Source organism: Pinus tabuliformis, chromosome J, assembly GCF_031772625.1.
Source record: "Pinus tabuliformis cultivar Carrire ecotype Pingquan chromosome J, CPIR1, whole genome shotgun sequence".
NCBI lineage: Eukaryota > Viridiplantae > Streptophyta > Pinopsida > Pinales > Pinaceae > Pinus > Pinus tabuliformis.
In genome coordinates this window covers 609758724-609902902 of record NC_142295.1, presented here as the reverse complement: position 1 = coordinate 609902902, position 144179 = coordinate 609758724, and the positions used below count along the sequence as shown (strand labels likewise).

At 39.5% G+C, this 144179-nt stretch overlaps 1 protein-coding gene across 1 annotated transcript; it reads left to right on the top strand.

The window, feature by feature from the left end:
- Nucleotides 1-51296: 51296 nt before the first annotated feature.
- LOC149228439 (NADH dehydrogenase [ubiquinone] 1 alpha subcomplex subunit 13-B-like) lies at nt 51297-138236 on the top strand. Its single transcript, XM_089378208.1, has 3 exons — nt 51297-51802; nt 137749-137820; nt 137941-138236. Exons 1-3 carry the CDS (start codon nt 51588-51590, stop codon nt 138083-138085), a joined length of 432 nt encoding a protein of 143 aa, XP_089234334.1. The 5' UTR covers nt 51297-51587; the 3' UTR covers nt 138086-138236.
- Nucleotides 138237-144179: the final 5943 nt, after the last annotated feature.

Sequence of the window (144179 nt, the reverse complement as noted above, 5' to 3'; positions counted from 1 at the left end):
CTTGAGGGAAAGCAACCTTGATGATAGGAATTGTGCAGTCTTGACTAGCAGTCAGCCTTATGCTCAGGGACTGTGCAGTCATGGGAGGCAGCCCAACACTAAACCCAAAAACTGCACAACCCTCACTAAGCTCATAAACTATGTAGTGCATTGAACCAAAAAGTTGCTTTGTTCCCTAGAACTGCACAATCTTTCCTTGGCAGTGTGCATGTCATGTTTCCCTAGAAAAAGCCAAAAAAAACACATCCCTAAAAGGTAGGGATCTATTTTTAATATCTCAAAGGAGCCACTTTCGTTATCTTTAGAAAGTTCTGCAAAGTGTCGCATTTTCCTTGATTTTAGGCATGCGCGTCATAAACCCTAATTTGTCCAAATCTATTTAATCGACACTTCTAGAGCTCATTTTCACATTCAACTTTTGATCTCTAGCATTCTCGAGGAGATCAAGGAACCTTCAGGGCAATCATCGGAGCTTTTCTAGGTGAGTTTTTCTTTTGTCGTCATTTGCTGCTATTTCTGTTGATTTTTGTTGTTTGAGCTATGTGAGTGTTGTTTCACTTGTTTCTCTTCATGGTTGTGGGCATTTTAACTTATTTTAACTTGTAGAAATGTTTTTTTTTAATTTTAGATTTCCTTTCTCGAGTGTCGCATTATTTTTCCTGTTTTTGCACCAATGGTCATCGTTGCGGCAACTCTCCTCACACACTTCTTTTTCCTTCTGTTTGATTAATTGTTGCACTTGATTCACATGCATTTACTTACACTTTGTCAGATCTCCACTTAGCTTCACATTATCTGTCATATCTTCTCAATTTCCACACTTCCCTTGGGTAGATCTGTTGGAAATAACACTAAGAGGGGGGATGAATCAGTTTTACAAATCAATAACTTTTTCATTTCCATAATCAGATTTATATATGCTACTTCAGTGAAGGGAACTCGTGTGTGCACACAATTGTTCTTAAGGCAACCAGCGTATATCCAGTGAAATTATGATTCAGTTAATTCATCATGTGTTGATCTTTAATCAGTGCATCAGTGCTTTATTAAACATTAAATAGTAACCATGTGCAGTAATAACATAATAAACCATCACACATAAGCAACACACATGAACACCAAGATTTAAGGTGGAAACCTAATGTGGGTGAAAACCACCTGCTATTGTTGTCTCTGTCTTCCTTTAATAATAAGAAAATCTGTTTACAATCTTGTACTGGTGCAGACTCATACCATTACGCAAGCACCCACCTGAAAAAGGCTACAACCTTCTCTTGTTCTCTAGCTTCTTCTGGAAGGGAGTTACAACCCCCTAGTTCTTGCACTAGCCGATATGTTTACTAGTATGTAGGCGCCAGCCTACAGAAGGCTACGACCTTCTCTCTTCCATCAGGGACCAAGTTTCATAAATTTTCAGAGTGGATGCTCTTGGTACACAACAATACACATGAAGGCCTCATTTCATCAAATTTTCATACTAGACCCATCAGAAACTTTGAAACTCAAACTGCATGAACCAACAATCAAATCATTGTCACCAGAACACTGTGTTGAACCTAGAAACCTACATCATCATTCAGAACTAGCTGCAACCTCAAAAATCATGCATCAGAATGTATACACTACTTTACTGAACCCAACCTACGTGTATACGCTACTTCCTTTAATCAAAACTGCGTATACCTTCAAAACTACTGAAACATAAAACTTCTGAATCAAGTCTGTACTAACCAGCAATATAATGAACATCTACTGTCAATTTACAGAGCCTTACACAGGCAGTAGCAGTTCACCCTTCTCACTTAGACAGTCAATCAATCAAATATGAAACTCCTTATGCATTCAGTTTTACATTCAAATCTAATAAGACTTCATTAACAGATAGCAGTAAAACAACGGTACTGATCAAATAGATCATTCATCTCTGAACAACTTACTTTTCTTTTGTATACACTACTTGGAAGAGCCGAACCGGTGTGTATATGCTACTTCACCAAAGTGAACCAGCATACAGATCTGCAAATATTAACTCATAACTTCACTGCTATTCCGGACTTCAAACAAACCTAGATCATGACATTCAAAGAATAAAACAAGTGTACACAATTAGATCTAGCCCAACCAATATCATATCATTCAATGATAAGTCATTTCAGGTCTCATGATCTTGATCCAACATTGAATTCAAGGTGCACAAAATATTTCAGATCAAATCACCAACATAGCCCCTCCAACATAACATATACTTCAAATAGAAGTATCCTTAGAAACCCTTTTCACTTGCACACTTTGGCCTTATGATCTTCTCCTCCTTATATAGTTTTAGGCCTTTCTCAATACCTTAGACCAAACCTCTTAGGACCTGTGGTATTCTTGGACGGGATCAAATAATCGTTACTCCGCTGAATATTGTAGGCTAATACCATGGTATTGAACCTTGGTATTATTTCACCTTAATTTCCGTAATTTTTCATCCCATATGTGCCTTTTCTTCTATGAAAGTGCATGCATACATATATGCTCTTTTTGTACAATGAACCCGCGTGTACATGCTCTTTTTGTACAGTGAACCTGTGTATACAACTTAACATACATGAAAATGTCCTTTTTTCTTCAATTTCTTGATTCTGATTTGTGGTCCTTTGTTCCTTCATCCTATTCTTTTGTACCATTACTTTGTTCCCTATGAATAGACCTGTTATAATGTGGTTTTCCATTGTACATAACATCTGAACTGATTCCTTTGAACTGCCCTGCATTTTGTCACATCTGTAAATGCAACTTCCATGCATTCTATCACATCTGATATCTCTCCTGTAGATTCATCTAGTTACGTAGATTCATCTAGTTACCATATATACAAGTGAATTGTTCTGCTACAAGTGGGTTGCCATAAAGTACAACACATGTATCATAATGCCAACAATCTCCCCCTTTGGACTTGATGGCAACCATGTTGGTGTTGATTACTGCAAGCTGTAGAAACTGTTAGAGATAACAAGCAACACCAAAATACTCTCCCCCTTTGACATCAAGGGCAAAGGGAAGACCAAGATACTCTCCCCCTTTGATATCAAGGGTAAAGGGCTAACAAAAATGAAGACTTTCATATCTGAACAGCTGAATATGAACATTGATCATGCTCCCCCTAGGCACATGCTGAATTCTCTAATTAAACTCCCCCTTTGTACATGCTGAGATGCACTATATTGTCCATGCTCCCCCTGAGCACATGCAGAGTCTGCAAAAATATTTTCCAAAAGAATAACATGACTCTATAACTCAACTATGTGAGTATGACCTTCCTATCACCAATGACTCATACATACATCAATCTCCCAACCAAGTGGGGATATACCAAATTTGACTCATCTACCCAACCAAGTGGGGATATACCAAATTTGACTCATCTACCCAACCAAGTGGGGATATACCAATTGTTTATACATGACTGAAATATAGAAATTATTACATCATCCTTCCCATGCATAGTGGGGGTACAAATTACATCATATGACCAAGAAGGACTCATTAAAAGACTATGACAGACAAAGACATATTATTACATCATGGGTCTTTATATGACCTTTACATCGAATGATATACATGACATTTATAACAGAGACCAAAGATCTAAACAAGACCATGATAGTCATCAGCAACTATCATACACCATGTATGATCTACACCATAAGCATCTGTCAGCAACATCCAGACCAACAACCTGTATATGTTCATCATTAGTTCCCAAGGTATGACAATGTAATTATCATCAATCTGTGACAAAGTATGTTGCATATAGATATCAACTCATCCTCCTGATCTTATCAAGATCAACTTGCTTTGTTTCCTTAGTAGAAAGAGCCTTATCATAACCTTCCATGAATCAACCAAGCATATGTATTATCTCCAAGCAGTAACACAAAATCATTCACATCATATCATATGTATGTGAAAACGCCATAGTCATCATCCATGATCATACCAGCATCATCACTAATTGCATGATCTTTCCACAAGAACCCTCAATATATCGACCATGTATCATCACTAGGAAACATCCCACATCTAATAAGCATCAACCACGATAATCAACATATGTGAGTATCAAACCTATCATCATAAAGTAAGAAGTCATCATCATTATGTGACTAAGTAATCCATGTCTCCAAATAGATATGTCTTCATGAAACCTGCAATATCACCTTCTCTTAGCCAGCCAACAATATTTATCAATATGCATAATGTGTATCCATCAAAGAGATAGCAATATGTAACTAGCTTCTCATCAATGTGAAAATAAAAACATGAGTTCACATTCATTTGTCAAACTTTCTTGATACCATCAAGATTAGCAATCCTCAGCCAATATATCATGTGAGAGCCAAGAACTATGTGAATCCTGCACCATAAATGTACCATATTAACTTAATACATCTTTTAAGGCATGATGACAGCAGCGTAAAAGAAATGAGAGACTCTTATCATCAATAAGTTGTGTACTCAAATTTTTTCTTCTCCTTGTCCTTATGAAGATCACTATGTATATGTATTGTATGCATCATCAAAAATTCATCCACTATCGTCCATAAATCTGATCTGAATAACAACTATGTAACCCCAAGCAATACAAGTATCATGTGAGACTTTATCATAGGCAACTCATAACTGCAGCATAGCATGATGTATCATTTAAACACTTCAACAACATAAGTACCAAATACTTCTGAACATAATGCCAACAATGCATTATTAGAAGCATAGCATATTCTCCCCCTGAACCTGTGCCAACTGTTTACTATCAGATCTGATCATTGCATATATCAGTAAGGATCATCAAGGCATCATCATCAACTAGTTATACATCAAGTCATCAACAACTTATGAGGGTCAAAATCACTTCTACATATCATCAACAGAGTTTAATCATCATTAATCAGAACAAAAAAGATAATTGATAATTGACTAAACCATATCAAACCCCTTTTCCCGAATTTGTCCCACAGCTTTGAACTCACGTATATACGCGACTTGTCTTCATGATAACTGTGTATGAGAATTAGAACACTGAAATTTCAAACTCTGAGTTTCTCTTGAGTCTATTCTGTCTATATACTGAGCTATGCCACATATTTCTGGTTGTACTTCCTTCTTCTTCCATACCTTGGAGTGTGATGATGTTTGCTCCTTTTGGTATGTTGGACGAATTTTTCTCCTGCATTCTTTTGTCATATGCCCAAACTTGTTACAAGCATAACATCTTATATGTTTCATATTCCCTCTATAGCAGTTAATGGCTTTGTCACCAAATATATTGCAGGAAAAACAATATCGCTTAATGTACTTGGAAGCTGATGATCTTTCTGTGTGATGGTTATTAGCTTGAATTATTCTTCCTCTGTATCTGGCTGCAACATGTCCAAAAGTATGACATATAAAACATTCAACATTGTTCATTAGAGGAAATAATCGATCATCACTTCCATAGTTAGGAGTAAATGATTTTCTTTGAAAACTTCCTTTCCTTGGTTGTTCATGGGGTTGACCTCTTCTCTCCTTGTTGAGCATTTCAAATTTTTCACTAGAGTTCTTTGCTTCAGTTTGTGAGCTAGATTCACCTTTAACAGTTTCATGAAAACCAAGACCAGATTTGATGGTAGGAGACCTTTGACTACTAAGAATATCATCCAAAATCTTAGTACTATCTTGAAATCGTAAAAGTTTATCCTTTTCTTCTAATTTACCTTTTAGGATATTTACCTCAACCTGATATTTCTCTTCCTTTTCAAGATACTGCTTCTTCATGATTTCTTCAGCTTTTCTTCCTTCTTCCACTTGTTGCCTTAATTTGAGAACTTCATTTTCTTGTTCTTCAAATGCTTGGAGTAGTTCTTCATTCTGCTTATTTGAATTTTTGAGATATTCTTTTAGAGAAACAACCATAGATTCAAGACCTTCACAGTAGCTGGTTATTTCTATAAGTTCCTTGGTTGTTGTGTCCTTTTCATTCACTTCATTTCTCAATAATGTCACTTCATCCTGCAACCTTTGACTTTAACCTTCCTTTTCTTTGTACTGCTTCTTTATTTTGTTTCCTTCCTCCAACTGGGCTTTTAACCTAGTAACTTCTTCTTTGTAGGCACATTCCCTTTTATCAATTAGATCCTTTTGATCTCTAATTGTGTCTGTGAGCTTTTTAAATTCTGCCTCTATTTGATTTCTTTCTCTTTCACCCATAAGAGAAAATTTAGTTGTTTCGTTGTCACTTTCATTATCTTCAAATGAACAGAGAAATGTATCACCATAGAACAAAAAATTCGTACCTAATAGTTATTTTGCTTGTTCATCTTCATTCTGAGGTGATTCTGAATCTGAAGAGTTGCTTCCACATAAAGGCCAATTGTCTCTCCCACTGTCACAGTTCCTTTGAGATGTCTTATTCTTTTGAGGTGCTTTCTTCTTTAGCTTCTTTCCCATTGTTTCTACGGATCTCCTTCAAGCGATCAAGCTTCTGCCAAAGGACCTTCTCTGATACCAATTGTTGGAAATAATACTGAGAGGGGGGGTGAATCAGTATTTACAAATCAATAACTTTTTCATTTCCATAATCAGATTTATATGCGCTACTTCAGTGAAGGGAACTCTCGTGTGTGCACACAATTATTCTTAAGGCAACTAACGTATATCCAGTGAATTTATGATTCTGCTAATTAATCATATGTTGATCTTTAATCAGTGCATCAGTACTTTATTAAACATTAAACAGTAACCATGTTCAGTAATAACAAAATAAATCATCACACATAAGCAACACACATGAACACCAAGATTTAAGGTGGAAACCTAATGTGGGTGAAAACCACTTGCTACTATTGTCTTTGTCTTCTTTTAATAATAAGAAAATATGTTTACAATCTTGTACTGGTGCAGACTCATACCGGTATGTAAGCACCCACCTACAGAAGGCTACAACCTTCTCTTTTTCTCCATTTCCTTTTGAAAGGGAGCTACAACCCTCTAGTTCTTATACTAGCTGATATGTTTACTAGTACATAGGCACCGACCTACAGAAGGCTACGACCTTCTCTCTTCCTCCAGGGACCACGTTTCATAAATTTTCAGACTGGATGCTCCTGGTACACAACAATACACATGAAGGCCTCGTTTCATCAAATTTTCATACTGGACCCATCAGAAACTTTGAAACTCAAACTGCATCAACCAACAATCAGTTAATCTGAACAATCAGATCATTGTCACCAAAACATTGTGTTGAACCTAGAAACCTACATCATCATTCAGAACCAGCTGCAACCTCAAAAATCATGCATCATAATGTATATGCTACTTTACTGAACCCAACCTGCGTGTATACACTACTTCCTTTAATCAAACTTGCGTATACCTTCAAAACTACTAAAACATAAAACTTTTGAATCAAGTCTGTATCAACCAACAATATACTGAACATCTACTGTCAATTTACAGAACCTTACACAGGAAGTAGTATAGATCACCCTTCTCACTTATACAATCAATCAATCAAATATCAAATCCTTATGCATTCAATTTTACATTCAGATCTAAGAAGACTTCATTGACAGATATCAATAAAACAACGGTACTGATCAAATAAATAAGTCATCTCTGAACAACATACTTTTCTTTTGCATATGCTACTTGGAAGAGCTGAACCAGCATGTATACGCTACTTAACCAAAGCGAACCAGCGTATAGATCTGCAAATATTAACTCATAAATTCGCTGCTATTCCGGACTTCAAACAAGCCCAGATCATGACATTCAAAGAATAAAACAGGTGTACACAATTAGATCTTGCCCAACCAATATGAGATCATTCAATGATAAGTCATTTCATGTCTCATGGTCCTGATCCAACATTGAATTCAAGCTGCACAAAATATTTCAGATCAAATCATCAACATAGCCCCTGCAACATAAAATATACTTCAGATAGAAGTATCCCTTAAAAACCCTTTTCCACTTGCACACTTTGGCCTTATGATCTTCTCCTCTGTATATAGTTTTAGGCCTTTCTTAATACCTTGGACCAAAACCACTTAGGACTCGTGGTATTCTTGGACGGCATCAAATAACCATTACTCCACTCAATATTGTGGGCTAATACCATGGTATTGACCCTTGGTATTTTTTCACCTTAATTTCCTTATTTTTTCACCTCATACGCGCTTTTTCTTCTATGAAAGTTCGTGCATACGTATACGCTCTTTTTGTATAGTGAACCCACGTGTACATGCTCTTTTTGTACAATGAACCCGTGTATACAACTTAACATACTTGAAAATGTCCTTTTTTCTTCAACTTCTTGCTTCTGATTTGTAGTCCTTTGTTCCTTCATCCTATTCCTTTGTACCATTACTTTGTTCCCTCTTAATAGAGCTATTATAATGTGATTTTCCATTGTACATTACTTCTGAACTGATTCCTTTGAACTGCCCTGCATTTTGTCACATCTGTAAACACAACTTCCATGCATTCTGTCACATCTGATATCTCTCCTGTAGATTCATCTAGTTACGTAGATTCATCTAGTTACCATATACAAGTGAATTGTTCTACTACAAGTGGGTTGCCATCAAGTATAACACATGTATCATAATGCTAATAAGATCTGCATTCCCCTTAGCCAGTTTTCACTTTGCCCAACTGACACTGCGCAATCCTGAAGCTGAAGCCACAAGCTTGGTGTCTGAAATTGCATAGTGCGCAGTCTAAGCTAGCTCCAACTGTGTATTGTGTAGTTCCAGGAGCCAACCTGTAATCTTTGGCCACTGAGACTGCTTAATGCACAGTCTCTCCCATGCCTTTGCTCAGGCTAAACCATGCATTGTGCAGTTTCAACCATCAAGCTTTCATCTTAGCTGTTGGGATTGCGCAGTTCCCACAGGAAGCCAATCCCTCTTGTTAGAGAAAATTGTGCAATCCTCCCCATCAGATGCATGGTTTGCTGCTTGAACTTGCCTTGTAAGTATATTTGCTTAAGACTGACATTTTCTTGCCATGAGTGTCCTTTCTGTCCCACAGGTACAACAGTTGTTGAGCAACTCTCCAGTAGTCACTGTTACCATGACACCTAAGAGAGTTGATTCAAAGAACACCACTGAGAGTAGTATTGGGGAAGCAGTTAAGTAAACATTAGTTGATTTTATAGTGCATGAAAATACTTAGTTGTTTATAGAAAAGGGATCATCACTAACATGGCAACATATTAAAGATTCTTTTGCAAATGAATTTGAGGCAGACTTACAGGACCGACAGGTTTATCCTAGCATTCGACGGTCAGGGTTATACAATGTTGCATGCAGGTATCCAGCCTTCCTATGCGCAGATGTCATTAGTTGGATTGTCTCACACATGTATGAGAAGACCATGACATTGAGCAGTGCCAACAGATGGAAGCTCGCCACCTTTCAGGCAAGAGACTTTCAGCAAATGTATCACTTGCCCAAGCTAGTAGAGTGCATGGACTCACTCTTCTATGCCACCCACAACCATGTGAATACAAGAGACATTGTTAAAGGCTGGGTGAAAGAGCCATCGAAATTTCAACAGACACCCACCCATGTGTACAAGACAAAGTTCCTCAAGAAGGCCTACCAACTCTTGGTTATCTTTGCTTTCGAGATCCATGGTCAGGAGAGCACGAAAACCTTTCCTGAAGGGTGGGAAGTCTTATTAGACCAAGTGGTTAATGATGGGAGGTCGGTCAACTGGTCATATCTTTTGGCTCGACAATTGAAAGCCCATGTACTATAGGCTCAAAATCCTCCCAAGGATGAGTGGGCAAGGTTCTATATGTATGCATACTTACTAGATGCAACATGTGCACAACAAAAGTTCCCTAGCATGAACTGGACATGGACATCGTGAGAAACTAGAGTTCATGTCTATTGCAAGTTGCTTTCGGAATGAAGTTATCGAGGATTAGTGGCACGACTAACTGACTACTTCATCATCTTACTATACAAGCTTATCTTTGAACAAGATCCACCTTGCATGTCATGAGAAGTAATGAAGGCGATAAGAGACATTGCAGATTAGTATGCCTCACCATATGGCACCTTCATTAGAGTCTTTAGTGGAGAGAAGCCTTCCCATGTCTTACCAAGGTATGCCACTGACAAACTTATCATGTAAGAAGTATCATACCATCTCGCCACAGGGTTGTCAGCAGTGCTACACAGGAAGAAGAAAGCACCATGGCCCACTCTTCCTTTGCAGATTGGATTATACAAGATAAAGAACTTGAAATTTGTGGATGTTAATGCTAAGGAGATAGTGAGATTTGAATTTTCCACTCAAGACTTTAATCTGTATGATCCCCGCAGTATTTGGAAGGACCATTGTATGAGAGTTTACTATCCCTGGATCGGAGGTACATTTCATTGGCTAGAGGAGGATCCCTTGAGGTACTACTACAATGCCTCTAGACTCCATGAGTCGGTCAGTTTAATAGGGACTTCACAGGCTGCTTCAGGGACAGTAGAAACTCTGGAAGCAACAACAGCAGAAGGCAACAATACCATGCAAGAAAAAGGAAAGAGGAATATTGCTGACAGTCCAGACGAAGATAAAAGTTGCAAGATGAAGGCAGATCCCATTGTCGCAAAATCATCTTTAGAAGTAGAAGTGAAGAGGAATCAGAGGATACAGAGAGTAGAGTGGTGGAAGGGAGAGAAGCAAAGGTTGCAAGAAGCAGAACTGAAGCTGCAGGAGATAGAGCAGAAGATGAAGGAAGAACAAGAGTTGAGGAGGAGAGAACGAGAAGAGAAGCAGAAGAAGGAAGAAGAACAAAGGCAAGGCGTGATGACTTAGGGAAAAACGCCGATACAGGTTGAAAACAGGAACAACAACAACCAACAGCTAGGGAGGAAGGTGAACATATGCAGGATTGAGAGCTTGCTCAGCAGATTGAGCAGTTGATTGAAGTGACAGATATGGAGATGGAACAAGAGCCGCATAGTGAATATATTGATCTGATGCCAAGAGCACCACAGGTCATCCCTTATTCTCCACCACCTCCAGAAGCAGAGCCAGCCCCGAGCGAGCAAGGGGATGTTGTTCCCATTGATGATGATAAAGTAATGGATGTCTACAATTTATCTTCTGATGAGTTTCAAAGAAGGATTGTACAAGCACGGAAAAAGAACTTTCCGGATGATCACGCATCACCTGCATGCATTAGAGAAAGGGTGATAGTGTCGGACACCAGGAAGCATCCAAACGCCATTGCCAATGTGTTATAGCGGCTACAACACTTCCTCCAAAATTTTGCCTTAGCTTCATTTTGGAGCCTCCCTACCAACCATCTTTGTAGCATGTCTTGCATTGTAAAGTACATGGGCTTCATTGGTTTTTCAACAGCTTGCCAGCCTGTGCATGATATTTTACTTCACTCCCCTCATAGGTTGTCATTCCAGACTTGGGCCAGTTACTGGTTGAGCAGCTCCCTCAGAAAATTGTGCAATTCTGGAGGGGAACCAACCTTCCCTCCAAAAATTGCACAAATTTGTTGGCTAGCCTGTTGGGCCCAGAAATTGCGCAATGCAGTCAAACAACCTTCCTCAAAAAAATTGCACAATCTGGCCCAACACTGCAGCTCAGCCCAGAAATTGTGAAATTTTGGGTAGCAACCACCTACTCCTCCCAGAAATTATGCAATCCCTCTAGGACAGCCAACCCAACTCCTCCCAGAAATTGCGCAAAATTCTCTCTCAGTCAAGTAGGTTGTTGCATGTGCCTTCAGGTTGACCAGTTCCACCTAGGACCCAACAAAATTGACTTGCATGCATGGGTTTCTTTTTCTTGAAATAGCAAAAAGCAACATGAAAAAAGCATCCCTAGATTTTAGGGATCTATTTTTAGCAGCTCGAGGTTACATGCAAAGATTGTTTTAGAAACTTTCCTCCGAGTGTCCCTTTTCCCTAGATTTGTGGCATGCACGTCAGAAGCCTCAAACTTATTTATTCAACGCTTCAGAGCTCCTTCTTCACATCAATCTTCGAGCTCTGACATCCCACAGCACATCTAGGAGTCTTCAGCACATCCAACACGTCTATTTCCAGGTAAGTCCGCTTTACTTGTCTTTTGCGGCATTTCTATCGCTTTTTGTGTTTTGGCTTGTGTGAGTGTTGTCTATTTGATTTCTGTGAATGCTTGTTGTTGTTTGCATGCATGTTAGCCTGTACAAGCACCGTTTTAGTTTTCGTTTGCATCTCACTATTGTCGCATGCATGACATTGTTTTACACCAACGCTCGTCGATTCGGTGACTCGTTTCCCACACATGCATGTTTTTTCCGTTTTCTGATTCTTGCATTCATTGTTTGCATGCATGATCATTCACTCCTGCTTACACTCAGTCTAGCCATGCATTCACATATTCATATGCTTTCAGTTGCCCCTCAGCGGGTCTAAGCAAGCTTGTCCCGAACTCTGCCTTGCCCGAACAACATTATGCAATTTTGAGAGGGAAGGCTTTGCCTTCCTCCCAGAAAATGCACAAATCTAGTCAGACAATGTCCTTCAGACTTTCTTTGCGCGATTCATAGAGGCAGTGTCTGCTAACCTAGAAAATTGCGCAATGCGGTTCCTGGCCCTGCATGACTTGCCAGCTAGAATTGCGCATTTGCGGAATCTCAGCACCCAACAGGCCAGTCTGGATTGCACATTGTGCAATTCCAGTAGTCATCCAACCTCCCGATAGTCTAGACTACCTTTTGTGCAATTCCGGCAGTCAATCTCTTAGACTCCTAGTGAAAATTGCGCAATCCTTGACACCAGTCTCTTGGGTATGTTGCATGTCAATCCTCATGTTTGCTTTGGTTTTAACTGACAGATTTCTTTCCATGCATGTCGTCATGTCTCCAGATATAGTAGGTGTTCGTCCATCTCTCAACAGTTCAGGATCAATGGCCTCCAAGAGAGTAGGGTCAAAGGACACCGACGGAAGTGCAACTCAAGAAGCAGTTGAGAGAGTTTCTATGAGTTTTCCGATTTACGAAGACACCAAGTTGATCGTAAACAAAGACATCAAGCTGAAATGGCAAGAGATTAATGATGCATTCTCAGGAACATTTGGGGAAGATCTTGAAGACTGCCAAGTCTATGTGAACATTCACAAGTCCGGCTTGTACTGGATTGGATGTAGGTATCCCACATTTCCATGCATGGACATGATACATTGGATCGTCTCACACACTGATCCCAAGACAATCGTATTGAGTAGTGCCAGCAGGATAGAGATTGCTACCTTCAGGGCACAGGACTATCAGCAGATGTACCACTTGTCGAAGCTAGTGATCACCATGGAGACACCCTTCAGCATACCCAACAATAATGCCAAATCCAGGGATATCTTGAAGAACTAGGTGAAGGAGCCAGCCAAGTTCAGGATGACACCCAACCATATTTACAAGACAAAGATATTGCGGAAGGCATATCAATGCTTGGTCATCTTTTCATGTCGCTTGTACGGTCAAGAGAGTATGGAGACCTTCCCGCAAAGTTGGGTGATCGCGTTGGACCAATTGGCTAGTGAAGGCAAAGCATGCAACTGGCCCAAAATGTTGGCTCACAGGCTGAAGGAATATGTAACAAGAACTCGACAACCGTCCAAAGGTCAGGAAGCAGAAATCTACACATCTGCATACATATTGGATGCAATCTGTGCCCGTCAGGAGTTCCCGGGCTTGAATTGGACATGGACATCAGCAGAAACATCTATGAAGACTTATAGCAAACTATTTTCCGAATGCAGCTTCCGCATAGTCATCACACAATCGTCAAACCATTTTTTCACCCCAGTGTACAAGATGATATTTGAGCAGGATCTACCTTACATGTCGAAGGAAGCAATGGAGGCACTAATCGACACAGCAGATTGGTATGCCTCACCTTTTGGCACCTTCATACGGATGTACAGCATGGAGAAGCCTCTGCATGTTTTGCCGAAGTTTTCCATGGACAAGCTCGTCATGCAAGAAGCGTCATACCACATCTCGGCAAGACTGTCAGCTAGGTTGCACTGGAAGAAGAAGGCACCTTGGCCCACTCTTCCATTGTGGATCAGGTTGTACGAGATACAAAATCTCAAGCATGTGGATGCCGAGACATAAGAGTTCAAGAAATTTACTTTCGGCACCAGAAGCTTCAATCCGTATGACCTGCATTGCTTTGTGAAGGATCACTGTGCGAGAGTACAATTTTTGTGGATCCACGGGGCGTGTCATTAGGCTAAGGAAGACCCATGGATATATGGTCACAACTTCTCCAGGCCCAATGAACCAGTTGACATCATTTTGGAATGGTTAGCGAAGCAACGTGAAGCAAAATTCAAGAGAGCAGCAGTAGAGGGAAACATACCGACGCACGACAAAGGCAAGAGGAAGATTGTTGATAACGCAGAGGTAGAACAAAGTTGTAAGTTCAGAGCATACCCACTTGTGGAGAAATCATCTTTGGCAATAGAGGCAAAGAGGCAACAACGCGACAAGAGGACCGCGCAAAGGTAGAGAGAAAAACAGAGGATGGAGGAAACAATGAAGGAGTTGCAAGAGTTGAAGGACTAACTCCCGAAATAACATGAGCTACGTAGACAGGAGAAGGAAGTGCAACAGAGATAAATACAGCAAGGGGCGCAACATGCACAGATTGATGAAACTGCGCCCATACAGGTGGTAGAATCATCCAAGCAGTTGGCGCAAAGCAGACTTGAGTAGATGGATACGGATACGGAACAGCCTGAGTTAGAGAAAGACATCGACCTCATGACTTACCACCAAGAGGTCGACCCACTAGCTTCACCAAATCTGGAAGCAGAGCAAGTCCTAAGCGACCAAGGAGATATTGAGATCCTTGGAGACAATCCGGAAGAAGAGATGCACAACATATCATTCGACGATTCACAGCATAGAGTTGTGCAATCGCACAGAGTGTCTACTCCAAATGTCAACACATATCCTACGCAGTTTGAGGAACTAGTGATCGTATCAGATGTGCACAAGCATCCAGTAGCATTGGTCAATGCTACCAGAACATATGCCGAAACCACTAGCTCGAGTGTTCGCTTCTTGATAGCAGAGAACGAGCAAATGGATAAGGAGTTATAGATGGCCAAGCAGGGAGGAGAACTGGTTACAGCATCCGCCCGAGAAGAGTTGAAGAAGGCGATATTGGATGAAGTATCGTCCCTTGAGACAATCATGTGGGCATTGTATTCCAGATTTGGTACCATGCATAAGGTAGTTGTCCATCTCAACAGTTGGCAGCAACGGTGTGCGAGGAGAGCATGTATCTTGTCAAACTTGCATACTGTCGTCGACCGCATGCAAACATGGACAATGAGATACAAGGGAGTCTCGTTACACTTGCTTAAGATGATGAAGCCCAAAGCGGTTGAGTTGAAGGCACGCATCCGGAGTCAGATCTGGAACTATGAAGAGCTCACGCAGCTCATCACTAGTTTGCAGGCTTCCCATGCACAGGTGTTCACAAGCATGGATGTTTTTGTGCATGCACATGCGATCCCATCTATTAGGACACTCACCAAGGCAAATACAAAGGGACAAGCCCAGATGGAGCTAGACTCATACTTTGACGAGTTGATGTGCATAGCCACTAGCACAAACTTGGCAATTAGTGTGGACACTATGCATTAGTGTGTCGCTAGTATGGTTGCACTCAAGACAATGATGTGCATGTTATCTAATGAGTTGGACAGAGGAGCAAAAGCAATGTACCCAGATGCAACAGAGGTAAGAGTTCATTTTCAGAAAGATGTCGCCACAGAGCACATGGACATCATTGCAGACTACTAAGCTTGGCATCAGTTCACCACTGTCGACCATCATGAGGATGGCGAAGAGTTGGTCTTCCCACAGTTGTCTGAGTCATAGTTATGTCTTGCATGGCTTGCTCAAGCCTATTTTGTCTCACATGGGTACATGTGTAGATTGTAGGTAACATCTTGTCAAATGGAAGTTTAGGTGTCGATAGTTGGATGTAACAGTCATAGAGTAGTTGAAGATTCATGAGGGTAGATGAACAGTCACAAAGGGGAATGTCAAGGGTCACCCCACCCTTTGCTATATATAGTACCTCATAACTCATTGTAGGGGCTTTTGGTCAACCAAGCTTCCGATAGGAGTATCTTAGAGAAAGCTTGGAGAGTATTGTAATGAGCCTTGGCTTCTCCACAATGCAGAGCTAGTACATCTCTTTGGAGGAGCAGGTGGCAGTGATTGTAACGTTTCATTATCGGGACTAGTGGTTGGTCATGGTTGAACTGTATGATAGGAACTTTCATTTCTCAATATAACAGAGCCAGCACGTTTCATGCATATGTTATTATTGTATTTCAGTTAACTTGTTTACTCTAATGATATATGTATATGTTTGCTTACGCATGTATGTATAGACTCTTTATGTATATGTATGTATGAATCTTACTGAGATGTGTTGTTGGTTTAACCATCACTTTGGATTGTTGGTTCACCTTCCTTCCATCTTGTGATGCATCTTTGCTCGTGTGATCCCTTCCAAGCTGCATGTTTACACAAGTTTCCAAGTAGTGCACTCATTCCACCTTCCGTGTGTTAGAACTGTTAGCCTCGCTGACAAAAGGCCCAAAATTGGATCCACATATGCTCCTAAAGTCTCCAAATTTGCTTAAAATCATGCAAATGGATCCAAATATGCTCCAAAGCACTCCCTAAGTTTGCAAAAGTTCTTAAGATAATCCAAAGATCGAAACAAGCGAGGGAGGAGAGCCCTTGGAAGGGCAGAAATGCACTATCGGGAGGAAAAAAAAACGCATTAAAATAGTGAAAAAACCAGCCGTTAGATCTGGGCGATCAACGGCCCAGATCTAAGCGGTGGATCACATCGGCAGACTTGATCGGCACAGGCGGACAGTGGCAATCAGCGCAAGACACCATCGATGATCCAATCAGCGGAGGCAAGTCGGCGGTTGTCGACGCAAATAGTATGCAATGAGAAATTGCGATCGGTGATTCAACGTGGACCGTCGATTGCGCGCGCAGATCGACGGCTCACATCGCATCGGCGGATCGCAATCGGGAAAACCAAGGGGCGCAGCCTTTACCTGTATATGTGCGCGATGCGATAAGACCCGGACTCGATGGGTTTCGAAAGCAAAATGTATAATCATTCAAATCCGCCAAAGCCCATTTTCAATGTATTTATGTGTGTTTTCGTTGTTTAAACGAAATACAAAGGAACCTTGGGGCAGTGAAATAGCAATGAAACCCGGACCCGACGGGTTTCCGCGAAGTGAAATCTATAAAATTTGAAGTCAGGAGGGAGGCCCTTTTCATGTAATTTCCATGTTTTTTCAAATTATTTCAATACAAAGGGAAACACAGGGCTAGGCCACTTGCGATAGGCAACAGCAACCCAAGGGCGGACTCGATAGATAAGGAAAACCATGTTTAAGGATTTTTTAAGATCTGGAAAAGCATAAATGGGTGGGTTTTTTGCTATATGCAGCATTTTTCTCTGTTTAACAAAAAAACAGTAGTTCTAAATATTTAAAGGGAGACAGAGACCGGAAAGGAAATAACAAAGGCTGTAAGGGGAATTGAAAGGGCCACAGCATGCGTAGCTCATCCCAAACCGACAAAGCAGTCATGGAACAGACAGCGCAGCTAGCCCGAAACAGAAATATCATGGGGTAGCAGAACGCATCAATAGCCCAGCGTAGCTCATCAAACAAACATCATGGAGCATCTCTGGCACGAGACAGCTCCCAGACAGCGCATCAAACTACTTGAAGGTGGTTATTCCTCTGTCAGAAGGTGAAAACCTCTAAGCCATGCTTGCCCATAGAGGGAATCAAACAATTAAGGGACAGATCAGACAGATTAAGACTCCGAGCCTCTTAGAGTTTAGGAGCATTGTAAACAGGCTATAAATAGCTGAAAGTAAGATGTAATACGGGTTCAACTTCTAGAGACTATTGAGACTTTGCTACTCAAGCTTCTCATCTATATCCATTAGTAATACAAGCTTCTTTTGCTGTTATCTGTTCAATGTCCATTTCTCTTCTATTCTAAGCTTGCACTTGGATAGTTTATTCATGTTTCTTTTGTATCAAATGCCATATAATTGTCATCTTATCTCTGCGTTGATAAATTAGATTTGAAAGCTTCTTTACTGCCTATAGCTAGCCATTCATATGTGTTATTATATATGCATCTGCCAGTACAGTCATATATGCATCTGCCGGTACAATCAATATTCTCTTTTGCTGCCTGTAGCTAGCCATTCATTTATGTTTATGTATGCATCTATCGGTATGGTCAGTATTCTCCATCCATTCATTGAATCTACAAATTATTGAGCATTAGTGGTATAAAGCCTTGTAAGCTGAGGGTGTTCATGCATGTCTTGAGTAAAAACATAGTTGAAATGGTTATCTGGCTTGATCCAAACCATCATTTATTCCAATAGTTTAGAGAACAATATTGAAGATTATATGTTACCAGGCATCTCCGAGCTGCAACCTAGGAGAGTTTCTTGGAGTGATAACATAATTGGCGCCATTGCCGGGGAGAGGAAACTGAAGCTCAGCTTCCCTGGGAAACGACAGAGATCCAGCTTTGATGATAGACAAAGTCTGGGCACTTTTTTTGTTGTAATCATCTCTCTGGCGACTCTACTCAAGGATGAACCTTTTGGTGACTCCACTTCATAGTTTCGGCCCAGTTTGTGAGGCATACTAGGAGAAATCCTCAGAAGTCACAAGCTGACCCAGTACCTGACCCTGAAAAGATCATCAAAGAAAGAAAGGTATTGCAGAAAGGAGCATCAGGTTCAAGTAAACCTAAACAATCTCCTATATCTCTTCAAGAAAGGCCTGTAATAGAACAAATATATGTTGAGAGTATAGCTTCTAATACTAGCAGCGAAGAAAAAATCTTAGAGATTCATAAAGCTCCTTATTCTTTAGGTTTTCCTTTTGTTGTATGCCCAAAGGAAACCTCACCTCTTATCCATCATACTCCTTTAGTCTTATTGGTCACTCATTCAGATTGCCAGTACTCTTTTAGCCACCACAGCTATGGCTGGTCCATAAGCACCTACCAAAAATGAAAGAATCATAGCTGCTAGGTATGGACCTCTAATACTGCCCACTCCTTTGAATGACATGCCTACTGGAGAGTATCAGAAGTATATGCCTAAATTCACTAGGGCTGAAGGTGTTTCAGCTGAAGAACATCTTGAGTCATTCTATAGCTATGCTGATAATTTGGACATTAGTGAAGAGGATGTGTGGATGAGAGTCTTTGTCCAGAGCCTAGATGGAGAGGCTAGAAAATGGTTCAGAGAACTGACCCCAAGATCTATAGCAGATATTGAGGCTTTAGATGATGCATTTCTAAAGCACTGGGGGGATAAGAAGGATCTCCTCTACTACCACACTGAGTTTGGGAACTTAAAGAGGGAGAATGGTGAGTTGTTGTCTGATTTCAATAAGAGATTTAACCGCATGTACAACAAGATACTAGCTGAAGTAAAACCCACTACTATCTCTGCTAGACTCATCTATGCCAGTGCCTTTGACTCTAACTTCTGTTTACTGTTGAGGGAGAGGTGATGTGCTTCTTTGGCTGATATGAAAGATGCAGCCCTCGAAGTAGAATCCAACATCATGGCTGCAGAAAAGCTCAAAGGTAATGCTGATAGAAGGAGACAGAGGAGCGAGTCTTCATCATCCTCTGATCCCAAGATAGATAAAATGACCAAGATGATAGAATCATTAGCCTCTGAGATCTCCAAATTAAAGGTTGAGCATCATTCTGGGAAAGGAAGAGTTCCTAGTAGCTTTGCTCCTCCAAATCCAAATCCATATAGAAGAGCAAATGAGCAGTTGCAGATTTTGTAAAGAAACAAAGATGCCAATGAAGACCAAAGGGTGAAAACCCCTTTTCAAAATGCAGTCATGGAAGAAGAGCAGTTTGAGGAAGATGATGAGATCCATTATATGGAAGACAAAGGCAGCACCACTTTTTTAACCAAAGCTGCCTATGAGAAGTCATTATTCAATGACCAGATCACCCAAGAATGGGATGGTGAAGTTGTTCTACTAACTGAAGATCAAAAAAGATATAATCTGAAGTCAAAGATGAATAATGCCAAGGAAGCTCCTATTCAAAGAGTTGTTGTCCCTGCAGAACAACAAGCTAATAAGCAGAAGCAACCAGCAGTTGATCCTATCATCCTCAAACCTCCAGCCACAGAGGTAAGAGGCCTTGACAAGTCCCCTTCTTCTTTCAGTTTTCAATCAGAAATTCAGAAGCCAAGAATACCTATGCCTCTGATTGAACCAGTGAAGAATGAGTCCTTCAAGAAATCTATCCTCGAGGCTCTTGACCCTAATGCCATTCAAGCCTCCACTAACTATGTAAATCTGCAAAATGACCAACCAGCTGTTATTCTCAGCCCAATGATTGAAAATTGTGAATACAGCTCCCCATCATTCTATGTCTCTCTGACTATTCATGATAAAATCCTTCATAATTGCCTTCTAGACACTAGAGCCAGCCATGATTCAATGCCCAAGGCTGTCATGGATAAGCTCGGTCTTAACATTACCAAGCCTTATCAGTTGGCCTCTACACAGCTTAAAAAAACAGTTTTCCAGATCACAGAGGAAGAAGGCCCACATATTTGGGACATGTTCTTTGATGGGGCTTGCTCTAAGGAAGCTGCAGGAACAGGTCCCACGCAAGAATGCATTAATTCATCTTTCATATTAACTTTTCAGGTCACAAATGACACAATAGAGTATGAAGCAGACCTTATCATTCAGCAAGTGTACAAAACCTTCCAAGCAAAACATCCAAGGCTGAAAGCATACAAAGATGAGGTGAAATATAGACCATCTCTGCCTGATAATACCAAATGCTGGAAAGTTTTTGAAGTAGAGGATCAAATCAATAGGCTTTTGCAAGTCTTTGATGATTTTGCTGATATGCACATTGACCAAGAGAAAGAAACCTTTGATAGAAAGGTAAAAAGGGTCAATTTTCAGTTTGGTGACTGTTTTCTCAAAAGGGATGCATCAAGGGAAGGATATGTTTTTGATGGCCCATTCAATGGGTTGTTCTTCGAACTTTATTTCAGTTAAGGCTTTCAAGCCTTGGTATTGTAAATATGTTGTTTTCAAGTTTTTATTTCATGCTAAATAGACTCCATGCCCAATGCAACACTAGGAGGAAGATTTGATCTTGTTTTACAGGAAAGGCATTGATCTGTGATCCTTGAAACCTCACAGGGAGGATTTCATCCCCAGAAGGAGCCAATGTTAGCCTCGCTGACAAAAGGCCCAAAATTGGATCCATATATGCTCTTAAAGTCTCCAAATTTGCTTAAAATCATGCAAATGGATCCAAATATGCTCCAAAGCACTCCCTAAGTCTGCAAAAGTTCTTAATATCATCCAAAGATCGAAACAAGCAAGGGAGGAGAGCCCTTGGAAGGGAAGAAATACACTATCGGGAGGCAAAAAAAACACATTAAAACAGTCAAAAACCATTATCACATGGTTAAAACTGAGAAGGCACAGCAACCGTTAGATCTGGCCGATCAACGGCCCAGATCTAAGTGACGGATCGCATCGGCACAGGCGAGCAGTGGCAATCGGTGCATGACACCGTCGATCAACGATCGTCGAGATCGGATCGGCGGGTCATAATCGGCGGAGTCAAGTCGGCGGTTATTGGCGCAAATAATATGTAATGAGCGATCGCGATCGACGATTCAACATGGACCATCTATCGTGCGCACAGATCAATGGCCCACATCACATTGGCAGATCGCAATTGGGAAAACCAAGGGGTGCAGCCTTTACCTGTATATGTGCACGATGCGATAAGACCCGAACCCGATGGGTTTCGGAAGAAAAATGTATAATCATTCAAATTCGCCAAAGCCCATTTTCAATGTATTTTTGTGTGTTTTCGTTGTTTAAACCTTGGGGTAGTGCGATAGCGATGAAACCTGGACCCGACGTGTTTCCGGGAAGTGAAATCTATAAATTTGAAGTTCGGAGGGAGGCCGTTTTCATGTATTTTCCGTGTTTTTCAAATTATTTCAATACAAAGGGAAACACAGGGCCAGGCCACTTGTGATAGGCGACAGCGACCCAAGGGCAAACCCAATAGATAAAGAAAGCCATGTTTAAGGATTTTTTAAGATCCGGAAAAGCAGAAATAGGCAGGTTTTTTGCTATATGCAACGTTTTTCTCTGTTTAACAGAAAAACGGTAGTTCTAAATATTTAAAGGGAGACAGAGACTGGAAAGGAAATAACAAAGGCTGGAAGGGGAATTGAAAGGGCCACAACATGCACATCTCATCCCAAACCGACAAAGCAGTCATGGAATAGACAGCGCAGCTAGCCCGAAACAGAAATATCATGGGGCAGCACAACGCATCAATAGCCCAACGCAACTCATCAAACAAACATCATGGAGCATCTCTGGCACGAGACAGCTCCCAGACAGCACATCAAACTACCTGAAGGTGGTTATTCCTCTGTCAGAAGGTGAAAACCTCCGAGCCATTCAAACAGTTAAGGGACAGATCAGACAGATTAAGACTCCGAGCCTCTTAGAGCTCAAGAGTATTGTAAACAGGCTATAAATAGCTAAAAGTAAGATGTAATACGAGCTCAAAATCTGGAGACTATTGAGACTTTGCTACTCAAGCTTCTCAACTGCATTCCTTAGTAATACAAGCTTCTTTTTTTGTTATCTGTTCAATGTCCATTTCTCTTCTGTTCTAAGCTTGCACTTGGATAGTTTATTCATGTTTCTTCTGTATCTAATGCCAGATAACTATCATCTTATATCTGTGTTGATAAATTAGATTTGCAAGCTTCTTTACTGCCTGTAGCTAGCCATACATATGTGTTATTATATATGCATCTGCCAGTACAGTCATATATGCATCTGCTAGTACAGTCAGTATTCTCTTTTGCTGCCTGTAGCTAGCCATTCATTTATGTTTATGTATGCATTTGCCGGTATGGTCAGTATTCTCCATCCATTCATTGAATCTACAAATTATCGAGCATAAGTTGAGGGTGTTTATTCATGTCTTGAGTAAAAACATAGTTGAAATGGTTATCTGGCTTGATCCAAACCATCATTTATTCCAATAGTTCAGAGATAAATATTGAAGATTATATGTTACCAGGCATCTCCGAGCTGCAACCTAAGAGAGTTTCCTAGAGTGATAACAAGAACCATTCATGCACCTTCCTTGGCTTGCTACACATGTCACACCCTTGCTACAAATAGGGACATCTTACTTACCTCTGCACGCAACCGCGGTCAAGGCGATAACGTACGACCCACTGTTGGGACTCCTACACCAAACAGTCTGAGGTCTAGTTGGGAATTCTTACCAGGGAGATCCCCTGACATATTGGCCGGGTCCAACATCGTCAATATTTATGGCGCTAGAAGGAGGGCTAAATGACAAGTTGTATCCTCTCATCTAGTTTTGAATCTTTACACAAACGTTATGAGTATCGTCACACTCATCCCTCCGCGATGGTTTTCACAGGCCAAACCTCTCGACATCACGAGGGAGTTTGCTGATCTCTTGTCTGAATTCATGTATGATGGTGAAGGAGGAGTAACCTAGCCTAAGTACTTAGAAGACTTCTATGCACTCCTTGAGGATGTAGACGAGTTTTATGCATAAGAGGTCAGTGTGCTGCTTTCATACACACTTCGTGAATCCCCACTATGGTGGTGCTGGAGTCTGCCACCTGGCAACGTTCACTCACTTGAGCAGTTTTGTGATCTCATTGAATCTACTTTCCATCATTTTGATCCAGAACCTCTTGACCAAAAACTGTTAAGACAACGAAAGACCCCGCAAGAATCACCTATGGAATTTTGGGACCACTTCCGTGTATTGCAGTTTCAAGCTCCGAAAAGTCATATGAAATTCCAGTATCTCATGGATAGATTTGAGTATTGCTTTACCAAATCTGTCAATCCTAAGAAGGCGTTCAAACCCAATCCCCGCTCAGCATACTTCGGTGATGGAGCTTCGCAATCACAGACGGACATGGTCGCTGTCACAAGTGACTGACCGTCGTCCCCTCATCAAACAGCTCCACCACCGCAGAGTGATGTGGGAGAATAGGCACACACATCCATTCAACTGTCACATCCTCCCAACATCACTTCTCTCAATTGTCGCACAGATTTGGTTGTTAATCCCATGGGTTATCACATGTATTTCGTACCTCAACCTCCTCTTCGTATTCTGATGATCCTCCGGATTGCACTGTCTTGTGTTCTTCCATTCTGGAATCTACACTTGTTGTGAATGAGGATCAATCTATCGATGGATTTCGTGTTGCGCAACCAACCTGCACTGTCATTCATGAAGAGTATGACTGGGATCTTGAGCATCAATCCTCGGCAAAGGATCACTCCCTTCTGTCTGAGCCTCCTCCATGTTTTCCTAACATTTTTGGTGATTTTTCATGTGTATCTTCGTCCACGGATGCACCCATTATTGATCATTCGCAGAACACACTGGATGTCAGTCCATCATCCAACAACAGAGAGGACAAATCATTCATTGAACATCCACTTGATTCTTCATCTACTTTTTTTGGGAACGCATAGGGTGAACATTCTTGCTTCTCATCTACCCCTCTGTGTGATTCATCAAATCATGAGGATACCAACAAACATCCTAAATTTTCTGATCTTGGTTGTTGTGATCTCTCTACTTCTTCATCCGATCACGATGTTGATTCAATCGTTGTTAATATGTCTAAGACATTGGTTTATGATGATTTATCTGTCGACGAAGTCAAAAGTCCACAGACTGTCGAGGGACTTCAGCCCAAGCTGATGGTAATGTCAGGCCCTCGTTGTCCTGAGGTTGGTTTTACTTCCAATCAAGAAATTGTTGAAACACCCAAGGCTCCTCATCACTCATCTGTATGCATTGAATATCAATCTCACACATAGATCATGCTTCCTCCACTCGAACTACACGATCCCATCACTCATGCATTGGAGGAATCTTACATAGCAAGCACACGTGCACGACACAAGTTATCTTTGTTTCTTTCATTTGATTGCATGTCACAGTCAAAGTATGTGTATGTTTAACAGTTGCACGCAATGTCACACAACATGATGGTGAGTCCACGGATTGAATGTCATGCACTTGCACTCACTTATGTTCTATGGACGCATTTAAACTCGGAGTGTGTTTATCTTCATTATTATATCTTTCATGTTTGTTGGTTCGCATAGCTATGTTGTTCGTGAACCATACATTCACCAACACGAGTCGACCAATGCGCTAGTGGCTCCATTGGAAGTATCACTCCACTTGAGAAGACCCATGCACCATTAGCTTAGGAGTAGAAGTAGTGTTTGTTTTTGGTTTGTTTGCTTGCATGCATGTTTGCTTCTTACTTTGCATGTTTGTTTTCTTGATTTCTTGTTTGCTTACTCACTTTGCTTACGCATTTATTTCTACTTCTGCATTGTTTTGTACTTGTTTGCTTGTTTACGTTCATAGGTTAGTTTCACATGAAACTGTGTGCGACTCTTGAAACAAGCTGGGTAAAGTACAAGAGGACTTGTGTAGTTATCAATACTTGGTTATCAATCATCCTACCTTTGCATGAAGAACTTGTTGTCCTCAATCAATGATACATCAATGGAAAATACGTATTGTTCGAAGTGAACCTTGGTGAAAACACAATGCTTGCGCGTAACTAGTGTCACCTACTCTAGTCGGTTGTTTTTGGGTTAATCCTTATCAGCTCAGTCAAGTAGAGTAAGGTGAGGGGGGAAACCTTAACAAGCACATCAAAGGTATATATAAACTACTTCTCTGAAGGAACAACCTCTTCTACTCTCAATAAGTCGAGATCCCTCTTCCGCCTCTGAAATGAATAAGTGTTATGCACAGTTACAAAAAATGAAAAATGAAAATGTGAATAATTTCAAAAAAATGAAAAATGAATAAGGCGAAAGAAGAGAAAGGCTTCCTGCGCAGAGAGGTGATGCCAGTAACTCCGCTGGAGTACTAACCAGGCTCGTTGGTTGTGGAGCGATACTTGTGTCCCTATGTGACTCCATTTGGGTACTTTCCAAGCCTACTGGCAGCGGAGAAACACCGGAGATGAAACTAAAACTCTGATGACCATATGGCTTGTGCACCAATATAACCCTCATCCCCTATCGAAACAGTTGTGTTGGCTTGGCTTGAAATGTGTGTCGACTGACAAAGAGCTTGGCAGATGCTACATCTTAAAATCAAGCAAGTGTGGAAACCAAGATGAACATAGAACTAAACAATACTTCTGGAGGTGTTAGACTTGCTTTTCACGAACAAGGTCCATTCAGAGAGCTGGAGTCCTACCAATGTGTCGCTAAGTGTTGTAGCAACTACAACACGTCGAAAATTTTGCCTTAGCTTCATTTTGGAGCCTCCCTACCAAGCATCTTCACAACATGTCTCGCACCGTCAAGTACATAGGCTTCATTGGTTTTTCAATAGCTTGTCAGTCTGTGCATGATAGTTTTCTTCACTCCCCTCACAGGCTACCATTCCATACTTGGGCCAGTTGCTGGTTGAGTATCTCCCTCAGAAAATTGCACAATTCTAGAGGGGAACCAACCTTCCCTCCAGAAATTGCGCAAATCTGTTGGGTAGCCTGCTGGGCCCAAAAAATTGGGCAATGTAGTCAAACAACCTTCCTTAGGAAAATCGTGTAATTTGGCCCAGCACTGCAGCTGAGCCCAAAAATTGCACAATTCTAGGCAGCAGTCTCCTGCTCCTCCCAGAAATTGCGCAAAATTCTCTCTCAGTCAAGCAGGTTGTTGCATGTGCCTTCAAGTTGATCAGTTCCACCCGGGACCCAACAAACTTAACTTGCAAGCATGCTCTACTTTTTCCTGAAATAGCAAAAAGTAACATGTGAAAATCATCCCTAGATTTTAGGAATCTATTTTTAGCAGCTAGAGGTTACATGCAAAGATTGTTTTAGAAACTTTTCTCCAAGTGCCTCTTTTTCCTAGATTTGTGGCATGCACGTCATAAGCCTAAAAATTATTTATTCGACACTTCAAAGCTCATTCTTCACATCTATCTTGGAGCTCTGACATCCCACACCACATCCAGCTCAGTTATTTCAGGGTAAGTCCGCTTTACTTGTCTTTTGCAGCATTTTTGTCGTTTTTTGTGTTTTGGCTTGTGTGAGTGTTGTTTGTTTGATTTCTGTGAATGCTTACTATCTTTTGCATGCATGTTAGCCTGTACAAGCACCATTCCAGTTTTCGTTTGCATCTCATTATTGTCGAATGCATGACACTGTTTTGCACGAATAGTCGTCGATTCGACGACTCGTTTCACAGACATGCACGTTTTTTTCTGTTTTCTGAATCTTGCATTTGATATTTGCATGCATCATCATTCACTCGTGCTTGCACTCAGTCTCGCCATGCATTCACATCTTCATATGCTTTCAGTCACCCGTCGGAAGGTCTAGGCAACCTTGGCCTGGACTCTGCCTTGCCCGGACAACATTGCGCAATTCTAAGAGGGAAGGCTCTGCCTTCCTTCTATAAAATACGCAAATCTGGCCAAACAATGTCCTCAAGACTTGATTTCCACAATTTTGAGAGGCAATGTCTGCTGGCCCAGAAAATTGTGCAATACAATCCGTGGGCCTGCATGACTTGTGAGTTGAAATTGCGCATTTGCTCAATCTCAGCACCCAACAGGCCAGTCTGGATTGCGCATTGTGCAATTCCAGCAGTCAACCAACCTCCTAACAGTCCGAACTTCCTTTTATGTAGTTCCAACAGTCAGTCTTCCGACCTCCCGATAAAAATTGTGCAATCCTTGCCACTAGTCTCCCAGGTATCTTGCATGTCAATCCTCAAGTTCGCTTTGGTTTTAACTAACATATTTCTTGCCATGTATGTCTCCATGTCTCCTGATATAGTAGGTGTTCGTCCATCTCTCAACAGTTAAGGATCAATGGCCTCCAAGAGAGCAGGGTCAAAGGACACCGACGGAGCGCAACTAGAGAAGCAGTTGAGCGAGTGCCTATGAGTTTGCTGATTTACGAAGACACTAAGATAATCGTAGGCAAAGACATCAAGCTGAAATGGCAGGAGATCAATGATGCATTCTCATACACATTTGGGTAAGATCTTGAAGACCGCTAAGTCTATGTGAACATTCACAAGTTTGACTTGTACCCAATTACATGCAGGTAACCTGTGTTTCCATGCGCGGACATGATACATTGGATCGTCTCGCACACTGATCCTGAGACGATGGTATTGAGAAATTTTAGTGGGACAAAGATTGCTACCTTTAGGGAACATAACTATCAGTAGACGTACCACTTTCCGAAGCCATTGATCACCATGGAGACACCCTTCAGCATACCCAATAGCAATGCCAACTCCAGGGATATCTTGAAGAACTCAGTGAAGGAGCCAGCCAAGTTCAGGATGACACCCAACTAGATTTACAAGACATAGATATTGCGAAAGGCATATCAGTACTTGGTCATCTTTGCATGTCGCTTGTATGGCCAAGAGAGCACGAAGACCTTCCCACAGAGTTGGGTGATCGCGTTGGACCAATTGGCCAGTGAAGGCAGAGCATGCAACTTGTCCGACGTGTTGGCTCACAGGATGAAGGAACAGGTAACAGGAGCTCGGCAACCGCCCAAAGGTCAGCAAGCAGAAATATACATGTCCACATACATATTGGATGCAATCTGTGCCCGTCAGGAGTTCCCAGGATTGAAGTGGGCATGGACATTAGCGGAAACCTCTGTGAACACTTATTGCAAACTGTTTTCCGAATGTAGCTTCCACGGAGTCATCACACAGTTGTCAGACCATTTTTTCACCCCGGTGTACAAGATGATATTTGAGCAGGATCCACCTTGCATGTCGAAGGCAGTAATGGAGGCACTGATCAACATAATAGATTGGTATGCCTCACCTTTTGGCACCTTCATACGGATGTACAACGCAGAGAATCCTCTGCATGTTTTGCCAAAGTTTTCCATGGACAAGCTCGTCATGCAAGAAGTGTCATACCACATCTCAGCAGGACTATCAGCTAGGTTGCACTGGAAGAAGAAGGCACCTTGGTCCACTCTTCCATTACGGATCGGGTTATACGAGATACGGAATTTCAAGCATGCGGATGTCGAGACAGAAGAGTTCAAGAAATTTACTTTCGGCACCAGAAGCTTCAATCCGTATGACCCACATTTCTTTGTGAAGGATCACTGTGCGAGAGTGCAATTTCTGTGGATCCACATGGTGTTTCATTTAGCTGAGGAAGACCCATAGAGATATGGTCACAGCTTCTCCAGGCCCAGTGAACTGGTCGACATCGTTGTGGAATGGTTAGTGAAGCAGCATCCAGGAGAGCACCAACAGCAAAGGGAAACATACTGGCGCGTGACAAAGGCAAGAAGAAGATTGTCTACAACATAGAGGTAGAACAAAGTTGCAAGTTCAAAGCAGACCCACTTGTGGAGAAATCATCTTTGGCAATAGAGGCAAAGAGGCAACAACGCGACAAGAGGACCGCACAAAGGCAGAGAGAAAAATAAAGGATGGAGGAAATAGTGAAGAAGTTACAAGAGTTGAAGGAGAAACTCTGGAAGGAATAGGAGTTGTGTAGATAGGAGAAGGAAGCGCAACAGGGACAGATACAGTAGGGGGTGCAACATGCACAAACTGATGAAACTGCACCCATATATGTGGCAGACTCATCCGAGAAGCTAGCGTAAAGCAAATAGGGTGAGCAGTGACAGAAGTAGGACTTTGCTCAAGAGATTGAACGAGTACTTGAGCAAATGGATACAGATATGGAATAGCCTGAGTTAGAGAAAGACATCAACCTCATGCCTTACCACCAAGAGGTCGACCCACCAGATCCAGAAGAAGAGCAAGTCTTGAGTGACCAAGGAGATACTAAGATCCTTGGAGACAATCCGGAAGAAGAGATGCACAACATATCATTCGACGAGTCGCAACATAGAGTTGTGCAATCGCATAGAGTGTCTACTCTGGATGTCCACACATCTCCTACGTAGTTCTAGGAACGAGTGATTGTATCAGATGTGCGCAAGCATCCAATAGCATTGGTCGATGCTACCAAAGCATATGTCGAAGCCACTAGCTTGAGTGTTCGCTTATTGATAGCAAAGAACGAGCGAATGGCTAAGGAGTTACAGACGACCAAGCAGGGAGGAGAATTGGTTATAGCATCCACCCGAGCAGAGTTGAAGAAGGCGATACTGGATGAAGTGTCATCCCTCGAGAAAGTCATTCGTGAATTGTATTCTAGATTTGGTATCGTTCATAAGGCAGTTGTCCATCTCAACAGTTGGCAGCAACGGTGTGCTAAGAGAGCACGTATCTTGTCAAACTTGCATATTGTCATCGAACGCATGCAAACATGGACAATGAGATACAAGGGAGCCCCATTGCACTTGCCCAAGATGATGAAGCCCAAAGTAGTTGAGTTGAAGGCACGCACCCAGAGTCAGATTCGGAACTATGAAGAACTCCCGCAGCTCAACATTAGTTTGTAGGATTCCCGTGCACAGGTGTTCAGAAGCATTGATGTTGTTGTGCACGCACATGTGATCCCATCTATTGGGACACTCACTGAGGAAAACACAAAGGGACAAGTCTAAATAGAGCTAGACTCATACTTTGACGAGTTGATGCGCATAGCCACCAACGCAGAGTTGGAAATCAATGCAGACACTATGCATTAGTATGTTGTTGGTCCGGTCGCACTCAAGACAATGATGAGCATCTTATCAGACGAGTTGGATAGAGGAGCCAAAGTAGTGTACTCGGATGCAACAGAGGCAACAGTTTGTTTCCAGAAAGATGTCACAACAGAGTACATGGACACCATCGTGGACTACCAAGCTTGGCATCAATTTGCCACTGTCGACCATCATGAGGATGTCGAAGAGTTGGTATTTCCACAGTTGTTCGAGTTATAGTGATGTCTTGTATGGCTTACTCAAGCCTATTTTGTCTCACATGGGTACATGTGCAGATTGTATGTAACATCTTGTCAAGTGGAAGTTCAAGTTTCGATAGTTGGATGTAACAGTCATAAAGTAGTTGAAGAGTCATGAGGGTAGATGAATAGTCACAAAGGGCAATGTCAAGGGTCACCCCACCCTTTGCTATATATAGTACCTCATAACTCATTGTAGGGGCTTTTGGTCAGCCAAGCTTCCGATAGGAGTATTTTAGAGAAAGCTTGGAGAGTATTGTAACGAGCCTTGGCTTCTCCACAGTGCAGAGCTAGTACATCTCTTTTGAGGAGCAGGCAGCACTGATTGTAAGGTTTCTTTATCGGGACTAGTGGTTGGTCATGGTTGTACTGTATGATTGGAACTTTCACTTCTTAATATAACAGAGCCAACACGTTTCATGCATATGTTGTTATTGTATTCAGTTAACTTGTTTACTCTAATGACATATGTATATGTTTTCTTACACATGTATGTATAGACTCTTTCTTTATATGTATGTATGAATCTTACTGAGATGTGTTGTTGGCTTAAACATCACTTTGGATTGTTGGTTCACCTTCCTTCCAACTTGTGACGCATCTTTGCTCGTCTATTCCCTTCCAAGTTGTGTGTTTAAACAGGTTTCTAAGGGGCGCACTCATTCTACCTTCTGTGTGTTAGAACCCTTCATGCACCTTCCTTGACTTGTTACGCATGTAACACCCTTGCTACCAACACGGACATCTTACTTACCTCTACGCACAACCTTGGTCAAGGCGATACCGTGCGACCCATTGCTGAGACTCCTACACCAAACAGTCTGAGGTCTAGTTGGGCCTTCTTACCGGGGAGATCCCCTGACATGTTGGTGGTTCCAACACCGTCAATGCGATGCCAACTTTGCCTATGCAAGAGAAACAAGATCAAACATTTAGTATTTGATGGCTGAGAATGAGCAACTAACACAGAACTTGCGAGCTGCCAAGAAAGAGGCATAACAACTCCATGCAATAGCACAGAATGTAGTTTCTCCACAAGTTTACTTGGAGGAAATGAGAGCAGTGATACTCACTAAAGTATCAACACTTGGAGAAACCTTGTGGAAGCTCTATGAGGTTTTTGTCACCATACATAAAGCAGTTGTCTGTTTGCATGGACTACAATAGTAGAACAAAGTGTTTGTTAAGACTCTCAAGAACATACAAGCTTCCAATACTTATGCACAAGAGTGGACAATGTGATACAAAAGGTCACCACTTGACTTAGTGAAGAAGATGAATCCACAGGTAGAGATGGAGAAGGAAAAGGTTCGAATGTTGATTTAGAGCAACAAGCAACTGACCTCATTCATTGGCAACATTCAGGCCTCGTACATACGTTATTCGGCAGTTTGGATGTATCAGTGAGAACACACCAGATCCCATCTGTCGGTTCACTCACCAAATCTAAACCTAAGAACCAAGTTCGGTAGGAGGTCGAAGAGTATTTGGAGCAACTGAGATAGAATGCCAACAAGGAAGACTTGGAGATGAACAAATAGAACATGCAGAATTTCAACAATGGTCCTGTCCAAGTCAGAACAATGTTTCTCATGCTTCAGAATGAGTTGGACACAAGTTCCAAGATAGCGCACCCGGATGCCATGGAGGTCAGAGTTTGCTTCTAGCAAGACACCATCACGCAGTTTCAAGACACCATCACATAGTACCAAGCTTGGCACCAATATGTGACCGAGAAGCAGCAAGTGGGGTTGCTAAGCTAGACTTCACCCAAACTCAAGCATCATAGTGTTGTATATTGTTAAGTTGTCAAGTGGTCTCTACCCTATCTTGTCTTATATGGGAACAAGTTTAAAATGTAATATTATTTGTAATTATGTTGTAAGTGAAATTCCAAGTGTCAATATTGGAATATGAAGAGTCATCATGTAATGTAATGTGTCATTTTGTAAAGAAGTTGAAGAGTCATGAGGGTATTCCAAAGGTCACAAAGGGGAGTTGAAGAGTCACCCCCTCTTGTTATAAATAGAACCTCATAACTCATGTAACAGGCTTTTGGGAGCCAAGATTTTGGCTAGGCTTAGGCTTAGAAAGAGCTTGGGAGTATTGTGAAGAGCCTTGGCTTCTCTGTAGCATAGAGTGAGTATACTTCTTTGGAGGAGCAGGTGTTATTGACTGTAATGTTCCACTATTGGGGCTAGTGGTCGTCAATGGTGTATGTATGAATGAAACTTTCACTTATAATAATAAAATCAGAGCCAACACACTTTCATGCATATGTTGTGAATATAGTAGGACTATTCTTGTTGTATTTGCAATGTATGTTATTTAAATTATGCTTATGCTTATGAACTATTTCGTTTGCATTTGTATGAATCTTGTTGAATGTGTGTTGTTGTATTAACTCATCACTTTAACTTGTGGACTATTCTGCATCTTAGCTTGTGATGTCATTTCGCTCATGTGTTCCTTTCAAGCTGCATACTATTACAGGCTTCCAAGGGGTGCACTTCCTTTTCCCTTCGTGTGTTGGAACCTTCATGCATCACACTTGACTCTCTGCAAGGTCACACACTTGCTCTCACCCAAAGTTATCATACTTCCCTTTGCGCATTTTCGTAGTCAAGGCATAACATTACCACCCATTGCTAGGACTCCTACTCCAAGCGCTGTGAGGTCTAGCTGGGACTTCATATCGAGGATATCCCCTAAATGTTGGTGGGTCCAACACTGTCAATGCAGTGTTTATATATTATTACACATACATTGACTTGGTGATGGTTGTTTTGCATGAAGTCATGGTATGTGGTCAATATAGCCATGCATTAATAACTGGATAATGGTTGTAATGATGATTATATGTTGAATTGATTATGTTTATCTATGTATATTGCTAATTCGGTTGATCTTGCAGATGAGATATCCTCCTCGAACTATACTAAGGTACACTGGTTTGTTTATGATTTGGTTTAGCTAACATAATATACCTTGCAGGAAGAAGAGAACAAAGATGACTAGTAAGATGGTAGACTATAGTTCACTAGACTCTCCCATGGATTGGATGAGCAACGTCGTGTTGGGAACTCTTCTGTCATAACAGACACATTGAGAAGCTTGAAGGAAGAAATAACGAGTTGGAAAGCAGATAATGACAAAATCATGCATGCACGGGAGAAAAAAGCAGAAGTCAATGCAGTAATTCTTCAGAGTTTTTCAGAATTGCAGAGATAGTGGCCACTTCGGATCAACCATGGGAAGGAGGATAGGACAAATGGGGCATATGGTAGTAGATCTCATAGTGGACACAAGTCAGATAGAGATGACGTGATTAGAGATGGCAGGTTCTTGGACACTCCGAATAGGAGAGGTGATGGACACATGTTCTATTCTAGTTCTGGTTCTGATAGGTATCATGATCATCATCGTTATCATCCATATAGGAGTAGTGAGAGGCGATATTTTCCGGATGATTTCAAGAAAACAAAGCCACCTACATTTGATGGGGAAATGAAGAAGTCACATGATGTTGCATCATGGTTGCTTGGGATGAATTAGTTCTTTAGGTTGCATGATTACTCAACGAACATGAAGGCCATAATAGCTACGTTCAGTGTTAAAGGTAAAGCAGACATTTGGTGGGAAGACATAAACAACGTCAAAGGCGTTCACGAAGAGGGGTTGACTTGGAATGAATTCGAGAGAATATTCACGAAGAAGTATCTATCAGAGAGATACTATGACGATAAGGAAAAATAATTCTCTGAGCTGAAGATGGGATCTATGACAGATGAGGAGTACACTAGCAGGTTCTTGGAGTTATTCAGGTATGTGCCTTATTTGAAGGAGGAGAAAGTGAAGATTTAGAGATTCATCAATGGGTTGTTGGTAGAATTCAAGGACATGATTAAAAATTGATGGGCCCAGATCATTGGAGGAGGCCATCAAAAAGATAAAGCATTGTTATGAGCAATCAAAGCACAAATCAGAGACTAAGAAGGACTGGAAAGGTAATGATAAGAATGCAGCTAAATGGGAAAGAAGCGAACAATACCTCAAGATACAAGTAACAAAGAGAATGCAACACCGCATAATAATTTTAATGCATCTGACAAAGTACATGGATTTAGGTCTGAACAGAACAAGGGTGATGATAGGAAGCCCATACGGTGTTGGACTTGTGGAGGAGAGCATTATAAAAGATATTGTCCACATCTTTAGGGGGGTATACCACATATCTACAGTGATCAGGAAGTGCAAATAGTGGAGGATGTTGGATAGAATATTCCTCGGATCTATGCAACGTTGGATAACAGGAAGTTAAATCACCAGGCATCTATTATTGAGATGGATGGTAAGCTTTGTGATCAAGTTGTTTTTATTTTTATTGACCCTAGATATAATTATAGTCATGTTAATACTGACTTGGTGGATAAGTGTGGTTTGAATAAAGAAGTGCATGCAAAATCTTGGTTAGTGCAGTTGGCCACAGGTACAAAGAAGAGAGTTCATCATTGGGTAAGAGCTTGTGCATTTGAGTTGAATGGTATGCCTACATCAACACATTTGAATGTATTGTCGTTAGGGTCGTATAGTATGCTTTTGGGTATGGACTGGTTATATCTCGATAGGACTAAGGTGGACTACTATGACAAAGTTATTGAGTACTTGGATGATAATGGAGAATATAGATTTTTGTTGGGTGAGAAGAAGGCAACATCAGTTAGAATGGTGACAACTATGTAGGAGAAGAGCAGTCGTAGGAAAGGGTGTGTGTTATTTGCAATGCATATTTCCAGTGATAAAGGTAAAGAAGTTGAGGATGCAGAGGTATTGAGTAGGTACCCGATCTTACAACTTTCACGATATATTTCCCACAAATGTTTCAAAGTTGCCACCTCACAGGGAAGTGGATTTTTCTATTGAGTTGGTACCAGGGGCAACACCAACATCTAAGGCACCATACATGATGAGCACACCAGAGTTGGTGGATTTGAAGTTGCAGTTGAAGGAAATGCTTGACTAGGGATACATTAGGTCAATGTATCTCCTTGGGGTGCACTAGTATTGTTTGTAAAGAAGAAGGATGGTACTCTCAAGTTGTACATCAATTACAGATAGTTGAAAAAGGTGACCATCAAGAAGAGGTACCTGTTGTCGAGGATTGATGATTTGTTCGATCAGTTGAAGGGAGCAACAATGTTCTCGAAGAGTGACCTAAGATCAGGATATCATCAAGTACACATTAAGGAAGAGGACATTCACAAGACATTTTTTCTGGACTAGGTATGGACATTATGTGTTTTTTGTAGTTCCTTTTAGATTGACTAATGCTCCAACTACTTTTATGTACTTGATGAATAGTGTGTTGCGTCCCTATCTGGAAAACTTTGTTATTGTGTTCATTGATGACATATTGATATATTATAAGAATGATGAAGAACATGTCGAACACTTAGCAACAATATTGATATTGCTAAGAGAGAATCAATTGTATGCCAAGCTTAGCAAATGCAGTTTCTTTCAGATAAAGATACATTACTTGGGGCATGTGGTTTCCAAGGAAGGCATAACAATGGATCTAGAGAAGATAAGGGCTATCATGGAATGTGCATCTCCTAGAAATGTGGATGAGGTAAGATCGTTCATGGGGTTAGCCGGTTATTATGGGAGGTTCATTGTTTGGTCAATTTAGTGTATTCTAAATTGCTATTTAAAATATCAATCCGAGATTCGTAAACTGACGAAGTGAAGTGTACTATATGTACTAGATAACCATTTCCTTAGTCTTTTGTCGCTTTTGGATTTATCTTTTCCTAATGTGTGATGGCGAAAATGAAAGTTAAGTGTGGATGGTGATGGTGATTTCTACAGTGATTTCCTCAAACTTAAAAGTGATCAAAGAGAAAGCTTTAAAACAACTGTAATGAAATCAATTCTTAAGAGGAAGTAAATGTATCAAACAGTGAACTAATGACAATGGCCCAGTATCCTTGCTGCTGAATGAAAAGAAAGTAAAAATTGAACTTAAAGCAACTCAAATTAAAAGCAAAGCAGCTAATTCACACTACTTCAACTCTTCAGATCCTTTACCCTTCAGCTCAATCTACCTTGTGGGAAGCAATCACGAACAAGTCAAGTAATATGATATCTAAATGGCAAGAAATTAAATTGCATAAAGGAAACTAATCACACTACTTCAACTCTTCTGATCCTTTACCCTTCAGCTCAATCTACATTATTGGAAGCAATCATGAATAAGTCTAAGCAATATGATAACTAAGTGGCAAGAAATTAAATTGCATAAAGGAAACTAATCACACTACTTCAACTCTTCAGATCCTTTACCCTTCAGCTCAATCTACCTTGTGGGAAGCAATCATGAACAAGTTTAAGCAATATGATAACTAAATCACACTACAATAAGTAATATTCTGATTCCTTACTAATAGAGTCACTTGACTATAGAAAGAAACCATAAACAAATGAGTAGTATGATGTCTAAGTAGCAGAAAAAGAAATAAGCAAATCACAACTTGAAAAAGGACAGTGCTGGAATTAAACTTCAGAAAATGGAAATTAGCAGGAAGGACAAGATGATCTCATATGTCAATAGTTATCAAAAAAATGAAAATTTGCCCGGGCTGCCTAAGAAAACCTGCAGAAAAACGTTGATCAGCTGACAGCTATAAGAAAACAAAAGTGAAAATATAAACAACAGTGAATTAAAAACATCAAAACAACATGTTATATACAAGCTAGTAATTATAAAAACAGAAACATAATAAAATCAAATGACAACTATATAGGGCTTTAGTGCGCAGGGGCCCTCTGCCACCTCAGCCAGTCAATGAACAGTCACAAGAACGAGCTCAAGAAAGTAGTCTTCTCATGTATTAAAGCAGCAGCAACATATATAAAACAGAGTACAGTGGGGTGATAATAGAAAACAGTTCAAAAATTACATTCCAAAAGCTTCTTTACAGCGTTCATCAACGCATTATTTATAATGAAAAAGTGTTGAACTGACTAACTGAATCCTATGTTATTAACTGCGTTGCCAAAGACACGTAGATCTCCTCAACCGAGATCTAGCGTAACTGTCATCATGCCTATTAAATCTTCGGAGTGGTAGCTGTTGGATTCAGGTTACGGGGATGATCTCCAGGTGTGCCGATGTCTCCGTGGGCTGAGGACTGGGCCACGTAAACTTTCACGTGCTCCAAACAGAGACGTGCCACCGCTAAATACCTTGGTTGGCTTTGCCTTTGACCCTTGTTGACCGTGACCTTCTATGGATGATTTGGCAGATTTGAAGGGACACGTTCCATGTACCCGTCACCTGTAGCTTGCCCATGTGGCTCGTTTCTTCATAGGACACCTGTAGCATAGCTTTTAACAAAATAGCTGCGGAATCCTGTGCTGGCTGCGGAAACCTGTGCTGGCTGCGGAAACTGACAAGATTCCGCAACTGCCTGAACAAAAATCTAAACCAAACAACAGTGATAAGCATAGTTAGAAAACCATGTCAGAAGCTCTTTTTAGACTATAATGCAATGATTTAACAACTTGATGGATGAAGTAAGTGGGAAAAAAAAGGCTGAGAGGGTGTATAGGAAGATGCAGGTTTGAGGCTCAACATTCATCAGAAGCTTCTCCCGCATTGTTTATTCAATTACATCGTTGCAAAAGAAAGGTAAGAAGTTTGAATGGATAGAGGAATGTGCAACAAGTTTTGAGCATTTGAAGCAATTGTTGACAAATGCTCCAGTGTTAAAGATTGCAAATCCGGACAAAGAATTTGTGGTATGTACATATGCTTGCAAGAGAGGACTTGGTGGAATTCTTATGCAGGAAGGATAGGTAGTATGCTATGGATCGAGGAAAATGAATGAGCACGATCAGAATTATCCAACACATGATCTTGAGTTGGCAACGATAATCCATGATTTGAAGATGTGGAGGCACCATCTTCTTGGTAAGGCAGTTCATCTTGATGAGTGATCACAGTAGATTGAGGTATCTATTTGACCAACCAAATCTGAATGCCAGGCAAGCTAGATGGTTGGTCACGATCAGTGAGTTCGACTTTGAGATCAAGTACAATAAAGGTAAAGAGAGCAGGGTTGCAGATGCTCTTAGCAGGAGGATACAGGTGAATCCTATTGTAGCTAGGAGCTCCTATGGGACATATTTACAGGATCGGATCTTGTAGGCAGATCCATAAGATGACAGGTACATGGAGCTTATGCATAGGTTACAACAGGGTACAAGTGATCAGGATGTGGACTATCATCTCATAACAAATGGCTTGGTTAGATTTAGGGACATGATATATGTGCCAGATGACAGTGAGCTCAAGAAGCTTATCTTGAGGGAATTTCATGATAAGCCATATTCAGGTCACCTGGCATATCAGAGGACATTGATAGCAGTGAATAAGTTTTATTATTGGCCAAATTTAAAGAGAGAAGTGGCAGAGTTTGTGGCTAGGTGCTTGGATTTTCAACAGGTAAAAGTAGAATGTAAGCATCAACATAGATTACTATAGCCGATTCTGATCCCAGAGTGGAAGTGGGAGGTCATTTCCATGGATTTCATTACAGGTTTTTCGAGGATTTCTAAACAACATGATTATATTATGGTTTCCATTGACCGGTTGACAAAGGTAGCACACTTCATTCCAGTGAAATCTACATACTCAGCTAATGATGTAGTAGAGGTATTCATTAGAGATGTAGTGAGCTTTCATGGTATACCGAAGAAAATTGTGTCAGACAGGGATGCCAAGTTCACTTCTAGATTTTGGAAAGAGTTATTTGCAGGTTTGGGTAAGGAGTTGGCCTTCAGAACAACCTATCATCCGTAGCCAGATGGATAGACAGAGAGGGTCAACAGGATATTGGTGGATATGTTGAGGATATATGTGATGCATCGACAACAAAAGTGGGAAGAGTATCTTTCACTGGTTGAGTTCACTTACAACAATGGGTATTAGGAATCTTTGAGGATGAGTTTGTTTGAGGCATTTTATGGGTAGAATTGCAATACTCCCATCAGTTGGAGTGATCCAGTGAATAGGGTGTTGATTGGACTAGATATGTTGGAAGAAATGGAACAGGAAGTGCAAGTAATCAAGAAGAATCTAAAGGCAACACAATATAGACAGAAAAGTTATGAAGATCGAAATAGGTTGCTTAAGGATTTTTAGGTTGGGGAACAAGTGTACTTGCGCATCAATCCCAAGAAGAGCTCCTTAAGGATTGGATCATGTGCCAAGTTGGCACCTCGGTTTTGTGGGCCTTTTAGGATTATTGAAAGGATTGGACGAGTAGCATATCGAATTGCACTACCTCCGACAGTGAAAGTCCATGATGTTTTCCATGTGTCATTGATTAAGAAGTATGTTAAAGATGTTGATCATGTGATTGAATGGTTTGTATTGCAGGTGGAACCAAAAGGATAATTCTAGCTGAAACCTTAGTGCAATTTGTAGAGAAAGATGCTCATGCTCTAGAATTGAGAAATCGCGCAGGTTAAAGTGCAATGGAAGCTCTTTAGGCCCAATGAAGCTACATGGGAGATGGCGGATTTGATGTGGGTTATGTATCCTTCTCTATTCGCTAGTTGAGTGAATGTTTTGGCATATGTTTTGGTGTCGTGTTTTGGTTATGTACATATGTATATGGATGTAAATACCGCCATGAGATGTGTTATAAAGCTCTAATAAGCGATATGGATGTCATCTCATTATGGTTGTCATGTTGGTTTTCTTTTCAATACATTGTTCATTGTAAATACTGCAATGAGGTAAGTTATAAAGCTCCATGGGTAGTATGTTTTGCTTTTCAGCGGTCTTGTTGGTTGTAGATGTCACTGAACACCGAGGACGGTGTTCCCCCAAGGGGAAGGGTTCTGTAACAGCCCTGGTAAAAAAGCCATGTAATAAAGTAAATAAAGGCAAAATAAGACCTTGGTCATGGGACACGTATTCCAAGTTTAATGTTGGGAAAAAACATAGTGATGGGATCACTTGTGATTAATTAATGGCTACGGAAATTAGCAAAGGCAATGGCTAAGGCTTTGGAAAGCATTTTATTTATGAAAATAATGGAAATTAGGAGAAAAGGATGGTGAAAGGTCACAACTTGCATGTGAGGAGGAAAATGAAGGAAAATAATAGAAAATTGAAGAAAAAAGACTCCTCATTAATAAAAGGGCTTCTGTGGATCAGTTCATGGCTTTTGTCAATTCAATTTTGGAGCTCTTTCTCTATTTTATCTCTCTCATACTCTTGAACACTTAGAGTTTTCTTGGAGCACTCTTGGAGGAGTGTGGCATACTTGGGATTTGAAGCAAGAAGGCAAAGGAAAAGCAGGAAAGCGCAAGAGGACATTAGGATCAACAACTGCAACAGGTTTTGCTTGTAGGTACCTAGTTGCATGTATGATTTCCTTGCTAGTTTTGGCATGGATGGCATATGCATGTGGTCATTTAGTTATGATTTGTCATTCACGTGGAGGATTGCCTGGATTGACGCTGGTTTTACCTAGCCTTGTCATTTCCTGGACTAACAATGGTTTTACCTAGCCTTTTCGTTTCCTGGATAGCCATGGTGTTGTGGATTTTTACTTTTGTTTTCTAGTTGGTTCTCATATTCCTTTAGTTGTGGGTTGAGTTAATAGTTCATGGAGCCTTGGTTGGACAAACACTTTGGAAGCCATGTAACAACTTGGCTTGAGTTACTAGTCCTAGAGCCTTGGTTGGACAAACTCTATGGAGCCCTTGGTGGGTTGAGTTACTAGTCCTGGAGCCTTAGTTAGATAAACGCTCTTGAGCTTGACAACAACTATGGGTTGAGTTACTAGTCCTGGAAGCGTTGGTTGGAACAAATGCTCTAGATCCCTAGACAACTTGGGTGGATACCAATATGGTGATGGTTAGTGATTTCGACCGTGATGTGGAATCACTAGTTGAGGGTTGAGGTGGTTTTGCCTCTGGAAGCCTTAGTTCGGTTTTGTTGGATTTGTTTCATGAGATCCCACATTCATGCTTGGAATATGGCACATGGGTGATTGGCTAAAAGAGATATTTGGTTCAACCCAATCTATGGTCGCGTGGTTCATGGAAGTCCCATACCTGGTCGACCTATGCATTCATTAATAAGAACTCCTTCTCCTTGGTATTTTATGTGTAAATGTATTGGCTCATATGTGGCTTTTATGGTTGTCATATCCTTGTTATTTATGTTGGTTATATGTTGGTTATGAGTAAGTTTTATGACAATGATGATGTTTGGCTCTCATCATGTTTTCATTAATAAATGAATGTACAATGAATGTATGACCTAAGAGATGATAATGCAACTATTGTGATAAGACATCAATTCTTCTTAGCGATTCTCAGATAAGTGTGAGGCCCCTCTGCTGAGATCTGTTGTTATGACTTGTAGATTGCATATTTGTGACATGTTTGACAAAAAATTTGTCATGGCTAGTAGGGGTCCAGTCAATTCCTTGGTCAAGTTTGTTATCAAAAGCATTGTCTTCATGTATTTTATGAGTTCTGGAAGTTTCATGGAGTTCTGGGTAGTGATTGGGTCCTAGCCCTAGAAAATAGCCTTAAATCTCGTAGTTGCTGGCATAGCACTGACAGAAAAAGACTATAGTTGCACTCAAGCAGGCTCATGCGAGCTATTGGAGATTCTCAGTCACTTGGAGGGCTTGGAAAGGGAGCGACTGGGGCTCTATTCTAGAAAAATATAAGTTGCCTTTGGGGTTGGTCACCTAGAAGGGTTGGTAGCTCTTAGAGGTTTTGCAGCATGTGTGGAAGGTCAGATTAGTTGTGTTATGTCAGTTCCACTTCCTTAACTATACATGGGGAGTTGAATCAGGTCATAGTAGTCTTTCATCTCATGTTTACCCAAGTGGACTGGTTGACTTAAGTAAATGTGGGAGGAGGGTGTTACAATATGGTTATGCACCAATGTTGTTAAATATAAATGACACACTAACAATATTTTTTAACAAACAACCCATGTTTTTTATAAAATAATTCAACCCGCTTCAATGAGAATGTATGGTACATAAATGTGGTTAAATATAAACGGTGCACCAAAAATTTATGGACAAATGGCCCACATTTTTCATAAAAAAATTTAACCTTCTTTATTGCAAATACATGGTAACACATTTGTGTTATTAAATATAAATGGTCCGCAAATTATGATTTTGTGAATAAATGACCCGTATTTTTTATAAAAACATTTTAACTTATTTCATGTGAACGATATGTTATGTAAAGATGTGTTCAAGTATATATGGTGTGTTGACAATATTTTTTTGATAAAACAACCAATATTTTTTTACAAAACATTTTAACCACTATCAAAATGAGTAAGTGCATTAGTATGGGTTAAGCGCATCAAAGAAGAAGAAGAAAAAAAAATAAAAGATAAAAATGGAGAGAATTGGTTTCACAAAAAGGTCCACAAGTGGTGGTTTCCTTGTGGTTTTTCACATTTGGAAGTAAGTAATAGGATCACATATCATAAGAACAAACTAGCTTGTGGATAAGAAGAAGTTGTTTTGAGGAAAATTACTCATCGAGGCAATGAGGGGCCAATTTCTACTTTGAGAATCATCATATACTTAGAATATTGACAATTTCCATATTAGTATCAAGGGCCATCAAATCAATTTATAGAAATATTGATTTGTGGTATCTATTGAGAAAAATATATCATAGTTTTTCAATTTTCTAGTTTTTAACCATTTATTCAACTTGCTTGCATGTGAACCTCGTGTCAGATTTTTTAATGCTCATGGATTGGGATAAGTATGATTGACACATGTTGACCTTTACCACATTGTGAATCTATGTATTTGACACAATAACAAAGTACAAATTATAAAAGGTTTACAAAATTTTTGTACAAGCACATTTGTAAAGAAATGAACACTAATGTTGATAGGCTCTCAAAGGAGGGCATACAACTATGTGAAAATCACATCATCACATATTTGTAAAAAGGGATGCTATGGCTTGCCAATAATTGCAACTATAGGACTTATAATCTTCCTATATGGCACATGTATTCTTTTATGAGTTGAAAGTGTTTTGGGTATGAAAGGACTATGATAGAAGCCATGAAGAACTTGCTAAATGTATTAATATTCATCTTCAATAAAAAATTGTTTAATTTCCTCATAACACATACAATCTCTCTCCCTCTCTCTCTAAAAGTTAATTCGTATTACCTCAAAATAACAAATTACATCATTCATCCATTATAATCAACACAATCAATATAATACATTTACTATTGTCCTGGTCTCAAAGCTTGGGACTGACCATGGGTTTTTCTTTTTTCCTTTCCTCTTATGGACATCAATCCATTCCGAGGGGTTATTAGGAACAAACATAGATGAGACAATGACTGCATTTCTTTGAGACAATTCCATTGTTAGGGGTTCGACAATATTTGCTATTTCCTTATCATTATTTGAGTGATCTGATTTGTGGAAACGTTTGTGCCCACTCATTGATGAAGACAAGATTATGGAAGAGTCTCTTTCATTTCTAGTCGAGGGGTGGACCCCCTCATCGGAGGGATGAGATGGCACAACATGTGGCTAAAATGAGTCTGAAGGATTTGAGTTGGTGGTAGAAGTCTTTTATTTTTGCATGTTTCCCTACTTATGAGCCAAAGAATTCTTAGATCCTCTTATATCTTTTAGGCCTTGCCATCCATGACTTTTTTTCTTATCATCTGGGAAGTGAGAGGACCCCTGAGAAGAAGGTCAAGCATTCTAATAAACTTATGAATAAACTTTTCCATTCCACTTCAGGAGGATTTTATCCAGTATCCCTTTGTCAAGATCTATTTCAACACATATGCAGGCAAATGCGACAATACCCTTCTTAATCCTATCAATGTCCAGCTTAATGTAACGACTAAGTAAATTTCCCACATCAACTAAGATGCCCAAATGTAGAAAATGAATAGGTAGACTAGGAAGCCTTACCCAAACTGGAGTGGCCAAAGTTGTCATGGAAATAGGAATAAAATCAAGATACCAAGGTTGAAAGGAGAGACTTGATATGCTCTAAAACCAAGGTCCTTGGTAAAAAACCTTCCAACAATCTTCAAGGTTTTTGAAGAACACCACAAAAAATCCTTTCAAACAAAAAAATAGATTCATATTTGGGGACCAGGTCTTATACACCCATTCCCAAAAAGCATATGATGATGGCCACAACCCAATAAAACAACAAATAATAACGTGTCGTGAATAATCTATAGAAGAAAGGTTAGATATAGAATGATCCACCTCTAGATATGGAATGCCTTATGCTTGATCCAAAATGAATGTCGACCCTGAAAGATCTTTGGTAGTCGAAGGAGAAAGCCCTCGCTTTAGGGCATCCTTGAAGGATCTGGACTGGGAGGAAGAGGGTCCACCCCAACCTTTGGCTCCACCATTTAATCTTGAGACTATATAGATTGAAGTGTCCTTGGTTATGCCATAAATGTTGAGCGATTTTCGTTTTATATATTGTTTACCTCCATGTAGGAGCCGAAAAAATACAGAGGGGATTCATACGCGGTTCTAAATTATGATTATGGCATAAGAGACAAGATTTGTGACTTTCACCTGCATACATAAAGAACCCCCTATGATTGGTCTCACAAAGACCGTAAAGTTCAAGTGATATGGAACGATGGCCTTAACTTCAATGTAGGAGGAACCTTGTGGCAAAAGAAGTTTCACTTAATTTACCAGATTTGTAGCAATAACACCAAGATGAGGGGGTTTCATACAAAAGCTAGAGTCTTGAGATGAACAATCTCTTAGGAACAAGGAAACAATTGAAGATGTTAGGGTTTCCATTGCTCTCGCGATATGTTTTATCGAATCAACTATGTATATATTATAAAAAGCAAATTGAAACATTTTATTAGTGTGTTGCTCAAAATAAAGGGGATGTGTAATTTCTTCCATGATTCCCTCTCTCTCTATTTAATTGAAACTAATTATCTTATTTAATTATGTTAATATACCTTTATTGTTAATTATCTTTTTGGTAAAAATTAGGAAAATATATTTTAGTTACAATTAGTAATTAATAATTTGTTTCTAAAATTGAGTGATCTAAAATTAAATATAATTACATTTTATCATCTTTATTATTATTTGCTTACACTCTTTTTGGTTTGTGTGGGGGGTAGATGCGAGGGTGAGGGGTAGGTGGGAGGCACGTAATTGTGACCACTTTTGAGACCCAATAAAAGGCCTCGAAATTTAACTTATTGTAATGTTAATATGTTTGCAATTGATACCCTGCTAGTCATTAGTAATGTAATTTAATTTAATTTTATGTTAACATTATTGCAATTGAAATATATCATGGAAGTTCATCATACATAATTGCAACCTCTTATGGGAAACATATTAGAGTGGATTATAAAGTTGTAGAAACTATTATAATATGCCAAACATGGCATATGGACTTTATATAGGACATTACTAGGGATGTAAACATAGATGTAATTGCATTTGTTCTTATGGATAAACTCACGATCATTTGTTGACCTTTTTTTAATAGTATCAAAGAAGGGTTTATATTAAAAAAGGGGTCAAAACAAGGCTAAACAATGAGAACAAAAGTACAAAGTTTAGGCCAATTCTTTAGTTTCAAAATTTAAAATTAAAAGATATTCCACCTAGAGGGATGGGATTCCTTATTATATCCTGTTATATCTTTGCAGATGCATTTCTTTACAAATTGTTTGAGCTTACTAATCACATCATAAAACATAAAATAACTAGACAAGGAAAATACTAGAATCTAGACCCATTGTGGGTTTCGAGTAACAATGTCTTTTTGTTGCACATGCTTCTGAGACCCTATAATTCTAACCTTCATGAGCTACAAGTTGAAAGTGTTTCCTTTGTCTAGTACTAGGAGAATCCTTAGAATTCCATGATGGCTCTTTTGTGGGTGAAGAATCTTCAAGAGAGGGGTCTTAGCCACACTATTTGGAATATTAGAATGGATCACAAGTCATCCCACAATCTACCCAATTGAGTCAATTTGAACTGAGATTTCCAAATATTGATTGTAGCTGATGGGTTAAAACTAAAAAAGAGAAAGAACACACAAAAAACCATATACAATGAGATTTCTTAGGAAAAACAATTTCTAGAGAAAAAACCCCACACTTTGGAGGATGCTTAATGTATTCCTAAGCAACTAAAAGCATTTGTGATACACTTTTAGAGCTATGCTCTCCACAAGGTTAGTGAGCAACAAGCTCATTCTTACTTGGGCTACACCATGCTACAATGTGCGCTCAAGACTACATTAGTTGACCATCTAGGCTTCTATGGTCCAACATGAGGCTGCAAAAGAGAGAACATCAATGGACAATCCATGCCTTTATGGTCCAACACGAGGCATCTTACTATGGAGTATTCCAAGCCATTAAATAAGCTTCATCACATCAAATACCATTGGTTACCCAATACAATAGGCCCATAAAACACTAGTGGTGAACCCATCAACGACCTAATCAAGGCTATCTTAACTACTTTAAGATCGATTCAAGATTAATTCAACATTTTTTCCCTTTAAATTTGAATTGAAATAACTACCTACCCTACTAAAAAATTATTTATTAGGTTTCCAAGAACACAATATGTCTACCCTATCACCTAAGTCTACATCTAGACTTTACACCAATGAACTATCAAACTAGGGGTACACATGCCTAAATAGGTCTTACCACCATATGCCCATTTACATGTGATAAATCTAACTCCATGAAAACCACTGCTATTGTATGCCATAACACATGATGCTATGAAACATCAACTGGCGTCATTTCCACATCCCTCTTGACATAAATACAATTACATGAGCCAAGTACCCTTTTTTGCTCTATTTTTTGTAGTTTTCCATTATGCCATTTCCCATCCACTTGTTGCCATAGTGACTTGACCATAGCCATTGTTTCTATTGACTCCATTGCACATTGAGGCACTTGTTTCTTCAAATCAAAACATCGGGGCATCTGATTTTCCCTTCTCTTTGAGCTTTCAATATGGGGTTTCAATTTCACATTATGACATTTTCCACGGTCAGTTATGATACCACATGTTAAAAATGAGAGAGACAAATAACACAGAACAAACCATAGGCAATATGATTTCCTAAGGAAACCCCTTTTAGGAGAAAAAAACCTCACACTCCAAAGCAAGCTCAATGTATTCCTCATAAACTAGAAATGGTTATTATACACTTTTAGAGCTATGATCTTAACAAGAGTAAAGAGTAGCTATCACATTCTCTCTTAGCTTACATCATGCACTCAATGCTACATTGACCAACCACCCAAGCCTCTATACCCCAATATGAGGCTAAAAAGGAATAACATTGGTCAATCAGCACAACCTCTATGGTCCGACATTAAACATATTATCATGGAGCATTCCAATCCATTAAATAGGCTTCATCACATCAAAATGCCACGGGTTTCCCAAAGCCATGAGTTGTAAACCACAAACAATAAAGCTATTGATGACCTAATCAAATTTATCTTAACTACTCCATGATCAAGTCAAGATCAAGCCAAAAAGAAACCCATAAATGTCTTTACCTCCTTCTGCCATTCCCTCATTTCAACCTCATGTCTTGTTGTTTCTATGGCACAATTATCCCTTGTATTACTATGAAAAACTTTCTACTTGAATTCAAATTGGCACCTATCTTGTCAAGTCCTATAATTGATGATACCACATTGAGCTTCAAGCACATCTTGTGCACAATGTTTTAACCCTTTTTTGAACTTTCATAGCTCACAGAGGATGCAAGATCCACATTTACGGTGGTAATGCACCATGAAAACCTTAAACATAGCAACAAGGAAATTTGAAAAGGAGCCAAAGCACTCAAAACTATAGGGCGGAAATGAGCTTAGAATAAGGGAGAGTATTTCCTCTTTCACATAGCAACACACATTTTTTCATGCTTGAAACATCTAGAACCAAAACAAAGAAGAGCCACATCCCTAATACAATATGGAGAGGGTACTTGTCCAACTAGTGTAATCCACATTGCTAGCGAAAGTAAATATTCACACACCTCATAATATTTTGTGCAAATGGAGGTGGGAAGAATGTAGTATTGTGTTGTTGGTTCATAAATGACCATTTCTTCAAACTTAGGTTTCTTGTCAAGAGGGTGGGTGATGAATAACATGTTGGAACCATAATTTCATTATGGGGCTATATGGAAAAAATGGCTCCCATTTTTTTTTGTTTTAACAATGATCAAACTCAATCTAGAACCTAAATTGGCTTGCTTATATGTTATTGAATTATGATGCCTTTGAACATGGAAAAATTCAAGTTTGTTAAAAGGCCAAGTTTCTTTAAGAATTATTTGTAGTAGGTTGGTTAAGTTTGGGTGCCCTAGAAGGAATTTGCAATGGTTTGCTCTTAGAATGACTATGGAGTCTCCTACTATTGATGCCATACAAATTCCTTGAGCTTTTAGAAGCAATAGGCCTGTGAAGAGAGCTAAAGCCTTTGCTTCTTTTTTTGAAGAAATCCCAATCCCCCAAACAAATTTGATTTCTTGTTTTTTCTCTCGAATCAACAATCGCTACCCTTGCATGTGCCGCCCTCAATCATTGGTGAACACTGTTAGGGATTCACCGAGGATGTTATGCAAACATAAATCTAGTTGCAAGAATGACCTAATTCAAGGACATTACCGTGGTCATACTTGGATATTTCTTAAGTTTCTAACATGAATGTTTCTTGAGTTGCTAATTTGGACATTTATAGGTTCACAACCTTAGAAATTTTTTACATCACAATCTGTGATGCTTTTGCAGTCACAGTTTTGGATGTTACATTGATCACAATTATGGATATTTTTGTAACAATACTTGTGGAATTTTACTTGGTCGTAGTCATGGAAATTTATAGGGTCATAATAGAGAGGATGTGGACATTTATAGGTGGCTAATATGAATGTTTATGTGATTGTAATGCTCATTGGTATAAATAGAAGTCACTAAATGATCTAACTTACCACCCAAATTACAACCAATTAATGATTTAATGCAAGAAAATTAGAAATTTGTAAACGAAATATTTCGATGGCAATTTGAGGGCAATTTTAGTGCAACTTATTAAAATGTAGTTGTAGGGGAGGTACGAGGACACTTCTCCATCAAGAAAGACAACTTTCATATAGTTTGCATCTCCTTTGATTTGTCCAGTGCATGCCTTGTGTGAAACTTCACGCGTATATTCAAGAACAATGTCTCATACCTTACACTTGAGTTTACCTATGCTATCTAGTGTATTTATGATTCGTGATGCTCCTCCACAGTGCTTTTTAGATTGTTTAGATCTTGTGTTTTTCCACCCTCGTTCTCCTCAAATTTCATCATTTACATTCAATGATCATTGCCTCATCCTTCTTATCTACAACCACATTAGCTAGTAGGTTTGTGATTGAGCACCACAATACTAATAATAATAGAACATGGAATATACACCCTATAATTGAGGCATTCTATATCCAAATGCATATTTGCTAGAATGCATTACTATTTATGTTTCATTACTCAATGGTTATTTTTTGTTGTTTGTAACCTTATTTCCTCTTGCCTCCTTTTCTGGTAGGGGCCATGAACACACTTATTAAAACCAAAAGATGCTACAAAAACAAATAAGCTATATAAAAATGATTTAAGCTAAATAAACTATTTTGATGATAATTTTAGTAATTTCAACGGTTCCTCTTCTAAAATGTAATTGTAAAAAAAGTTTGAAAAGCTTTCTCCATTGAAAAAAACAATAACTTTCGTATTTCACATATCTCCTCACATTTATTTAATACTGATTTGGGCAAACCTCAATTCAGAAACAAAATTTGATTTTTACCACTCAAATTCTGAAAACATGAGTGATTCTCCATACTCCATTCTTACCATAATTTTGATCTTCATATTAATACAAGCTCAAGATAAAAACTGCCACCTCGTTCCCCTCAAGGATATTAGTTTTTAAATCTAATCCTTCTTTATCCAAAACTTTGAGACTTCGATCTTTTTTCCACATATTTTTTTTGTGTTTGAACATCAAGCATTCTTTGGTGAACTCGATTTTTTGTAGGTGCTACAATAAGTGTTCAACCTTTGTATATATGCAAACTAAAATAGGCACCACGAAAGACGAGCTGCTGGATTTGCGTCGTTTGTTTTTGTTTTAGTAACTTCCCCCTCGTACTTACATTTGCCACATTTGCATCTGAAACTAGAACTGGGAGGAAGAAGAGCCTTTGCATCGATCTATCAGGGGGGTTTAGGGAAGAGAGGGATCGAACAACGAAGTAAAGCCAGGACGCGGGTAAGGAGGCAAGAGGCAAAATGACGGAGGCAGTGATCAGGGGGAAGGCGGGCATCACCAGCGTGAAGGAGATGCCGGTGTTACAGGATGGCCCTCCTCCTGGAGGATTCCCTCCCGTTCGCTACAGTCGAAGGATCCCAAGCAAGGGACCCGGGGCAATCGCTGTGTTCTTGACCTCTATCGGCATCATCTCATATGGCATGTACCAAGTCGGTCAGGGCAACAAATACAGAAGGTCTGTCTCATTTATACGCTTTCCCTTGCCTTTAACATCTCTTATGATAGATGGTTTTCCCATCTGGCTTTATAACGCACCTCCCCACCCCGCCCAGCGCCCTCTCTGCTACTGTTGATTTTCCATTTTTCTCTACACCACTAAATATGTTGTTGAAATCCTCTTACAAGTGTGGCAAATCATCATGACCATGTTTGACATAGCCATATGCTCCAACCTGCAGGCATCAGGGAAAATCGCAAAAAGAAATCAATAGATAAACCAACTAAAAATTCATTAACGCAACCGTGCCCTCCATACCAGAAGAGAAGAGAGCCAAATTCATTTAAATCTCTATACAGATAATTCATAGCTGCGTCACACATTTTCCTACAACCCCCTGCCTTCATCTGACAGAGTTACATTATATGTCCGCCCTTTGCATAGGGATTAGTCCCATGAAAATAGCTCTCCTTAAAATGCAGCTTTCTGATTACGAGCGCTTATTATTTTTATCTATTGTCCGAAAACAGACGCTCAATCATATCCACTTGCGTACGGTCATATCCCGAAAATATCTAAAAGGGCATATCTATGTTCGTGCAATTCCAGTACCAATAACGTTGCACTTTTGCATCAAGTTGTGCCTGTTCGTAAGCCTTCGATCTCTTGGTTCAATTTTCAAACAAAACATACTCTTCTCAAGAAATTATTCTAGCAACTCAACTGCAAATCTTTTTAGTTCGGCCTCGATCACCTATGCAGCTTCAGCTTTTGGCAGGTTTTACTGATTGACTATGTATTATATACCGTTTCTTCGATCCTTGCCATGATGGTAAGACCTGCCATTTTAAACTCCATAAGCCATTCAGCTACTTTCAATGGAATTTTGGGCATATCATTGAGATTACATGACTTTTATCCTGTTTCTACATTATCGGCTGGACACATTCTCTTATCCCATGTAAATATAGATAAAACATAAGATAGATATGCTAATTTTATTAATGCCCAACAAATGATCACAAAAGTAGGTCCATTGGACTAAAAATAGTTAATCCAGTGTAAAGGCAACTTGGGACTGCGAAAGCAACTAGATCAATACTGAAAGCAGAAAAGACAAATAACTAAGAGTTTAGCTAAAACCGCTAGCCAAAAGAATATACGAAAGAAGGTGCAAGTACAAGAAACTCTCAGGGCTAGTGACCAACGATGTTGAAAATAGAAGAGACATCTAACTCTGGTAGATTCAAAAAATAAGCATGGTGGTAGTTTCTTACAATTCACCAAGGGTCGTATTTCCTTTTTTATTTAATTTATTATAATGGCTGCTGGGAAACTGATCTTTTTGTAGATACAACATCAATAAATTACCATTTTCTTACTGCTTTCATTTCTTCTTATCAGATCTATCCTTGTAGGCTTCAGTATGCTGTTTTTTCCTTAAAATTCAGCAAGGGTCATATTTCCTATATTTTCTTTTATTATAATGGCTGCTGGGAAACTGATATTTTTGTAAATACACCATCAATAAATTGCCATTTTCTTATTGTTTTCATCTCTTCTTGCCAGATCTATTCTTGTAGGCTTCATTATGCTGTTCAATATTTTTCTTAATTTGGTTAAAAACCATCATCCTCTCTACAAATTGTTCAACATTAATAGAAACACTAGCACCACAGTGTAGATTACAAATTTACAACTCTGTCTCCCTTCTTGGAGAGTGTCCATATGATATATTGAAAGGTGAATAACTGGTAGCTCTGCGGATAGAATTGTTAAGAGAAAGCTATGTGTAAAACCACATCAAGTACCATTGTCTTCCATGGTGCTGGACTAGCATTGCAACAAATTCCCAAGTGTCCAATTTACTGCTTTTGTCAGTCACGAAGGCAAAATTAGATTGCAGTTCTGTTGAAAATATTTTTGTAGTGTTTGCAAACTATGGATGAAGAATTTGTTTCCCTTGTTAGAGGTGATAGAGAGAACCATTCCATGTAACTGAACCACCTCATCGAAGAAAATCCTTGCAATGTTATTGCATCTCCACGTTGATTACTAACTATAAAACGTATCATTCATCAACAACAATAAATAGTATCATTGCTTCTTTGAGTTTTTAATGATTTTAATGCAACATCCATGCTTATGTGTAGCCGTGGTTTTTTGGGTGTCGATAAAGGTTGGTATTTGCGAATTTTTTGTTGCTTACGCTTGGAATCTTGACAAATGTATGACACTTGTCTACATTCCTAGCCACCTCTTTAGTCATGCTCAGTATTACAGGACTTTCGAGTTTGACTTGGATTGGGTGGGAAACAATTTTTTCCAACTCAATCCAAGTCAAACTTGGGGTTGACTGAGTCTGACTCATACTAATCATGAATCAAATTCTGAATTGCAGTTGACTTGGTTTGACATAGTCAAACTCATCCAGATTTCTATAAAAACTTCAGAAAACAGCCATTTTTGCTCATTCAAACTAGTGGAATTGGGTATATTTTCATTTTTATATTGTCAAATGTTTTCTGATTTGAGTCAAACTCTTGAATCTTCTCCTTTCTGATGTTAGATTTCCTTAAAAAGTTAAAACCCAGTAACTGATTCACAATTTCTAATTGTAAAAACCAGAAATACAAGCAATTGCTGCACTGGAAACTTAAATTGCAAATACACTGAGTTTTCTAACGTAGCATGCACATTGGAAAATAAGTAAATCAGAAGACAAACACATCTCACATATAGAACACCAAATATACCCTGGAAACTCCATCTCTGGAGAAAACCTGCAACTTTTATGTGCCTTCGTCAAAATGTCTGATGTTTGCTCCTTTATTGGCACGTATTGGAGTGAAACTATACCTCTTTGAACAATATCCCTGATATGGTGATAGCGTATGTCGATGTGCTTTGAGTGATCGTCAAACCCTAGATTCTCAAAGAGCTTGATGCAACTTTGATTATCACAGTGGGTCATAGTGGGCTCCAACTCTTGTCTAAACAAGCCCATGAGAAGCTTCCTCAACCAAATAGCTTCGCACCCTGCCAAATTGGCAGCCATGTACTCAACCTTGGCCGAACTCAATGCAACTGATCTTTGCTTCTAGTTGAACCAAGAAACAACTACTGACCCAACACTACATGCATATCTCGATGTGCTCTTCCTGTCTGTGGAGCTCTCGGCCCAACCTGCATCTATGAAGCCCTCAAGCCTCATCTCATCAACTTGTCTTTACTACATTTCGTATGCTAGTGTCCCCCTGAGATATCTCAACACGTGCTTAGCAATAACCCAATGTGCTTTGGTAGGCTCGACCATAAATTGGCTCAAAGAGTTAACTGCAAAACATATGTCTGGCCACGTGTTCACCAAATACATTGGCGACCCTATCAACTACTGGTAAAGTGAAGCATTTACTCGCTCTGATCTGGGTTTATCTACCTTCCTCCAATTTGTGATTAGAGGTGTGGTCATCGGCTTGCAATCTTGCATGTGGAATCTCCTCAAAATCTTTAGAGTGTACTTGCCTTGTCTCAAGAACATCTCGCCATCACCTTGCGAACCTCAAGCCCAAGGAAATAGTGCATCAACCCCATATCCTTCATCTCAAACTCGCCTGCAAGATCTCTCTTGCACTCCTGGATGAGCTTATCTGCGCCTGTCAAAATCAGATCGTCCACATATAGCACCAAAATAAGCAACTCACCTCCAACAACAATGTACTAGAGGTTGGGGTCCGCTTCACACTTGGTGAAGCCCAATCCTTGAAGGTAATTGTCTATCCGAGCATACCATGTTCGTGGAGTCTGTTTGAGCCCAGACAAGGCTCTCTTGAGTTTGCACACGCGAGTATCCTTGCGGCGTGTCTCATATATCTTCGACTGCTCAATATAAATCTCCTCCTCAACAACCCCATTAAGGAAAATTGTTTTAATGTCCATCTAGTGGATTCTCCATCTCATCTGCGCTGTAATAGTTGCAATAGCCTTGATAGATGGATATCCGACCATTGGAGCAAAGGTCTTGTCATAATTAATCCCCTCTACCTGTGAGAACCCCTTTGCCACGAATCTTGCCTTATATTTCTCGATGCTCCCATCAACCCCATGCTTGATCTTGTAGACCCAACGAGAGCCCACCACAAATTTTCCCTTTGGCCTCGACACCACCTCCCAGACATCGTTCTTCATGATGGAGGCATACTCCTCCACCATGGCATCTCTCCACTCTCGCTGAGTGGTTGGCTCTTGATAACTGGAAGGCTCGAAATCCAACAACTCTGCCATAAGCGCCATATATCCGGTGTACCTCTGTGGCTGTCTACTCTATCTAATTGATGTGCTAGGAGCACCAACTCGCTCTTGTGCCTCTTGGATCAACTAATCTTCCCATCTCGCTCTCCTTTTCCTTGTGCTTGGAGTCACTGCTTGAGTGGGCTCCACTCTCTCCTCCAATTGTGTGTCCTCCTCGTCCTTTTGTTGCTCGGTTTGCCCATCAACATGTTGAGCTGTAGTTTGAGGGAAGACTGGACCTCTTGCTTGGGATCCTATTGCTCCTACTCCTGCACTGTAGCTTGCTCACGCTCTAAGGGCCTACTCAAAGCCCTTCCCTCCTCAAACTTCACATCTCTCTTTACGACTGTCTTCCTGTGTGCTAGAATATACACCCTATATGCCTTGGATATCTCGCTGTAGCCCATGAAGATGCCTTTCTCCGTTGTTGGCTCCAAGCTCCAACTTCTTTCTTCGCCTCTGGAACATGGCAATACACAAGGCTATCGAATATCTAGAAATGTGACACATTCGGTTTCTTCCCTGTAAACGCCTCCTTTGGTGTAACTCGCCCCAACACTTTGTGTGGGCTTCGGTTTTGCAAGAAAATTGTTGTATTGCATGCCTCAACCCAAAGAAACTTGGGTAGCCCCTGGTCATGCAACATGGCTTTGGCTGCTCCAACTATGGCCTTGTTCTTGCGCTCTGCCACCTCGTTCTGCTGAGGATTATATGGTGTAGTTAACTCCCTCTTGATGCCCTCCTTGGCATGCAACTCCTTGAATGCGTTTGAGTCTCGAGGTGTGCTCTCCACCATTATTAGATCTCAACACCTTGATTTTATTTCTAGTTTGGTTCTCAACCAAGGCCTTAAACTCCAGAAACTTCGAGAAGACTCCATCCTTCTTTTTCATGAAGAATATCCAAGTCTTCCTCGAGTGATCATCTATAAAGGTGACATAATACTTGTACCCACTAAGGGATGTTGTAGAGAAAGGACCACAAACATCTGAATGAACAAGGTCTAAGATACCCTTGGCCCTATTATCTCTGCTAGGAAAAGATGATTTGGCATACTTGCCAAGTGTGCAACCCTTGCACACCTCATGCTGATCCACATTGCACTATGGCAGTCCTATCACTATCTCCTTGAGAATCTTTAGTGCTCCATGGTGCAAATGCCCCATGCGCCTATGCCATAACTCCCCAAGCTCATTGTTTGAGTCACGTCCCCCTTTGTTGGTTAATGTTGCGGGTGTCTCAAACTGCAATTTGTACAGGTATTGTGTCTAACCTCGATCTGCTTCGCCACCTTGGAGTCTGAGGTTTTTATAAAAACCCTACCTTATCTGAAGGTCACCACGTACCTCTTATCCTCCAATGCTGAAACTGAAACGAGATTCTTCTTGAGCCTAGGTATGTAAAGGACATCTTTGAGATAAAGAGGGTTTCCCAACTTCCTCTCAAATCGAATTGTAACAGTACCCTCAACTCGGTACTTTCTGTCATCTCCCATCTCAATGTCAAACTGCATGTCCATTTTTGACAGTTTGTTGAAATACTTCTTGTTTCCCATCATATGATCGGACACACCGTTGTTCACATACCATAAACTGGTAGCCAATGAGCTTGCCATGCAAGCAATGAGTGAAAACTCCTCAAAATGAGATGAAAACTCATCAATCTCTGTGGAGGCTACTTCTTGTTGAAAATATTAGCGAGAAAAGGGTTCCTTGATTTGTGCCTTAATCATAAGAGCACAAAGTGAGTTCCTTCTTGTGCATGAATCGAGTTCCTACAAATTAGGAGTTTCCCTATAAATTAGGACGAGTTCCTATAATTTAGGAATCAGTCCCTAAAAATTAGGACAAGTTAGGTGGCAATTAACTTAAGGGTTGAAATTGAAGGCCGAGTTCTTGATTTTCTAGTGTGAGTTAATTGAGGAAAAACACAAGTGATTGAGTTTCAATTGATTGAATTGAAATAGGATGAGTTGCATGAGCATTTAACTCATGCTAACTCAACAATCACAAAATCATTCCTTAATTAGAAAACTCAGTAATTTTAACCATTCAAATTGCCTTTAAAAGGAGGAGCGAAGGGACAAGTTTAATCATTGTTTTGGTGAGCATGAGTTGGTGAGACCAAGCAATAGGAAGCACAAGTTTGTGCGTGGAGCTTGTGAGAGAAAGAGTGTGCAGAGAAGCTTGTGCAAAGGTTGGTAGAGGGCAGTAGAGATCAATAGTCTTGCAAGGGTTTCAAGCTGCAACTTGTTGAAAATATTAGTGAGAAAAGGGTTCCTTGATTTGTGCCTTAATCATAAGAGCACAAAGCGAGTTCCTTCTTGTGCATGACTCGAGTTCCTACAAATTAGGAGTTTCCCTATAAATTAGAACGAGTTCCTATAATTTAGGAATCAGTTCCTAAAAATTAGGACAAGTTAGGTGGCAGTTAACTTATGTGTTGAAATTGAAGGTCGAGCTCTTGATTTTCTAGTGTGAGTTAATTGAGGAAAAACACAAGTGATTGTTTCAATTGATTGACTTGAAATAGGATGAGTTGCATGAGCAGTTAACTCATGCTAACTCAATCAATCACAAAATCATTCCTTAATTAGAAAACTCAGTAATTTTAACCATTCAAATTGCCTTTAAAAGGAGGAGCGAAGGGACAAGTTTAATCATTGTTTTGGTGAGCATGAGTTGGCGAGACCAAGCAATAGGAAGCACAAGTTTGTGCGTGGAGCTTGTGAGAGGAAGAGTGTGCAGAGAAGCTTGTGCACAGGTTGGTAGAGGGCAGCAGAGATCAACAGTCTTGCAAGGGTTTCAAGCTTAGATCAAGCAGGAAAGACAAGGGTGCCTTTCAAATGGAAACAATTGGATTTTGTAAGAGATCAACTGCTTAGTTTTTGCTATCAATAAAATTCTCATCAAACAAAGGGTTTTCCCAGTTGGGTTCCCTAGTTAAAAAAATTGTGTCTTGAATTGTGTGACTGTGTTTTATTCTCTGTTCCTATTCCGAGAGAATTTCTGTGTCTTATGAATAGAACTAGGTTCAAAATTGTTCATTAAGCAGTTACAAAAATTCGTGGAAAATCTACACTACTTTGTCCTTCTTGGACCCTTTTTTTCATGTTAGGGCATTTAGTAGCATAATGCCCAAACTGGTGGCACGAAAAACACTTGATCTTGCTGAGATCCCTTTTCCTCTTCTTGCCCTTGGAGCTCGGTTCTCCACTACCATTGTTTTTTTCCCTTGGACTTGCTCCCTTTGTTGGCTAGAGTGAAATTCTCTTCAACTTCCTCGGCTTTAACACGTGCCCAACTCGTTTGTGAATCTCCTCTTGGACATAGTCTCCCCATAATCGCTCCCAATCTAGAAGGTTTTCTTGGGCACATATCCCATCCGTGAAGGCTTGCCATGATTTGGGGAACCCAATATAGCAAAATTTACCAGATCCCTATCTGGAATTGTTTCACCCACACTAGCCAACTCTTCCTTTACTTTGGAAAACTTGGTGAGGTAAGACACCACTGAATTTGACTTGGACATTGTAATATTCCTGAGCTTGTCCTTCATACCAACTTTCTGGCCTCGCTCAAACCTTGATAGAGACCAATGATGGCTGTCCACATGGCTTTGGCTGTTTTCTTCCTAGTCAGGTGAGGAATAATGTGGTCTTTGACTCCCTCCAAGATGATTCTTCTTGCCCTGGCATCCATCTTATTATGCTGAGCCAACTGCTAAGGTTCAGAGGGTGCGGCTAGGACATTATCAACAAAATCCCATACCCCTTGCTCCTCTAGCACCACTACTATCCTTTCACGCCATGAACAAAAGTTGGATGCATTGTCCAATCTGTCTTCAAATCTGAGACCCTGATACGCCATATTGCTAAATCGCACTTCCCAGAAGCAATGCAAACTGCCTAGAAACCCTAGCGGGCAAATCGATTTGATAAACTCGCTCCCTCTGAATCGTAGAACCCTCTCTGAAAGATAAAATTGTGTTTGGTCTTCAATCAAAGGCTATGCTTTGATACCATGTTAGGTTTTCTGAAAACCCAGTAATTGATTCACAATTTCTAAGTGTAAAAACCAGAAATACAAACAATTGCTACACTGGTAACTTAAATTGCAAATACACTGAGTTTTCTAACTTAGCATGCACAATGGAAAATAAATAAATTAGAAGACAAACACATCTCACACATAGAACACAAGATATACCCAGGAAACCCCAACTCCGGGGAAAACCTGCAACTTTTGTGTCTTTTATTATCTTCAGCAAAAGGATTTTCTTCAGAAAATTACAAGGGAAAACTTCCCTTTCTCCATAGAAACAACTAATCAGCTCTGAGATTGATCTCCCTCTCATGCACTAGATCCGCTGTACAGTCGCGCAAATTTGGCTCTCAGTGCCCTGTGCGAATAGTACAGACACGCAAGCTTTCCTTTCCTGTGCACACATGCGAATTGGAGGCTGTGCTAAGGCTGTCTGAGATGAGGAACTTCGATCCTCACTCGGTCTCTCCTTCCCAGATGCTGAAACACTGTGATCTGCTGAACTCTGGTCTGTTCCTCTCGCTGATCTAACACACTTCTTATGCGCAAGTGACTTGCCACTTAGTTGCTCTATCTTCTCTTATAATTTCGACCCAAACCCTAAAGTCACTTTCAATGGTTGAGTTTAAATCATGATGAAGGCTGAGATTAAATCATAAGGTAACTTAGAATTTTTTAATTTTTCCTAAGTCCAACTTTATGAAATAGTTAAATAAATTAATAATCTGCTAAAGTGGGGGTCCCTCTGCTAGCTTTATCACTTAGGTAAGCAAAACCCTTCCTTCTCTACTCCAGTCAACAGCTGAATATTTCCTGATTCCGTATCTGGTGACTATGGCTATGTATGAACATTAATAATGTTCTTCTGACTATTTGAGGGTTTTATCCCTCCCAAAATGTTCTCTAAGATCTCCAGCATGTGCTTCATATATTAGTGTTTCCCTCATGGTATCCTTAGGAATGCAAAACTGTTTACCACGAAACACAAATTCTTCTTACTCCTTACAGTCTAAATGGGTATGCCTACCCCTGGTACTTGGCTCCTTGCAAGATCCATAAGCTTCTCCAAAATAGTTTCAATCTCATATGCATCCCTATCCAGGCATCTCATCAGTCGTAGTTATAAAAGATGTCCTTTGTTAATTTTGTGCAGCTGCATTGACATGTGTTTTACCTGCCTTATGTTCGATCTTAGTAAGCTAGAAACAAAACTTTGCAATTAATTTAACTATTTGGCATGATGTGAAGTTGATGTGTGTTGCAAAGCTTGATGATCTATATATAGCATGAACTCCTTAGCCATCAAGTATTGCCTTTGATGACATAGATATTGTATAATTGTATATAATTCCTGATTGGAAATTCTCTATTTAATTTTTTCTTGATTAAACTTTTCATGGTGGTATGCTCTGGAATGTCCTTCTTGGCTAACTAGTGCCCCAAGAACCAAACTTGATCATCAGATTCAACCTTGAAAAGTTTGTTACCATCTGTAATGGCTAAAACTGTAGCTTCCGTTAGTCATCTTTTAAGAGATTGGAAATCCTCTTCAGCTACCTTTGATCTTAAAACCTATTGTTTGCTGTCATCAAAATATTCATAGGTGCTACAATCTTACTAAATGTTCGGATGAACTTTTGATAAAAGTTCACAAGTCTATGAAATTGCCATATTTGTGTTGCATTATCTGGAGTTGGCCACTCCCAAAATAGTGTTCACATTTCCTCGGTCCATTTCAATATATTTTTTGAAATTATGTGGCCAAGATATACCATTTTTCATTGTAAAACATGCCCCCCTTCAAATTCACAAGTATTGCTGCTCTTAAACAAATCTCGATTTTTCAGTATAAAGAAAAACTGCCAATAAATGGATACAAGACCTCATTCATGAACTGCATGAAGGTATAGGAACATTGATGAGATCTAATAGAATCAGTAACCATTCATATAGGCCATTCTTGGTATTAAAGCCTGTCTTTCTTCATCTGTTTCCTTGATTTAAGTTTAACAGTAACCACTTCCTAAATCTGTTCTCGAGAAGAAACTTGAACGTTGAAGTCCATCCATGATATTGCCCATGTGGGGTACAAGGAAGTTATTTTTGATAGTGATTGGATTAATCACTTCTGAATCAGAACACATGTTCCATGTCCCATCTTTCTTTGGAGCTATGGGAGAACTGGTGTGGCACATGGACTAATATTCTCTCTAATGTGACCTTTTCCTAAAGGTTTCATCTCCTGTCTTCTTATCATAATCTACCTGAGGAGATGGTGGTAGGCAGCCTATTTGGTAGTGAAAAACCAGGACTCAAAGAATCTAAAAAACCAGCTTGTTTCAACTCTTCTCAATTAGCTTTATGATGATGTTCTTGGTGCTATGAAGTTTATCCCTTATTAGTCAAATTGCCTTGACCGCTGTTTATATGCTTGCAAAATAGTATCCATTATGTTCTATGAATTGTCTAGAGTTTACCGCACATAATCAATCCCACTTTTCAATAACTGGCTTCCTGAGTAGAATATTTTGTCTTTGGCAGCATTTCAATTTTTTTCAAAGAAAGTCCATGTAAAACTCCATTCTGTACTCCCCTCTACCTTTGCCTAAAATACTCAAAACATACTATGATACAACTCGATTGGAGGGGTGGGGGACCAGAAAAACAACAAATACTAACTTAAGAACATTAAATTCAACCATGCTTCCCATACCGGTAAACATGGAACTGAGTTTGTCCAAATGTCTGAGATTGGTCCCTGCTTCCTTTTAAAATTTGTAGGTCAGCTACATGAAGTAGATATTTTTTCTTTTTTTTTTCAACTAAATTCCCTATAAACAACTTCCCAATGATACAATCTTCTTATTGGAACTGTTTATTGTTGTCCATTGTCTAAAACCATATCTGTTTTGATATCCACTCGGATAAGAACAGATTTTTAGAGATAGCTAAGAAGAAATCTATTTTTGTGCATACCCTCCGAGTGAAGATATCTCCTCCATTGGACTATTCTAGGAGATGAAATATTTTACATAATTGTTGTATGGCTGCTTAATATTATGGTCTAATAAAGTGAAAAATGCATGGATTATAGGAAAAGTCAAGAAAGATTTGATAGTTTGCTATTAGTCCTCCAGAGAATATATAGACACAAGATAACTATTTTATAAAACTTTGGTGGACACTTTGGGAACATTTGCCAATCGGTAAATTTGATTATCCAGATTTTGGTAGAGAAATAACCATTTGATGATAAATATTCTCTCAAGTTTTCCCTTGGCAAAAGCCTTTTCGATCTAGTGGAAAATGTTTACAATTTAGCTGCATTATCTCTTGTAATTGTCTGTCAGACATTCTTATCAGTTGAATGGAAATTTTACTTTGGTGAGTTCAATGAATGCGTTTTTCTTTTTTGGTTTTCTTCCATTTTTTTTGGTAATGAACAAAACCTCCCTTCTTATTCTCATACATAGCTATGGTTATGCTCTTTAGGAGATTGAAAGTACAAAATTGAAATACCAATGGTCTCAAGACCCTAAGATCAATTTAATGTTGAGCAGCATGTGCAATTCTATAATTGTCATAGAGCTGAGTGTGAGAAAATTAATACAGCGCCCAAACTATGTGAAAATGAATCAGATATGGTCTACTGTCTAGTCGTTAAAATGCTTCAAGTAAGAAGAAGCAATGTACTTGTCTTGGTTGACTCTGATTTTTTCTTCAAACATGATATATGTATGATACTTAAATTTCTAACAGTACTATCATATGCTTTTTTATCTTTTTTTCTGTTAATAATACACATTAGAAGTTCAGAACGGTATCCAATTAAGATCAAGTGGGAAAGGTGCATAACTATCCCTTTTACTGCAGAGCCTATATTCTTGAAGTTACATTTTAGCTCGTAAGCTTTATCTATGGAGTTAATTTGGGAATTTTTTATGAAACCAGGCATGAAGTCTGAGTTAAATGTCTAATCAATGATAATTAATGTTTGATGATGTCCATATACATGTTTAATGTCTGTCATTAAGAAAAAATCGATCTAGTTATTAAAAGATTCAGAATATTATAAATCTTTATAGAGGTTGTCATTTGTAATCAGCTGCTTATGGATATCTTTGTGTGGAAAGATTTGTTTCCAAATATGCTGTTTGATATTCATAATCACTTTCTGGATCTTTTTTTTTTTATTTGGAATGAAAGCACGGGAAACCCCGGAGTACTTCCCCACATTTTGTGAATGGTAAACCGGGTAAACCATTGTCCCTGATTACGCGGCCTTGCCCCAAGGGAATAAAAAAGAGTCTTACCCGTGATTGGCATCAACTAGCAACAATATCCAAAAACATCATGTCTGGCTCTAGAGTCTAGACCACTTGAGCTAACCCTTGGGGCTAATCACTTTCTGGATCTGTGTATGTTTGAACTTTGACCTACATTTACACTATTCTGTCGTGTAATAATTTGCCTGTGATATTCATTCTGCTGATGATATTCTGCTCATAGCATGGTTTTTATGTGATTGTGTTTGTCATCTAAGATGTTGAATATTATCCATTTATGAGTAGGCTTTGTGTTATTATGTCATATAATACCCTAACCTGGAATTGTGATAGACAGCCCTTTCTTGTTCTTAATATCTTCACGTCAATTGATCACGACAAGTGCACAGATAACATGATCCTATGTGCTAAAACATAGCTAAAACCCCAGAGTATTTTACCACATTTCGTGGATGGTAAACCGGGTGAACCGTCAGCCCTGATTATGGGGCCTCGCCCCAAGGAAATCAAAGAGAATCGAACCTATGATCGGCAACAACTAGCACAATGTCAAAGAACTTCACGTCTGGCTCTAGACCACTTGAGCTAACCTTTGGGGCTAATCACTTTCTGGATCTTTGTATGTTTGGCCTACATTTACACTACTCTGTGGTGTAATAAATTGCCTGTGATATTCATTCTGCTGATAATATTCTGTTCATAGCATGGTTTTTATGTGATTGTGTTTGTCATCTAAGATGTTGAATAATATCCATTTATGAGTAGGTTTTGTGTTATTATGTAATATGCACCCTAATCTGGAGTTGACAGCCCTTTCTTGTCCTCTTCATGTCAATTGATCAAGAGGAGTGCACAGATAACATAATCCTATGTGCTAAAACATAGGATATGTATATGCGCATAATGCTTACGATTTCCATATTTCAAATTTTCAGATGCAGGTCCCGCAGGCCTTTGCCATTTCTGATTTAGATTTTATGAGTAGCCTCTTAAACCCATTTAGCAGTTAAGTATGGGATGAGGTGAAACTTGGATTAGATGTTGGTTAGCTAACTGTAGATAGAGGTGTGTCAGACCCAGGTTCCGTGTTATGAAACTTTTAAAATGTAATTGTAAGGTAAATTTTTTCTACAAAATGACTTTGGCATCAATGTCGGGAATGGAGTCTGCACACATGTTATAAAGAAGTTCACCATTCCATGAGCAAACATTTCCTGTATTTGGGTCAAAATGATCAGCAACACCCACAAGATGGAAGCAGGTTGGTGAAAGTGGGGTGCTGTTATAGCCCTTCTAGGGTTTGACTCCTCAAAACAAGTGGCCAGCATGCGGCTGTTAAGTTTTACTAAGTGGTTTCACAGTGGAAACAGCACCTCACCTCTTGATATGTGCTGGATGCTCATCAGTGAGGTATTAATGGAAGCATCTTTAGAATTCATCAGCAATAATTTGCAGCAGTTGAGGATTATGCTTATACCTGGGGAAGCCCTACAACTTCACAATTCTTAGAACAAATAGGTAAATTGTGCAAGATTCCAGGGAAAATAAAAAAACTGAACAAAGTCGTAGTCTATGGTGTTGATGCTATCATTTTCTGTGAGATGGTTGCAACCATTATCAACTTCACAATGAGGAGATGCTAGAATAATCGAGGTTGAAGAATAACAACTACACAGACATACAAATGCTACCCTTGAGAGCGCTAGTTACTATTTGGCTTTGGTTTGCAATAGGAAACTGAAAACAAGAAGTTTTCAAAATAGAGTTAATAGAAAGCAAATGCAAATATATTGAAGCAAACTTAGCTAATACACAACTATTGTGTAGTGCAAGATTCAGGGTGAGCGATGTAAGTGAAAATATCCCTCGCTGCAATTTTCTAAACATTAATTCTATGAGTGTTCTTCAAGGAAATCAATGACATTGTAATTGGCGCTAAAAATGCATGTTACATTGTGTGCATCCTATTGGTTGCCATGATTGCATGCTTTTACTCATCTCAACATTCAATTTGTTAGACTAAATGTCTTGTTTCGTCAATTCTTAATTGTGACCACTGCCAAGAATCATGTATCCAAACCATCACATCCAATAACTGTCCTTGATTGCTGTGCTACACACTTGTATATGTATACAAATCCCATTCTTTCTCTATAATGTGCAATTTGACTCTTTGTTATTGGACATTGAGGTGGTGGGCATTCAACCGCCTTTGAAAATTCAATACTTAAATTGTACCTTGAAATGAGCCTCCCTTAAGTGCTATTAAAATAATGCAATGCATATAAGAATCGATGGTCAAATTAAAAATTTGATAATTTGCCAATGCTTCTTTATTCCCTCAACTCAAGATGACATTTATATTGAAAGTCAATATGCTATTAGAGACACAAAGATAAGTCTTGAACTGTAAAGCATCAAATATGAATTGATTGATAGAACTTCTTGACTTTAATCCAACTTAAATCCAACCCACGCACTTGTTGGGTTGGAACATATATTGCCATGAACTCAAGTCTCTGAAAATCATAACAGTTTGATATCTTCAAACTTTCAAAGGTAGAAATACACCTTTGTGCCATCCAACCAACAAAAGCCAACCAACCCATATTTGTAACTGTATCAATTTACAAATATTGCACGTATAGAAAATGTGAACAACATCGACCAATAATGGAATTTTCTCATGCGGCAATACTCATTAGATTCTTTCCCTATTGGCCATCCAGGTCATTAATCTTGATTCCCGACTGTTGGAAAACCAAGTACAATGTGTACAAGTATTATTTCTGAACTATTGATAATTATTGGTGAATTATTAGGGCTTCTTTTAATTCTTCTTCTTCATCAAATAATTATACTTCAGAAATTCAACTAATAGTAATGACAAGAAAGTGGAGATCACATGCACAATAAACAAGAGACAGCAGAAATTAAGTCAGTGGCCAGGGCAAAACCCACAAGGGGAAAACCCAACAATCTTCTTTCCTTAGAGAACCAATCCAACAAGAGATATCAAAGTCAAGTTATGATCAAACTAACCAGCTTCACCAAGTGTCCAAGTCAGCCCTCATCAAACTGAATGTAATCACAGAGATGCCATAAAATATGTAGCTCCCTTCTTCACAAAGATGTATCTCAGAATTCTCGGCCCTCTGTCACAAATGCAACTCACAGAAGTTCAGATCTCTCCTGCACAGAATAGTAATCACGGAGTTTGGACCTCTTGCACATGATAGAGTTTGGATCTCTACAACAGAATAGTAACCGCAAATTTCAGACCTTTTGCACAGGATAGTAACCACAGAGTTTGGACCTCTATCACAGATACAAGTTTCAGACTTCGGCCTTCTTGCATGGGTCACATACCACAGAAATCAGACTTCTGTCACAGATATAAATTACAGGCTTCGGCCTCCACCTCAGGGTACAAATCACAGAGAATTTTGTCTTTTTTTTTGAATAGTGATTGATCACAGAGAGAAGTTTTTCTTCCAAGCTTCAATCTGCTCCTCTTCTTCTTTCATATGCCCATAATTATATTGCTTGACTGCTCAGAGGAGCTGCCTGTTGAGGAGGGCGAAAATACCTCTATTTATAGCCAATCATAAGGTCGAATGGGTTCCAAGTCTAGTTGAGTCGGTTTGTAGGAGAGAGAGGGCCGACTGGAACACTTGGGAGCCAAAAATCAGTATTCAAAAAAAATAAAAAATTGTTTTTTGATAAATACAAGTACATCAATATGAAGACCAGAGAGGGCCGACTGGAACACTTGGGAGCCAAAAATCAGTATTCAAAAAAAATAAAAAATTGTTTTTTTGATAAATACAAGTACATCAATATGAAGACCAGAGAGGGCCGACTGGAACACATGGGAGCCAAAAATCAGTATTCAAAAAAAATAAAAAATTGTTTTTTTGATAAATACAAGTACATCAATATGAAGACCGACCACAGCTGCAAATTCAACACTCTCTCAGCTAGGGAGGTATTCATAATGATTATCAAGATGATCTCAAGTTTACAAGTTCTCTAAGGAAAGATAAAGAATAAGATAAGCATCATCATAATTAGCGACATCAACATAATCGTGTTTCACCATCAAACAACTATAGACATAGTCTAGTTGAAATACCATAGGCCTCTTTAAAGATGAGCAAGCTCTCTTTTAGAAAGAGATCAGAGCATGATGCTGGGAGGCTACAACCTCTAGGACCATTCTCTCTAATTTAGGTCAAAGTGACTGGTCCGGATTTATGAAAGAATGAAATGAAATACAAATATAAACAAAAACATAGAGGTATAGTGAAAACAAAACTTCAATTCATTCATAACAAAGTACTGAAAACTGTTTACATGCAGAATGGAAATAAACTAGCTCGGGCGATGGTAGCTTATCTCTGAGAAGAGATGTGGCGATTACATGTCTATTGAACTGTGTTACAATGAAGCTCAAAGGCCTATTTATTATTGAAAAAAATGGAAAGCCCTAAACATCCAAAAAGCTAACCTTAAGAGATGAAGCGCCAAAAGTCTGTGGGCCATGTTGGGATAAATTTGTGCATCAACTTCTTGGGGTTGTAACTTTGGCATACGATCTCTGTTTGACGCATACGATACCTCGTTAGAAATATCTATCCAAAGACTAGAACTTTTGATTGCAAACGTCAGTGTAAGACTTACGTTTGCCCGTTTAAAAAAAAACGTCGTTGAGGGCCTCAAAACGATTTCGAAAGTTCAGGACCTAAACAATTGCCAAAAATAATAAACTGTGCTACAATTAAAGAAATTGAAAGAACAATGGTGGGGGTCCAAGTGGAATAGGCGGGTGGCCACCAATATCCACTTGGATTAGTGACACAAGTATAACCTCCCTATTCAGGTGACTAATGACATAGAGCGAATCACTGTTCTCTTGCCAGATCATTTTCCTATACAGGTCAAAGTGACACAGGGACTACAACCCTAATTAGGTCACTATACAATGACACAAGAAAATGTTTGTCCATCGGGCCACTCTTCCGAATTCAATTTAAAGTGACATAGGTCCTACAACCCTAATCAGGTCATCGTACAACAACATAGGAAGAATGTTAGTCCACTAGACCATTCTTTGTAATCAGGTCTAGGTACTTGACACAGGGATAACCTCCCTAATTAGGTCGAAGTACATGACATAAGAAGAATGTCAGTCCATGATGCTATCTAATCTGTCAAACCATTCTCTAACCAAGGTCATAATGACACAGGGAGAACTTCTCCAACCAAGGTCATAATGACAGAGGGAGAATATTAGACCATTCTCCAACCAAGGTCATGAAGACACATGGAGAATGTCCATTCATAATGAAGTCTCATTAGCTCTCCCTCTCAATGAGGGAAGCAATCTCCACAAGCCTAAGCTTGTCCAAAAGTACGTAAACTTCCCTCTAGAAAGATTTTTTGAAAGAATATCGGCTATCATTTCATCAGTGGAGATATACTTGTGCTTTACTGCACCTTTCATCACCATATTTGTCATCATACAATCCGACAACAGTCTTTGAAGCCTTAATGCTTCTCAACGTGCGAATCCAACTGCAATATACTCGCCTCTCCCATACAAGGTGACTTGCTCATTCAAGAAATTATAACCAGGCCCACATTGAGGCAATAAAATCAAATTGAATCTGGGAATCCTTGCAACTTCACAGGATTCATCACTGCAGATGCTTACAGTCCATCATCTAGGAATCTGAGGTCAACTTTCTCTGAGGTCATAACAAGGTTTTTGATTGCTCCCTCTGGAGGTAATACTTTCTCCACAATTGCTCCCTTTGACACGAGTCCTTCAACTTCCGTTAGATATAAATCCTATAGAATCATCCTTGATTCATTCAATCAAGCCCAAAGTATAAAATCTTCTTTAATTATGAGGCTTCTTTTCATGCTCTTCAAAAAAAGAGAGGCAACTTCCACAACTGAGGCAAACTTCTTGACACAATCCTTTCCCTCTTTCTGAGAGAACCTTCATCAAGTCTTGCTTCCATGTTGTTATCTGCTGCATGCTAGATCTTCAGCATAATCAAGGCATATTTTAGAGTATCTGCTCCCTCTGAACTCTGGTCTTTTTCTAGCACAATATTCTCCACATAACAAATTTGGAAAGTTCTTTTGCTTTGCTTCGTTCTTCCACTTCTTTCATCTGCTACCAAAGCCTAGGCAGTCCTTGTAATTGACCTGCAATCCTCACTAGGAGGTCATAGAGAATTATTACAATCAAGCAAAGGATATATATATATATATATATATATATATATATATACTAACAATTAGTAAAGACAATAATTATAGCAATAAGAGAGGAGAGAGATAGAATACTTATTTTTTGAGTGTTGGCTCCCTCTTGATCTTAGACCTCTTTGCATTCTTCTTGCAAATCAACATCGTCGTCTTTAACATTAGCAAGATGATATACCTTCCTTGTATGAACTAGGTTTACTGCTTTCAGCGAACATGATTAATCCTAGGGTTGTGTTCACAAACCCTAGGGTTTTTCTCATTCAAGCCCTTGCTAGGGTTTACAAAATCTAGATGTCCCATTGTCCAATAACCCTAGAGTCTTTATGAAATCCTTCATGATCATCAATCTGTCAATGTTCATTCTTGCCCTTACCAATATAAGAGCTTGGCAGCAGTAACAACATTTTATCTTAGCCTTTAGGAGTGGACTTCATCATTCTGGACTGATCATCTGATCTCAGCACTATATTCCAGCTTCAATGCTCCATTTAACTCCCGCCGGCCCCAAGAGGATAACCAAAAGTCTCATAGCATATTTTCAAAAGTTTAGTACTGTGTCGTTTATGTCTTTGGTCTACTGCAAATACCTTTTCAAGAGAGAGATTTTGAACTGTAGAGGAATTCTTTTCCATTGTTATCGAGCTTCCTTCATTACTATAAGTTTAAAAGGCACGCTAGTGAAATTGATACTTCTTACATATCAATTTCAGACCTCATATATGTCCTTGATCACCAGAGAAACAGAGTCATGTATTGAATCTTATAATAAATCTTCAAGAAGTACGGAACACTTTGTCGTTGTTAGTTCAAACCATAATTCTGGGGTTTAGAATTTCTTCTGATAGAGACATCAGCTTCATTCCTTAGGAGATCTTACTTTTGGAAATGATTTCAGGTTTTGTAGCAATGGAGATTTCACTTATGGAATGACGTGCTATCTTTAGCTCTTTCAACAACCATTACAAGTTAGGACTTTCTTGTAAATGAGGAATGCTTCATGATTTTCTGATGCCTTGATCAAATTACTAAGGTGGTTACAAATAAAATGCAGGCTGACTTTACTGAGGTTCTCTGTTGCTTGAACAGGATTTTGGTTTTGCGGACTTTCTAAAGTCATCTCTTGAGGCTTTCAAATTTCTTTTCAACCTCCTGTAATATGATAGTAGAATTCTCAGACCTTCGGAGGTTCTGAGGCTGGGTTCTGTGGATAGCCTTAGGACTATTTATTGAACTGAACGTTTAGTCTTGTCACAGAATTGTGCTACACAAAGATCAGATATTCCATTCATGTTTGTCTTTGTCTCGATCCCCAAACATCTAAACTATCTTGAAAAGAGGGAGATCTGAATTAGGGCTTCTGTATATATATCAGACTTCTTGAAAAGTAGATGATTTCAACCATCATTTTGGAGTGTGATCACAGTGCTTCTTCCTTTCACTGTAGCTCCGATATCGTGTTGAAAAACCAAGTACAATGTGTACAAGTACTATTTCTGAACCACTGATAATTATTTGTGAATTATTAGGGCTTCTTTTAATTATTCTTCTTCATCAAATAATTGTACTTCAGAAATTCAACTAATAGCAATAACAAGAAAGTAGAGATCACAGTGCACAATAGACGAGACACTAGAAATTAGGCCAGTGACTAGGGCAAAATCCACAAGGGGAGAACCCAACAATCTTCTTTCTTTAGAGAACCAATCCAACAAGAGATATCAAAGTTAAGTTATGATCAAACTAACCAGCTTCTCCAAATGTCCAAGTCAGCCCTCATCAAACTGAATGTAATCACAGAGATGACATAAAAGATGTAGCTCCCTTCTTCACGGAGATGTATCTCAGATTTCTCGGCCCTCTGTCACAGATGCAACTCACAGAAGTTTGGATCTCACTTCCACAGGATAGTAATCACAGAGTTTGGACCTTTTGCACAAGATAGAGTTCGGAACACTGCCACAGAATAGTAACCACAGATTTCGGACCTTTTGCACAGGATAGTAACCACAGAGTTCAGACCTCTGTCACAGATACAAGCTTCAGACTTCGGCGTTCTTGCTTAGCTCACATACCACAAAAATCGGACTTCTGTCACAGATATAAATTAAGGACTCTGGCCTCCTCCTCAGGGTATGGATCACAAAGAATTTTGTCTTTCTTTGAACAGTGATTGATTACAGAGATATGTTGTTCTTCCCAGCTTTGATCTGCTCCTTTTCTTCTTTCATATGCCCAGAATTATATTGCTTGATTGCTCAGACAAACTTCCTGTCGAGGAGGACGAAAAAACCTCTATTTGTAGTCAATCATAAGGTTGATTGGGTGCCAATTCTAGCTTGAGCTGACCTGTAGGAGAGAGACAGCCAACTTGAAAACTTGGGAGTCAAAAATCAGTATTAAAAAAAAATAAATTTTGTTCTTTTGATAAATACAGGTACATCAGTTTGAAGACCGACCTTAGCGACAAATTCAACACCGACAGAGTCCATTTATATAGCTATTGTAGGGTAAATCAACCTAGACTCTTGAATCATAACTCCTCTAGCATATCCTTTCTCCTGCAATGGAAGGGCAGTACTGAATCACCCTCCTTCAAACCACAGCTTTTAGTTTGTGAACACGGTACTCCATCTTAAGCTTATCCATAACTTAGTGACTAAGTCACTTGACACAGTGATTCGGGATTCGACGGATACGGGGATTTGAGTGTTGGATACAGACACGTTGACCCTCCGGAACAGGATGCGTTCAGATATTTCTTACACAAATTCTCATTCATGATACAAATTCATTGATTTCAAACATAGATCTTCATCTAGATGTAAGATTTACAAATTAACATTATCCATACAAATACCATTGTGACATAAATGAGAAATCATAGTACATATTCAATTCATCAATGATCCAATAGGAGGAAGACAAGATAGCAAGATAAAGATACTGTAGTTTTCTCATTAAGCCATCAAATTCAAAATGTGTTACATAGGTAGTGCAATGCCAATGACAAATAGAAATAGCAAATACAAAACAACTACTAGTATACAAGCCTCAAGGCAGTAGGTAGCTCATGACTCGTGAGTCATCAATCCTCATAATCATCATCAAAATCAACATCGCTGTCCTGATCATCATGGTCACCACTACTCTCCTCTGTTGCATCCTCCTCCTTTGTATTCAAAGTCATCTTTGCATCTGCTGGTGTGTAGGATGACCCCTCTACAGTATCACCATCATCAAATCTGACAGGCTCTAGCACTGGATCATTGAGATCCAAGTTGGCCAATGCCAACTCAACATTGTTGTCTAGACCCATATCATCAGGAAAGACATCCAACATCTTTGTCTTTCCCTTCAACCACTCATCCCTCTGCCTGTAAATAAGACGAAGGTTGATGTGCACATACACCATTTTTTGCCTTGGACTGCTCAAGCTTGCTCTTTTTGACACTATACAAATTCCCATATGTGCTCCAATTCCTCTTGCAACAAGAGGATGAAGTCACCTGAGAGAGGAGCCTCATGGCTAACTGTTGTAGAGGAGGGCTTGTTGCCCCATGATTTTCCCACCAAGAATAGGGCTTCTTAGCCCCCCTGTCTCTAATCAGATCATATCCTACAAATCGACCAGTGCCAGTGGAAAACTCTGCAAAGGCATCCTCCACCTCATCAAGGGATGCTCTATCCTGAAAAACCTGCCTGAATGCATCTTTCCTCCCCTATGAGATTTCACCATCCATGTGAGGAGGGAATCTGCGGGAAGGTCCACCATTCAACCACTCATGGTTGTAGTATTTTGGGTTCAATGAGTGAGCCAAACAATGTAAAGGTGTGCAATTCTTGTCCCATCTGCTGACAAGAATATCTTGTATAGTGGTGAAGAAGGCCTTTGGTGATGTCTCATACTCGGGGCACTCACTCTGTAAAATAATGCTCCTCACAGACTCAATCATGGAATCCCATCCCTCATAAACCTCTCCTAGGATGGGTTGGTTTGTATCTGCAAATCGAAGCAAAGAAATGATAGGGTCCATGATCTGAATAAGTAGATCTACCCTCTCCCACCAAGCATCATCTAACATTGTGTCCTTCACTCTTTTAGAGGCTACTTGATCTGTCTTTCTCCAAAAAGACCAAAACTCTGAAATAACCATGGCCTCAAGAGCGGTTTTGACCTCCCTCAACCTCTTCAACATGATGAATGAAGAGGCAAATTGTGTATCCACAATTTTCAACAATGATAGATTGTTGTATTCCTTGTAGATAGTGAGGGCATTTGTACGATTTTGTACAAAGTTACGACTGTGCATCCTCAATAATGTTACCAATCCAAAACACATCATAAGAAATGGATTTCAGTGCTAAGTTCAATGAATGGACAATGCAAGGTGTCCCAAACGCTTGTGGATATTTAGTTTCCACAAGCATGCCAACAACCTTGCAAACATGTGCATTATTTGTAATGATTTGCACACAAGAATCAACACCTACATCTTCAATAACTTTAATAAACAACTCACCCATATATTGTGCATCCTTGTATTGTCCAAGTGCATCCACTGCTTTCAAGAAAACTGGACCATTCAAGGAAGACACCATGAAGTTGATGAGTGGGTGTCGTGCTGGATCTGTCCATCCATCAGAAACAATGCTAACCCCAGATGTTGGCCATGATGATTTAATAGGCTCAAACATTTTTTCCACCTCTTTTTTTGCCTTTGTCAACAATGTGGTTCTAAGCTTCTCTGACCCAGGAGGCACATACCCTGATGGAGCCCCTTGAGTTAGAGCTCGACACATCTCAATAAATAGAGGTGAGCGTGCAACATTAAAGGATATGAAGTTTTGATAGAAAAAAAGGCAATGGTGAGATCAAGCTCTTCCCGTTTCTCCTTCTGAAAAATCTTGTCCATTGGACCAAGTGAAATTGCCTTTATTTTTGCTGCTTGTCCCCCACTAGAACTCTCAAATGGGAATTTGTTGCTGCTTTTCCTCAAGAATGGAAGGGGGTCATCATTCTTGGTTTTTTTATTTTTTATTTTGCAGCCACATTTGCCATACCAACATTGGACTCTCTTAGCATTTCTTTCCTCTTTGGTAAAGGCACATTTGCACAAGCTCCAATTCCACAACGTGGTAAAGCCAACAAATGACCTTTCACACGGAAATATGTGCTCCTGAAAGTATTGTGGCAATAGTTGCATTTCCAACTCACATTGCCTCCTCCCTTCACCTTGCTGGGTGGCCCTTGCTCTCTTGTGACATATTTCCACAAGGGATATTTGTCAATGTTACATTGAGAAGGAAGTCTTCCCTCAACATTACTTGCAATAGAGGGAATACTTGCAACAGACTCTGATGAAATTGGGAGAGGAGGGGCATCTCCAATGGGGACATTCTTCCCCTTCCTTTGCCCCTTCCCTGCTGCCCTTGATTGAACCATGAATGCTATAAAAAAAACAAACAAAAAATGCATAAATTTGTAAAAGAAATGCATATGCAAACTGCTATAATAAAAATGCACTTACATGTTGCTTGAATCTCCTTGAAAATGCTCCCAAACCCTTTGCTCCTTGCTCCCAAACACCCACAACAAACCCACAGCAAAGTAAACAAGTGAATGTGAAAATATATAAGAGAGAAGTTTCTTTTTAATGCCGTGCGGGTCACTGTTTTTCGGATTCGTGTTTGAAAACCAAGACACGATCTGGATTCGATTGTGTCCTAATCGGACATGACGTGTCCCTATTTTTGGACACGAATCGGCATGAATCATGTCCGATTTTCCGTATTCGCGACACGTCAGCCCTGGGGGACGAATCTGGTTTCTTAGCTTAGTGAAATTTTTCTTTACTCTAATAGCCTTTTCAAATTGTAATTGATTCTTCAAAAACAATTAATCACCCCATCTTTCAATTATTACCACACAGAGTGATCATGCCCAAAACCCATCGACATTATAGCCCTTGCCTAATTGATTCAAATGTGTGGTGATTGGATATATGGCTCTTCTAGAAGTAGCATTAGGACGATTCATCAATTATGGGATCTAGGAGGCTTTATTCAATTCGAACATGTTCAGGTTCATAAATTCCTTGCTTATCAAACACAACATTTCTGTTTATTATAATTTGCTTCTCATGGGCATCAAATAACTTGTAACTTTTAGTTTCTATGCTATACCCATTAAGAATACAATTAATGCTATTAGCATCCAAATTTTTCCTCTTTTATTTAGGGACATGTGCATATGTGATGAATCAAAATATACTCATGTTTGCAACACTAAGTTTGTACCTTCACCATGCTGCCCTTGGAGTCAAATCCAAACTGCCCTCATAGGAACCCAAAACTCATTGCCAAAGTTGCTATGTTTCAACATATTTCTAGCCATTTCAACAATTGTCTTATTCTTTCTTTCTTTAATACCATTCTGTTAAGGCTATATGAACTTGTAAATTTCTGCCTTATACCATTCGTCTTACAAAGGTTCTTAGATTCATTAGATTTATATTTTCCTCCATTAATTAATCTGAGGGCGAGAGTCTTCAAACCACCACGTTTTTCAACTATGTTTCTAAACTAAACAAAATGCGTAAAAACCTTTGACTTTTCTTGCAAAAGTATACCCATGTTTTTGGAGTAATCATCAACCAAAGTTAGCTTATAACTCACCTTTTCAAAAGATGCTCTCCATAGAACCATGCAAATTTGAATGTAGTAATGCAATATGTTCTCTAGCCTTCAATTTCTATTTGAGAAGCTCTCCCTCCGCTTCTTCCCAAGTGTGCATCCTTCTAAAATCTCACCATCAACTACAATGTAGGGATGACCATTGACCATGTTAGTCTTTCTCATCAAAACCAAAATTTTGAAATTCAAATGTCCCATTCGTAAATGCAAAAGCTTGCTATTCACTTCTTTTGTAAACCGTGTTACTCATTTGATGCAAAAGTAGGTTGAAAATTCCATTTGAAATCATTTCTTCTCTTGCCACAACTACATTTCTGTTAAGCTTGCCTATGATTAAACATTATTTCCTATCAAATACTAACTTGTTATTTTGCTCCATCATTTGGCATATGGAAAGTAGGCTCTTTTTTAGTGGTCGTGTGAACGTGTCATCAATAAACTTCTTCTTGCCATTCATTGTCAGAATAACCTTTATGTCATTTCCTTTAACGTTCTATGCAATGTCATATCCAAATTTCACTTTACCATAGTAACTATCATCTATTGTAGTGAACAATTTCTCATGAGATGTCACATATGTTGAACATTCTAAATCATCGTACCAAGCCTCACTTTCTTTGTTATGTGCCATCAAATTTGTAATAAATAGCTTCTAATTCTTGTTTCTTCAACAATAAAATTGACACCAATAATAAATTACACAATAATGGAGCTATATAATAATTTAATAACGCACACTTAGCTCAACTTTATTCATCATGAAAGTTCATCTTTATACATGAATGAGAAATATCTCATGAAACAACCAACCCCCAAAATCACTCAACAAACAACCTTTAAAATCACTCGTAAATAATTTATCTCAATCTCAAATTATTTTTTTGATATATGAGTGCACTAACAACTAAAAAAAATTCTCCAATTAGACAAAGGACAACAACAATTGAATCAATAACTCAACATAGGTAAAAGGGTTGTTAGGTGAGAATCAAGATAGATCTTGAGAAATAAAACCATAGAGGATGTTGTTGCTGAAACAAGTCCAAATCAGAAAAGAAGAAAATGAGAAAGCAATGCATTGTTTACTATAATTAATATTATGAAGACACTTGGGAAGGGTGAAGATGTCGTAAAAGGAGTTGGTGATTCCTTAGAGAAAGAAACATAAATTTTTGATGTGTTGGACCGCCGAGATGTGGAGGAGGTGAGTTTGGTGAAAAAGCCAAGGTCTATGTCAAAGGTGGAAAGGTTGACTATTTTGCTAACATCGACTCTAATGTAGTTGGTGAGTCAACGGTCATACATAATGATGGTGATGTAATTTGTACTTCATCAACTTTGCTGTATGTAGTGCGCTTTTGATCACTAATAGAAGACCTTATCTTGGAGTGGGCTGCAAATGTTTTGCTTGTCCAAAGCTTTTGCCTTTTTGCCTACGAACAAGCATGTGAGACGACCGTCATGGGAGGGTGTTATAACTAATTGTCATATTTGGAACATAGATGTATTAATTAGGATTTAGGCTAATAATAAAGTCCTACTAGTAAAGTGATGTAATAATGAGTTATTTAATGTAGCTGTTAATGGTTATGTATTTGGGAGTTATGTAACATACTTTTCTCCTACTATGTAATAAGACATTGTATCATTGAATAACATATGAATGAATCCATGTTTGGTCATCCTAAAGTGTAGTTTTGTTCATTCTTGTGTGTAAAACTCATTGAGCCTCTAATCTAGAGGTCATGAGACATGAAAAATATGCCATAGGTGTTAGTTTTCCTGCGAACCTAGAACTCGATATTCAATTTTTAGCATAAAACTTACTGAATAAACACACAACTAGGTTCCTAACAAAATATTCAGCAGAAGCAAATATTATGATGTCAATCACAATGTTACAAACATATTTCTGCCCAACAAGTTTTTTATTAACAAATCCAAACTTATGTGGACTCTCGTCTTGGGCAATGACCCACCTGAGAAAATACCAAATACAATAAGTTGGATTTGATCCAACAGATACGCCTTAGGCTGTTGCTCAACCTATCCCTCAGATCTAGATCTCTAGCTTCTCTGCACTCTCTCGGAGCCAACACCACTAATTGAGATGTTGCTCTCAATCTTATGCTGCTGTTGTGTGTCTTTCTCCTTCTCCCTAGCCTTGTGTTTATAACTATACATTGAGATAAAACCCTAACCCTAGCCTCAAAGTGATTAACAGTCTGGATTAGATCTCGTCTCACTTGAGATCAATGGCTAAAATTAAAACTTACTAATGTAAATAATTTTACATTTCCTAAGTTTCTATTAGCTCAATAAACCAACATATTAGTATGTGTTTTTTCCTAAGTCAGAATTAGGCTAAGTTACATTAGCAACTTGCTCACAGTAGAGCAAGTGTTTTAAGGAGAATGTGGGCGACTCGAGCACGTCTAGACACAAGGCTTTTGCAGAAGTACCTGTCCAAGCTACAAAAATCAACACTCTCTCTTAGTGAGGGAGGTACTTCTGGAAGAACCTCCTCCACCTTGATTTGTCTCCAATCCCACAATATGATCCATTGTTGTATTGTTGAGTTTTCTAGGGCAAACAAGCTAGAAATAATTTTCTTCTACAAATGATTGCTTCCAATGATCAATTAGCATTAATTTCACATAACATTTATCCAATATCATTACGCAACTATACAAAATAAATTTTCAACCAATAAACATGAAAGAGCAGTAGAAAATAACCATGAGACAATGAGACAAGAAACACATAAATTAAGTTTGAGTCCCGGGAAAACCCACAAAGGGGAAAACTTAGAAATCTTTCCTTATGAGAGAGAGACTTCATCAAGATAATAGCCAAACCAATAATCAAGAACAAGAGCAAGTGCCAAGCCTTTCTTTCGATTTTTCGGCCTCCTTCTGCTTCTAACTTCGCTGGATCATAGATAATCACACCACAAGTTGATGTGCCAAATGAGTAGGAAAGGTCTCCTCTATATAGGTCTTTGAAGGGGGTTGAATGGATGCCTCTAAGGGGCCCAACCAACTTGAACAATAGGAGGTCGACTTGAATGTTTTAGGAGGCAAAATTTAAATAAGATTTTCTATTTCTTCACATGATGAAAATACCAACCATGACTACTCAAATTCCAACACTCCCTCTTAGCCAGGGAGGTATTTTTCATTCTCTCTCATGATCAATCTCCCCGACCAATCCATAGGTCTCTCGGCCCACAGACTAAGGGAGAGATTACAAGTACAAGTCTCTCTCTCTCCCTCTTTGTTTCAAAATCAATCTCCCCGACCAATCCATAGGTCTCTCGTCCCACAACCTAAGGGAGAGATCATGAATGGTGGTTTACATTCCCTCGGACGATGTGCATAAATAGGCATTGACTGGTCACGAGGGTTGATTGGTCATGCCTTTTGACCTTTCATTTACATAATTAATTTTATTAATGTTAATTACTAATTTAATTAATTAATATTAAATTATCTTTGTATTATGAATTATTTATTCATACCATTACCACGAGGGTTGATTGGTCATGCCTTTTGACCTTTCACTTACATAATTAATTTGATTAATGTTAATTACTAATTTAATTAATTAATATTAACTTATCTTTGTAGTATGAATTATTTATTCATAACATTGCCACCCCTTTTAGAGATGCTTTGTCCTCAAAGCACAACCAGAAGGGGTTTCTCTAGTTGAACAATGTTGTGATGGAATGGCATCTTTTCGTTGATTGGTGCATTCATCATGAGTAATTGTACCTTCCATGGAACTGGGAGTGTTAACACCTTTTAATTTATATTGTCGTCCTTGCAATTAAACTCCATGAATTGTTCTTCAAGGTCTGTAGTATAGCTTCCTAATTGTATTAACCATTTTGCAGCTAGAACTACATCCATTTCTTTGAGTGGTAGGGCAAATAAATCTGTTTGTAGCTCCAATTTTTGTATTTGGATTGAGACTTTTTGACATTCTCCTATTTCCTTGATTTTCTTTCCAATAGTGACAGACATGGTCAGGTCCTTGATCGGGCATATAAAAAGACCACGTTGTTTAGCAAGATCAATGTTTATACAATTGTGAGTATTGCCATAATCTACAAGTATATTGACATTTCTGCCTCTTATGAGTCCCTTGAGCTTTAGGGTTTTAGGACATAGTCTCTTCCTCATGTTTGTTGGTGGTGTAGTGGGTTTAATATACCTTCCTGGCGATTGGTTTCTCTTCTTTCGAAGATGTGGTGGAATGTATTTTGCAGTTGGTTGTTGTTCTTGATTTTCGAGAGAGTTATTCTTTTCATCAGGTGTTTCCCAGTTACATGAGATTACCGCTAATGACGGTTGCTCAGAATCTGAATCTTCACTGTGTGTGACAACGATTCCTTCATCATGTTCTTGTACTTCAATTTGGTTCCCATCTACTATTTTATAGTAGCGCAAGGATGTGTCTTCATATTTATGGCCTGGCGTCCAATTTTCTCCATGTTTGCGACATTTTTTTGTTTTTTGTTTTTGTTTTTGTTTTTTTTTTTAATCTTTGGATCGTTACTTGAAGTGTTTTATTCTTTCTCGACTTCATAAGTATATAGTTTCTTGTTAAAGCATTTGTGTCTTGATGTCCATTTGTCTCCACAATACCTACGTTTGTTAGTTTCTTTTCTTCCCAAGTGTTGTTGTTGGTCTTCATCTTTCTTAAATGATGACGTTCTGAGCTTATATTTTCTCTCAATAATTATCGCTGTGTGTCTGGCATCTTCAGTGGTTTGGGGTTTAAATAATTTTAATTCTTCTCGAGTGTAATCCTTAAGGCCACAACAATACATTTTTAATAGCTCTTCGTCAAAGAATCCCCTTTGCCTTATCGTCAATACTTACCATTCATGTGTGTATTCACTTACCAATCCCTTCTGTTTGAGGTGAACGAATCTTTCGTAAACATCATCCTCTTCTTCGTCGTGAAATCTGTTAAAGACATACATGGCAGCAGCAGAGTATGAATGATAAGCACGAGAGTACATCTATTATTGACATGATATACATTTATAATACATGGGAGTGACCATTGGATTCCATATTCCAAGGTCTCTTGAACTCCCTTTCACTGTTTAGCTTCCACATCAACCCTTAGAGGATTAGGTGTCCAACATTCCCCCCCTTAATCCGAAGGGTTATGTATGAGTCCAAGAAGAGAGCTGTAATACAAAACATGCAAAAATGCATGGTAGCACTAGGCTGAATGTGCTCTCTGAAATGTTGGTATCAAGGGAGGTGGTTTAAGGATGACCACCAACATTGGAATGCTTAGTGCAGTTCCCAGAACTCTTCCAGGTTTGGCAAGAAGCTGAGGTCTTCTGCTAGAGGAAGTGCTCTTGATGTTTGAAGAGGGAAACCTTCAACCATGAAAGGGAGGTCTCACCTCGCATAAAAGGGAGAACCTCAACCTGAAAAGGGAGGTCTCAACCTGTGATGGTTTAAGGATGACCAACAACTCTAGAATGCTTAATGCAATTCCTGGAACTCTTCCAAAACTGGCAAGAAGTTGAAGTCTTCTGCTAGAGGAAGTGTCCCCAATTCTTTGAAGAGGCATCACCAACTGAAGGCATGCTTAGGGGCATCTTTGTCTCTGGCTACAAATCTAAATCTGGTATGGCAGGTTGTGGCTCAGGCTCGCTTGATGTGGCTTTGAAGCTTATAGATGACTATCATTTCCCCCCCTGCTAGATACAAGGTGAGAAGATGGAGAAAACTCAACTGCAAGACTGTTCAATACTCTAGAACAAGTTCGGACATATGACTGAAATATCTTCTTGGCTGTTGATGCCCATTGCCAAGAAGCGATCCATCCAAGATGAATCTTTGTTCTTTCAAGAGGCTTGTTTTTGAAGCATCTTTTTGAAGAATGGTTGGTTTTATGACAATGCTTACATGGATGGAGATCAAAACAATGATCTTTCATATGGCCAACTTGGTCACAGTGTTGGCATTTCACAATCTGTTGTTTTTGCTGTGGAAGAGGAGCATAATCTGGAACAGCTGAAGGTGAACTGTCATTGAAGAAATCCAGCACTTTGAAACTGAATGGGCTTTGAGTAATCTGGAATATGAAAGGAAACCTCCTTATCATATCCAAGGCTTGTTCTGTGCCTGTTATGGACAAGCTCTCCCCAAGGTCTGATGACTGGCTTGGGAAGTGCAGATTGAATTTCTTCTTTTGCATGCAAATTTGTTGTTGCATTAGGCATTGAATGCGAATCTTCCTCAACCTTAGTGATTTTATCATTTGCTGGTTGTTGATGGGTGTTTGTTTTAGCCTTGAACAGAGAATTCTTTTGAGGAGAAAACAATTTAGAATGACAAATCTGATGAAGCTCATCTCGCTAGAACTGAGATTCTAGTTGCAAAAAATCAATATTTTACTGTGCATTATGTAAGCAGGTTCGAATGTCAACAAGAGAAGCTTTGTTGATTCTTACTGTATCATGATCAGAGGAATGTATTAGAGTTTTTAAGAACTCTAATACTTCACCAATTCTGGCTACCTTATCCATTGTCAAAATTACACTTAAAAATTGATCACAACTGTAGACCCATATAATTCATCGCATTTTCAATGCACAAATATAGACCAAGACATATGGAGAGCTCGATCAACATACAATATATTCGATGCTGAAATTAGGCACAAACTTCAATGCAGAGAGTAATAATGTAGATATCATATATACTCATATATGAACCAACAATAGAGGCATATGAATGGACCAACGCACATATGATGAGGTTTTAATGAACGCACAAATTTTATGTATCAATTCAACGCTCTTTTATCATAACTGGAGTACACGATGAATTCTTCCTAGACTCCATCAACAAGTCATATTACTAAGTTTCCAAACTTTGAGTCGCCTCAACCGAAGCAAAATGCTGGGACAACAATCCCGCCAACGCAATTTAAAGGTTTCACGGATTTGATCCCAGGGTCTCCAACAGAACAAGAATCTTGCAAGGCGGATCGCCCATGGAGAATCCTAAAAGCTGTAGAGTCTTTTTACACTCCCCCCAAAGCAATTCGACGATTTAATCCCCAGTGCAGGGGGATGAACGCCCCAAAGAAAACAATGAGGTCAGCCCAGACCTACAGTGATGAATCCATTGAGGCCGAGCTTGAGGAAGACGAGATGATAGTTTTTAGAGGTAAATTATCTAAACTCGCTAGATCAAGATTATCATCAAAGAAAACCAGGGATAAGTCAGGCCTTTCACAAGAAGACCAACATCATGAAATTCAGCCTGTGAGTAGTACTACACCTCATGAGGCTATAACCCCAAATCAATACATGGCTCAGATCTTCCCCAATTTGGACTCATCATGTATATCTAAGTATAATCGATCCTCCTGCGCTAGCTGTGGCGATCCAGATTCTCAACGTAATGATACCAATGGAGTAACAAGCTATATGAAGATGATACCTGCTTCTTCTCCTGCAGGCTCTTCGCCCATCAGAGTTTTTCCGATACGAGCCGAAACCCATCAGCAACCTGATTCGTGCTTCATGACCCCAGCTGACAGGGTTCAAAACGCCACTGCAAATGCAGAGATTGAACGCACTCACTGCACAGATACTCAACGCGAGATGGTTTGTATTCCTTAACTGACATCCATTAACAAGAGCGACTTCTAGTTTCCACATTCAATGACTCATATATGTGTCACAAGTTAGAGGGCATAATAATGAACCTTGTTGGAGAATATGAAACGACTAAAGTGGTCAATCAAATAAAGGAATCATAAAAATACTTTACCAACAACATTCGTCATCTTGTAAACTAAGCCAGATCAACGATTGATACCTCTGTTCTAGAAAGTCGCATAATAGTTCTGACTGCTTTTGTGCTCTTACATCGATAACCTACCTCTACCTTTGTTCAACACCTCTTCCCTTAAATACTTTTCCTCCATGTGTCTTGTTGCACCGAGTTGCTCTGAAAACAAAGAACCTCGCAGAAGAGATAGTTCCTCTCCCATGAGTCGTGATGAGGAGTTATAAGAGACAATCCTCTACTATGACAATTGTTTTGGGTTATAATTCATCAACACTTTGTGCGGAAAAAGTAATTTAAATCTCATGATAACAGTGCCCTTTTTTTTGAGTTCGAATTTCATTCCAATGGACAACTCTGTTACGCAAACAGAATGTAGCCAATGTGGCGGTGAAATGTGGTTGTATGCAACTTCGCAGGGTAGATAATTGAAAGAAGAAAGCGTTTTTAGGAGACAAGTATGCAAAGGAGAGGCAACGAATTTCTAACAGACAACAAATTAATGGAGCGCTATGGACAAGCACACAGTGAGGAATAAAACGCTCAAGTTCTGACAAGCAGCAGAAAGGGCAGAACTAACATGAGAGATGCCACAAAATCAATATGAAACTACCGCGCTCATTCCACCAGCAGAGAAACTACCGAGGACAGTGTTGAGGAGGTTTCAGGCCTGACACACTGACAAAGAAACGACCACCGACATACTATTCGAGTAGGCACAAAAACTGAGAGGTAAATAAATGCAATGCAGGAAGGACTAACACTGAAGGAAGAGCGTTACTACGTGCAAATGTGAGCAGAGATTGCAGCTAGAATTTAGCTGAGAAAACATTTATGAAATGCAGAATTGATGGCAGAACTGACCTGCACAGAAAGGCCATAAAACAAGTGGCTCAAATATGAGCAAGGTAGGATATCGCCCGCTCTGATACCATGTTAAACACATACATGGCGGCGACAGAGTATGAATGATAAGATTGAGAGTACATCTATTATTGACATGATATACTTTTATAATACATAGGAGTGACCATTGGATTCCATATTCCAAGGTCTCTTGGACTGCCTTTAGCTGTTCAAGCTCCACACCAACCCTTAGAGGATTAGGTGTCCAACAAAATCGTTTTAACAAGGCGTTTTTAAAATTCTGCCAATTGAATGAGCGAGCTACGCATCATGACCTTCTCTTGTTCACCTATTGGTGGATTTGCTCTGAAAATGGCGTCCATCTTATTTACCCATACAATCGTATTTTGATAACTCTCTTTTAATTTTGAGGTAATCTTTGTCGGAGAACTTTGTATGGTACTGATTCCCTTCAAACTGTATATGCAGTGTTCACGAAGTTTCGTGCATCGATGGAATTTCATGATTTGAAAAAAATTCACCTTCTGGAGTTTTTGGACTTTGCGTCTTTGAGGGATTAAAAGGTGGGTTGGCTCCTCCCATAAACTGGCTCATCGTGTTCTTTATTGCTATGATATTCCCTGCCATTTCATTTTGATGAACCCCAAAATCATCTTGCTTTCTTTCGACCTCGTCGAGGCGCCTGCGCACTCTGTCGAGTTGTTCTTGGAATTTCATCAAATTATCATCACTCTCTTACTGTTTGCCATTTTGTTCCTCTTTTTCCTTGTAGACCCAATTTTTAAAAATAATTAAATTAATATATATATATATATATATATATATATATATATATATTTTAAATGATTAAATTATATAATTTAATTAATTAAATGATCTAAATTAATTAGATTAATTAATTTATATGAATTAATTAATAGATTTTAATTAAGTTATATTTAATTATACGTTGCTATCCAAATCGATTATGATTATATGCTGCTATCAAATCGAAAATATACGCTTAACCGGATGGCTTACGCTTATACACTCGAAAGAAACGACACCAGCGATTGACCTTCCGATCGGAGCACGTCGTTTGACGGTTGAGGACGACTTGGTCTTTAAACGATGCTGTGTGTGCTGTTGCTGTCGGTGCAGGAGCGGAGAATTGCGGACAGGGCACGATGTGCTACGTGTGTTATTGTCGTCGGTACAGGGGCAAACAACTCTAGATAGGGAATCGACGGATAAGGCAGCAAGGCACGATGGAATGGATATTATTGTGAGTGGATCGTGGGGTAGCGTGAGGGCAACAAATAGTGAGGGCAATGGATCGAGGGGCAACGTAACAACGAAGGTTTGTAGGTTGAGCATCGTACTCGCTCTGATACCACTAGTACAGATAAATTTGTATGTAAGCATGAGTTTGTGTATGTAGACTTGTACTGTAGTAAGTAGTAGTAGTATTATTATTAAAAATATGAATGGTGGTTTACATTCCCTCTGACGGTGTGCCTAAATAGGCATTGACTGGTCACGAGGGTTGATTGGTCATGCCTTTTGACCTTTCACTTACATAATTTCTTTTATTGGTCATGCCTTTTGACCTTTCACTTACATAATTTCTTTTATTAATGTTAATTACTAATTTAATTAATTAATTATTAAATTATCTTTGTATTATGAATTATTTATTCATAACATTAGTCTCATCATAAGAAAAGATACATAACATCCAACACATCCCAAAATTCACAACCCTATGGCATCCAATTCAATGCCCTACTGACCAGTGATATCAATCAATGAGGCTAAACCAATCATATGCACAAGGTACATCTCCCTGACCACAAACAAGGTCTCTCGGTCCATGACCTAAGGGAGGAATCCTTATCTCAATCCCCGATTGTATAGTCTCACAGTCCATGACTTGAGGGAGAGAACTCGAGATCAATCTCCCCGACCAATCCATAGGTCTCACATCAATTGCCTAAGAGAGAGATCACAAACTCAGTGCCCTCTCACAGTCATCATGACCAAATATCACAAACTCAGTGTCCTCTCATAGTCATCATGATCTAAGGGATTATTCTATGCCTCAGAACCAATCTTCCCGACTAGATTCATTGGTCTCTTGGTCAATTGACCTAAGGGAGTGACAATCTTCTCAACCAATCCATTGGTCTCACAGCTGCAACCTAAGGAAGATTCATGATGCTATATAATCAATACTCCCTCTCCAAGAGGAATTCTTAGCCATTCCAGGCTTCTCATAGAAGCAAACATCAACAACCTACTCAACAACAGAAAAGTAGCCATGGTGGATTTCAGCACTTGATCAAACATTCCAACAGACAACAACATCCAACTATTCATTCAACTTCAGTTGAGGCTTCTCACAAAAGCAAACATCAACAACCATGGTCGAATCCAACAGACAACAAGTGGCTTCTTATCGAAGCAATCATCATAATATGCAATAGAAACATCCGTGTCATTCAAACCAACACAACACCCATAAGTGCTCTTCATTTTAATACTTCTAGCCCAAATAGAGTCAACAATTCCATGCATCGAGTGGTTCAATGAGCCAATCAGAGAATTAATCAAGTCAACAATAGAGTCTCGCAAATTTTTCAAATTTTTCATCATGCATGTCCATGGATTTGTAGTCCATTATCAACAAAGATCTCATCAGGCTAATGGCTTTACGAAAACAACTCCCTCTTACACAAGACACAAAAGTCCTTAGTCCTTGTCAGAAACATATTATCAAGCAGAAAAGTCATGAGCTCTTTTTCAGCAGATTTGGACAACATTACTCTTCAAGACTTCAAGCCATCTATATATTGGAAGTCACAATTGACTTCTTTACATCATGGATCAAAGCATGCTTCAATCAGGTTGATCTTGTCTGCTCCCTTTGAGTCTAGAGCTCATCCAATCACGAGTCTTCTTATTATTTGTTCTTCCATCCATTTTCAACGATTGGCACACCTTGGCAGTCTTCATTATGCCTGCAATCTTCATTGGGAGGCCATGGAAGAACAAATACAACCAAGCAAGATATACAAAGACAAGAGACTCACAGTGAAACAACAAACAAGAAAGTACCTATCCCTTGAGAAAGTGTCAACTCCCTCTTTATCTTAGCCTTCTCAGATCCAATCAACTTCGTCCACATCATCGAGGAGTTAACCTCGTTCACATCATCAAGGAGTCAACCTCGTTCACATCATCAAGGAGTCCATATCATCATCAAGAAGTCCACATCATCAAGGAGTCCATGTGCACATCACCATCAAGGAGTCCACATCATCGAGGAGTCTGTATCATCATCAAGGAGTCCACATCATCAATAATGATTAAAAATAAAAGAAATACAAGATACTTATCTTCTGAGAACATGCCAGCTCCCTCTTAATCTTTAGCCTTCTTGCATCTAACCTGCAAATCAAAGATGTCAAATTTTCTAGGAGCTAGGGTTTCTTCTTCTTTTAAGTGGAAGCAATCAATCCATAAGCTCAAGTCTTTCTTCTCCAACCCTTTTTGTCTGGATAGGGTTTTAACTCCAAACCCTAATGATCTTTTAGGTTTAGTCTAGGTTTTACAACCCCTAATGCTTGTGTTCATCATTACAAATAAATCAGTCCTAGGGTCTTTGAGTGATATTCATCCTTGCATTCTTTCCAATTTCATCAATCTCGATTTTTCCAGTATCAACATTATGAAGGTTAGTCCTAGGGCTTATCCCACAAACCTTGGGGTTTCCTTGCTAGGGTTTACAAATCCAAAACATTTTATCCTTCCAAACCCTAGATTATGTAATCTCATCAAGTTACAATTCCTCAACGATAATATGATCATACTTCATGCTTTGAAGGGGAGCTCTAACCTATTTATTATTTCTACCTTGCCTTGACATTCTAGCATTTATTTCTAATGCTTGCATTGATCTTCAAAAACATGACAATGTAACAACACTATTGATTTGCAATAAATTTTATTATCCAAGTCTAAGATTTATTCTCAAATTTTCATGCCAGTATTTCGCTATTTAAGAGAGAGACAAACAACATATTTAGCAAACCTCTTTGAAATTCCAAAACAGTGTCTTGACATTATTACTTTCATTGGGATATAGAGCCACCTATCATTGTTTGATTGTTCTATAGGACAAAACTCAAAGGGAGATCATTTGAGAAACTTCAATAATTATTGCAACAATTATACTTGAAGACTTACAGAGGAGCATGGCTTTCAAATATATATATATATATATAGACCTTCCAGGGGACATGGTCTTGGGACTTATAAGAGTCAACTCCTTTGCTTCCAGGTCGACCTTCTTTAGTGAATTTCGTCCACCCTTATATATATAAAAAGAAACATTAGATTGAACATCCTTCTTTAGAATCAATCAGCCTTGAGGGCTTAAATCATTCCAATATCCGTCTAGGGTCCTTGACTTCTTTATGGCATTTAACACATGATTCTTCAGACCTAAAGAACCTCTGAAATGACCACAAGGAGGAGGAGGCTCGTATCTTCTAGGCATCATTTTTCACTTGAGAAACAATACTAACACAGAGAGTTTAACATTTGCCTCAAAGAGCTTGTATGTCATGGACTTGAAGCTTCAGAAAGTTGATCAAAAATAAATCACCTTTAGACCTCATTCGAGTTTGATCGTTTCATGAGGGAGCTCGAACTTGATTGAGCTTTAGAATGTGCTTAATAGACTTTGCATAGCTACAAAGATAGAGCCACTTGCATTAAAATAGTGCCTTAGTAACTTGATGCTCAAAATCGTTCTTTTTTCAATGTAATTTGTCCTTCTTTTATGTATAGAATAGAGTCTCCTTCAAGTAGTGATTGTCACACCATAGATCTGAATCTTCCACAAGCTTGTGACACTATAATGAGCTAAAACTACTTGGTTGCGCAAAGATGATCTTAGGCCATGTCAAACTCGAATGCCTTGGCTTTGTAGTTTCAACCCCAAACACTTTGTCATGAACATCATAATTACAATGATCTCTAGCTTTGATCCACAGATACATAGCTCGGACTATAATCATAGAGATGACAAACTTCAAACCTTATGAAGGAGCTCGGACTTGTCACCATGGATTTAGAAAGGCAAACTACAATCCTTGGCACAGAAACTCAGGTCACATAATTCACATAAATGATGCCACAGGGCATACATAAAAATAGGCTTTCGGTCCTTAACTGCCTCAGGATCAAATCCTTCTATCATTTGGATTTGTTTTATAGGGATAAAATTTGTCTCGGCCTTCTTCAAAACTATAAAAAATATGAGGGAGCTTGGACTAAGATCATTAATTAGATGAGTCTTAGATCTCCTCAGCATAAACTTCATAACTCTTCCATAATAGATAGATCTGTTACTATCTCGCAAGACAAAGAGACAAATGACAAAACTTACTTTACTCGGATGGCACATATTATTTAGTCCTTTCTTCCACAGAGACGAGTTTCAAAGGGCTAATAAAATTTGGACTCTTCTTAGGTTTAGTCTTGTCACTAGTATTTGTAGAATAACATCTTTGTGACAATAGCATCATTGTTACTCAGCTTGATGGGTTCACAACAAGGGCTCTTGGCCTCATTTGTAGTTCAGCTTGAGCGAGGGCAAAACAAGAGATATGATGCCATGGGACTCACATATTTCCACAATGAAATTTGCCACAGAACTCGCATAAAAGTGCCACAGAGGTGCCAAAAGGACTTTCGCAGGAGCCACAAAACTTTTTCATGAGCCACAGAAGAGGAGTCATAAAAATTTCACATGAACATACCTTCACATGAATAGGTGCCACAAAAGAATGATATATAATTTGTCTCTCATTTGTCAACAAGAATAAGATCATCAACTTTGGATTTAGGCCTTATTGATGCTACTGGACCCGCCAACATGTCAGTGGATATCCCCGGTAAGAAGTCCCAACTAGAATTCAAACCGTTTGGTGTAGGAGTCCCAGCAATGGGTAGTACGGTATCGCCTTGACCGCGGTTGTGCACAGAGGTAAGTAAGATGTCCCTATTGGTAGCAAGGGTGTGACCTTGCAACAAGTCAAGGAAGGTGCATGAAAGTTCTAACACACAGAAGGGGGAGTGAGTGCGCCCTTTAGAAACCTGTGATAACACGTAGCTTGAAAAGGGAACACACGAGCAGAAAGATATCACAAGATGGAAAGTAGGATAGCCGACGATCCAAAGTGATGGGTTATATCAGCAATACGCTTTGATAAGATTCATACAAACACATACGGAATAGTCCATACATACATGCGTAAATAACAACTACATACATCATTAAAGTAACCAGGATAGTCGAACTACAATAACAACATATGCATGAAACGTGCTGGCTCTGTTATATTAAGAAAGTGAAAGATCCAATCATACATACAACCAAGACTTCCACTAGCCCCAATAGCGGAACATTACAGTCACTGTCGCCTGCTCCTCCAAAGAGATGTACTAGCTCTGCATTGTGGAGAAGCCAAGGCTCGTTACAATACACTCCAAGCTTTCTCTAAGTTACACCTATAGGAAGCTTAGCTCTCAAAAGCCTGTACAATGAGTTATGAGGTTCTATAAATAGCAAAGGGTGGGGTGACCCTTGACATTCCCTTTGTTACTCTTCAACTATTACATCACTGTTACATTCTACTGTCGACACTTGGTCCTCCATCTTCTGTTTCTCTCTTTGCCTTTGTGCGATCCTTCTGTCGCGCTGTCGCCTCTTAGCCTCAATCTCCATAGCTGCTTTCAACACTAGTGGATCTGCTTTGAACATGCAACTTTTTTCTGCCTCTGCGCTGTCAACAACCTTTCTCTTGCCTTTCTCACGCGCAGGTCTGCTACCCTCTGCTGCTGCTGATGATGCTGCTCTCTAAGATGCTGCTTCCTTCTACTTTGTTAACCACTCTACAACTATGCTGACTGGTTCATTGAGCCCGGAGAAGTGATCACAATATCTCCATGGGTCTTCTTTAGGCCAATCATACGCCCCGTGGATCCAAGGATGTTGCCCTCTCACATTGTGGTCCTTCACTAAGCAATGCGGTTCATACAGATTGAAACTTCTGGTGCCGAAGGTGAATCTTTTGAATTCCTCAGTCTCGGCCTCAACATGCTTGAGATTCCGGATCTCATACAACTCGATCCGTAAAGGAAGAGTGGGCCAAGGGGCCTTCTTCTTCTTGTGTAGTCTAGTTGACAACCATGTCAAGATGTGATATGACACTTCTTGCAGGATGAGCTTGTCCATCGCAAACTTCGGTAAAACATGCAGAGCCTTCTCCACGTTGTACATCCGTATGAAGGTGCCAAGGGGTGAGGCATACCAATCTGCTATGTTGGTTAATGCTTCCATCGCTGCCTGTGACATGCAAGGTGCATCCTGCTCAAATATCATTTTGTACATCGAGGTAACGAAGTGGTCTGATAACTGTATGATGACTCCACGGAAGCTGCATTCGGAGAACAACTTGCAATAAGTGTGCACAGAGGTTTCCGAAGGTGTCCATGCCCAACCCAAGCCTGGGAACTGCTGACGGGCACAGACTGCATCTAGTATGTAAGCAGACATGTATATCTTTGCTTGTTGACCCTTGGGCAGATGTCGGGCTTCTGTTACCTGTTCCTTCAACTTGAGAGCCAACATGTCGGACCAGTTGCAAGGTCTTCCTTTGCTCGCTAGTTGATCCAACACAATCACCCAACTCTGCGGGAAGGTCTCTGTGCTCTCTTGGCCGTATAAGCGACATGCAAAGATGACCAAGAGCTGATATGCCTTCCGTAGTATCTTCGTCTTGTAAACCTGGCTGGGTGTTGTCCTGAACTTGGATGGCTCTTTCACCCATCTCTTCAAGATATCTCTTGAGTTTGCACTGTTGTTGGGTCTGCTGAAGGGTGTATCCATCGTGATCACCGACTGTGGCAAGTGATACATCTCCTGAAAGTCCTTTGCTCTGAAGGCAACAAGTTGTGTTCCACTGACACTGCTCAAGACCATTGTATCTGGATCAGTGTGCGAGACAATCCAATGGATCATGTCTGTGCATGGAAACCCGGGATACCTGCATGCAATTTGGTACAAGCTAGACTTGCGAATGTTGACATAGACCATGCGGTCTTCCAGATTTTCCTCAAATGTGCCTGAAAATGTGTCATTGATGTCCTTCCATTTCATTTTGATATCCTTGTCTATGAACAACTTGGTGTCTTCATAGATAGGCAAGCTCATAGACACTTGCTCAACTGCATCTCCAATTGCACTTTCAACGATGTCCTTTGACCCTGCTCTCTTGGAGGTCATTGTACCTGTACTGCTGAGAGATGGTCGAACACCTGTGATACTTGGAGACAACAACACTCATGGCAAGCAATCTGTTAGTTGAAAACCAAAACAACTTTGAGGACTGACATGCAATATACCTGGGTGACTGGGAATATTGCGCAATTTTCACCGGGAGGTTGGTAGACTGACTGCCAAAATTGCGCAAGGCACAGTCCGGACTGTCAGCGGGTTGACTGATTGCTGTGACTGCGCAATGCACAGTCTAGCTTGGCTTGCGGAGGACTAAAACTGCGCAATGCGTAGTTTCAGTCAGTAATGACTGCAACCAACAAACTGCATTTGCGCAGTTTCTGGGGCCAGCGAGGCACTGCCTTTTAGAATTGTGCAGAGCAAGCTTGGAGGCTAGTGCTCGGCTAACTTTGTGCAATTTCTGGGAGGAAGGCAAAGCCTTCCCTCTCAGAAATGCGCATTGCAAGCCGGGCAAGGCAAGGTTTGGGCCAAGGTAGCTTAGACCCGCCGACGGGCGACTGAAAACATGAAAAGGTCTAAATGCATGGCGAAGCTGAGTGCAAACAAGAGTGAATGATCATGCATGCAAACAGTGAGTGCAAGATTCAGAAAATGGGAAAACAAGTAAGTGTGTGAAGCGAGTCACCGAAACGATGACCTTTAGTGCAAAAAACAGTGTCGTGTATGCGACAACAGTGAGATGCAATGAAAAACTTGAAACAGTGCTTCTACAAGCTAACATGCATTAAAAAGACAACAAGCATTCACCAAAACCCAACAAAGAACACTCACACAAGCCGAAATACAAAAAGCGACAGAAAAGCAGCAAAAGACATGAAAACCAGACTTACCCAGAAAACGTTGCGCTGAATGCTCCTAGATGCGATGTGGGATGTTAGAGCTCCAAGATCGATGTGAGGAATGAGCTCTGAAGCGTCGAATAAATAAGTTTGATAAGATCGAGGCTTATGAAGCGCATGCCACAAATCTAGGAAAAATCGGCACTTGGCGGGAGGTTTTTAAAATGACTTTTGCGTGTAACCTCTAGTTGCTAGAAATGGATCTCTAAAATCTAGGGATGTTTTTTTTCTTTTTTGCCTTTTTGCGTTTTCGAAAAACGCAACCCATGCATGCAAATCAAGATTGCTTAGTCCTGGACGGCATTGGTTAACCTAGGAGCACATGCAATAGTCTGCAAGCTTGGGAATGACATTTGCGCAGTTTCTGGGCTGAGCAAACTTGGTTGTCCCTCATGCATTGCGCATTTTCTGGACTGAAGCCTCGACTGTCAGTTAGAATTGTGCAATTTTTGAGATGAAGCCCAGTGTTCGGCTGCATTGCGCAGTTTCAAGAGGGAAGGCTGCTTCGCTGTTCTGCGTATTTCTGGAGAGCAACAGGCAACCCATATGGATTGCGCAATTTTGAGAGGGAAGGCTGGTTCCCCTCCAACATTGCGCAATTTCTCAAGTGAACATCACAACCAAAAAATGACTAAGTCCTAGAATGTCAACCTGTGGGTGGGAGGCAAACAAGCTGTCACACACAGGCTGGTAAGTCACCGGAACTCAAGTAAAGCATATGTACTTGGATAGTGCAAGACATGCTACTAAGGATGGTTGGTAGGGAGGCTCCAAAACGAAGCTAAGACAAAATTTTGGAGGGTGGTTGTAGCCACTACAATACTTGGTGACACATTTGTAGAACTTCAGCTCTCTGAATGGAGCTTTTTTCGTGAAAAACAAGTCTAACTCCTCCGGAAGTATTGTTCGATTCTTAGATCATCTTGGTTTCCACACTAGCCTGATTGAAAGATGCAACCCCTGCCATGCTCTTGGTCGGTCAATACACATTCCAAGCCAAATCAACATAGTTGTTTCGATTGGGGATGAGGGGTATATTGGTACACAAGCAATATGATAGTCAGAGTTTAAGTTTCATCTCTAGTGTTGCTTCGCTGCCTGCAGGCCTGGACAATACCCCGACAGAGTCACGCAGTAACAAAAGCATCGCTCCGCTGCTAGCGAGCCTGGTCAGTGCCCCGACGGAGTTACTTGCATCACCTCTCTGCGCAGGAAGCGCTTTCTCTTATTTCGCTTTGTTCATTTTTTCAAAATTTTTCACATTTTCATTTTTTCATTTTTCATTCTTCAAGAACTGTGGATAACACTTATTTATTTCAGAGGCGGAAGAGGGATCCAGAGTTATTGAGCACATAAGAGGTTTTTCCTTCAGAGAAGTATTTTTTATATACCTTTGACATACTTGTTAAGGTTTTCCCCCTCACCCTACTCTACTTGACTCAGCTGACAAGGGTTAACGCAAAACAACCGACTAGATTAGGTGGTTCTAGTTAGGGTGCAAGGCTTTGTGTTTTCATCCAGGTTCACTTCGAACAGAACGTATTTTCCATTCGGGTATCATTGACTGTAGACAACGAGTTCTGCATAAAGAGAGAAGACAATAGATAACCAAGTATTGATAGATGTACAAGTCCTCTTGTACTTTACCCTGCTTGTTTAAAGAGTCTGTCAAGGTTTCATGCGAAACTAACCTACGGGCGTAAACAAGTAAACAAAACAAAACAAAGCAAATGCAAAAGCAAAGCAAGCAGGCAAGCAAACAAACAACAAAGCAAGAAAACAAACATGCATGCAAGCAAACAGAACATAAAGCAAACGCTACTCCTACTCCTAAGCTAACGGTGCATGGGTTTACTCACGTGAAGTAATATTTCCAATGCAGCCACCGGCGCATTGGTTGACCCATGTTGGTGAAGGTGTGGTTCGCAAACAACACAGTTAGGCGTACCAACAAACATGAAAGATATAACAATGAAGATGAACACACTCTGAGTTTAAATGCATCCACAGAAAAGAAAAAAGTGAAAGCGCAAGACATGCAATCTGTGGACTTACCATTGTGCTGTGCTACACTGCGTGTAGATGTTAAGCATATGCACTTTCTTGACTGTGACATGCAAGCAAACGTAAAAAACATAGACAACTTGCGTCGTGCAAGTGTGCTTGCTGTGTAAGATTCCTCCAATGCATGAGTGATAGTATCATGTGATTCATGTGGAGTAAGCGTAATCTATGTGTTGGATTGATCCTCAATGCATACAAATGAGTGATAAGAAGCCTTGGGTGTTTCAACAATTTCCTGATCGAAGTGAAACTAACCTTAGGACAACGAGGGCCTGACATAACCATCAACTCAGGCTGAAGTGCCTTGACAGCCTGCGGGGTTTTGACTTCATCGACAGAGAGATCATCATAGACAGGTGGTTTTGAAAGATCAACAACGATAAAATCAACACCGTGATTGAATATGGGGTTAAATAGATCACGACAACTATGATCAGAAAAATCAGTGAGTTCATCGACATCCTCATGATCTGATAAATCAAACAGAGGGGTAGATGAGAAGCAAGAACGTTCACCCTTTGTGTTTTCGGAAAAAGCAGATGAAAAATCAAGTGGATTTTCAATGAAGAATTTTTCCTCTTCGCTGTCGAATGATGTACTGACATCGGGTGTGTTCTGCGAATGATCGAAAGTAGATGCATCCGTGGATGGATTTACACAAGGAGAATCTGAGATAGCAAAATCATTAAAGATGTCAGGAAAAAGGAAAGGAGGCGCGAACCGAAGGAGGTCATCCTTCACTGCAGGTTGATGTTCAGATTCCCAGTCATACTCATCATAAATGACAACGCAGGTTGGTTGTGCAACACCAACTCCGTCGATGGCTTGATCCTCGTTCACAACAGGTGTAGAGTCCAGAACGAAAGAACACAAGACAGTGCAATCCGGAGGATCAGCAAAACATGAAGACGGAGGTTGAGGTAACAAGTGTGTGTGACAAACCATGGGCTTCCCAACCAAATCTGTGCAAAAATTGAGAGTAGTGATGATGGGACGATGTGACAGTTGAATAGAGGTGTGTGCATGTTCTCCCATCTCACTTTGCGGTGGTGGAGTTGTTTGATGAGGGGAAGGCAGACAGTCACTTGTGATAGCGACTGCATCCGCTTGTGATTGCGCAACTCCATCACTGAAGTATGCTAAGCGGGGTATGAACTTCAACTTCATCTTGGAATAGAATGATTTGTGAAGGCAATATTCAATTCTGTCCCAAAGATTGTGGAATTTCATTTGGTTTTTCAGAGCTTCAAACTGGAGTACACGGAAGCGCCGCCAAAAATCCATAGGCGATTCATGCGAAGTCTTTTGTTGTTTTAACAATTTTTTGTCAAGAGGCTCAGGATCAAAATGATGGAAAGTAGATTCAATTAGATCATAGAGCTGCTCAAGTCAGTGCACGCAATTGTGAGGCAGGTTGCGGCACCATCGTTCTGAGGATTCACGAAGTGTGTGTGAAAGAAGCATGTTGACCTCGACTTCATTGAACTCATCTGCATCCACTAAGAATGCAAGGAGGTCATGTAAGTGCTCAGGCCAAGCCACTTCGCCTTGACCATCGTATGTGAATTCCGACAAGAGATCATAAAACTCCTTCGTGATGTTAAAGAGTTGGGCATTGGACAAACATCGCGGAGGGTGGACTCTAACGATATCTATGATAGATGTGCAAAGATTCAAAACAGGATGTGAGGACTCAACTTGTCATCTGACTCTCCTTGTAGCGCCAAAAATGTTGACGGTGCTGGACCCGCCAACATGTCATGGGATCTCCCTGGTAAGAAGTCCCAACTAGACTCCAGACCGTTTGGTGTAGGCGTCCCAGCAGTGGGTAGTACGGTATTGCCTTGATTGTGGTTACACGCAGAGGTAAGTAAGATGTCATTGTTGGTAGCAAGGGTGTGACCTTGTAGCAAGTCAAGGAAGGTGCATGAAAGGTTCTAACACACGGAAGGGGGAGTGAGTATGCCCCTTAGAAACCTGTGATAAGACGTAACTTGAAAAGGGAACACACAAGCAGTAAGACATCACAAGATGGAAAGCATGTTAGCCGACGATCCAAAGTGATGGGTTATATCAGCGACACACTTCGATAAGATCCATACAAACACATACGGAATAGTCTATACATACATGCGTAAATAACAACTACATACATCATTAAAGTAACCATGATAGCCGAACTACAATAACAACATATGCATGAAACGTGTCGGCTTTGTTATATTAAGAAAGTGAAAGATCTAATCATACATACAACCAAGACTTCCACTAGCCCCGATAGCGGAACATTACAGTCACTGCCGCTTCCAAAGAGATGTACTAGCTCTGCACTATGGAGAAGCCAAGGCTTGTTATAATACACTCCAAACTTTCTCTAAGTTACACCTATAGGAAGCTTGGCTCCCAAAAGCCTGTGAGTTACGAGGTTCTATAAATAACAATGGGTGGGGTGACCCTTGACATTCCCTTTGTGACTCTTCACCTACCCTCGTGACTCTTTCACTACTACATGACTGTTACATTCTACTATTGACACTTTGTCTTTCACTTTTTTAACATGTTTACATTACAATCTGCACATGTACCCATGTGAGACAAAAAATAGACTTGAGTAAGCCATGTAAGACATCACTAAGGCTCAGATAGCTTTGGGAAGACTAACTCTTTGGCATCCTCGCGATGATTGACGATGGCGAATTGATGCTAAGCTTGGTAGTCTATTATGGTGTCTGCGTGCTTTGTGGTGACATCCTTCTGGAAGCGAACTCTTGCCTCCATTGGATCCGAGTACACTGATTTGGAACCTCTGTCCAACTCGTTTGATAACGTGTGCATCATTGTCTTGAGTGCAGTCGGACCGACAACATACTAATGCTTTGTTTCTGCGCTGATCTCTAAGTCTGCACTGGTGGCTACACGCATCAACTGATCAAAGTACATGTCCAACTCTAGTTGGACTTGGTTCTTTGACTTTGCCTCGGTGAGTGTGCCAATAGATGGGATTGCATGCGTGCGCACAATGACATCCATGCTCTTGAACACCCGTGCATGTGATCCCTGCAAACTGGTGATGAGCTGCGGGAGTTCCTCATAGTTTCGGGTCTGACTTTGGATGTGTGCCTTCAACTCTACCGCCTTTGGCTTCATCATCTTTAGCAAGTGAAATGGGGCTCCTTTGTACCTCATTGTCCATGTTTGCATGTGATCGACAATAATGTGTAGATCTGATAAGATGCGTGCTCTCCTAGCACAACGCTGTTGCCAACCGTTGAGATGGAAAACCGGCTTATGCACGGTGACGAATTTGGAGTACAACATCCGCATGATTGTCTCAAGAGACGATACTTCATCTAGTATTCCCCTCCTCAACTTTGCTTTGGCGGATGCTGTAACCCGTTCTCCTCCCTGCTCGGTCGCTTGTAACTCCTTAGCCATGCACTCGTTCTCAGCTATCAAGAATCTAACACTCGACCTGGTGGTTTCGGCATATGCTTTGGTAGCGTCAGCGAACGCGGCTGGATGTTTGCGCACATCGTATATGATCACTCGTTCTTCAAACTGCACAAGAGATACATGGACATCCGGAGTAGGCACTCTGCATGACTGCACAACTCTGTGTTGTGACTCGTCGAAAGATATGTTATGCATCTCTGCCTCCAGATTGTCTTCGAGGATTTCCGTGTGTCCCTGATCGCTTGGGACTTGCTCTGCTTCCAGATTTGGTGAAGCTGGTGGGGTGATCTCTTGGTTTTGAGGCATGAGTCAATATCCTGATCTGACTCTGGCTGAACCATATCTGTGTCCATTTGCTCTATTATTTGTTCAATCTCTTGAGCCAAGTCCTGCTCCTGCAACTGCTCACCCTGTCTGCTCTGTGCCAGTTGGTTAGATGAGTCTATAACTTGTATGGGCGCAATTTCATCAATCTGTGCATGCTACGCCTCTTGTTGTCCTGGTCCCTGCTGCACTTCCTTCTCTCTTTTGCGCAACTCCTGTTCTTCCTTGAGTTGCCACTTCAACTCCTGCAACTCTTTTTCTGTTTCCTCCATCTTCTGTTTCTCTCTTTGCCTTTGTGCGATCCTTCTGTCGCGTTGTCGACTCTTAGCCTCAATCTCCAAAGCTGCTTTCAACAAAAGTGGATCTGCTTTGAACTTGCAGCTTTGCTCTGCCTCTGCGCGATCAACAACCTTTCTCTTGCCTTTTTCACGTGCAGGTCTGCTACCCTCTGCTGTTGCTCTCTGAGACGCTGCTTCCTTCTGCTTTGTTAACCACTCTACAACTATGCTGACTGGTTCATTGAGCCTAGAGAAGTGATAGCAGTATTTCCATGGGTCTTCCTCAGGTCAACGATATGCCCCATGGATCCAAGGATGTCACACTCTCGCACAGTGGTCCTTCGCTAAGCAATGTGGGTCATAAAGATTGACACTTCTGGTGCTAAAGGTGAATCTTTTGAATTCCTCCATCTCGGCCTCAACATGCTAGAGATTGTAGATCTCATACAACCCGATCCACAAAGGAAGAGCGGGTCAAGGTGCCTTCTTCTTGTGTAGTCTAGCTGACAACCATGTCGAGATGTGATATGACACTTCTGGCATGACGAGCTTGTCCATGGCAAACTTCGGTAAAAGATGGAGAGCCTTCTCCATGCTGTACATCCGTATGAAGGTGCCAAGGGGTGAGGCATACCAATCTGCTATGTCGATCAATGCTTCCATTGCTACCTGTGACATGCAAGGTGGATCTTTCTCAAATTTCATCCTGTACACCGGGGTGACGAAGTGGTCTGATAACTGTATGATGGCTCCACGAAAGCTGCATTCGGAGAACAACTTGCAATAAGTGTGCACAAAGGTTTCCGATGGTGTCCATTCCCAACCCAAGCCTGGGAATGGCTGACGGGCACAAATTGCATCCAGTATGTAAGCGAACATGTATATCTTCGCTTGCTGACCCTTGGGTGGATGTCGGGCTTCTGTTACCTATTCCTTCAACTTGAGAGCCAACATGTTAGACCAGTTGCAAGGTCTTCCTTTGCTCGCTAGTTGATCCAACACAATCACCCAACTCTGCGGGAAGGTCTTTGTGCTCTTTTGGCCATATAAGCAACATGCAAAGATGACCAAGAGCTAATATGCCTTCCGTAGTATCTTCGTCTTGTAAACCTGGCTGGGTGTTGTCCTAAACTTGGATGGCTGTTTTACCTAGCTCTTCAAGATATCTCTTGAGTTTGCACTGCTACTGGGTCTTTTGAAGGGTGTATCCATCGTGATCACCGACTGTGGCAAGTGATACATCTCCTGAAAGTTCTTCGCCCTGAAGGGAGCAAGTTGTGTTCCGCTGACACCGCTCAACGCCATTGTCTCTGGATCAGTATGCGGGACAATCCAGTGGATCATGTCCGCACATGGAAACGCGGGATACCTGCATGCAATCTGGTACAAGCCAAAGTTGTGAATGTGACATAGACTCTGCGGTCTTCTAAATTTTCCTCAAATGTGCCTGAAAAGGTTTCATTGATGTCTTGCCATTTCATCTTGATATCCATGTTTATGAACAACTTGGTGTCTTCATAGATAGGCAAGCTCATAGACACTTGCTCAACTGCATCTCCAGTGGCATTCTAAATGGTGTCCTTTGACCCTACTCTCTTGGAGGCTGTTGTACCTGTATTGCTGAGAGACGGACAAACACTTGTGATACCTGGAGATAGAGCAACACTCATGGCAAACAATCTGTCAGTTGAAAACCAAAACAACTTTGAGGACTGACATGCAACATACCTGGGTGACTCACTGGGAAGATTGCGCAATTTCACTGGGAGGTTGGGAGATTGACTGCCAAAACTACGTAAGGCACAATCAGGACTGTCAACGGGCTGACTGACTGCTGTAACTGTTGCAATGCATAGTCTAGCCTGGCTTGCTGAGGACTGAAATTGCGTAATGCGCAGTTTCAGTCAGTAATGAATGCAACCCGCAAACTGCATTTGCATAGTTTCTGGGGCCAGCAAGGTGTTGCCTCTTAGAATTGCGCAGGGCAAGCGTGGAGGCCAGTGTTGGGCCAGCTTTGCGCAATTTCTTAGAGGAAGGCAGAGCCTTCACTCTCAGAAATGCGCATTGCAAGCCGGGCAAGGCAAGGTCTGGGCCAAGGCACAGCCCAGACCCGCCGACGAGCGACTGAAAACAAGAAAAGGTTTGAATGCATGGCAAAGCTGAGTGCAAACAAGAGTGAATGATCATGCATGTAAGCAGTGAGCTCAAGATTCAGAAAACGGGAAAACAAGTAAATGTGTGAAGCGAGTCGTCGCAACCAGTGTTGATAATATCGGTATCGGGAAAATATCGGCGAGGGTCCGGAAAATATCTTATCGGCAATATCGGCGAAAATATCGGCAAATATCAGCAAGCATAAAAAATGCATAATATATTCATTTTTTTTCAGATTTCTAAACATATAAAGCAATAACAACATGAACTAAACACATTGGCACATAAATATGAAGAAGGCATTGATATATATGATGTCAAATAGAAATGATACATCAAACTTCAAAGGCGATACCAAATCCTGCTGATCCCTGATAATTGTCCAATCAAGGACTCAAACAAAATAACATCACATATCCTGCTGATCCCTGATAGTGATAATTGTCCAATCAAGGACTCAAACAAAACAACATCACATATATAAAACTTTAAAAGTAATTTCATCATCATGAGTTATAAACTTATATGTAGCAAAAGTTGCAAAACAAATAAAACTAGCAGCTATCTATCTGAGACCATTGGCCTCTCCCTAGCAGCTTTCTTTCTGTCTTGTTCAACAATTGCTTCACGAGCTTTTTGTATAACCTCTGCACTAGAAACCATACAAGGCATCACATCTGCATCATATGCAGAGAGTTTAGCCAGATGGTATTTCAATCGTGTAATCCCTCCTGACATCTTGGTCCCACACAAGTTGCATGATATATATGCCTGATTTGCCCCACCAACAGCCTCCCCATACTCCCAAAATGGGTCCAAGGCTTTTGGCATATTTGACATTTGTAGTGAACTAATTCAAACCTAGGGCACAAAAAAAACAAAAAATTGGCATTAAATGAGTATAACTATACAGTGCCCAGCAAACACTCAAGAAACTATTTTAATTTTTAAAGCAACATCTTCATGTTCAGAATTTAAACAACAAAAGCAAGCATAAAAAATGCATAATATATTCATTTTTTTTCAGATTTTTAAACATATAAAGCAATAACAACATGAAATAAACACATTGGCACATAAATATGAAGAAAACACTGATATATATGATGTCAAATAGAGATGATATATCAAAGACGATACCAAATCGTGCTAATCCCTGATAATTGTCCATTCAAGGACTCAAATGTGGAGAACCAATACAAAATAACATCACATATAATAATAAAAGTATTTCATCATCATGAGTTACATGTAGCATAACAAATAAAAATAGCAGCTATCTATCTACTGCCCTCTCCCCCTTTTACGGGAAAACAGGATGGGCTGTTTCCCAAGCCTGCCCCTAGTAGTAGAAGGCCCTGACACTGCCTCTGCACCTAATGTCAAATAATGAGTGATAGGCATGGAGCTATGCTCTCCTATATCTATAGCAGATGGTGTTGATGCTGATGCTCCCTCAGTGTCCTCCTCCTGCTCCTCCTGCTCCTCCTCTAAGTGCTGCTGCTCCTCTGACTCCGAGTCCTCCTCTTGCTGCCCCTGCTCTAATGGATCATCTGCGACTGGCTCTAACCATGAAGGTGACTCCTCCAATATGGGCTCCTGAGACTCCACCCTCCATGGAGACAATACATCAATATTGTCTAAGGAAATGGCATCTGGATCCACTGGTGATTCTATTTGCCTCACTCGAAGTCGGATGTTGTAATGCACATACACCAAATCGTTGAGGCGTGCGAACTCCAACCTGTAAGAGTGTCAAAAAAAGTAATGAGTCTTGACTCTTGACTCTTGACACTTGAAGGTCATAAATTAAAAATTAAAAATTACAATAAGTGTAATTGCTCAACTGAAGGCTTGAGTTCAAAGTTATACCTGTTGCGCTTTTTGGCGTGTATTTTCTCAAATACACTCCAATTGCGCTCACAACCTGAAGAGCTACATGTTTGACTCAAGATTCGTATAGCCAATTTTTGCAAATTTGGTGCCCTTGCACCAATAGCTTCGCCACCAAAGATCTACAACAAAATAATGAAATAAAAAATTCAAAAACTTAAAAGTTAAAAGTTAAAAGTTAAAACTTAAAACATAATTAAATTCAAATTTCTAATTTCTAATGAGTGATGACTTGTCACTTACGTGGCATGAAGAGGTCCCTTTCCTTAATGGCATCATCAAAGCCAAATAGGCCAACACAATCCTGATAACACTGTACCTCGCGCTTGATTTTGCTACGAAGCTCAGAATCAGGTACCATCCTCTGAATACAGGAATGGAGCCCTTCCATCACCTCGCCATCAAAACCAAAGTTGCATTTGTATGCAAATGCAGGGTTGAGGAAGAGTGCTGCTGCATGAATGGGTCGATGAAGCATCCCTGTCCACCGACTATCGATCACATCCCATAACATCATCTGCCTATTAAGGCCAGCAGAACCCTTGTCTGCATAATAGGAACGAATGGCCTCCTTGGCCCTATCCATGCCCTCATACAAATAAGGCATCGCAGGCTTCTCTCCATCCACCAATCTAAGAACCTTTACTATAGGTTCGCTAACTGCACATGCTTCTTGTACTCCACGCCAAAATGTCTCAGAGTACACCATTTTTGCAATGGCTCTCCCATCAGGTCTCCTGCTGTATCTACAATTACGCCAATCATCAGACACAAACATTTGCTTCAACTCGAACTGACATCGAAGCAAAGACTGAAGAGTAATAAAGGTTGTGGCAAAACGCGTGATGGCAGGACGCCGCAACTCCTTGTTTCTAGTGAACCTCCTCATAAGGCTAAGAACAAAAGCATGGTTATAAATAAACTTGGGGATGCTCCTAGCCATATCAACTGCCTCCTTGATGAAGGAGAGTTTCCCCATATCCTCAAGCAACAAATCAAGACAATGCGCTGCACATGGAGTCCAGAACAATGTGGGATGCCTCTCCATAAGCATTCTGCCGGCAGACACATAATTAGCTGCATTGTCTGTTATGACTTGCACCACATTCTGCACGCCAATCTCCCAAATGAACCCATCTAACAACTCACATATCGTTGCTGCATCTTTGATATGTTCTGATGCATCCAACGATTTAATAAACATGGTACCTTTAGGACAATGTACCAAGAAATTTAGAAGGGTCCTACCCTTCCTATCTGTCCAACCATCAGACATCACTGTGCATCCAGTGACTTCCCATGTCTTTTTCAACTCCGCCAATCTAGAGTTGATGTCCTGTTTTTCTGCTTGAAGAATTGGCCCCCGCAACTCCTCATATGTGGCACTTTTGTACCCTGGGCCCACAACAGCAATAGCATCACACATTGGTTGCCAAAATGGATTGGTTTTTGTGATGCTGAGAGGTAAGTCGCTCCAAAAAATACACCTCCCCATGACTCTATCTGCTTCTTGCTTCTCCTTTTTTTTAACAAGCGATTTTATGCCAGGTTGTGCTCCAGCTCCTGTTCGTGGAACAAAAAATGGTGACCTCGCATTCACACTAGCAGTAGCGCTAGCATGTGATGGTGTGCCAGTTGTGGAGCCCCTCCCACTAGGGCCAATAGGGCCACTACCCTCAACATCAAAATCAGGAGAAGATATCCCGAAAGATTTACCTGCACGTTCAGCTTTGTTTCTTTCCGCCTCTTCCTTCTTTCTGTCCTTTTCTTCAATTGCCTCAAGAGCTTTTCGTATAAGCTCCGGACTAGAAACTGTACAAATGCCAACATCATGTCCAGTGAGTCTAGCAAGATGGTATTTCAGTCGTGTAACCCCACCTGTCATCTTGGTCCCACACAATTTGCATGCAAGATATGCACGATTTGTCCCACCATCAGGGATCCCATACTCCCAAAATGGGTCCAAGTTTTTTGGCATATTTGTATTTTGTAGTGGGCTAACTCAAAAGGAAACCTACAGCACCAAAAAAAATTTGGAATTAGTAACTTAATAAGTAATACGAATTTACGAAATTCCATGGGTGCAGGTCTCAATATCAAATCCTCATTCTTCAAAGACAAATGGACTAAACTTTAACAAAGTTCTACAAGAAAAATCCAAAGGTCTTGAAAGAAAATTAAATTTTTAATAGCCTAGCTTTTAAAAGTGTAAGAGCAATAACAATCACAAGCAAGGATAAACATCATGCACCCTGCAGCAGAGTAATAAATGCTGTATATCCTAACCTATACAACATCTATTACTTTGATGTTGGTTACTTGTTGACCCTCAAAACTTAAAAGCAAAGGGATTAACTAAGGAGATAACACCTGGAAACATGATATGATAGTAAGGCTATTGACAAAGGACATAGACATCTGAATTTGATATTAGTACTAGTTTTGATTGACAAAGGAGATAAACACCTAGAAGCATCATATATTTAATATTAGTACTTAGATTGAGGTTATAAGGAAGGTGATTGACAAAGGAGAGAGACACTTGGAGGTGATATTAGTACTAGTTTGAGGTCGCAAGCAAGGGGATTGACAAAAGTCAAACACCTGGAAGCTATCCCTGGTATCAGATTGAGGGAAGATAAGGCAATTCTTAAGCACAAGCAATAAGCTCTATGCAGATTTTCTGCTCAGAACCTTCATTTGACAGGCTTGGCATATGGGACCATACACATTTGCAAGGTTCTGGGAAGGTATTCTATATGTGGCTTATTGCTTGCCCCAAAAAACAGTGAACACCATGCAGCCGTGTAATGATATCTGTTTAGAAATAGGCAGAACCATGTAAAGGTTCCAAGCTCCATGCATAGCTGTGCCCATTACCGATGAGTGATTGCAAGACTGCATAAACGTCTTAATGTTCACTGGATGCTATCAGATTAGTCCAGGGACTTGTACCACTGCAAATCCAACTTCTGAACTTTGTTGTGCACATTTTTAAATTTTTATACATGATTACCCAAGTTAGGTTGTTGCAAAAAATCCATCTATAAGAAAAGCTCACCTTATTGGCATTAACAGAATCTCCATAAATTGCCATGGCTTGTGATAGGAATGAATAATTGTCTTTTTTCAAAGCACGCAATGCCTCCGTAGATTTATTATTTAATACATGGATAATTTCATAGAGATATTTTATCATTGGTTTATACACAACACCTATGGGTATAGCAGACCTGAACTGGCAACGCCGAATAATGGACCCGAAATGTAACACTGGCAACGCAGAGTCAGACAGATAATGGACGTGCGGGCAGCCAAATAATGGACGGGCAGACAGATAATGGACGTGCGGGTTGGTGTCGGATTCATACCTGTTCTTGGCAGCCAAACCCTCCTTCGCAGCCAAACCCTCCTTCGCAGCGTCTCCAGCTCTCACGAAAACGAAATGACGTGAAACAGAAAACCAAAAACCCAATTTATACAGGCCGCCGGCGATATTTTCTATCGTCTCGCGATATTTTAGAAAATATCGCCGAAATATCGCAAATATCGCGCGAAATTCAAAACAGGCAAATATCGCGATTTTTTGGGGGCGATATTTCGGCTCGCCGAAAATATCGCGATATTTGCGAATATCGCCGATATTTCGGCGATATTATCAACACTGGTCGCAACGACGACCCTTGGTGCAAAAAAAATGTCATGTATGCGACAACAGTGAGATGCAATGAAAAAATTGAAACAGTGCTTCTACAAACTCACATGCATTAAAATGATAGCAAGCGTTCAAAAAAACCAAGCAAAGAACACTCGCACAAGCCAAAATACAAAAAGTGACGGAAAAGCAACAAAAGACATGAAAACTGGACTTACCCAAAAAAAGCACCTCCGAATGTGCAGAATGGTCCTAGATTGGATGTGGGATGTCAGAGCCCAAGATCAATGTGAGGAATGAGCTCTGAAGCGTTGAATAAATAAGTTTGATAAGATCGAGGCTTATGACGCGCATGCCACAAATCTAGGAAAACGCGACACTTGAAAGGAGGTTTTTAAAACGATTTTTGCATGTAACCTCTAGCTTCTAAAAATGGATCCCTAAAATCTAGGGATGTTTTTTTTCTTTTTGCCTTTTTGGAAAAAGCAACCTAGGCATGCAAACCAAGATTGCTTAGTCCTGGAGAGGATCGATCAACCTGGGAGCACATGCAACACTCTGCAAGCTTGGGAATGACATTTGTGCAGTTTCTGGACTGAAGCCCTGGCTGTTAGTTAGAATTGCGCAATTTTTGAAATGAAGCCCAGTGTTGCACTGCATTGCGCAGTTTCCAGAGGGAAGGTTGCCTGACTATTTTGCACATTTCTGGAGAGCAGTAGGCGACCCATATGGATTGCGCAATTTCCAGAGGGAACGCTGGTTCCCCACCTGAATTACACAATTTCTCAGGTGAACATCACAACTAGAAAATGACTAAGTCCCAGAATGTCAGCCTGCGGGTTGAGGCAAACAAGCTGTCACACATAGGCTGGTAAGTCACTGGAACTCAACTGAAACATATGTACTTGGAAAGTGCAAGACATGGTTGGTAGGGAGGCTCCAAAACGAAGCTAAGACAATTTTGGAGGGTAGTTGTAGCCGCTACAACACATGGCGACACACTGGTAGAACTCCAGCTCTTTGAACGAAGCTTGTTTTGTGAAAAGAAAGTCTAACTCCTCCGGAAGTATTGTTCGATTCTTAGATCATTTTGGTTTCCACTCTAGCCTGATTGAAAGATGCAACACCTGCCATGCTCTTGGTCGGTCAGCACACATTCCAAGCCAAATCAACATAGTTGTTTCGATTAGGGATGAGGGGTATATTGGTACATAAACAATATAATAGTCAGAGTTTAAGTTTCATCTCTAGTGTTGCTCCATTGCTCGCAAGCCTGGATAGTACCCCGATGGAGTCACGCAGGAACAAAAGCATCACTCCGCTGCCAACGAGCTTGGTCAGTACCCCGACGAAGTTACTTGCATCACCTCTCTGCGCAGGAAGCGCTTTCTCTTATTTCGCCTTATTCTTTTTTTCAAATTTTTTTACATTTTCATTTTTCAAGAACTGTGCATAGCACTTATTTATTTCAAAGGCGGAAGAGGGATCTGGACTTATTGAGAGCAGAAGAGGTTGTTCCTTCAGAGAAGTATTTTGTATATACCTCTGACATACTTGTTAAGGTTTTCCCCCTCACCTTACTCTACTTGATTGAGCTGACAAGGGTTATCCCAAAACAACCGACTAGATTAGGTGGTACTAGTTAGCGCGCAAGCGTTGTGTTTTCATCTAGGTAAACATAAAAGATATAACAATGAAGACAAACGCACTTCGAGTTTAAATGCATCCACAAAAAAGAAAAAAGTGAAAGCGTAAGACATGCAATCTGTGGACTTACCATGGTGCTGTGCTACACTACGTGTAGATGTTAAGCATATGCACTCTCTTGAATGTGACATGCAAGCAAACATAAGAAACATAGACAACTTGCGTCGCGCAAGTGTGCTTGCTGTGTAAGATCCCTCTAATGCATGAGGGATAGGATCATGTGATTCAAGTGGAGTAAGCGTAATCTGTGTGTTGGATTGATCTTCAATGCATACAGATGAGTGATGAGAAGCCTTGGGTGTTTCAACAATTTCCTGATTAGAAGTGAAACTAACCCCAGGATAGCGAGGGCTTGACATAACCATCAACTCGGGCTGAAGTGCCTCGACAGCTTGAGAGGTTTCGACTTCATCGATAGATAGATCATCATAAATAGGTTGTTTTGAAAGATCAACAATGATAGAATCAACATCATGATCGAATACAGGGGTAAATATATCACGACAATCCGGAGCTTCAAACTGGAGTACACAGAAGCGCTGCCAAAAATCCATAGGCGATTCATGCGGAGTCTTCCGTTGTTTTAACAATTTTTTGTCAAGAGGCTCATGATCAAAATGATGGAAAGTAGATTCAATTAGATCACAGATCTGCTCAAGTGAGTGCACACTACTCAAATTCCAACAGTATCTACTCCCTCTGAGCTGGAAGACTTTCTTGCTACCTACTGTGGAATTTGAACTGAAGATCTGTTTCTCCTAACCATGCTCCCAGGAGGTTGCTCCTGAGCATCCATCAATGTTAGCTCATACCAATTGGTTCAGATAGATCTAGAATAGGCCTCATGCCCATGTTGTAGATTAGAAAAATGAGTCCTTGATCTCAACTCAATCTTTAGAGCCTCTTGCTAAATCTTTGTCACTAACATCGATCCTCAATCCAAGATCCTCTTGGATCTACTTGCAAGATGGCCCTGCAAGTTGTACAACTTACCCTTCTTGACACCAAGTTCCACTGTTGTGTTCTGGGTAGCTCTCTCTAAACATATGAATACTTGTCCTCTCTGGAACACAATATCATACCCGTCGTCCTCCAGAGTTGAGACTGAGAGCAAGTTCATCTTTAGCTCTAGGACATATAACACCTTTGCCACCTCCAGAGATCTTCCAATTTTAGTTGGAATAATACTATTCCAACCCCTTTCACTGCATGTATGGTACTCATGCCAATTTTCACACGCATGCCTGAATCCACCTCTGAAACATTAAGGAACACTTCCCTCGTTCTCGTCATATGGTGAGATGCTCTACTATCCACGAACTTTGCATTACTGTCCACAAACTGGGCACTTCTAACATTGGTGCTAGAAAGACAAGCAACCACCAATGAGAACTCCTCAAATTTTGTTGCAAACTCTTCAATCTTTGCTAACGCTGCAACCTGTTCTTTCCGATTGTCTTTCTTTTAGTTTGGAGACTGGCTCACATAATGTCTTGGCTTGTGACATGCAAAGCATTTGACTTTGCTCATGTCCTTCTTCCCATCCTCCCTCTCCTTTGTTCAGTTTGGCAATCCCCTTGCCTTTTCTTGCATGACTTGAAAGAACAACGTTCTCCTCATCCCTTTCACCTTTTACCTAGTTGCTGTTGAATTTGTAAATATGGTCAGTCTTCAAAATGTATATTTGGCCACTTCATGTACTTGTATTGATTATTGCAAAGCATATTTTAAATGCTAGAGTCGAAATAAAACTTATTTTGGGTCAAAGTCCCATTGCGACTTTTAAAAGAAGAAAGTTTGAAATTTAAATTTTAAATTTTGGCTCCAAAAGTTGTCAAGTCAGCTTCCCTCCAAGTCAAGTCAGTCCAGGGCAAAGGACACACCCATTCAACCCAACAAATCACTATATAAAGGCAACTCAACCTCATTCCTCCAACACCAATTCACACTTCCTCAAGAAGACATTTTCTGGGCATCTCAGCGAAGATCAAGAAGGACAAGGAGGATGAAAATGAAGACGAATTGCATCTCTTTCTCTCTCTCTCAAGCTTGCACGTGTGGATAGATTCTATTTCTTCTGGTTCACAATTTTTCTAGGTAGTTCTGTTGTAGTGGGTTGAAATTCTAGGCAGTTGTAGGGGCTGAAATTTTGGGGTAACTGGTAGTTGCAAGAGTGCTGAAATTATGGGTCAGATAAGGCAGAGCGAAATTCTGGATCAGATTGGGAGGCTTGACTTGGAGGGGTTGACTAAGTTTGACCATAAGTCTGGGTGTGTCTCTTATTGAACAAATAATTTCTGTATTGAAAAGGTTGCTGCGTTTTTCCCCTTGTTGGGTTTTCCTAGGGTAAATCTTGTTTTCTCTTTGTGCATTGTGATCTCTACTGTTCTTTAGTTCTTGTATGGTTGAATTTTTGAAGTATAATTGCCGAATGATATATTGGAATAATTTAAAAGAAGATCAACATAAAAAGTAATTATCAGTATTTTAGAAATATTGTGCTAGTTTATATTTCCCTTGGAAAATCAGCATGGTATGAGAACTTTGGTGAAGGAAGGACATTGAGATCACCTTTGAAGATGTTAAAATTTGGCAGGTCAGGGATTAATTTCTCCTAAAAGAAATCATATCTTTCAGTTTTGTTTGAACCTCCTATAATAAAATTTCATTTTTGACAGTGATTCCCATCATTATGTTGAATGCCGGGTGGACCCATAGAGAGAAATAGAATGTGTCACTTTACGGTGGTTTCTTATGCTGCTTACCAGTTTCAGTGGAGGGTACTACATATTATGTTGTCTGCAAGGTAGGCTGCTGGTGGGTGAAAAGACTAAATTCTAAAGAAAAGGAATTCTAATATGACTTTCCAAAAATAGTAAGTCACATCTCAATTTGGAAGTGACTTTTCAAAAATAGAAAGTCATGTCTAAATGATCAAGGATGATCTCGACATATGGAATCCACTTTAAAATCAAATTAATCATGATTATACAAGTCAAGAACTAATATTTTTATCTTTACTAAAGTCATTCATCTCTAATGGATTAATAAAAACGAATTCTCTCATGGAATAAGTAAATTAATTTGAATCTCTTACTTGACAAAGCGAATAGCTCTCTTGGAATAAACTAGGAAATCCACACTTAAGAGAATGTAACTCTCCATCACTAATTCAATGTATGACAAAAATGTAACTCCTCATTAAATACACTTGTAACTCCCTCATTCGATTCGATTTGTAACTCTTACCAAATATTCTCTCATGTCTTAGTGTAACTCTCTCTCTCCCTAATTCAAATTGTAACTCCTCAAGACAAGTGAAGCACTCTCTCTATTCTTAGGATGAGTTACACTTGTCCTCAAGTAACTCCTCCCTCATGGAATTCGATTCTTCTATTATTATCCCAAGGAATGAATTCATTTTGTAATTCCTCTTTTTTCTCATCTATTTAGCAACAAGTGAGAGTTGATAGTAGCATGTTCATTGTGAAGAAGGAGAGCTAGTGTTGAGTGTGTGCAAGTGAAGAGTAAGAGTAAGGGAAGAGTTGGAGCAAGTGTGAAAGACAAGATCTGATCAAGAGAAAGAGGAGATCTTCAAGCAAAGAGCGAGAGTGTTTCAACTGCAAGTTGATAAGAAATTGGTGACTTTATTCATTCTCATTCTCTCTCTCTTTCTTTGTACTCTGCTGAACAATTGAAGAAATCTAATAGAAGAAGAATCATTTGGGTTTTCCCCTTGTGGGTTTTGCCCTGATCATTGGACCTAACTCTCAGTGTCTCATATTTGTGCTTGGTTGTCTTCATATGATCCTTAAGTTTATGTTCTATCTACAATTGTTGATCTAAAATTTGTGAAGAATAAATTTGCATTCTAAATAATTGAAACAACATAGAATATTCAATTTTCTGCAAAGTACATTCAGTTCCATTCAGCTTTTAGCAAAGTACATTCAATTTTCATAGAATTTTCAAGTTTCTGTAAATAATTTTTAAATTTCTGAATAGAACTTTCTTATTTAACATGGTATCAGAGCTTTGGTGAAGACAAGTCTAAGAAGACGAAAGATTACTTGAAGAGTCCCCACTTGCTACCAAAGTTTTTTTGATCAAGATGACTTCGTCCTCACTAATTGGCATGTTTGCAATTAGTAACTTGAACCATAGTATTGCCTTGAATAATTAGTTGAAGGACATCAAGATGAATAGAGGAGAGACAATTCAAGTGTACTTCTTGAGAATGTCCAAAATCAGGAATCAACTGTCAACAATTGGTGAAGTTGTACCTGACAAAGAAATGGTGTTGATTGTGCTTGGAGGCCTTCTCTTGTTTGGAAGACTTTTATCACCACATTAAGTAATATCAACACTATTCCCACATTTGATTAACTCCGGGGAAAGTGTATCCAAGAGGATGCCAGAATGATTTCCAGGGGGAGAATTTCACATCATGAAGAAGGAGAATCTACTGCATTCAGCCTGTGACAAGAGAAAGAAAGGTAATAAAAAGAAATCTGCTTTCAAATCAACTATAGGGAATCTAGACATGTCAAAAGTTATATGCTTTAATTGTGAAAAGCATGGTTACTTTGCTCGTGACTGTAAAGAAAGAAGAAGGTCACCTAGTTTCAAAAGCAAATCTAATTATAGAAAAGATATTTCAGAAAATCAAAGAAAATGCCATCCTAAGAAAACAAGAAATCCAAGGTATAGAAATAATCCAGTGGAAACTCAATCATAATATTTATTGTTTTTGCTTTTTCCAGTTTTTCTTGTGCAGATTCATTTGATAGCTGGTTAGTTGATAGTGATGCTTCCAAACACTTTACTGGTTACAAAGAAACACTCTCTAATCTAGTTGAGAGGGAGACTAATTTAAATGCTATCCTTAGAGATAATTCTACTCACCAAATTAAAGGTTATGGTTCAGTTTCATTTCAGTTAGATGATGACAAATCTATTTTTCTGCAAGAATTTTGTATGTAACATGCTTGAAAAAGAATCTTGTTTCCATATTTGCTCTAGAAGATAAAGAAAGTTGTTTTTATTAATGGAAAAGTTTTAACTTGGATTTTGAACTCAAGTATGAGAGAAACCTTCACTCTTGGATTAAAATGTGAAGAGATTACAAAGTCAATGGTAAATCCATTCATGCACTGGTCCATGATACCGATCTTCAGTTTGAGCTACGACACAGAAGATTCGCTCACCAACACTACAAAGCCGTACCTCATGTAAGGAAGATGGTTTCTGGAATGTCTGAGATCATAATGGATCATGAAGGAGTTTGCCCAGGATGTGCAAGTGGAAAGCATATAAAGGGACCATTCCCTTCAAGCAGAACGAAAACTAGTCAGGTACTTCAGTTCATACATTTTGATTTATGTGGACTTATTCTTGTTACTTCTCTTGGTGGCTACTTGTATTTCATGTTTTTTGTTGATAATTTTTTTCGCAAGACATGCATATTTTTTTTGAAAAAGAAAGGGGAAACATTTGACATGTTTAGAGATTTCATGGCTCAGATTGAAAATCAAACTAGAAAGTTGATCAAAGCTTTTAGATCTAATAATGGGGGTGAGTTCACCACCAATGATTTTAATGATCTTTGCAAAGACGTTGGAATAAAGAAAGAAACCACTGTGCCGTACAATTCACAACAAAATGGTGTGGTCGAGAGGAAGAATAAAACCATTATGGAAGCAATTGCAAAACAAAAATCCTCATCAGGACTTAGACAATAAGGCTCCTAAAGAAGTCTTCACTGTTAAAAAGCCTGAGGTGAGTCATTTGAGAACCTTTGGCTATCCTGTGTACTTTCATGTGCCAGAAGAGAAAATGAACAAACTGGAAGCTTCAAGTAAGAAAGGTACGTTTGTTGGTTATTGTGATAATTCAAAAGCTTATAGAATTTATGTACCTGGTCAAAGAACTATAGAGTTTAGAAGAGACGTAACATTTGATAAAGATGCAACTCTTAGAAAAGCAAGAGACTCTCCTCCTTCCGCTGTCTACCATTGTTGAAAGACAAGTTGTTAATGAAAAAGAGTTTGCATCTGAGTTTGAACCAGAACCTGAGAATAAGCTTGCTGATAATCCAATGGGTTCCATGGATCCTCTAGATCCTCCACCACATGATCCTCCTACCAGAAAGAGACCACTATGGCTGCGAGATACCTTGCAAGATGCTGAACAACATGCTGCCCCAAGAGGAATGTTCAAAGAAAGTAAGAAGCCAAGTCAGTTTCAAGGGTATGTTGCTACCATGAACAACATCATTAAGGCAGAACCATGCACCTTTGAAGAAGCTGCAAAAGAACAAGTCTGGAAAGATGCCATGACTGAAGAATACGAGTCCATCATTTAAAATGATGTTTGGGAAGTGGTTCCTAGACCTCAAGGTAAATATGTTGTCACTTCCAAATGATTGTTTAAGATTAAACATGGTGCAGATGGTAGTATTGAAAAATATAAGGCTATATTTGTAGCTAGAGGTTTCTCTAAAAAAGAGAGAATAGATTACGATGAGATTTTTGCACATGTAGCTTGATATACTACTATTCAATCTGTTGTTGCCTTAGTTGCTAGCCAATGATGGACTCTTCACCAAATGGATGTGAAAATTGCTTTCTTGCATGGCTTCCTCAAGGAAGAGGTATTTGTGGAACAACCACAAGGCTTTGAAGAGCATGACAGGGAAACTCATGTATGTAGACTGAAGAAAGCTTTATATGGGCTGAAGCAAGCTCCAAGAGCTTGGTATGCTAGCATTGATAGCTACCTCATAAAGCTTGGTTTCACAAAACACAGTGCAGACCCAAACCTCTACTTCAAGACAATCCAAGGTATACCTTTGATTTTGGTATTGTATGTTGATGATTTATTCTTGACAGAAGGAGAACCTCTTATCCTCTAGTGTAAGAGGGATTTAGCTTCTGAATTTGAAATGAAAGACCTTGGTTTGATTCATTACTTTCTGGGTCTAGAGGTCTGGCAAAGACTTCGTGAAATTTATCTTTCTCAAGGAAAATATGTTGTTAAGCTTTTTGAAAGATTTGCTATGGTAGAATGTAAGTCCATGCATACTCCTACATAAATGAATTTTAAGAAATTATGTGGCAAAGCTGCAGGACATAGTTTGGCAAATCCCACAGAGTATAGACAAGTCATTGGTGCTTTGATGTTTTTGGTAAACACTAGGCTTGACATATGCTTTGCTGTAAACACTTTAAGTCAATATATGATTGATCCCTTTCATGCCCACTGGATTACTGCAAAACATGTACTCAGATATTTGCATGTAACTATCAATCTGGGATTGAAATATACTGCTAAAAATGTAAGACTTCATGGATAAACTGATGCTGATTGGGTTGGTAACTCCACTGATAGAAAGAGCACTTCTTAGTGTTGCTTTAGCTTGGGTTTTGCCATGATCTCTTGGATGAGTAGAAAGCAGAACTCTGTTACATTGAGTACAGTTGAAGCTGAGTACATTGCTGCTAGCATGGCTAGCTTTGAGGCAGTTTGGCCGATGAAGTTTTTTGGGGAACTATTTGAACAAGTTCCAGACACAACAATTATATATTGTGACAATAAGAGTGGGATTCGTCTTGTAGAAAATCTTATGTTTCATGACCAGTCCAAGCATATTGAGATCAAGTATCACTATATCTGGGATATGGTGTAGAGAGGAGCAGTGCAGCCCCATCACATCTCCACTGATGATTAGATAGCTGACATTCTTACCAAGCCTTTACCAAAAGAGGAAAGTTCTTGGTTTTTAGAGAGCAACTTGGACTTATGAACATGACCCTTTTGGAAGAAGTCACAACTGATTGAGAACACTGAGTTGCCTTTCCCCCTGTCAGAGCTCACAGGATTAGGGAATCATGTGAGAAAGCTCTTGAGGATGAGGGATCGCTTGTGTAGTGTGTGCCACAAGAGCAAGCCTCGGTATGCATTTGACCCACTGTCTAGGATGTGGGAAGAGGCACCTATTTAGCCAATAGGTGTAGTGAGATTTTTCTGTGTGACTTGTAGAGGATGCAAGTGTTCCACTATTTGACAAAACTTGGTTGTGTTTGATTCTTGTCTGTGTGACTTGTTTGAGTCTTGTTTATGTGATGTCTGTGTTCTATCACTTAATTTTTTGAGATGAAAATTGGTTGTGTAATCCTTGTCTATGTGAAATGTGATGATCCTTTCCTTTCCAAAGTTGTGTCAAGTGGATGATTCTTCTTTAGATTGCGACTTCATTGTTACAAATGTTATAAAGCAGAGTTGAATTGAGATGAATGAAATAGACATTAGGGGAATTTTGAGGTCTAAAATGGGCCTCGTAAGGAAATTATAAAATAATAGTGGAAATAATAAAATAAGATTAGATTACATCATCAAATTTTAGAGGGGAAAAAATAAAAAAACTATTTTTCAACTTGTATTTTCCACTTATCTCCCTATGGGTTTACTCAAATTTCGAACGGCAACACTCGTTGGATCCAGAATTTGATTTCTCATCTAAGGAGTACTCATGTTCCATACTTTTGATAGACCCTGCGACACAAAAAATGAGAAATACATGAAAAATGTGATTGCAATTACATTTTTCCTTGGATGAGGAATTAAATTTTGCATCCAACGAGTTCTCTCACTCGAAATTTGAGTAAAACCTTAGGGAGATAAGTTGAAAATACGAGTTGAAAAAGTAGTTTTATTATTTTTTAATCTTTTTAATTTTGTACTCCAAAAATAGTGAATCATCTCCCATGGTTGACATCATTATTTTGAATCCTATTGGTTCTTATAAAGTTTATTTTGGTTGTACATTTGTCGCAGGAGTCCTATTTTAGACCTCAAAATTCCCCTAATGTCAGAGGAAACAAGGATCTTTGATGCATAAAGAAATTTCTCCCTAGCTAAGAGAGAGTGTTAAAATTTGGCAGTTCAAGGACGAATATCTCCTAGAAGAGGGACTGTTAAAATTTGGCAGTTCTGTTTGAACCTCCTATAAGAAAATTTCATTTCTGACAATTCTAATATGACTTTCCAAAAATAGTAAGTCACATCTCAATTTTGAAGTGACTTTCCAAAATTAGAAATAATGTTTAAATGATCAAGGATGATCTCGACATATGGAATCCACTTTAAAATCAAATCAATATTTTTTTGTAAGCTTGGCAGGACTACATTTTCATCATGTCCAATATATCACTCCGATCAAAGTGGGGAATTGAACCAATGGTTTCACATCAAGGAGTGCCTTAACAGAGCACCCGATCACTGTCTATCCAAGTCCTCGTGGACAAAACCAAATCAATCGTGATTATACAAGTCAAGAATTAATATTTTTATTTTTACTAGTATTATTATTATTATGATACTATTATTTATAAAATAGTCTAAAATCATTCACCTTTAATGGATTAATAAAAACGAATTCTCTCATTGAATAAGTAAATTAAATTGAGAATCTCTTACTTGGAAAATTGAACCCAAGGAAAATTTTAAGGATGGAAAATTTTCTTGAAGTTTAAAACATTGGCGAATCTCACTAATCCCTAATATGAAAATTATAAATTTTTATTGATATATTTGTAAAATTAATCAAATTTATAATTATTTTATATATAGTCTCTATATAATGTTGGCGATTTTTAAGGTAAAATAATTTTATATTCTAAAATTTGGGCGAATCGTCTTTTATAAAATTGGAAATTGGCGAATCTTTTTTTGGGACAAATCATGGAAAATTAGCCCACTGGGCGAACATTAGCCCCTAAAATTTTCCATGATTGAACCTCTCCCTTGGAATAAAATAGTAACTCCACACTTAAGAGAATGTAACTCTCTCTCACTAATTCAATGTATGACAAAAGTGTTACTCCTCATTAAGTGCACTTGTAACTCCCTCATTCAATTCGATTTGTAACTCTCACCAAATATTCTGTCATGATTAAGCGTAATTCTCTCTCTCCCTAATTCAGATTGTAACTCCTCAAGACAAGCGTACCTCTCTCTCTATTCTTGGGATGAGTTACACTTCTCCTCAAGTAACTCCTCCCTCATGGAATTTGATTATCTTATTATTGGCTCAATGCATGAATTCATTTTGTAAGTCCTCTTATTTTTCATCTATTCAAGCAAAGAGCGAGAGTTGAGAGTAGCATGTTCATTGTGAAGAAGGAGAGCTAGTGTTGAGTATGTGCAAGAGAAGTGTGAGAGCAAGTGAAAAGTAGGAGCAATGGAAGTGCTGGAGCAAGTGCAAAGGACAAGATCTGATCAAGAGAATGAGGAGATCTTCAAGCAAAGAGCAAGAACACTTTAGCTGCAAGTTGATCAAACATTGGTGACTTTATTCATTCTCATTCTCTCTCTCTCTGTACTCTGCTGAACAATTGAAAAAATCTAATAGAAGAAGAATCATTTGGGTTTTCCCCTTGTGGGTTTTTCTTTAGTCATTGGACCTAACTCTCAATGTCTCATATTTGTGCTTGACTGTCTTCATATGATCCTTAAGTTTATATTCTATCTACAATTGCTAATCTGAAAAGTCGTGAAGAAGAAATTTGCATTCTAAGTAATTGTAACAACATAGAACATTAAATTTCCGCAAAGTACATTTATTTTTCTGCAAATTACATTCAACTTTCTGCAAAGTACATTTAGTTCCATTCAGTTTTCTGCAAAGTACATTCAATTTTATGCAAGTACATTCAGTTTTCTGTATAGAACTTTCAAGTTTCTGCAAAGTATTTTTACATTTTTGCATAGAACTTTCAGATTTTAACAGAAGAAACCCTACTTTGATATTCTATTATTGAAGTCCTTCTTGTTGCTTCACATCCATGGCTTCCTGTATGAAATCTGAGAACAAGTTGGAAGTAGCCTCAAACTTCAAAGCTTGGAAACTTAGAATTGATCTTATTCTTGCAAAGAACAAAGTTTTGGATATCATGACAGGGAAAGTTGTAGAACCAACAAATATTGCAAGAAAGGAGAAGTTTAAGGAGGATGACATTACTGCTATGAGTCTTATTGTGGACTCCATCAGAGATCATCTTATTCCCTACATTGCAAAGCTTGATACTTCCAAGAAGATGTACAATGCCCTAACCAATCTATTCACTATCAAGAATGTTGGTCAAGCCATGAGTTTGAAAAATGAACTTCGTGATGTGACGATGACGAATGATGACACTGTAGCTTCATATTTTGTAAGGATTTCTCAAATAAAGGACCAAATTCAAGCAATTGGAGAAACTATCTTTGAGAACGAACTTGTGACTACAACACTTAATGGTTTATCTAGAAATAAAGGATCAAATTCAAGCAATTGGAGAAACTATCTCTGAGAACGAACTTGTGACTACAACACTTAATGGTCTACCTAGATCATGTGATGCATTTGCAACACATATAAGCAATTGGAAGGAAGCTCCTTCATTTGAACAATTGACCTCTTGTGCCCAAGAAGAATCAAGGCTTATGTCAAGAGATAAGAAGGAAGAAGCTTCTCAAGCACTTACAACTCACTTCAAGAACAAAGGAAAGAAGAATTTTGGCTCTCAACACAAGAAGTTAGGAAAAAGATCTCCTCCTCCCCAAAGGAAGAAGGACATGTCAAAGATTCAATGTTATGGTTGTCAGAAATTTGGACACTTTAAGAGAGATTGTCCTGAAATGACTAACAACAAGAAGAGAGGGAAAACAACATGCTTTCACAACTAATGTTGAAGATGAACACCCAAAGAAGCCCAAAGGTGACAAACTTCTTTTACTTTTTTTGCTGTAATAGGTTCTATTGCAGATGATGATGACATGTGGCTGGTAGATAGTGGTGCATCAAGACATATGACCGAAGATTGTGGCAATCTCTCTAGCATGATGGAAAAGAGGTTGTCCCAAAGGGTAGAGCTTGGAGACAACCATAACTATGTAGTCAAAGGAGTTGGAAAGGCATCCATAGAGCTGGAATCTAGTAATAATGTGCATCTCAGCAATGTTCTATATGTACTAGGTTTGAAAAAGAATATCTAGTCTCTATTTCATGTTTAGAAGATAAAGGAGATAGAGTAGCTTTTGTGGATGGAAAAGTACTTGTATGGTCCAAGGGCTCTAGTATAGATAATGCTAGGGTTATTGGGATTCATGAAGGAAGATTGTATAGACTTGTGAGTCAACCAACTCAAGCCCTAGTACATGATGAAATCAATCCAAGTGAGCTATGGCATAAAAGATATGGTCACCTTCATTATAGAGCATTACTTGAATTGAATCAAATAGTTTCAGGTGTCCCTGAATTGCAAATAGATCATGAAGGTGTTTGTAAAGGTTGTGCACTTGGAAAGAATATCAAGAAACCATTTCCAAGTAGTGACAATATATCTAAAGAAGTCTTATATTTGATACATTTTGATGTGTGTGGTTCGATGCCTGTGAGATCACTTGGAGGTTCATTGTACTATGTGACATTTATTGATGACTTCTCTCGTAAGACATGGATCTATCTTATGAAGACCAAGGATGAAGTCTTCACAAGGTTTCAGGAATTCAAAGCTGAAGTGGAGAACTTGATAGGTAAGAAGATCAAGATTTTGAGATTTGACAATGGAGGAGAGTACACCTCAAAAGAACTTGTAGCTTTCTGTAAGAAAGATGGGATTAAGAGGGAGTTGATTGTTCCCTATAATCCACAACAAAATGGTGTAGCAGAACGAAAGAACAGGTCCATTGAAGAATCTGTTAAGGCCATGATGCATGATCAAGATTTGCCGATGTTCTTATGGGGAGAAGCATCATTGATAACTGTACATATTCAAAATTGAAGTCCTCATTGAATTTTGGAAGACATGACTCCTGTAGAAGCGTTCTCTAGACGAAAGCTAGGGGTTGGAACAAGCTTGAACATTCAGGAAAGAAAGACATATTTGTTGATTACTGTGAATCATCAAAGGTCTATAGAGTCTACATTCTAGAGCAGCGACGGATTGAGGTCAATCGGGATGTCACTTTCGATAAGAAAGTTGCATATTGGAAGTCAAGGAAGTCTCCATGGATAACTATGATGAAGTAAAATAGGAGGCTTCGACGGAAGAGCACTCAAGTTCTACAGAAAGACCTGAAGAGCCTTGTAAACCGGTGGAACTAGTTGTTGTGACTAAAATCAAAAAGAGACCAACATGGCTTAGATCTACATTGGAAGAAGCATAAGAACATGTAGCTCCTAATGGCACATCCAAAAAGTTAAGAAACCTTAAAAGGTTTTCTAGCTATGCAACTCTCATGACTAACTTGATTGATGCAGAGCCTTCTACTTATGAAGAAACAACTAGTCAACAAGTGTGGAAGGAGGCCATGAATGAAGAATATCAATCTATTATGAAGAATGATGTTTGGGAGATTGTGCCAAGGCCAGAAGGGAAGCTAGTAGTGACTTCCAAGTGTATATACAAGATCAAGCATACTATAGATGGAAGTATTGATAAATACAAGGTGATATTTGTGGCTAGAGGGTTCTTACAAAAAGAGGGAGAAGATTATGATGAGACCTTTGCTCCCTTTGCCAGGTACACCTCCATTAGATCCATTATTTCTCTTGCTGCTTCATGGGGATGAACTTTACATCAGATGGATGTGAAGACTACTTTCCTCATTGGTGCAATTGAGGAAGAGGTGTACATAGAGCAACTTCAAGGCTTTGAAGCAATGTTGCAGTAATCGTTATTGGGATATTATCGGCGAGGGGCAAAAATTGTAAAAATCAGAAAAAAATCGGTAAAAATCGGGAAAAAATCTTAACATACAAAAATATTCTTTTTTTTTTTTCAATTTTTTTAATATCTAAAGCATCTACAACATAAAATAAATACATTGACACATAAATATGATAAAAGAACTAATATATAAGATGTGTAATATCATTTCTAGTGCTACATCACACATAACAGTGAATCATGTCCTGAATAGTAAGTCCTGACTCCTGAGTCCCAACTCAGCCTCAAAATATCAACAAAAAATATAATAATGTATCTCATATCATGAGTCATAATGTCATATACAATGAAATGAACCAAACAACTAAAGTCTAATACTACTGATTTCCTCTGCCCCTCTAGATGTAGATGCCGGTGGAGTTGGTAGTGGACTCTATTGTGCTCTAGACGCTGAAGAACTAGGAGCTACAGGAGGTAGACCACATCCTCTACTGGTGAAAGAGGTAGCCTGGGTAGGTTGTGTCACCTCCTCCTCATGTTGCTCCTCCTCCTCATCAAAAACATTGTCTGAAATTTATTTATTATTTATTATTTTTTGTTTTCTTTTTCTGTATTTGTCCCAAAGATTTTTTCCCAAAAAATCGCGATTTTTTCAAGTTATTGCGATTTTTTGTGAAAAAATATTTTCACGTAAAAATCGGCCGATGATATCGCCAAACTCAAAAAATCGCGATTTTCGCAACACTGCTTTGAAGTGCATGGAAAGGAATCTCATGTTTGCAGGTTAAAGAAGGCCCTATATGGATTCAAGCAAAAGCTCCAAGAGCTTGGTATGTTCGTATTGGCAATTATCTGATAAGATTGGGATTTACCAAGAGCGATGCCGATCCAAACCTTTATTTTAAGGTTGTGAAGGATGCACCTATGATTCTATTACTTTATGTTGATAATTTATTTTTGACAGGCGCTAAGCCTATTATTATTCAATGTAAGAAGCAATTGACTTCTGAATTTGATATGAAGGATCTTGGGTTGATGCATTATTACTTGGGACTAGAAGTATGGAAAAAACCTGGCAAAGTCTTCCTTGGTCAAGGAAAGTATGTAATTGAGATCCTTTAGAAGTTTGGCATGATGGACTGTAAATCCATGGCTACTCCCATGGTGACTAACTTAAAGTTAGGAGGCTCCGAAATCAGTTTGGTAGATCCATCTATGTATTGACGATTGATTGGTTCGTGATGTATTTGGTTAACACGCGGCTAGACATTTGCTTTGTTGTTAACATGTTGAGCCAGTTTCAGGTGGAACCCAAACATGAGCATTGGATTGCAGCAAAGCACATTCTGAGATATCTACGTGGTATTGTGAACTATGGTTTGAGATATGTTGCAAACAAAGATGTACAACTTTATGGATATACAGATGCTGACTGGTTAAGAAGTGCTGATAATAGAAAGAGCACTTCAGGCGTATGCTTCAGTTTGGGCTCTTCGATGATATCTCGGATGACCAAGAAGCAAAGATCTCTCACACTTAGCACTGCAGAAACAGAATATATTGCAACAAATAACACATGTATAGAAGTAGCGTGGCTTTGAAAGTTGTTTGCAGGATTGTTCGACCAAGAGTTGGAATTGACGGTGATATACAATGATAATCATAGTTGTGTGAAGCTTTCAAAGAATCTCATGTTCCATGATAGGTCAAAGCATATTGAGGTCAAGTACTACTACATTCGTGACACGGTACAAAGGAGAGCGATAAGGCTCAAGCGCATCTCTACCGATGAGCAGATATTTGATGTTCTAACAAAGTCGTTGCCTAGAAAGAAGTTCGTGTACTTTAGAGACAAGTTGGGGCTTGTGGAGATTACCCCTCTTGTTGAGAGGGAGTTCTGATTCGATGCTAGCATGGATGGACATTCTCCCGAAGGGGAGAATGATCCAAGAGGCCTAGAGTGCTCACCAGGTAGGGTTGAGTGAGTGCCTCTCAAAGGAGACTTGATTACTCACCATGAAGGGTTGAGTAAGGTCTAGACCCAATCACACACCAGGAAAGGGTGTAGTGAGGTTTGTTAGTATTTGGACCTGATCACACACCAAGAAGGGTGTAGTGAGGTCTTGGACCCAATCACACACCAGGGAAGGGTGTAGTGAGGTCCTTCAACATCTGGACCTAATCACACACCAGGTAGGGTGTAGTGAGGTCCTTCAACATCTAGACCCGATCACCAACCAAGGAGGGTTGAGTGAGGTCTTGGCCTAGAGTGCTTGTCGGGAAGGATGAGCGAGTGCTTGCTAGTTGACGTCTTAATATGTTGGCCTAGCAAGAGGCCTTGGGATTTGAGGATCGATCACTTTAGAGGAGTGAGTCTTGATATGTTGATGACAATGCCATGGGTTTGGTACTGCCTTAGATATGGCCACTAGCGGATGTTGATAGTAGATAATGACGCTAATGATAATTTGATATAACCTTTTATTTAGAGAAATTTGTCAACTTGAGAACATCCATGATGGTTATTATGAATACCTCCCAAATTAAGGGGGAGTGTTGAATTTGTAACTATGGCCGGTCTTCATAATGTATATTTGCCACTTGATGTACTTGTATTGATTATTGCAAAGCGTATTTTAAATGCTAGAGTCAAAAGAAAATTTATTTTGAGTCAAAATTCCATTGCGACTTTTAAAAGAAGAAAATTTGAATTTTTTGGTTCCAAAAGTTGCAAGTCAGCCTCCCTCCAAGACAAGTTATACCAAGGCAAAGGACACACCCATTCGACCTAGTAGATCACTATATAAAGGCAGCTCGACCTCATTCCTCCAACACCCAATTCACACTTCCTTAAGAGGACATTTTCTGGGCACATCAACGAAGTTAAGTAGGACAAGGAGGACGAAAAAGAAGATTAATTGCATTTCTTTCTCTCTCTCAAGCTCACATGTGTGGATAAATTCTCTTCTAGTTTGCAACTTTTTTGGGAAGTTCTATTGTAGGCGGCGAAATTTTTGGGCAGTTGCATGGGCCGAAATATTGGGGTAACTTGCAGCTACAGGAGGGCTGAAATTTTGGGTTAGATCAGGCAAAGTGAAATTCTGGATTAGATTGGGCAGTTTGACTTGGAGGGGTTGACAAGGTTTGACCATAGGTCTAGGTGTGTGTTTTGTTGAACAAAATAATTTCTCTATTGAAAAGGTTGTTGGGTTTTTCCCCTTTGTGGGTTTTCCCAAGGTAAATCTTGTCTTCTCTTTGTGCATTGTGATCTCTACTGTTCTTGTATGGTTGAATTTTTGAAGTATAATTAATCACCATCAAAATTAATTATCAATATTTCAAAAATATTGTGCTCTTTTATATTGCTCTTGGAAAATCAACAATTGCCATGTAGAGCCTCCTCATGAGTCTTCTCATGGGTGAAGTGACCCCACAACCCATAGTTACAGGAACAGTCCCCCCCCCCCCACCAAGGATCAAGAGGCTGAACCGCGTCCCATACGGATCCGAAAATTAGATCCATGGTTCTGCCAATCTTTGGAGATTCTTGGAAAATTGGATTCGTGGGGGCCCGATTCATGGTTTCGGCTTTCTGATCTATGGATTCAAAAAGGATCGACTTTGGATCCGTGGAGGTTTGAGCGTGTATCCTCCGCAGATCAACGACGATGTACCCTTGTATTTAAGTTGGTTATTCATAAACCCTTTCTTAGATTGTATTTGAGCTCTATCAACTGTTTTTTGGGTCTCTTAGGGGTATTTGATTGGAAGATCATAAACCTACTCTTGGTGTTTATTTAAGCTTCCTTAGTTGCATTCAGGCTCTGTAAGGCTCTCTCTAAATTGATGATGAAATAGCCTATCTGACCCCATAGGCTATAGTCTTGATAAAGGGGTAAAACCCAATTTTTCCAATGCTAGGGAAACGTTGGGCAAAAGTTGGGTTGAATGGGGAAAACACCCAAAATTGGGGGTGCACTCACAACCCCCTACATTTGAGAGCTTATGAATAAATCTATAAATAGAAGAGAGTGGAAATCAAATTAGCAACATCAAATTGGAATCAAAAACATTTGTTTTGTTGAGCTATGGCTTTGAGGGTTTAAGACCCCTTTCCTCTTCTATTAATTTCGTTGGTGAAAGATTCCACCCTAGTTAGTAAAGCTTTTTATCTTTTGTTCTGTTCTGGAAAAGCAGGAAGTTATCTATCTTGAAAAACTCGAACTTGTTGAAGCTATTCAAGACAAATCTAAGGTGGTTTTAGGTGTGTTCTTCCTTGGACAGACGATTTCTTTTATGGAAAAATTGCAACGATCTTTTTGGTTTTCTCTGTGGTTGGGTTACTAGGGCATTGCGACCTCCTTAAGGTAGAGTTTGGCCCCTTCTCGAGGCAATTCAGGTGGGGCACACTTTGTAACTTCCCCTAAGGCAACTCGACCTCATTCTGAAGCAGCTCAGGCACCTTTGAGATAGAGCCCAGTGGGGCCTTTCGTAGGGTTTTTGTGGCAAGAATATTCTACAGATTTGTAATATTCTAAACTATAGACAATAAGCTAAGCAAGAAGCTCAGACTTTGTAGCTGTTAGTAGTATTCAATTATTCTGGTTCATTTTGTAGACAACATTGAATTGGTAGATAATTGGTTGAATACATTCTGGTTATCTTGGATAGATCAGGTATTTGTGGTAGATTGATCCTAACTATTTGCTATTGTTATTTGCAAAATTGACATATTTTATGAAGAGATGCCTATTATTGTGTGAATGTATGAAACCCTATTGATTTTTTGTTGAAAACCCTAGCTAGAAAAAGAAGCCCTAAGAAGAGAAAGTTTCCCAGGACAATACAGTTGTATCAGAGCAGGTTGTGTGCCAGTTTGTGAGTGCATGAGCCTTGTATGCTCCCAAAAGATACAAGCAGCATAATAGTAAGACGGAAGAGGAACACCCATCAGCCAACCATGGGAGATAGAGCAGGGCAAGGAGAATAAAATCTTGGTATCCTACTGAATGCAATACTCTATGGATAGCAACAAATGACCAAGATGTTAATGCAAGAACAACAACAAATGGCAAAGGTTATTGTCCAAGCCATAAACAATCTAGGTAACAATGGATTGCATGCTGGTAACAGGGATGGTGTTGAAGGAAGTAGCAGCCATAATCCTGGCTCTTCCAATGATGTCACTGAAACAAGCAACAAGACAATTAGTGAGAGGAGTCACATACCCTTACTTCCTCAATTTTTAGATAGTCAGACAACAACAACCTAGGGAGCAGCAAAGCAGAATGGACTCTTTGATGAATACTTTTAGGAGTATGTAGCACTAGAAGAGAATACATGGGCAGCCATATCTTTTCAAGAATACAACAATATCAAATACAGAAATAGACCCAGGGGACAACCTAATTCTGATCTAATGTGCAAGGTAAGTAAACTATCCCTCCCTTCTTTTGATGGATCATCTAAATGTTCAGCAAGAGCTTGGGTGCAAAAATTGGACACCTACTCTAGGCTCAATCCTATGTTAGAAACAAATGCTATCCAATTTTCCACACTACATCTCGAAGGAGAAGCACATGATTGGTGGTATCATGGACTGGTTACGTTGCGGCATGCAAACATCAACCTTTATGTAGACTTTACGCAGATGTTGATAGATCGATTTGATAAAAAAAACCCTGACATACACTTCAGAGAGTTGTCACAAATCAAACAGATGGGATCGCCAGAAGAGTTAATTGCAAAATTCGAATGAACCGCAATCATGGTGACAAACATATCTGAAGAAGGATTAGTTATGCTTTTCACAGAGGCTTTATTCAAATCCCTACAAGGTTGGGTTAAGGCATTCAATCCCGCAAGATGCCATTAAGAAGATTCGAGATATGGGAAATGCAACAACCAAATCTAAGGTTTTGTCTAAGCCTTTAATCCCTCAGAAAGATAAGGAGAAGAAACCCTTTTGACGTGACTGGCCCAAAAGGGACAGATTGTATGATGAAACCCGAAGCGAACTAAGGCGAAAGAAAATTTGCTTCACTTGCAAAAGAACTGTGGGAGCCAGGACATCGATGTTTAGGCAAAGGAAAAATCCACTGCATTGAAGTAGTCTCCGACGACGAGAATGAAGAAGAAGAGCCCACCCCAAATGACGAGCCTAGCAGCCCAAAGAAAGAACAACCCCATGAAGAGACTAAGGAGGAGGAAAAGCCTTGCGAAGAGAGGAAACATCGAGTGCAAGTTAAGATTGCTTCTCTATCAGGAACCCCCAGGTGTTACACTTTTAGGATCAGGGGAGTTATCAAGGGACAATGCATCACAACTTTGGTAGCTACGCACAAATTCATTGATGCAACATTAGTAGCAAAGAGAGGACTTCCCACAAAAGAATTCAAAGGTCTTGACGCGATAGTAGTAGATGGGTACACCTTGGATTGCGCGAGTAATTTTAGGTTTGAGTGTGATACTTGGTAATTACACTTTCACTAGTGATTTTTATGTAATCGATCTTGTAGATATCAATGTAGTGTTGGGAGTTCAATGGTTATACTCACTGGGAAAGTTCACTATGGACTACCAAGTAATGGAGATGAAATTTAAAGCACCCAGTGGGAGTAAAGTATTGAGAGGCATGTCTAATGGTAGCCCTCAAGTTGTTTCCGCCAGAAGAATGGATGCCATATTTAGGCATGGAGATGTAGTGTATGTTGTGTGTTGTTTTTTACATGGTCTTTCATACTGGTAATTATCTTTGATCATTTTAATTCTTATTTGCATTCCATCATTCAATAATTACACAGAAAGACATCAACCATATCACTCATTAGTACAATAAGAACACAAAGAGACAAATGCACAAAAACACAATAAATTTACCCTGCGAAAATCCTCATGGGGAAAAACCCAACCAACCTTCTCTTTAGAGAATCAACTGCAACAAGAGATACATTTAAGTCAACCAACCTCCAAAGACCAAGTCAACCCTCCCCCATCCTATCCAAAGAAGCTTTGCAACAAAGTCATTAGATTGACCTCCAAGTATGCCTTTGAATTGTGCCATAGAGATCAACCTCTTTCCACAGAGATCAACTAGAGGATCTTGGCCCCATCTCCACAGAGCTATACTTCAGGTTCTCGGCCCTCTTTCCACAGGGCTATACCATAGGTTCTCGGCTCCGCTTTGCCTCAGACATAAATCATAGATGTGAGCCACAAAGAGACATTTGTGCGAGCCACAAAGAGGAGTATATGTGAGCCATAGAGAGCCATTTGTGCGAGCCACAGAGAGGTGTATATGCGAGCCACAAAGAGCCATTTGTGCGAGCCACAAAGAGGTGTATATGCGAGCCACAAAGAGTTGTATATGCAAGCCACCAAGAGCCATTTGAGAGACCAATCCGCGCTTTGCCTTAGATCATATGCACAAATGAGAGTTATTCTTAGCTATGGATAGGCCCTTTATATAGTTGTCCCTTAGGCCAAAGGGGTGCGTCCCTTGTTGGAGCCGGCCTGACTTTAGGAGGGCCAACTTGGTCTTTTTGGATATAAAATTTCAAATTCAAAATATTTCATTTTTCCTGCTCTTTAATGAGCTTTATAATAACTTTTCTTTTGAATACAAAATAATCATTTTTCTTGCAAGCATAAAGAACATGCTTATAATTTGTTTCCTTTTACAAATATAATTCATTTTTTTTTTCATTAGTATAAATACAAAAAGTATATTATGAAGACCGACCATAGCTACAAAAATCTACATTGTGGAGTGCAGGATCACAAGCCGGAAGACACCCAACAATAGTAGGCCGCAGTACAAAGCAGACATTCAACAACTGCTGAGCAAGCATGTTCAGGTATTTGATGATATTCCTCCAGGATTACCTCCTAAAAGAGGATTTTAACATACTATAGAGTTGGAAGAAGGGGCCAAGTCTGTAATCACCATTCAAAACCATCTTTCTGTTTGTTATCTCAACAAATTCCTGTGCACTCTCGAAGGATAGAAGGTGAAGTGCTCTAGGTGCATATTTGGCATATGCCTGGGTGTAGATTTCCTTTAGAAGCCGTGAGAAAACTGCTCAGAGTGGATCTCAAACCGCAGGCTGCAATCCTTGAGGTGCCTCCTAGGAGTAGTGTCATTTTTTAAATACAATGGTTTAGGGCTTTGAGGCCTCCAATAAGCTGGATGCCTGGGGGGTGCCCTTCCCTGGCTTTTTCCGAAGTTCTGACTAGAGATTCCATTGTGATTATATAACGAGTAAATGAGAGTGGACATCCTTTGCAAAGGCCACGAGAAGCTTTGAAGAAGCTATAGGGCCACCCATTTATAAGGGGAGCTATCCAACGTTTAGAGATGCAAGCTTTTATCTAGCTTATTATGTCAACAGAGAATATGAATTTTACCAGAACTGCATAAAGGAAAAGATTGTCTTGGTCAATTGAAGGCATTGGCCATGTCTAGTTTTCTTACCATATATCACTTGCCAGATGTCCTGTTGCTATAAAATGGCTTCTTGCACCATAATGATATTTTCCGTCATGTCTAATCCTTTCATGATGCTTCCTTGTCCTTGTTCCTCTGCAATAAGTTTCGTGATGTTCTTAATTTTGGAGGCATGGAGTTTGGTCAGAATTTTGGAGGAAACATTGCAGAGTAAGATTAGGTGAAAATGGTCGAATTTGGATAAATTTTTCTCCCTTGGAATGAGTACTAGGAAAGTGAATTTAATACCACCCCCACTTCTTTCTTGGTTCTAGAATTATTGAGGAACCTGAGAAATTCCTTTTGAATAACGTACTGGAATTTCCTGTAAAAGTGGGCCAAGAACCCATCAGGTCTCAGGGCTTTATGTCTCCATTGCTTTTAATGCTTCCCAAGCCTACTAGGGAGTGACTGAGGACAAAATTGCTGAGTTTTCGGCTTCAAAGATTACCTTGGGAATGCTTGAGAGAAGATCTGTCTATGCTATTGTGTCTTTCTAGTTCAAGCTTAGTTCCAACCAGTGTTGTGAAAATCGCGATAAAATCGAGATAAATTCAAATTATCGCGATTTTTTTGATACAACGATTTTATCGCGATTTTTGTACGAAATTATCGCGGGTAATTTTTTTGGCTGATTTTTATGAAATTATCGCGATAAAAACCAAAAAAATCACGGGGCTTCGCGGCAGCGAGGTTTTATATAGTTTTTTTTTGGTTTTTTGGTTTTTTGAGTGGGGCAGCTTAATGATCAAGTCTAGGCCCTAGTATTGATATGCTATTCATGGTAATGTTAAATTCTTAAAGTGAAAGTGACATTCTCCTTTTACTTAAATTTTTAACGTTATCATGAAATGACTCAGGATGTTTGAGAGTGGTTTCGGCCTCATTGGATTTCATATGGAGAAAGTAGAATTTTAGATTTCATTCAAAATCCAGCAGACTTATCAGTTTTTTAGGATTTCAGGATTGGGAGATTGTAATGTTTTCAGGTGACACCACCTGCCCGGGCTACCCTTGCCACCAGTGGAGGACGTGGTCTACCTCCTATAGCTCCTACTTCTAGTTCTTCAGCTTCTAGAGCATAACAGACTCCACTACCAACTCCACCAGCACCAGCATCTACATCTAGAGGGAAAGGGAAAGCTGTGGCATTTTCTCGCAAGAGGGGCAGAGGAAATCAATAGGATTAGACTTTAGTTATTTTCTTCATTTTATTGTATATGACATTATGACATGATGAGATACATATATTTTTTGTTGATATTTTGAGGCTGAGTTGGGACTCGGGAGTCAGGACTTACTATTCAGGACATGATTCAATGTTATGTGTGATTTTATCACTAGAAATGATATTAAACATTGTATATAGTAGTTCTTTTATCATATTTATGTGTCAATGTATTTATTTTATGTTGTAGATGGTTTAGATATTAAAAAAAAAGAAAAAAAAATGAAAAAAAATGAATATTTTTGTACCAAACGATTTTTTCCTCGCACCGATATTATCCCGATAACGATTAATGCAAGATTGGTTCCAACTTGTAAAGGGATCATTTCCATTGCATTTTTTGTTCTTCTTGCATTGTCTTGTCTGTGAAAGAATTCATTGTTTTTATCTCCTTTCAACCAGAGACCTCTCAATATTAGTTTCCAGTACTCTTCCTCATCCCATGGGGCTTTTAGCTACTGTTGGTTGAGGTCTTTTTACCTGAAGGGTGAGTTGGATTGAGTAGTCTTCTATGTCTATTCTCTCCTCTCTAGCTTGAGGTTTTTCAGTTTTTGTTTCCAGACGAAAGAGGGGGACCTTGTGACCTCCTCCCACTGCAAGTGGCTTGGACCAGAATGATATGGGGTTGTACGAAAAGGGCATTGGCCCAGTTTCGTTGGTGTGAGAGAGAGAGATATTGGCTTATGATCCAAAAGAGTGCATGGAATGATGCTTGGGAAAATTTTTCTGGTGACAACAATAAACATTTTAGAATAAATCTGTCTAAATGTTCAGCAATAAACCCTAGGCCTAGGTTTCTGTTAATTTAGCTAAATATACCATTTTTGGGCTTGATATCAATCAGGGCTCCCTCTGCCATTTTGTCATCCACTATTTGCTGGCATGGGTCTTTGATGAAAGCACCTTCCCTTTTTCCCCTGACATCCAGAATAAGGTTGATATCTAAGGCTAGTGTTCTGTCTTCACGAGGTAATACTTTGCCTGATTTTTTGGATGCCTGCCCAACTGCTTGTTCCAGAGTAGGTTGGTGACGGGATTTATTTCTCTTTGCCTCATTGTTTCTTGCTGCCTTGCTTGAGGGTCCTCCCTTGAATTTTGTTGTTCTTGATTCTTCTGGCTCAATTTCTTGCTCTAGGATTAGAGTTCTGTTTCTGGTTAACATATCTGAATGGCAGGGAGATTCCCCAAGCACTACTGAACCCTGAGGGGTGAGGTTTCTCTGGGAGAGACAGGGTCAGGGGGATGACTTGCTTGCTGGTTTTCGAGAGGTTGTGCAGAGAATCTGATGTGAGGGTTTTTCTGAAGATTGTCTGTCTCGGGGAGAAGTTCTATGCTCTTTTGTGGTGAGCATGTTTTCTTGTATTTCCCCCTCTTTTCCTACAATCTCTTGGTAACTTATTTCCTCGACTGCCAGGGATTCAAACTTGTTAATATGTCACGGAAGTGTGCTGCCTGATCTGAGTGCATTCAGGGCTTCTTCTGGCTTGTCCTCTGGAGGTGGGGGACATCGCTGGTAGGGGGTTCTTCTTGCAGTCCTTGCCGAAATGTCCATAACCATGGCATATGTTACATTCATACTGTAACTGTTCATAGTCCAGAGGTTGTGTGTGTTTCCATCCCCTCTATATCAAGGATTGTTTTGGTAAGGCATTTCTCCAGGTTGACTTCAATGCAAATTCTTGCACACACGTAATTGCTTTCTTTTGGCTATGATCAACAAATCTTTCTAGTGCAATTCCTATGTCTATGCTGGTGGGACCATCCCAGAGGATGAGAGGAAGGTGAGGAAGTTTCACACATACAGAGACTGAATTTGGGATTTCTTCCTCTGGTTGCCATTTTTTTAGGTACATGCCTGAAGGCCTATCAAGTATGACCCGTTTTTGAAAATGAGATTGCAATGCTTTTGCATTTTGGAGCAATCGAGTGAAATATCCTCCTCTGCAGACAGGGAGAGATTACCATTGATAACTGATCTCCAGTTTGCAGTTGAGCAAGATTCGACAGCGTTTGGACTCGGGAGAAGGCCCCAAGTTGATGAATTTTCCTATGAGAGCTCTCTCTGCAAGTCTTGGCACAACAATAGTGATTTTTAGCGTGGGAATATGTTCAGCTTGATGGATGTATTTCTATTCCACAGCTTTGTTTGATTTTTCTTTTGAACCATGTTCTTGAGGATTTGACGAAATAATTCTTCACTGTCGACAGTGAGGGAGGTTGAAGTGTTTGTGTTGGGAGGGCTGATCGCCAGAGTCACCCCACAAGGACCCATGGTGGTGGTGCAGAGAACCAAAGCAAGAAACCCTTACAGAGCTCAGCTTTTAATAACTATTTGAGTGATATGCATGCTTAATATAACAAGAATATGTGATACTATATTTATTATTTGTTGCATCACTCCTACATCATTATGGTAGTGTATACATTATTGTTGTGCAGTTGTTGAATTAGCTGCAAACTACAACTTGTGGCAGGTTTTGCACTGGATGTCTTTTTAGGACAATCCTTGCAATTTTTCAATGGTTTCAGTGGAAAGGCAGACTGCCATCATACTGAAGAATATGGAGGAAGAGGGTCCTCAGTTGGAAGAGGGCTATGAAAAACACTTATTGATACCTAAGTTAAAACCTTTAATAATATTTTTATTTCTAAACACTTCATTTTGTTCTTTGTTGTTTGCTCCTGGTACTCCCTTCTGCATTAAAAAACGATCTTACCTTATAGGGATTCACACAGAACCAGACGTAAAAATAAATAGGAATGCATTCACAATATCGTTACTTCAGCTGGCAATCTTATTGGTCGCAGAAATGTTTAACGTGCTCAGATCTTTTCTTCTATGAAATAATCTTCTGTTGTTTGTCAATATCAAAGACATTTTATTTGAAATCAGTTGCATAATTTGTAGTTTAGATTTGCTTTTTGTAAATTTGTTGTTCTGAAGCAGTTATGACATGTATGTCCTTTTAGAAACCCTATTTGCTCGATTTTGTCTCCAGTTTCAGATGTGTGATAAATTTGAAATTATAACAAAATCTGGTTGATTCTTCCTCTTACAGAGTTGGTTATAGTTAATACAATTGATCTATATCCTTTTATTTATGCAAAGATTTTGCTTATTTCTTTGGTCTCGAATCTTAATTCTACTGTGATTAGGATAAGATAGGTCTTTAGCTTTGTAAAAATGTCCTTTTGTAAATCTATATATTTGGTTGGTAGATCTCTCGAGTTAAAGTAACAATGTGTATCATGTTCACTGCTTTTCTGTTGTTCAGGAAAGACAAATAATCATACCCTGGCTTTGTCCAATGTTTGATTGTAGGTGTGGGCATTTCTTATTGTTGGATGTCTATTTAATTCTAATGATTGAATCTGTAACGACTATCATCTCAAGGGATTTTGTAGCTTTAGTGGAGATGAGTTTAACAACCTGAAAATGGAGTTTCCACTCTGATGCTTAGTATAATTTTGTTTACGCATGCCATCTGTTACATCCCTTTTATGTTTATTGTCTATTATTAAATGGCAGTCAGCTCAAGCGGGAGAAATTTGCTGCCCGTTCAGCAATACTTCCCCTGATTCAAGCAGAAGAAGATGAAAGGTGAGCTGATTGTGGCTTTTTTCTCATGCAGTATCTAAATGCCAAGATCAACATGGATAAGGCAGGTCTCTTTTATCTATGCTAGACATTATTATTGATGCCTCATCTTTGCCATCTCAGATTTGTCAAAGCGTGGAAAGAATATCTGGCGGAAGAAGCAGAAATAATGAAAGATGTCCCCGGTTGGAAAGTTGGTGAGAGTGTTTATAATTCAGGAAGGTGGATGCCTCCTGCAACAGGCCAGCTTCGACCTGATGTGTGGTAGTAGCTGTCAGGCCTTAGAGTATTTTCATTTACAAAATAAAATTCTTCGGTGATCAAAGTGGTTGGTTGCTAACTTTCTAAGAATAAAGTGTGAAGAGGGCTATCAACTTCCCCGTCAGACTAGAATGTCTTTGCAAACAGTTTCTGACAGAGTAGTTGCACTTTGCATGAAAGACATGGTATCATTTTTTTCGACCTCTCTATTATGCCTATTCTCAAAATTTTACAACGCATTTTTAAATATGATGTTAGGCTTCGAATAACTAAGTATGCAAAACATATGTTGAAGGGAAACACGAAGGTGCACTTTGCAAGAAACCATCACCTGATTTACTTTGATGTAGGCAGAATGGATGGTACTATTTTTCAGTTGACAATATTATTGCAACTTGTTGCACTGGTAAAGTAAAATTAAAAAACCCTATGTCTGACTAATGTCAAATAAGGTAAAAAGAAAAATGAAAGAAGATTTAAACTTTTATTTCCATTAAACTACCATATATCCATCTTAACGTGGATCTTTATGCAGTGAGAGGTTTGCACCTCAGGTTTTTTGATACCTGCCAGTGCTTAATAGATCCAGGGTTAAGATGGATGTTTTCTAATACAATGTGGGACACCCTACAGGGCTTGAACTGTTTCAGATGTATATATCTGAACTAAAATCCTATCATCTTCTTTGATCGAGGGGCTAAAGATCACTGCATACACATACCGTGCAAAGATAATTGATATTTTCCTGATTTTACATGCATTTTAAGATCACTGCATGTTTGCATTCAAGGCCTCACGCATTTGGAAGTGAATATAAACTTGGTTTCAACTTTCATGGATTTTAAAACTACTGCACGTTTGCATTCAAGGCCTTGTGAGTTTGGAAGTGATAAGAAACTTGGTTATAAACAATCGGCACACTTTTAGTAAAGATTAAACTAGAAATGGCGTATAGAAATTGATTTATAATTATCATGTAACAACATGGTATTAAAATTGAAGAACGTACAGAAGCACATATTTCCATTTTAGTTCGAAGAGCTTTTAGTAGATAAAGACCTTCCATGTATTAACAATTAGATATTTGGCACTGCAGTCCCTATGTAGAAACGTTTCACATTTTCCAAATGGAAATTCAAAAACAAAGTCATATGAATCCCATGCCGTTTAGTGGAATTCGTTCCATATCTTGTGTTGGGGGTCTAGGAACTAAGCATGGCTATGCTGGTTCTTGTTATTTAAAAAGAATAACACACTTGAAATTGGACTACTTTCGAAGCATTTTCTATTATGTCCAAAAACATTTGATGCTGTTCTCTAACTCAGTTCTTTCTCTCACCACCCATTGTCTGGTACTTGCTAAGAGCTCTACAAAGCTGCTGAATCAGTCTTGTGGGGTTTGCTGGAAATCAGCTTGTGAAAGATCCCTTGGCAAGAGAGACATCATACTATATTTGAAGTGTTAAGTTTCAATTTATTCATCCAATTTATTCGAAGTTTTATGAGAGCTCACCCCTGCTGATTGATAAATGTGTCCTATCAACAAAATAAATGCATCAAACAATTAGTGCCTATTTTTTCTTCTTCTTATTAGCCAGTATTGCGCAGTTGCTTCAAAGCCAATATTGGTTGTGGATAGCTTGCATGATTTGGGAAATGGTACTCATAATGAGATCATGCACCATTCCTTGGACCGGCGATGAATACTAGAGCCAGGAAATAAGGTCACTGAAGCATCAGCTGCTTGTTCCTCTTCTTGGACATGACGAGCCCAAGAAAACACATCTCTGGACGGAGGAAGAGGGGTATTATCAAACTGGATTTCCTGAGGATTTGAAAACCAAAACTGAACAACATGAACCTGAGTTCAATTGGGTTTCAATAATTTTTATGTAGATAATGGTTAGCCTATGCCATGTATACTCCTGCGAACTTTATAGGAAGCTATTGTGGTATTGTTTGGAAAATTGTACTTAGGTGCCACATTGTTTACAAGAGGAATAAATCATGTTTGTTTCAAGATCCAATGATTTTGTGGTGGGTGCTGCCTAGTTTGGAGAGCATCACTATTGAAGAATTGATATAATTCTTCAATATAATGTGTATTTGTACTTTAGATACCATGTTGTTTTGATTTCATGGTGGGTGCTGCCTTGTTTGGGGAGCATGAATTATTGAAGAATATGATATAACGTGTATTTAGCAATGTTGTGAAAAGCGCGAGCGGGATTAAATCGGCGCGGGGAATGAATCAGAAAAAATCGGGAAAAAATCGGAAAAGAGCGGGAAAAAATCGTTTGGTACAAAAATATTCATTTTTTTTTTTCATTTTTTTCAATTTTTTTAATATCTAAACCATCTACAACATAAAATAAATACATTGACACATAAATATGATAAAAAACTAATATATAAGATGTTTAATATCATTTCTAGCGCTAAAATCACACATAACATTGAATCATGTCCTGAATAGTAAGTCCTGACTCCTGAGTCCCAACTCAGCCTCAAAATATCAACAAAAAATATGATAATGTATCTCATCATGTCATAATGTCATATACAATAAAATGAGGTCTAATCCTATTGATTTCCTCTGCCCCTCTTGCGAGAAAATGCCACAACTTTCCCTTTCCCTCTAGATGTAGATGCTGGTGCCTGTGCTGGTGGAGATGGCAGTGGAGTCTGATGTGCTCTAGAAGCTGAAGAACTAGAAGTAGGAGCTATAGGAGGTAGACCACGTCCTCTACTGGTGGCAGGGGTAGCCCGAGCAGTTGGTGTCACCTGGAAACATTACAATCTCCCAATCCTGAAATCCTGAAAAACTGATAAGTCTGTTGGATTTTAAATGAAATCTAAAATTCTACTTTCTCCATATGAAATCCAATGAGACTGGAACCACTCTCAAACATCCTGAGTCATTTCATGGTAATGTTAAAAATTTAAGTAAAAGGATGAAAATGAAGATCAAGGAGAATGCCACTTTTACTTTAAGAATTTAACATTACCATGAATAGCATATCCATACTAGGGCCTAGACTTGATCATTAAGCTGCCCCACTCAAAAATTATTTGTTACTTTCAAAAAAAATTGCATGAAAAAACCCAAATGACCAAATGAAAAACCAATTTTTTTTTTTTTTTTTTTTTTTTTTGGTTAAATCGTGCTGTCCTGGCAACCCCGCGCTTTTTTCAGAAAAAATTGGCAAAAAAAATAGCTGATTTTTTCGTGTAAAAAGCGCGATTAAATCGGCGCGGGGAAAAAAGCGCGATTTAATCGCGCTTTTCACAACACTAGTATTTAGAGCCGAACATATCATAATTGAATGATAATTCTTTTTAAAATTGTGAATTTGGTTTTAAAAGCACCAGATACAATGCTTGTAAATAGTGAAGTACGATACTGGAGTAACTATTGAGAACGTGTTGAGCCTATAAACCTTCTATAGGAAGAGCATATACTGCCGGCTTGAGTCTAGTTTCAAAATAACTAGAACACTGAAACACTATTGATGATTTGCGTTAATCTTCTTATTAAAAGTAACGAATAGGCAACATAGTCTGAAGCTAATTTTCAAACTTCTTAAATAACAAAACGCAATATTTGACCAATGGTTGAAGGAGTTCCAAATTCTTTTATTAAAGAAAAAGGCACAGAGTTGTCAATTGTGTAGTTGAGTGGTTGAGAGGAAAGTCTTTATCCTCTCCAGCTTGGGTTCAAATCCCGCTTTATGATATGCTTGCTCTGTTTGTAAGCTGATTGTTCATTGTTGACATAACTTGGCTTTGAGCCCTCAAGAATCCAATTTATGCTGGTTTTATCCTTGGAGTGCGCTCTGTTTGTACACTGATTTTTCATTGTTGACATAACCTGGCTTTGAGCACTGAAGAATCCAATTTATGCTGGTACCATCCTTGGAGTGCAGGGAATTACTCATGAATTTCCCAGGAAATGATTGCACTGAAAAATTGGCAAAGTACAAATAATGTACCTTGGATTTTGTTTTGGAGTTCTTAATATAATGACAACACAGATGATGCAGCTTGAATTTAGTTTCAAAATCTTTATTTATAATGATTGTAGGCAGCGAAGTGCAATGTTTGACTAATTGTTGAAGAGACGTCAAACTTTCTCATGGAAGGAATAATGTTGCTCAAGGTGGTGGATACTAAAAAATGGATATATAATAATTTAGTATAGATGATATATTTGGACAAAAAGCCTTGAAGCACTTTTTGGACAGTTGGCATTGTCTGGATGGCTAGTGGCTTAGTAAAGATATCTACAAGTGTGTTGGCATTGATGTCAACAATCATGTTGGGAGATGTGTTGGGCAGTTGGCATTGTCTAACTGTTGGCAAGAGTGTTGGCATTGATGTCAACCAGACTAGCATGGATGCTTGTCGCAACAGATGTTGGTTTTGATGTTCCCTAGCCTAACTGTGATGGTAATTGGGCTAGCATTGATATGCTTGACGTGTCTAGCTTAGGAGTCTAGGCTCAGGAGGAATCCTATGGTAGCTGTAGACTTCTGGTAGAGAATCATCATAGTAGCAAGCTTATTCGAAAGACCATAAAATAATCACTATGGTGATAGAGAGTTCAGGAGGAAATCGATGGTTGCTGTAGTGCTTTGTAGAGAATCATCATAGTAGTATGCTTACTGGAGAAGCCATAAATTATGACTATGGTGGTTGGGAGTTTAGGATTCCATGCACAAGAAGAAGAGTCAAGGAGCAAAGAGTGGCAGAGAGTTTGCAACCATTTTATAGGTAGCAGTTGGGCTCAAAGCCTACATTGGACCCTCTCCACTAGAAAGTGCTTTGAAAGAGCTTTCCAACGGTGTGTGGAAATCTGCAAATGGCCTCCTGGATCAAAAGTTATGGATCGCCAAAGTAAGGAGCTTGCAGTCCTTAAGAGGAGACTAGATATTGGAACATCGGAGCAGAGGACTAATCGGAGCATCAGGGTAGGCTCTATCGGAGGTCAAAGCACATCAAAACCTCGGAGCATCGGGAGCTGAATTTCGGAAAGGATGAGAAGACAACATATCGGAAGGATGGGGCCATCAGAATCTCAGAGCATAGGGTCATCGCAGCATCGGAGGATGGAGCAGACGACACATCGGAACTTCAGAGTAGGTAGATATTAGAATATCGGAACCCCAGAACTTCTTAACACTTGAATTTTGAGAAGTTACGAAACATGGAGTTGCCGATATTGTTAAAAGCGCTAAGGGATGTAGAGTAGGATTAACAAAGGTTTTCATTGCAAAACCAAGGCTTGACGAGACTCTTTCTCTCTCCTCAAACAGGACACATGGGAGCAGGTGATTGGCCTCGAGGAGTTGCGGTGGAAGATGACGTCAGCATGACGTGGCAGTACGAGAAGACACATGGCAGTGAGATTCGACATTTTGGGTCGCATAATGGGGCAAATCCAGGGGACACGTGTCACCACTAAGGAGATGCCACATGGCAATGATGACATAAGCATGATATCATCTCAGAGGATATATATCGGAAGTCGGAGTTCTCGTAACTCCTGTGCAATTGCCTTGTGAAAAAGTTCCAATGAAAGGGGCTTCGATGAGACTGGCACATGGTCGTGGGAGACCCAAAGGACTAAGCGCACAGGGTGGGGCTAGAACCTAAGTGCTATGGAGTATATTGGAGGATGGAGATCTCGTAACTCCTATGTAAATGCATATTTGAAAAAGTTATGATGCCTAGGGAGCTTCGATGTATGTGTTGGCATTTGGTCGTGAAGTTAAACGAACCAAGGGCGAACAACGATAACACAAGGAGATAGGCCTCCGACAAGAGCATAAAGGCCTTAGCACCTAAATGGTAAGCCGCCGTTCATAGCGCCAGGTCCCATGGAGGAGAAACAAAAAAAGGGGCTAAGCAAGAAGGAGCCAAAAACACTTCGACATATTGTTATTTCATAACATTTCTCTAATAAAAGTTATGATAGGAAGGGCTCCAATAGTGTAGTTTTGTGGTGTTAAAGGATGAATGAATCGACAACACTATTAATGGAAAGACTTTGGGCTTAAGATGAATAATTCGACAACGAAAAGTAAAATCTCGCGGAGGAG

Coding starts and splice junctions, on each gene's coding strand:
- LOC149228439 (XM_089378208.1), top strand. CDS start 51,588: ATGACGGAGGCAGTGATCAGGGGGAAGGCGGGCATCACCAGCGTGAAG. Junction 51,803..137,748: donor CAGGGCAACAAATACAGAAG/GTCTGTCTCATT, acceptor ATTAAATGGCAG/TCAGCTCAAGCGGGAGAAAT. Junction 137,821..137,940: donor CAAGCAGAAGAAGATGAAAG/GTGAGCTGATTG, acceptor TTGCCATCTCAG/ATTTGTCAAAGCGTGGAAAG.